We start from the raw sequence: 144,179 nt of genomic DNA, 5'->3' as shown, positions 1-144,179 counted from the left end.
TTAACCTTATCCCAAAAAAATGGCTTTAGTTTTGGTTTTGGAGCTTGAGCATCGCCGTCATTTGAACTTCCTTCTTTAGGAAGTAGTGGTCCATGATTCGCACCTCCAACTGGTTTGGGAGGAGCTGGCGGAGCATGAGCACCTTTTGGAGGCGGCGGTGTACGATTAGCGGGAGGAGGTGGTGGTGGTGGTCCAGCAGTACGGCCAGGAGGAGGAGTAGAAGAAGAGGAAGAAGATGGAGGAGGAGGAGGGGGAGGAGGAGGAAGAGAAGAAGAAGAAGGAGGAGGTGGGGGAGGAGGAGGAGGAGGAGGAGGAGGGTCAGACTTTACACTAGGGGATACTGTTAGTTTTCTTCCGCCTTCTGATGATGATGATGCTATGTCAACCATTGAGACGTTGACATCTACACCCTTCCTACTGGACAAGTTTCTAACATTAGAAGGGTTCTTTCCATCGCCAATGCCATATTCATCCCTTCTAGAATTTCCTAATTGAACAACCTTCCTTGTACCTGAAGAAAAAAAAATTAACATGGAACCTTTGATTGATTCTAGTGTAATGTTTCACAACCATGTGTAACTGTAAAATACAATAATTTAAACTGACTCAAGTCTTCAAGAAATTGATTTGGCAACTTAAGAGTTTGCTCTTCACTCTTCAGATTTCATACATTATAAAGAAAATATAGTATATATTTCACACTGTCATATCATAAACTGTCACGACTGATAAGTTTATCAACTTCAACAAAAACCACTGTTGAAGACATTACTAAAATCATGTAGAAAGAAAGAACAAGAGCATACCGCCAGTATAATCATCCGAGGTTAATACGAGCAAAGGCCTGTCATCCCTATCACTTCTCTTCTTTTTGGTCTCACGATAGCATAGGAACAAGCCTATCAAGATTACAACACCTGATAAAGTGGTAGCTAAAATAATTGTTTTCTTCTTTTTGTCATCAGCGCTAGATGTTGGAGGAGCAGGAGTCTGGACTGTAGGTTTAGAATTTTTGGGAGGAGAACGAGCTATAGGGGGTAGAGGTGGAAATGGTGCAAACATATCTTTTGGGAGTGGTAAATCCTTTTTTTTGGGAGTTGGAGGTGGTGTTGATGGTGGAGAAGTGGCTGGTGTTGGTGCATGACTTGGTGATAATGGAGATCTGGCTGGTGTTGGACCATTACTTGGTGATAATGGAGAACTGGCTGGTGTAGGAGAAGGACTTGGTGCCGTTTGTTTCTTTGGTGAATCAGCAAGCAAGTTTCTTCCATGGCCTCTTTCCACACCCAAGGTTGATCCAGAATGCTCTGTTGACAAATATCTAGAGCTACCCTTTTCTGAAACAGGACTAGAACTAGTTCTTTTGCCGTCTAAAGTTTTTCTTTTTATATGAAGTGGCAGAAAATTAGTTTCTCTGTTTATGTTACTTTTTATACTCTTTATGTCACCACTCCCTTCCAGAGGATGCAAGTCAAGGTTCCTGTCTATCAATTGTTTCCTGCAGGGTTTACCGTCATTTGCTACCTGTATCAACCAAATAAGAGAATAGCACCATTCAGAGTAGTGTGAAACATTAACTAATATGCCTTCATTTAAAAAAAAGAAAGATAGAAAAGACTAACTAATATGTCTACAGCAAGCTTCCAGTTGCCATATAATTTACTATAGTTTCACAAGAAATTTTACACTATCTATCACTGTCATGCTCTATAAAAATTGAAGTAATAAGGCATGTTCCTTCATTCAATCAATGTGTAGTCAAAAGCAGTATTTTAAACACAATTGGATCATCTTTTGTGTGTTGTATTCCTGTTAAATAAAATGGTATGAGCATTCTTGGTTTTCTTACAATTTTTAAGATAACAAACAATAGTAATGGACTTAAAAGTGTTTCATTTCTTCTATAATCCAATTTCAATATGCAGAGGCGAAATGGTGGTATTTAACAAATTTGACTATTTAGAATAAGAACATGGCCTTTTTATACTCGGCATCATTTACTGAATCATATAAGCACAGGCTGATATTAAGGTATTCTTTAAACAAAAACATGCATCCCTAGTTTTCTTAAAATTAGCTGAGAGATCCTTTTATGTGATACTACTTTTTAGTCCTTGAATTGAAATGAATCGATTTCTTCATTTTGGATTCTTTCTTTGGAAAACATAGATGGAAATACTATATATAAGCTTCACGATAAGTAACATAGTAATTGGTGAAGTAAAGATGGAAAGTTCTGCATGTATGAACTTTGATATACAAACAGGTAACTCTATATGCAACCAAGTAAAATCTCAATAATAAGCACGTAGTTCGCACGCTTGAGTCAGCTTAATATCCATGTAAAACCAGGGGAAGTTCTACATAACAACAACACAAAAACACAGAATTACCAACCAAATTAGCCAATTGCTATGAAACCAAACAGAAAAATATGGTAGTCAAAATCAAAACCACTTTTTGGTAACAAATTAAAAAGGGCCATTAAACATTTATTCAGAACAGAAAGAAGAATCATGAACAAACAAAAAACCAGACAAGAAATCCAAAGAAGAAACAACAAAGAAGGGACACAAATTAAAGAAAAAAAACGATACCTTCAATCTATGAACATAAATAATTGATGCCCCTCCACCAACTCTAGAAGACTCATCTTCCTTTCCCCCTTTCCCCTCTGAACCCCCTTGGGCCAACGCACAAAGGAGAATGACGTAAACAACAGCATAATTGGGTCTTGTCAATTCCATTATATTTTTCAACTTCATCAACCCGAACGCAAAATTCCCGTCTCATCTCTCATGGAACATGAGTCCTCCCAAGTTTTCAAACGAACAAAGCCAACACCTTGCCAAAAGCTTCCGTGCCTACCAAAAGAATAAATACAACAATATATCGCTCGTTCCAAACTTCGTGAACGCTCAACTTTTCCACAAACCCACGAAGGTGGGAGTTTGGAAATTCAACTGTATGATATCTCGGGAATCAGGTTGGAACGAGAGACAATATACAAAATATGACGAAGCTGGACAATGGGTTGGTATTTGATAAGATGAATATACGAATAACGCACGTTGTGGAAGAACCAATCAAATGAACGTTACGTACAGTGTCTGTCGTATGAACCCAATTCATGCAAAGGTATAACAAGGGTTGAATCCACGTTGAAAATTTGATTTTTTTTTTCTTGTTTTTGGTTTTGTCTTTTTCTTTTTCTGGTTTTAATGAAATTCTATAGAATTGCAATACCAGTACAAGAATTTGCGTCTCTGGGAATTTTGATCATTGAAAAGTTTGTTTCTTGTACTGGGTGTGGGAGGAGGCGTCAGAGGAGAGAGAAAGACAACGATGCATTGAAAGTCCTAATAGGGACGTGGGGAGAACAATGTGGGACCCTTCTTTTGCTTTCCTACTCTCCAACTATGTCTTTTTACTCTCCTTTCTTTATAGGAAAATTCTTTATATGCTTCCACCACATTTATTTATTTTTATTTATTTTATTTTATCGTCCCTCTACTCACCTTATTTATCATCGTTGTCGTTACTCCGCGCGTTTGTTTCTGATTTTCTTTAAAGTTCTCTTTAAGCAATTTTTGGTTATGTTTTAATCTAATCTACTTATTTAAAAAATAACTAGTTTTGACTTATTTTAATAAGAAAAATCCTATCTACTTTTTGAAAAGTGATGCTTTTAAATTATTTATTTTAAATTTAAACAAACTGATTTATAATGTTGAATAAGTTTGGTTAAATTTGAAATAACTATTTCCGAAATAAGTAAATTAAATTTCTTTAAATAATGCAGTTGTTTAAAATACAGATAACTTCTATTTTTTAAAACAAACAGTTTAAACAAAACGTTAAAAGTAGAAATTTATCTGTTTTTATTAAAAACACTTTTTTTCAAGAGTAATTGCTAACAAACAATAATTCTTGTTTTTTTTAAAAAGGAGCAAACCAACTCACCTATAATATGAAAGTGAGCGTCGCAATTTTTTTTTTTAAATATTTATGCTCATGCATGGATTTTTGTAGAAACTTATTAATATATGCTATATAAGGAGAGAGAGAGGTTGATCTTTGCATAAATAGTTTTTCATGTAACAAATCACCAAATGATAGTCAAAGACTAATTATTTTTAAGTGTAGAGATTATATAATGTTTACCTGTCATTTTTTTCCGTATACAATTTATTACAAATTGATTAAATTCAAGTTATTTATCAATTATATTTGATATTGTTTATTTCTACACGTATATTTTGTTCGTAAAAGAATTGACTGTAACATAATTTCGAATTACATTCATATATACAACGTGTATTGTAGGGAAAATGAACGCAAATAAAAGAATTTATATTTATCATGAGTTATTATAAACTCATAGATTATTTACTTTCCTTCTACTATCTAATATTCTTTCATTAAATTCCAAGAATCATGGTCCCATCTATAATTTCACCATTGTGTATATAATATATATTTAAAATATATGAATAATTAAAATTTTATGATAGTTAGAATTCGCAAATGTTGATAGGAAAAATATTTAAAACATTTAGGTAAGTTTGATGGATATCAGACAAATAGAACTTTTAAAACAGACAATGAAAAATTGTGCAGTGAAGAGTGATGACTGAAGACTGAAGAGTGAAAAGAAAATATAGGCTTTTTAGGTTATTTAATTAAATAAAGGTTTACACGAATTAATATTTGAAATTGATAGTAAATATTTTTATGTGATAAAAGATAATTAACTAATAAAATATTAAAAATAAAAGAAATAATTAAAATGTGTGTCTTATGAAATGATTTAATTAGAGGAAATTGAGATTTAAATTTCTTATAATGTAATACATCATTTGAAAAAACAAAGTTATACAAAAAAAATATATATAATTAAAGTTATAATGAAAAAGAAAGTATCTTAAAAATTTGAGTGAACTTGATAAATATTGAATGAGTTAAATAATTGAGACATGAACAAAAAATTGTAGTAAAATAAGAATTAATAGATTGATGATATTTTAATGATTTAAAACAAAAATAAATATGAGAATGTGAATAGGGTGAGTATATATATACCAATACCATACTTCATATCTAATTTAAAATATCAAGTATTAGTTATGATCATACTTAAGTCTTTCAAATTAAATATTTCTTATAAAATTAGAATGAGTTCAAATAATACTCGTGACAATGAGTTTATTTATCATGTCTGATATATTAAGAGAAAATTTATATTTTTTCTATTATAGTAAAATATAATATATTAAAAATATATATTTTTATATTAATTCATGTAAAATTTAAACATAAATTTGTAGGCTTGAATATGTAATTTTGCTATAATGGTGTGATATAGGAAGAAAGAAGATAATGTCATGTATTATGTAATTAAATTTGATATTTTATAACGTTAGATATTTTTTATATCCTTTATTTTGTTTTACATTGGTAAATGATGAAAACATAATCTTTACTATTTTTACCGGATTAGATTCTATGTATGTAAGATACATGATGAAATCTCGAAGGTGTCTTTGCAAGGTAGGTTGGTCTAAACAGGACACATGAAAAAGACTCTCTAAGACTTAAGTAAGTAAAATCTTTAAGTATCAGTTTAGAGCGTAAGTAAAAGTATGAAGAATGTTTCAGTGTGATGTACTTCCAGGTCCAGCTCCTTATATGGAGCTAGGAGGATATGGTTGTTGAGTTCGAGCATCTTTGAAATAATGGTGAATAACCATCTCATAAATAAGGTCACAGTGACTATATGTATTAAATGCCTATTATTAATGAAAATTGTTGAACTTTAATGAGCATTAAAGTCTCTTTCTGGGCTAGGCATGTACATAAGGCCATGAAGTTTGACATGGGCAATGAACTCGAATGACCTTTTGTATTGCGTTAATGAAGGGTTTTTGAGTGTGATTACCTGAAGCATGTGAAACAATCTTTTGTACTAAATGGAACTAATTTTCTTTGCTAATGTCTCATCATCTTATTAGTTATTAAAGGAACAGGAAGCACCAAGGGTCATGTTTGTTTAGAGAAACGACGTTTGAGAAACGACTTTTTCTTCGTCTTAGGTTAGCATCATGCATGCTCTTGACTATCCAACTTGGATTTTTACAAACCATTTAGTCTTGTTGTATCAAGTTAGCATTGCTCTCATGCATGCTCTTACTGGATCAACTTGGAGCTTCATGCATGTTTTTGCTATTGGATCTTCTTTCAATTAACTTTACTATACTCATTGCATAAACTCATGTCAAGTTCACATATCTGCATCTGACTTTGTAAATCTAAAAATATTAGGTCTTACTTGCACATTTTCAGTCATACATTTAACCTACACTTGTTCCAATCCTTGTAGTTAAACTCTAAGTGTCTCTTTCATTTTAATAGGTCACATTATACATGTTACACTGTATTTGAATTTTAAAATCTGCACTTTTCACATTAGTTTGCATTTCCCTTGCATCCCTTTGAACATTCCATACGTTACCTTCCATTCTTTGAATCTGTGTTTTGTTGCGTGGCTTGGTATCTATTTCCTTACATCCTGTTTCACTACCCTATTTTTAAATTTGTGTAAATATTTCTTTTTAATATATTATCGACTAACTATTATTTGATACTGTAAGTATGTGATAAAGGAAGCATGTTAAATGATGAAAAACAATGAAAAATAACAACAATAATTATTATTCAGGACACTTTTTAATTTGTTACGAAGAAAAACGTGTTTATTTTTAATTTTTAGAACCGAAGATATGTTATTTCTTAAGTTAATAAATTAACTGTATTTTTAATTTTATAATTTATTTTATATAATAATAATTATTTTTGATTTCATATTATTGTGATTTAATATTAAACATATTTCATTTAATTACATTAATCAAATTGTTTGAATAATAAAAAAATTAAATTATTTTCATTATTGATGGTTTTTAAAACCTCAACTACATAAAACCAGAAAATATCAACGGTTTTTTGTTAATCCATGCAAGTCTTGACTGTTTCTTTCAGCCCTAGCAACTATCACCAGTTTTTACGAACTCCCACAGCTACTGGCGATTTCTATAAAAACTTCCACAAATGATCACAGTTAAATAAATTTTCGTAAGTTACAACGATTTTTAAAAACCTCTCACAAATAGCAATAATTACGAACAAAACCATCGAAAATCTTTACTGATATTTTTTCAGTGATTTTATCAACTGTGTATTTATCATAGATTAAAACCATTGATAATAAAAAGAACCTTGTATTATTTTTGTAATGAATTATTTTAAATATATAACCAAGAGTAACACTTGAAGAATATATGCCGTATAAACTAAAATAAGTTCACATTTTTCTCTTTTAATTTTAGAGAGAGATAAATGAGATAAACATGAATTATTTTCCTGTATCTATCGTGTAAGAAGAAAGTAAAAATAAAAATATTTGCGTAATCATAATGTTGAAATGAAAAAGTTTCCTGAAAGAGAATCAGAGGTAACACCTACTAAATAAATCAATATCTGTCAAGTGTTTATTACATTTATTATATGTTTATACTACTCTATTTTCTTTCCTTTTCACATGCAGTCAAAAGCAAAATTTCCCAAGTCAACCTTTTACTCTTATCATCTACTTAATGAAAAGTTTTGTGAAAAAGTTTTATATTCTATTAAATAGTCTTTTTTAAAGTCAACCCACTATTTCGTCAATCTTTTTGAATTTTAAGATAATTCCCCTATCTTTTTAGTGCAAACTTTTATTATTTTACCTCAAACCATATGCTTGAAAAGTTAGTAAAAAAAGAATGCTATCAACCTTTTAAGTTTAGAATTTTGTGATGAAACTTTTGAAGATTGAGGCTGAGTGGGTAAAGATGAATAATTATTATTCTGTCTTTCTTTTCTTTTTCCAGAATTGAAAAAAAATAAAAACTTGACTTGTGATTTTCAATATAATACAACTGCATATATTTTTATAACCAAATCAACACATAAAACAACATTGTAAAACCATCTAATAAGTTAAGATAAAATAAAGTCAACACAATAGTGCTAATTAATGACTTAAAGTTTTAATTAATTAAACTTTGAGATTACCTTCATGAGTTTTCCAAACGATGAAACACGGAACATAACTGGGAATTTCTTGGACAAAAGTCAATAGGAGAAAAGGAAAATCAAACTACCAATTTTTTTTTTTTAAAAAAATGCCATAACTATGAGAACTGAGAAACAAACAAAAACACTAACAAGGTAAAGTCATCAAGGAAGAAACGCATTTGGGGAGAATTTAAACTAAGAGTTTAAAACTTGAATTTTTATGTATTTTGAAAAGTTAAAACTATATATAATATTATTAATACTTTAAGTATATTTAATAGACATAAAATGGGGATGTAGCTCAGATGGTAGAGCGCTCGCTTAGCATGCGAGAGGTACGGGGATCGATACCCCGCATCTCCAAAATGTAAATGCTTTTTTCCATTTTCTTTTGTTTTTAATTCAACAATCCTTTACTTTTATTCCTAGTACTTGCTCCTGCTACTCTTGTCTTTATTCATGGAAGAACATCCTGAATCTCAATGTCACTACTCAAGACAACAGCTCTTGTTTCCAAACCTTGTTTCACCACCACCCTCAATTCTCTACAATGTGGAAGCTTACTGCAATCACTCTCCAATTCCAAATCCTTAACCCAAGCCCAGCAACTCCACGCACACGTCACCACCGACGGCAACCTCCGCCACAACACCTATCTCGCCACCAAGCTCGCCGCATGCTACGCTGCCTGCGGCCACATGTCCCATGCCCAACTCATCTTCGACCAAATTGTGCTAAAGAATTCGTTTCTCTGGAACTCCATGATCAGGGGCTACGCCTGCAACCACTCTCCCATTAAGTCCCTTGTTCTCTACCGTGAAATGTTGCGTTTAGGACAGAAGCCTGACAATTTCACCTACCCTTTTGTCCTGAAGGCCTGTGGGGACCTTCTGCTTCGCGGAATTGGTAGAAAGGTTCACGCTTTGGTGGTGGTTGGTGGGTTCGAGGAGGATGTTTACGTGGGGAACTCGATACTTTCGATGTACTTAAAGTTTGGTGACGTGGCAGCTGCGCAGGTGGTGTTTGATAAAATGCCTATGAGGGACTTGACTTCTTGGAACACCATGGTGTCGGGGTGTGTGAAGAATGGTGAGACTCAGGGAGCTTTTGAGATTTTTGGGGAGATGAGGAGGGTTGGTTTTGTGGGAGATGGGACCACCTTGCTTGCTCTTCTCTCCGCTTGCGGGGATGTTATGGATTTGAAGGCGGGGAAAGAGATTCATGGTTTTGTTGTCAGAAATGGTGGGAATGGGAGAGTGGATAATGGGTTTTTAGTGAATTCAATTATAGACATGTACTGCAATTGTGAGTCTATGTCTTGTGCAAGGAACTTGTTTGAAGGGTTGATAGTGAAGGATGTTGTGTCGTGGAATTCTTTGATATCCGGGTATGAGAAACGTGGGGATGCTTTTGAAGCTCTTGAGCTTTTCGGTCGGATGGTTGAGGGAAGGGAAGTGCCAGATGAAGTGACCGTAATTTCAGTGCTCGGAGCTTGTAATCAAATATCGGCTTTGCGGTTGGGCACGTCTGTTCATTCATATGTTGTTAAGAGGGGCTATGGAGTGAATGTAGCTGTTGGAACTGCACTTATTGGCATGTATGCTAACTGTGGGAGTTTAATTTGTGCGTGTTGTGTGTTTGATGAGATGCCTGAGAAAAATTTGGCTGTTTGGACTGTTATGGTTTCTGGCTTTGGAATTCATGGGAGAGGAAGAGAGGCAGTCTCCATTTTCTACGAAATGTTAGGTACAAACGTAATTCCAGATGAGGGCATTTTCACTGCAGTTTTATCTGCTTGTAGTCATTCTGGATTAGTGGATGAAGGTAAAGAAATTTTCTATAAAATTACTAGAGACTATAATGTAGACCCTGGACCCACTCATTATTCATGTTTAGTGGATCTACTTGGCAGAGCAGGGTACTTAGATGAAGCATATGAAGTTATAGAGAGTATGAAATTAGAACCCAATGAGGATGTGTGGACTGCTCTTCTTTCAGCATGCAGATTGCATCGGAATGTCAAGTTAGCAGAGATCTCGGCACATAAGCTTTTTGAATTGAATCCAAATGGAGCGAGTGGCTATGTTTGCCTTTCCAACATCTATGCTGCTGAGAGACGGTGGAAAGATGTGGAAAATGTGAGGGCATTGGTGAAAAAAGGAAGATTGAAGAAAGCACCTAGTTACAGTTTTGTTGAGCTAAATAAGATGTTTCATCAATTTTTTGTTGGGGATACTTCCCACCAGCAGTCGGATGATATTTATGTGAAATTGAAAGACTTGAATGAGCAGCTGAAGAAAGCTGGATACAAACCTGACACTAATTCAGTTCTTTTTGATGTTGAGGAGGAAATAAAGGAGAAAATGCTTTGGAATCATAGCGAGAGGTTGGCTCTTGCTTTTGCCCTTATTAGCACTGCTCCGGGAACCACAATCAGGATAACCAAGAATCTTCGTGTGTGTGGAGATTGCCACTCAGTAATAAAAATGATCTCTAAGCTCACAAATCGGGTGATTATCATGCGAGATATAAATAGGTTCCACCATTTTAGAGATGGTTTATGCTCATGTGGTGGATATTGGTGAGCTGAGGAAGTTTGATGAAATAGTAGATGAAATTCAAATGAAAATACAAAATTTGGTCCATGGAAATTTGATAGCTAGAAAAGGAAGCTACTTACGAAAGGAAATTGCAATACAAAATGTGGCATCATCAGTCGCCATTAGCATTGCAGATGAAACAGCACCGTACCCGTAATCTGAAGTGTCTTGTTTTGCCTCAAAGCCCCAATACCTGGAGATTCTTTCTAACTATAAAAGAAGCTCAAGTTTCCAGTACTTGTGTACACGAGAAATCAACTCCCTCCTTGCTGTTGTACCGAGCATGTCAAACTCACATTCAACCAGACGTCATACCTTAACATCCCAACCGTTTTTTCTTGTGTTAAAATAGATGGATATGATATATTCATTACTAAATCATTTTCTGTGTGCTTCTCTAGAAGTCCTAACAACAGCCACAGCCAAGTAAGTTCTCTAATAGTTGTCATTCACAAGCAAAATGCTTTTGAAGTATAGTACTCGATTTTGGTGACAACTGAGATGGAAAGACCAAAGAATGGAGGGATTTTAGAATACAAGAGGTGAGTTAGGAGTAACAGTCGATAGAAATAGAAAGAATGACAAAGATTGAACAATGGAGTCCGGGACTAAAATATGATAGCATTGAACCATTAAAAAGAAATACAGCTTAGAAATTATAGTACATATAACCTAAGTGAATTCAAACTTATATAATGAATTGCAATTGAAGGCAAAAATCATCTCCTTCCACCCCACCCACCTTCTTGACCAACCTGGAAATTTTAACCTAATAGTTTTTTTTTTCAAATATCCGTGAAGCTTTTATTTTAACTAGTTGCGCTTTCATTTCTAGAGCAAAAACTTGAGGAAGACAAGGACTTTAAGAAAATAATATCTTGTAAATTTTAAATAATTAGCAATGAAATATAGTCGATACATGGTAAAACCCAAATTCAATAAAACTTCAATATGTATGTTTTATCACATAGGTATGTGGTATGACAAAGCATCATTGCGAATATATGTCATAAATTTGTTACTTGCCTACAGTTAGAGATCTGTCTAAAGTTAATTATTCATGTGTTCTAAGCTCTAAGATATTAATTCTTCTCGTATGCTAGATACTATTTCTAAATCTATTTGCCATGGAAAGCTAATTTGTAATAGGATTTTATTCCACTGGATAAGGTTCTTGTGATATAATTTACAGTTATTTGGATTGGCCCATATATTTTTTAAAATATTACGTTTGCTGTAAACACTTAATCACATTTGGATAATAATAAGAAGGGTCTAAGATCATACGCAGGTGTAAGTTGATCTGAAAATGTGTTGCATGAGCATATTTCAACATGTTAGAGACTGATACTTTTGGATTGCAATAAGCAGCATTGATGCAAGTTTGATAAAGTAGTTTATTAACTTTATATATAGGAGGAATACACACATGAAAAGTACAGACGCGAGTACTGCCTATATGTCTAGCTAGACATTGCTACTTCATGGCATTATTATTATTAGTACTGCTGATTTTGGTGGCTGGGTGCTTTATTTATATCCTGAACGGTATCTATTATTTCCAGCAGATTATTTAACTACTCTTAGCACCATTGGGAAATCAGCCATCAATTTTCATATCTGTCTCTGGAAGCCAGGGGAATGGCGGTATTGGTTTAGTCGCTTCAAGAAGAACCTCAATGGGAATCTTTGGTGCCGATGGCTTCAATGGAGTTATGACATGATTGTAGTTTTGAGGGTCTTCACTGTAACCCTGTAATTTTAGGGGAACAGGATTAGTAATCTTCAAGGTAGTTATGCATTTGAAGAAAGTTCACAAAATATCATCTTATAAGTACATGAATAAAGACTGTTCACCTGATCTGCATGCATCTTTAGCACAAATTTTTTGAACGTATCATAATTTGATTGTTGCAGTAGATCATCTGATAGGCGAAGATATGTCACTCCAAACATCATTAGTTTTGGAGGGCCATTTTTGTTGACCCCTTGTGGCCTTGCGTTCAGTATGATTTGGTTGTATGCTGTGGAATCATACCTTGGAAGTGCATTTTCTCCAGCAACTAGGATGTCTTCTCTCCAACCTCCACTCAGTACCTGTGCATGTGTTCATGTTTGGCAATTTAACCACTATAATACAGCATCTACATTTGAGAATATCTTTAAGAAACAGAACAATCTTTTAACTTGCAAAAAATTTAATGCATTACCTGCATTACGAGCTCCTGTGGTGCACTTTTGGCATCTGAGCTTTGTTCTGAGTCTCTCATCTCAAGACACGTAAAGTTCAAAATGGCATGATGGCGAGACAGCATTCTTGCAATGGGACGATATCCGTCTCTATCATTAAGGTTGTAATATCCAGCAGTAAGCTCAGCTGCGTGATTTTCAACTTTGTACCACCAGTGGATTCCAGATACCTGTCATCATGGTCAGAGGTTAATCATCTGGTAGAAAATTAAGGAGACTGTTAATTGAGGTTCTATGAAGTTTACTTTGATCGCTAATTTGACTTTACAGGCCAGGAATGCTTTGTTGGCTTTCTCTAGGATTTGATCACCATGACTCAGCAATTTGTTTGAATACCAAGTCAAGAAGAACTTCCCTTTCTCAGTGACATACGTGCCATTTGATTTGAAGAATCCAGTAGATTCGGGAACATCATTGTACTGGCCTGCGTCATCTGGCAGTTCCCATTCAGGATGGCCAGCCCTTGCTGCAGCTGCTTTGAAATCTGCCTTCAAATATTTGTCATAGCACTGCATATTGCAGAATTTCATTCTTATGATACTTCAGTTGTTCAAATAATCAACAAATCCCAGTTTCGATGAGAAACAACTCTGTTTTGAAAGATAAGACCAGACTCACCTGAAATTCTCCAATACCAGGAAACTGCCATCCTTGACTTTGTGGATAAGAGGGATATCTGAGCTCTCCTGCTGGGCCAAGCCCTACTTCAATGTCTATAATAAGCCCAGATTCTAAAAAGTCTGACATGTTTTCTCTGAAACTCTTCATGTAGTCACTGTATATCTGCATACAATAACAAGTTTAAACATGCTGTGTAATAATCAAGATCATTGTTCCTAAATCTGGACGTGTAGAAGTCTATCTGAAACATGTCTAGCCTATTATTACACAATAAATTATTGCTCAATGAGGACTTGAACTCCCACATAGAATGAATATGCTTCTTTTGTTTTTTTGAGTGGCAAGGCTGATTCCGTTTAGTTAGCCTCTTTTGGGAGTAGGATTATACAAGTTAAACCTACAACAGACAAGTTCAACCTAATAGACTGAATTAGTTTTCTTGTTTTTTAGCATGTCAGTATTAATAACACTCTACTTAATTTTAATGGAAAATAGATTATCAAGCAGACCAGGTCAATTCTTTTCGATGACACGCATTTATGGAAGGAAAATATACATATGATACGTTCATACGTACCATAGTTGCAATTTTTCTTACGGGGTTGACAACAAGAATGCTAGTTATAAGAAAGATAATTTTAGTTCTCTTAGTTCATTCACCTCAATGGCTGTTCTTCCATGGAATATAGGCTTATCGTCCACACCAATAGTTAGATACTCCTTGTTCCTTGTGCCTGAACGGTTGGTGTAGAAGATATCAGGATCAGATTCTCCAATGTCGAGCACCCACTTGGGAATTGGGATGTTAACTACATCTCCTACATTCCCTCCACACTGATGGAATGACATAATAGCTTGAAGTTTCAAGCCACATTCCTGAACCAGATGAAACAAGCTCCTATAGGCTCTCCAATCATACTGCTTAGGCCCCCTCAGTTCTATGATCCCCCACCACACATCAACCATAACCCCATCAATACCTGTTGCTCTCAGCTTCAAAAGCCGTTCTTTGAGGCCATTAGGGTCTGCAAAAACATTGTCAACAGTGACAACTCCTAGCTGCAGCAGTTTCAAAGATAAACAAGAAAACAAGATATAATTAGCGTCTATACTCGTACAAAACAAACGGGTAGCTTAGAAACACACTAGTTCATGTGCATGACTTACTGGGAGCATAACATAAACTGGAACGTAGTTCTGTAACATGTTTCTGTCTGAAGTAACCATGTTCGTGGTTGCGTTTTTCTTTTGAAAAAGCCCGAGTTGTCTGGTATTTGTGGAAAAGAAAGAAGAGATGCTACGTAGAAGTTGCTGGTTGTCGAAGTCACAATGCAAGGGGGTTTTTATAGAAGAAAAGGAAAGAATAATGCGTAGCCAAAACAAAGCGAAAAGAATAAAGTAATATGAAATTATACTTTGTTTTACAACTTTTTTTTTTATTTGATATTATTCCTTTTTATTTTTTTAGTAAAAATATAAAAAAAATTATCTTTTTTATAATTATTTTACCTTTTTATAATATATGTTAAATAAATATAAATATATATCTAAATATGTGTTTACGAATATCTTATGGTACAAAATCGTTTCTCTTTATCAGATAATTTGTCTTTTTCTCTATCAATGTGTGTTTTCACTTCCTTTGCCTATCAGAGTTAAGCTCAGATGTGAAGTACTGTTAGGTTATTTTCTCTAACTGTTTTGGTGTATTTTATGAAAGTTAGTTAGACAATTATATTTTTAAATAGGATATTTTATGATTTGTTGTAACAACTGAGTTGAGAGTTTGATCATGAGAGAAATCTTGACTTGAAAAAACATATGTTTTTAATGAATTTTTCAGCATATGGATGATAATAATGTAGTAAACACTTCAATTGATCTTTTTCTTTTTTTAAATTTCTTTTAGTAGTTATTCATTTATTCTTTCTATTTAAACGTCTAACTTATTGTAAGTTCTTAATTATAATTTCTTACTCTTTTATGTGGTAGATGGTTAAATGGATTTGCGAACTATTTCTTTACATATATAAATATTATTATATTTTTTTAAAATAAAAAATTATAACTCATAATTAATAATGTGATACTTATAGTTAATTTATTGCAGTCATTTTTAATGTGAATTGTTGGTAAAAAAAATACAAGTAACAGTAAGACTAAGTTTCTGTGTAGAAATTTCAAGAAAGGTCTTAAATTTAAGATTTAAATTTTACAAATGATTTTCTATTCAAATCAGTTTATGTAATATGTTAAAAATCCTAAAATTAAGAACTAGACTATAAAATAATGAGTTTCGTAATAAAATATAATGTTTGAATAACAGTTAATTTGCTATCTTATTGTGTGGACCAGATTAATTGCAAAATATATATATATATATATATATATATATATATATATATATATATATATATATATATATATATATATATATATAAAAGATGTTTGAAAATTATGTAGTGTGGTGTAATTCATTTATAAGAAGAGCCCCTGCATTTCTATGAAATTCTTCAAGATCCTATCGTGCAAAAATTTCACAAAACAATATTACCATGTCATCTCAAAATCAATTAGCCATTATGCGATGATGGACCTTTCAATGGAACAAATTGGTTTAGTTGATGGACGGATTATAACATTAGTGTTATGCTTTGCACTACTTTTTTTTTTATTGTCATTTTTATTTTGATAATTGTTTTATTACTTATTACAAGAAAAATATATCTAAAATGACAGAAAAAGACATCAACTAGTAGGTAATAATAAAATATATACTTATATTATATTTATGTGAGGGGGTGTACTATTAATGAAGATAAAGATTGAAGTCACAATCAATTGCTATAGAGAACAAATCATGTTTTAAGAAAACACATAATTCATTATGTAATATATATATATATATATATATATATATATATATATATATAGAGAGAGAGAGAGAGAGAGAGAGAGAGAAAAGTAATTGATTATGTATTATAATCTTTATATTATAATGTTTTTGTGAATTTCATAAAACTGTATTTTGTTACATCTCATGGTCCTGTGATTGAGGAGAAGAGAGTTTTCATTTCTACATTAGAATCGATATTATATTTAAGATAATGTATATTTTGGGGTGTAAATGTTTTGTATTTAAAAGAAACATTCAAACTCCGAAAGATGAAAGGGAAACATTTATTTAAATTCTCATTGATTTCCATTATTAAGTAATGTGAGATTGTTAAATATAAATAGTGTATAAATGTTATTGAATTTTAAAATTATAATATTATAGGACCTTGAACACAATAATGTTAATTAATTATCTATGTATAGCAAAGTGCTATAATTGATTACGGTATATTAAGTATGATATATATATATATATATATATATATATATATATATATATATATATTAATAATAAAATGAATAATTAAGATAATAAATAATATAAAATAATTTAAAATTTTAGTATTTTTGAACTGAAATATTGGATTTTGTAATGATATTTTTACATTACTTTAAAATATATTTTTATTTTTATTTTAATTTATATTTCTGAAGAATAATTTTCTCCATTAATACTAACATGGTATTAATAATTATCTTTTAATTTTATTTTATTTTATTAAATTTTAATTTAAAATATTTTAATAATTTATTATATTATTCAATTAATTTACTTTTAATTAATCACATCAATGAAAATCAACAAAAAAAATTCTATTTATATTTTTTTCCTTAATTTAAACAATTTTTTTATCATTTTGTTTCCTTTTCTTTCTTCTTCTCACACTTAGTTTTCACTCTTTAACTTAAACACACAATTAAAGGTATGTTTAAGACAACTACTTAGATGAGCTTATTAAAAAGTAATTTTAAAATGGTTAATTTTGTTTATATATAACATAAATGTCTTCACATAAAAAACTGTTAATAAAATATTCGTAATTGTAAATTTATGCATTAAAAAAGTAACATATTCTTGTGCAAAAAAAATACAAAATGATTTTATATTTCCTATCTTTACTATCTAATTTTTTTTATGCATATGGTCTATTCAAGAGTTTTTTTTAGTAAATATGTGATTTGGAAATTTTACATGGATGATGAGCATGACCTTTTTATGAGCGATGGATGATGCCCATATTATGTCACATGAAACATACATCAACGTCTCGCCCCGTCCAGAAGCACAAGTCACGATCAGATGAAACTGTCAGAGTGCAAAACAGAAAAGTAGTCACAACTCATAAATTAGTTTTACATTATAAACTATTTAATAAATCTGTTTTCACTCATCAAATTATTTATCTTAAATAGTGTATAAATCTTTTTCTTCCACTTAATCCATATTTATATGTTCAATCCGAGGATTATTTTGGTTTGCTTTAGAAAAAAAAAGTAAAGTAAACAAGTTTAAACTTTAAAATATAATAAAAATTATTTTTAGTTTTAAGTATAATAGTTTGATGTATAAATTGTAAAATGTATTATTTTAAAAAAAATAGTGTTTTACTATCTTTACTTTTAAATATAATTAGTATTTTATTAGATAAGGCAACTCACGAGCGTATTGGTTGAACCTGTATAAATTCATTTCAGTCACATCACATGTTAAAAGAATGAGATAAACAATAATATAATTTAATTTAGATTATAATCTTTTATTTTAATTAGATTTTTTGTAAGATAAAATTATTGTAATTGCTGTATATATGAATTACTTTTGATAACTTGTCCAATATTAGATCCTAGTTTATTAAATTTCTTATTAGTTGACTGAGGTTGAGAAAAAAAATAAATGAAAAGAAGAGATAGTATGAAAAATTTTAAATTCTTATCGTTTCGGTAAATTTGAAATTCTTCAATTTTAACTAATCAATGAAATTTCCATTTGTATTATATTCTTTTTGTTAGATTTTCATTTTTGAGTGTTAGATATTACATACGGAATGTATATAAAGTTTTGATTTTCAGTATTAATGTAACAATGTTCTAGTTAAGATTGAAACTCAACATGGATGGAAGTAAAAACTCTTCATATTCTTTCTTCTTCTACCTCTTATCCTTTTACTGTTTATATTTTTTTTAGTCATTACAAGTATTGGGACTTTTTCTTGAAAACGGTTATCTCATGTGATTTAAGAGAAATTATTTCAATTATCTCCTTGTCTTAAAAATAAAACTCTCTTTGTATATAAATTTATATATATAAATGGTAACATCCCAATTATTATTATCACATATTCAATTTTTAAGAAAAAATAACTTACAAATATATAATGTTATTATACTAATCCAAAATATAATTATAATATCAAAATATTTACAAAGATTTTATATAACTAAAGAAATATTATACTGACTGAGACTACAACAAAGATTTTAAATAAAAAAATCTATACAAGATCACCCCAAAAACTACACTGCTATACTATTATAATAATAAACACTGATATGTTATCATTGGCTCACACCATTTAAGTGATTATTGCAAATAAAGATAATAACACAAAAGAAACAATACAAAAATGAAAGGATAAGTATTAGAAAGTGGGTTTAAGCTTAACTCAACCCCACAAAACCAGCTTGTAAGGTGAGGTTTGCACCTCACTTATATATTATAAAGTGGGTTTCCAACTCACCCCCTTCATGCCGAGGTATAGACATCTCGTGCATAATAGTAGAAATGAGTGGTCTGATAGTGGCCCGACAACGGGTGGAAGAGAAATGTCTAAGAAACAATAAATATCGTCAGGATAAGCTCTAATCATGGTTCTGATACCATATTAGAAAGTGAGTTTAAGCTAACTCAAGCCCACAAAACCAACTTATAAGGTGAGGTTTGCACCTCACTTATATATTATAAATTGGCCTTATTTCTAATCGATGTGGAACTTCCAACAGTAAGCTAATTTGTAAAAAAATATTAATAAAATATACATAAAACAAACATAACACGTAGAAAGACTCATACTAGACTCAATTACCTTAATACATGTATTGATATTAGACTATAGTGAGTTATGCACTTGTGGTAGTGAAATAGCTCGCCTACCCAATCTATCACACACAAGGTTAGTTTTTCAACATTTTTGCCAAGGTAATACCCCTAGACTAGGACCTCATGTACCTCTCATCACATACCTCTTCCTTCTCTACTTGAGATTGAATGATTATTAAAGTGATAGGATAACTCCAATACTGAATCCATATATTAATACATACACTAAAGAAATACCACCATAGAATCTCCCTATGAGATCCTTAGAATTACTCAAACACATACAATACTTATATCCATTAACAAACTTATCATCATCACCATTTCATTTATCGTTATTCGCATGCATATTTATCCATAAATCTACCAACCATTCTCAGATAAATATCTTAAACCAACTATCTTTTTAACATTCATAGTATCATACATTAAACTTATCATAATAAAAAAAATATAAGAAAATAGATTCAGGCTCTATAATTTCGCTCAGCGAGAATATCTACTCGTTAGTGAGTAGTGCCTGAAAGGCCACTCGCCCAACGAACAGATAGCTCACTTAGTGAAATAATCATTCAAAATCACACACTTAAATTTTTCAAAAAGTCACCCAACGAGACTTGTCTTGCCTAGCTACTTTAAAGTCAGTGAACTCTTTGACTTTGGTTTCGATAGTGAGTATAGTCTTGCCTAGCAACCACCAAGTCAGTAGCTCTTTAACATTGACTTCACCTAACGAGTATATTCTCGCCCAAGGACTACCAAGTCAGTAACTCTCTAACTTTGGCTTCGTCCAACAAGTTTATTCTTACTTAACGAGTCTACATAATTCTTTTGATTTATGCTATTTTAGCCTTGTAAATCCAGTCCAACGGCAAACACATAATTCCAAAACATACCAAATTCAAATTACACAACCTTCAATAACTCAAACAATATCATTTACAATAGCAATAAGGAAACATTCCAAATTTCACATACCATTTAAGTAAGAAAAATAAACACCCTAGTCTTAGTTCAATCTATCATATTTCATCACACAACTCAATCATGCAAGCAAGTCATCTTACAATCATACAATTAGCCATTACAAGGTATCAATCACATAAAAATTGTGTAATCAGCTTCCTTTACCTAAAAGAAAGATGAAATTACTCTAAGGAATTCCAAATCCCTTCAAGCTCACAGGATGTCCTAACTATAACTAGGAATAATACAAAAATGATTAGAACACACCATTAGAACCATTAATCAGTTGAGACTTGTATAGAAGACCCAATACTACATGCAAACTAAGATGATTCACATGTAAGAAAGAACATACAAACCAAGAAAAGGGCTAGGAAACCAACTTACTTATATCGTAGAAACTAATCAAATAGATATGGAGAGCTCGCTAGAAGGATCAGTTGAGAAATCTTCCATCTTCAAACACATGAAAGGAAGGTAAGAAAACATAGAGAGAAGGAAGGGAGCTTTAAATGATGAAACCCGTTTATAAAAAATCTATTTATACTTTAAACTTTTAATATTAAAATAATCCAGTCTCACCATTTTAAACATACTATCAATTCTAAAACACACTTTTCTATACTTTTATATTCTTCCCAACAACAATTTTTTTACCTAGATTATTAGACTTACCAGATAATAGATGTGGGTATAACTTTCTCATATCCTCCTTTGCCTCCCATGTAGAGTCACTTGTTCTTCCTTCCTAGATGACTCTAATTAGACTCATGGTCTTTCCACTAACATGTTTTTTCTAACGCTCCTTTATACCAACAACCTGCAACTCCATTGAATCCTTTCAACTTGAGCATCCTCCACTTTTAGCACATGAGAAGGATCAAACACATACTTCCTTAGCTAAGAAACGTGAAATATCGAACGAAGATTGACTAGCTAAGAAGGCATGATAATCTCATAAGTCACTAGCCTTATTCGTCTCAAGACCTAATATGGGTTTTAGAGAATTTTTTTTCGAACGGATAACCCTTACCACACTAGTGGTTGGAGTCACCCACAAGAAAACATGATCCCCAATTGCAAACTCCAACGATCTTCTCCTTTGATTAGTAAAAGACTTTTGCCTACTCTGTGAGGCCTTCATCCTCTCTTATGTCATCTTCACTTTATTTATGGTTTGCTAAAAACACAAGTACCACCAACATTGGCTCACCATCTTGGTACCAGCCCAAAGGAGTTCTACATTGTCTGCATACAGAGCCACATAATGTGTCATATCTATACTCATCTGATAACTGTTGTTGTAGATAAACTCAACCAAAGGTAGCACTTCATCCCAACCACCCAGATCATCTAATACACATGTTCTTAATAGATCCTTCAAAGATACGATTGTTCTCTCTGATTGCCTATTTGTTTGAGGATGATAGGTAGAACTCATCCTCAACCTGTTGTTGGGAATCCAAGTGTGAGTCTAAGTTCCACATTTAACAGAAATGAGAAAGTGAAACACTATATAAAGATGAAGACCCATTAACCTATTGTCTAAAGGTTTTGGGTAGAGAGTGTTGTCAATCCCTTCTATGGTTGGGCTTAAGTGGTGTTGAATCTCCCCAATGAACCTCCTCCTCGATAAAGGTGACCACCTTAGAAGAGTACAATATGATCCTTGTATAAAAAATCTTCCTGGCAAGGGTTCCAAGTAAGTGTGTCCCGTTAAGATGAACGACGGTACAAAAAGGGACACTCGTGGTTGGGAATGCTTCCGTGGAGGAGGAGTGTACCAATGTGGAAGGGAATCACTTTGGGGGGGAGATTGTTGAGAATGCAAGTGTGATTCTAAGTCCCATATTGGGTAGAAATGAGAAAATGGAGTACCATATAAAGGTAAAAATCCATTAACCCATTGCCTTAAGGTTTTGGGTAGAGAGTGATGTCAATTCCTTATGTGGTTGGCCTCAAGTCTTATTGGTGTTGTATCTCCCTAGTGAACCTCTTCCCCTCGATAAACCTAACACTTGCTACCCATAATCTCTTATAGGGTTTTCTATAACCTAGAAGTGAATCTCAAACCTCTATCTGACATAATGCTAGACAGTACACCGTGTAACCTCACTATTTATTTTATGTACAATTGTGTCAGCTTAGCCATACACATCCTCAAATTTACTACTAAGAAATAGACATTCTTCATTAACCGATCAACTATAATCTAGATAGCATGATGATCTTTCATCGACCGTAGTAAACTAGTAACAAAGTGCATAAAAATGCTATCCAATTTTCACTCTGTTATCTCTAACTACTACAACATCCTGCTAGGTCTTTTATGCTCTACCTTTACTTCTGACAGGTCAAACAAACAACCACAAATTAAGCCTCGTCCCTTTTCATACCAAACCACCAACAAGTATATTCTCGCTCAACAATCACCAAGAGTAGCTCTCTTACTTTGACTTCAATAAACATGTATATTCTCATCCAACGACCACCAAGTCAATAGTTATCTTACTTTAGTTTTGCCTAATAAGTCTATATAATTGTGCATAAGAAAAAGAAGGAAGAGAGTTTTAGAAATTTTTTTTAAAAGAATATATATTTTTAAATAATAAAACTTGTTTATTAAAAGTCTATATATACTTTAAATTTTTAATATTAAAATAATCGAGTCCAATAATTTTAAACACTTTGAAACACATTTTTCTATACTCATATATATTTAAATACATTTTTATCCTTGTTAAAATAAAATTTATTTATTTTCTTTTCAATGTAAATTTTTCATTTTATTTCAAAGGACGAACCAACTAAATATAAGCTATATTTATTTGTTCTCTTTTCACAAAAACAAACGCAGCATCAAAATGGCAATATTTAACTTTTGGAATTTTCAAGGACGAATTATAAATTAATAATTTCAACAAATTAATTTAATTAGAACAACATTCATTATTATTATTATTATTATTATTATTCAGATAAATAAGAAGTAAACAACTGTTTGTTTACATTCACCATATTGAAACAAATGTTTTTAATTGAGAATAACTCTTTCCTTATAATACTAAAGATGATCAATCGTATAAATTATTATTTTTAATTAAGTTAGCCTCTTAAAAGACCGACATGTTGGAGGAACATAAAATATCAATATCTATATTTAATAAAAACCAATATTAATAATCAAATTTTGCTCCAAAAACAAAATTAGATTTGAAAGAAAGAGATTGTGTAGAGTTGATGGAACTTATAGACCATGCGCGTCCATTGTCATGTCTTGTAGTAGTAACTCACTAAATCTCATTTATCTTTTTTACTTTTCAAGTCACATCTCAAAACAAAGTTAATAATTAACGGACAAAAAATTAGCTAGCTGTTCAAGTGATTAAGCGTTGATTAAGGTAAGCTTTTCTATAACAAACACAACACCTTTACTCGTGTCTTTTATTTCACCGCAAAATCTCCAATATTATTATTATCTTCACTCATCTTCATCACTGAAAACACTCTTTGTCGCTTTCCATTTTCTCCATCGGTTTTCATTTCAATGCATTGTCACATTTTTCTATCTCATATAATATTTTAATTATAAAAACTTTATACGAAGATTAAAAATATATTTTTAATTAGTAAAATAAATATTTATTTGTTTTCCATTAAAGTAATGATTAATAGTGTAAAAACTGTAATGAAAATACATAAATAAATAAATAAGTTATTTTTAATATAGGTGTCCTTTTCATTGGTACAAAACAATATGAAACATATAAATGACCCGTGATTTAGATAAAAAATCTAAACCCACTTTCATTTCTTACAGTGGATTTTGTCTTTCTTAACTTTTAATTCTAGCTAATGTGTATTTTTCAATAGATTAGTACCAATTATTCAACCATAGTCATTGTCACTTACAATGATCACAAATTTTAATTATGCGCCTACACGTGGCTATAGAAATAAAGATGGTATGTCTTCAATCTAAGTAAAGTTTAAGTTTTAAATGGAAGGTGATGAGAATAAATCATCGTACTCAATCTCTTTTATTTAACTTCCGTAAAAGTTATAGTAAGAGTACCTCTAACAATATTCAATGAAAAAAGAGAAAATAAATTAAAAATTAATGGATTGGGAAAGTAGAAATTAAATATCTTAACTATTGTTTTGATTAAATATCGTAAGTAATTTATATATGAAAATAGTTATAAAAGTAAAGTCATCATAAAATATGTAACACCCATGAAAAATATTTACAAATTTATTACTAGTAGTAATAAATTTCTTTGTGAATAGAAAATATAACAAGTTTATAAAATGTGAAAAGCTAAATAAGAAATTTTGGTTGCTTAAATGATAGAAAATTGTGGGGATTTCAAGAACATGACTTCAAACTCTTTTCTATCTTTTTCTTTAAAAAAAAATAAAAATAATAATAATAATAAAAAAATTTAAAATATTGATAGTGGATAAAGCACTCCAGGTTTGAAGGCATTATTAAGGGATCCAATATGTCAAGTGGTGATTAAAATATTAATATGATAAAATAATATTAAAATAATAAATAATATTAAAAAATTGGTAAATAGTAAAATTTTTAGACTATAAATAGCCATGAGAAAGAATCAAGTGAGAAAGCTTGAGAAATAGAGAAGAAAGAGTTAGGAAGAAATTTTTAGTTGCAAGAAGAGTAGAGGTTCTGGAGGGTTTTCGGGAAAACAAATTTTGAGCAAGAGATTAAGTCTGAAATAGAGGTAGGAGAGCTAACCTTTCTAAGCTTTTATATTATGATTTAGTATTGTTTTATTACTATTCATGTCTTGAAATTTTTTTGTGAATACTGTTAATGAAAAACATAGGTGCTTACTGTATATCTATTTATAGTGAATTTTTGTGCTAATATTATATGTTGTTGTTTTGAATTTGTAAATAAAAAATTTGTTAAAACTAGTTGAGGAACACTTTGGCTAAGGAAAGACTTGGTACTTAAGTTGTCCATTGTGACGCACCTCTCTTTCCTGGAAGTCTACTCGACAAGTTTTTAACTTAAATCTTGTTGAACAGATTATGTATTGTTAAATTATTGCGTAATATATCTTGTTGGAATTCTGATGAATTCATGTTATTGTGGTAGATATAGAATTATGAATTATAATTGTGATGGTAGGATAGAGGAATCTTAAAAACCAGAGTTGGTACATCCCTGATCATAGAGCAGCCCTAGTCAAATCCAGTAAGTTGTGACTAGTCATATGTACTGACGTTTATGGTGAGTTTGATTCGTCAAACATTTGATTCTTCTCCGGTGACCATTTATGGTGATATTTTAGTATTGTTAATTTATTTTGTGATATATTCATTTTTTATGATTTCTGTGATGATTGGATTTTATTGGATTTGAATTTATGCATCTGAACATGATATGAGTATTATAGGGAGATTTTGTAAGGGTATAATGTGAGTTGAGGAATATGAGCATGGTATGAGTCTCGTGGAGAGATTCAGTAATGATATGGTATTTGTGTATATGTTGATGTTGAGGGTCCTGTAGTTGGAGGTTATCCTGATACTCTAATAATCATCCAGTCTCAAGTAGAGAAGGATGAATTATGTGGTGAGAGGGGCAGGAGGTCCTGATCTATGTGCCGGTTTTGGACATAGTGTTGAGGACTAACCTTGTGGATGATATGGAGTATTTTGGAAGTGTATTTGTAAGAGGAAGTAGAAGTCATCACAAGTGCATAATCTCCTGTGATCGCTCATCAACATATCATCGGAATGAGTGTCTATTGGGTATTGTGGAATGAGTGTCTATTGGGTATTGTGGAATGAGTGTCTATTGAGTATTGTGGAATGAGTGTCTACTGAGTATTGTGGAATGAGTGTCTATTAAGTATTGTGAGATGAGTGTCTATTAGTAATTGTGGTATTGTGGGATGAGTATCTATGATGCGATTGTTGTATGATGGTATGAGTATCTATGATGCGATTGTTGTATGATGGTATGAGGGTGTTTGACATAATTATTATATGAGGTTTGTTGAGTGTATCAAAGTAATGAATGAGTATCTATGATGCGATTGTCGTATGATGGTATGAGGGTGTCTGACATAATTATTATATGAGGTTTGTTGAGTGTATCAAAGTAATTATGCATGTTTTATAAATGATTGGTTGCATGTTAGCTCACCCTACTTGTTTGTCTTTGTGTATGTGCGATGATCGTATAATTCGTTATACGGGAGCAGATGGAGGAATGTCGTCTGATTCAGTGCCAATGAAAAAAGAGATAAAAGAATAAATTAGAAGAATTCGAGTTATATTTATGAGTTTATAGTTGAAATCTGAGTTTAAAACATATATATATATATATATATATATATCAACTATGAATTATCAAGTGTGAGATTAAGGGATATTACCTTAAATGTAATGCTACAATATATCAATTATGAATTATCAAGTGTGAGATTACGGGATGTTACAAAGTAAATAAAAAATTTAAGTATGTTTATTTGGATGATCTTTCGATTTAGTTACTAAAAGAATTAGAAAAATTAAAATCATTTTAAATAAACTAATTGGAGAATATATATATATATATATATATATATATATATATATATATATATATATAACTAATAAAAACATTTTATATTTAATTATCTAAAAACTAATTATAACCAATTTAAATACTTCGAATTTAGTTATATAAAAACTATTTTTTATGAACTTCTAATTTCCTTACATGAAGACTAATTAAATAAATCTAAATGTATTTATAATCTAGTTATATAAAAATTAGTTAGAATCATTATAAATATAAGTGAAAATATATGCATTATCTGTGTTTATTTTTTTATAATAAGAAAAATTCAATTCCAAAAATTCTAGCTATTTCTTTTTATCAATTTAGGGTTACCAATATTCTTCAAAACTTCCATTTTGACATAGAACCTCTGATTCAAATTCTCTTTGTCCAAAATTTCTAAATGCACCAAAATCCATTTCAAGACACCATCTATTGTCTACTTTACATTCCTAAACCAATTCTTTGCACATCATGTTTCAAATAACAATAAAACAATTCCTAAAACACCATCTCTACATCTAGTCCATTATTTCAACAAGTCATCTAGTGAAACTTCACTTTTAGACCAAAAATTTACTTACAACCTAGTTTAACCTTCTCTTCCTCAACTTTTTAATTAGATATCATTATTAACTTCACAATCACAGCGAATTCACAAACAAGATTCATTCCAAACAGTTTCGTCACATACCAATACGTTCATATCCATACAAAGCACCAATCAATAAGGAAAATCATATAAAATCACAATTTCTACTAAAACAATTAAATTTTCCATATTTTAACCAAATTCAACGTATACTAACTAAAATCATCAAGTTAAAGGAGCATCAAGAAAATCATTAGTTCATTTTACCTTAAACAGAAATGCTACCACGCTCTAAAAACACACATGTTGTTTTAAACGCAAGGAACTCTAGAAACCCTACAAATCACCAAATTGTGATTTGAGTGAGTCTTTAGTATCTCATATTAATCAAGAACCCAGAAAAAGACTAACATCACATGTAAAGGGGTTCCTAAACATGATCGTAGACAGAAATCTAAAAAAAAAACTAAACCAAAAAGTGATCATAAAACTAAACCAAAAAGTGATCGAATATGAACGCAGATTAGCTAAGAACTAGGAATAGAAACTTGTAAATGTTTTTTATTTAACTTTTACATAATTTTTAATAAAAAATAATTAAATTTAAAAAAGTTTTCAAATTAAAAGAATAGTTAAATTTAAGAAAACAATCATTAAAAGATAAAATTGATAAAATAATTAATTTAATTTAAAAAAAAACTTTTATTTAAAATATAAAATGAAAAAACGAGTATAAACACTAAAAAGGGAATCTCGTCAGTAAGTATAGATAAATAGTACATATATTTATAATTTGATTATATAAAAATTAACTAAAAGTATTTTAAATGTACTTTTCGTTTGATTATATAAAGATTCATTGCGCCGTAACAATTTAAAAATAACTCATTAAAATTTTGTGTTATCTATATTTTTTTATGTCTACATTTGTTTTTAAATTTATCTTTTAAATAATTTTTTAAAACTAATATAATTATTTTATTAATTTTATCATTTTTAAATTTAACAACTTTTCAATTTGATTGTTTTTTTATACTTAACAATTTTTTTTATTATTAGACTTAATTTAATAATAATAATAATAATTTTATTATTTTTTATTAACACAAAAAGTGCGCTGTGGTTTCATATGTTTTAAAAAGAACTTTGTAATTTTAATTATCCATTCAAGATATCATCTAAATTAAAAGTAATAAAATAATATTATCGTTTTATAGTAATATTCTTTAGTTTTTATAGATAAAAAGTCTATTTACAAATAAAATAAAATAAAAACATAAATAGATTAGATAAAACGAGTTTACTGGGAATTTAACTATAATTATCTCTGATACTAAATTGATATAAAACTTATGAAATTTTTATTTTATTCTCATACATTAGTAATCAGTATATATATATATATATATATATATATATATATATATATATATATATATATATATATATATATATATATATATATATATACTAATTTGAAAAGTTAGATATTAAGTATATTTATACATATATTGGATCAATCTAACTGTTTTTCCTTAATATTTGAATAAATTTAAATTGTACACACAAATATGATTCTTTTTGGAAAAGAAAAAATATAATATTAAAGTAGTATAAGCACTATCATAAAGATTGTCTTAATGGGGAAAAACTATGGTGTCATATATTTCAAACCCTTAATCATATCATATTAGTCAATCCCTTATCCTTCTCCATTAAACCACAACCCTTGTATTTTTCTTCTTTACAAATTAATTCCATCTATTTGATTTAATTTATTTTATTAGACAATATTTTAAACAGACAAACAATTCAAATGTTAGTATGAAATGTCATTTCACACATCAAAAGTATTTAATATTTATTCATTTTAATGTTTAAGAGTAAATTGTATCACAGTTTAAAATTCATGTTAAAGTTTAAGGCGAATATCATATTTAATTCTATAACTTTCATTACATTAGTATGAGTTTAGGAAAAATTTGCATTGAAGAAAGAATGCCGATGGATCTTTCAAAGAAGAGATTTTATAAGATAATTAAAAAATAATGAGATATAAATTTAACTCATTTAAGTTGTGTTTGTTCTTTATAGTTTATTGTTGTTGATAATGGAAGAACTAATGTTATTTTTGTTTGTTTCAACTGATTTTAAGGAAAACCAAGATATGGATTTGCACTATTAAAAAGAAAGGACTACCTTGTTAGAGTAAGGAGAAAATGAGAGAAAGTCATCTCACTCCATACTATATATATTATAGTATTGGAAGTCACATATCGAATAGAGATAAGGCCAGTTTATAATATATAAGTGGGTGCAAACCTCACTTTACAAACCCGTTTTGTGGGGTTGAATTAAGCTTAAAGTTAACTTCTTAACATGGTATCAGAGCTATGGTTATATCATATCTTAACGATATTTGTTGTTTGTTGGGCATCAAATGATGTCTATACCTCGACGTGAGGGGTGTGTATTGGAAGTCTCGCATCAACTAAAGATAAGACCAATTTATAATATATAAGTGAGTGCAAATCTTACCTTACAATTCGGTTTTGTGAGATTGAGTTAAGCTTAAAGTTTATTTCTTTGTCATATAGATTTGGCCTCAATTTTTACTATGCATCGGTGTGCTTTTTCATTGTGGGGTAGAAAAAGGATTCATGGCAAAATGAATCTAGAATCAATTTTGGATGCAAGAGAATCAATTATGAACATCAAAGAATCAATTGTCCTCTGTTTTCTTTTTGTTTTTTAACAAAATCGATTCTCCTTACTCTTTTCGCACAGAATCAATTTTGTTTCGTGTATTTTAGACCCATAATTGATTTTCTTATGTATTCTTTTATTCATAATAGAATCTAGTTGCATTTTAACTTGTGCAAAATTTTATGCAAAATTTGTAAATGTAATACTTAAATTTACACTTTGAACTTTCGCCAATCTTTAATCCAAAGATGAGGTAAATTCTTTTTATATTAGTGTATTTTCTTTCAAGCAAAAATATTTTCAACAAAAATATGTATTATCATATTTAAGTGTTATATGTTACAAATAGATTAAATTTTGATAAATTTATTTTAAAGACATAAATATAATTAAAAGAAATGGATAGACATTGATATAATAAATCTATAGTTACAAAAATGTACTAATGATTAGATATTCTTGATATTACTATGGGAAACATATATGCATTATATAACACACTGTGAGAAGAAATTACGATATTTTAAATAATCACATCTCCTTTTATGTTTATTTTCTATGCATTTAATAGTTTTCTTTTATATGTGGATGAGATGAAATTGATGTGGATCATTAGCCTTTGTGTCAATTTGGATGAGAGTGATTGATCACTTGTCCATTTGCTTAGGAAAAAAAGACAAAATACATGTGAGATTATAAGAGTCTATTTTCTTTTTCTTTTTCCTATAGCTGCACAGTGGAATAATGATGCGAGTACAATTCATAACCAAGCAAATATTTAAGCTTTTTCACGTGGCCGCTTCATCAATGTCTCTGCTAGAAGTTCACTGCTCCAACATTTTCCACTGGTGCTAATTAACATACTAGTGAAAGGCATATATATATATATATATATATATATATATATATATATATATATATATATATATATATATATATATATATATAAAATTATAATTATTGTATGAATGAATAAAAGGAAAAATATAAATGAAAATTTTAATAGTATATTTGGATGACAAATTTGTAAAGGATACTTTATTTTTATATTTTTTAAAGATATTTTACAATAAAATACTTATTTTTATAAAAAATTAATATTTTAAGAATATATGACAATAATGTAATTACTTAAATTTAAAAAAACAATGTAAGATTTAGAAAGTTTTATACTAATATTTTTTTTCAAATAATTTTACTTCATCGACAAAATAACATTCTACTAACAAACTTGATTAATGTATTATTACGTGAATCGGAGTAAAAACATTCTCGATTCACATAATAATATAATAATATAATATATATATATATATATTATATTTATATATATATATCTCGAGATCATTTTAAACATAATATTCAAGATTATATCAATTTATATTTTTAATATCATCTCACATTGTTGGTTGATTTTATCCCAGATATTGATTATATGATTGAGATTTTCTCAAACAATCATATTCAACCATGACATTGTGGAGAAAGGTAATGAAGATAAATTATAATAAGCTAAGATTATCACTTAAAACGTATTAACAAAGCATTCAACAAGTTAATCAAAGGTGATTAATTTTAAATTGGTCTTTAATGTAAGACCCTAGAACCTCAAGAATTTACTAAGTTGTAAAAAGTTCAAGTTATAATGTAAAATGGAATGCTGTCAGGTTTGACATGGTTTACTATTTTAATCATAAATTTTTGTAGAAAATATCAATTGAGTTGATTCTTGTTTTATTGGAAACTAGACTCAAGTATCTTTAATTGGACATATAAATATAAATTTTTGGACTACCGGGCTAGCTGCAGTAAAATTATTAAAACTCGGAAACGTTAATCACACTCAGGTATGTTCAGTTTTGACCTATGATGACTGTTTTGCTTATTACTCTCTCTACCGAACTCCAATTGAGTTGATTCTTGTTTCATTGGAAACTAGACTCAAAGAGCTTCAATTTGACTACTCATACGCATATTTTGGACTTCGGGAAGGGGTCTAATTGAGCTGGGGAAAACGTGACAGTGTTGCTGTCCAGGGGCTAGCGTCCAACCTTAATTTTAGGTACATTTTTACAAGTTGCGATTTTTTTGGAGTGGGTAGGTTGTGTTCTGAACTAGGAGAACATTTTGGAACCTTTGGAGACTTTCCTACCATGTTTTAGGGCTGAAAAAAATGGTTTAGGATGGTTCATTGGTTGTTTATTATTGCTAAGTACCAAGTGCATAGGTCCTTTGTTGTCTAAGGCATCTTCTTTTAATTCCAAATCAGATTTGGAGTTTTGGGGAAGAGTAGAGAGGTCCTTGGTGGGAGGTGAACGAAAATCCTAAGTATTCTAAGTGTGGAGACTGACTTGGTCTAGCAAGAAGGAGAGGAATTGCTCTCTTTGAAGAAGAGAGATTTAAGTTAGAATTTTCTTTGAAATTGAAAGTGAAAACAAGCAAAGGTGGTGGTCTAGAGGTATCAAGAGTGAAGAATTTCTTGCAAGGAGAAGAGGTAGGGGAGCTAATCCTTTCTTGATTATGATCATGAATATGAGTATGAATGTGTTAAAATTTGGTAATGGTAGTTATATATTGACTTGTGTAAAATTTGGTTTTCATGATTATAAATTCTTATTTTCGAGTTACTGTGGTGAAAACTTTCTATTAATGGTTTTCACCGTTGGATTTAGCTAAAATATTAGTATGTGAATTCTAAGACCTATTAATAAACTTTGACCGTTCGGATTTGAAGATAGAAGTCTGTACTTGGAGAAATAAATACTGCAAGTTTGAGTAAATTAGTTACCCTGTAGTTCTGTTACTAAGTTGTCTCGGTAAAAATATAGATTTTGACCTATTTAGCCGTTAGATCAACCTCAAAATTTGATATATGATTCTTAGGACATATTACTACAATATGACCGATCGGATTTGTAATTGAAGTTCTATGTTTAGAGAAAGAAATTTCGAAAGTGTGAAACAATCGGATGAACACTGTATTGCTGTTCTTAAGCTATCATGGTACAAATTTCGTATATATTTTATCTACCGTTAGATTGAGCCCAAACTTTAGTATGTAGTTCATAAGACATATTACGTAATCTTGACCGTTCAGATTTGGAATTAAATGTTTGTGCTTAGAGGAATTCATTCCGCATTTTGAGTTTAACCGAGAACCACTTAAATTTCTGTCTCTGAGTTACCTCGGTAAAATCTCCATATCTATTTAGATAACCGTTAGATTAATCTGAACTTTTAGTATGTTGTTCCTAAGAGATAGTGGCATACTTCGACCGTTCGGATTTTAGATCGGAATTACACATTTAGAGATATTAATTTCGTATCTTCTCAGGGATCTTAATATTGCTTAATTTATGTTTTTGGATCATTTATACATAAATTATGATTTCCGCCTCATTAACCGTTGGATTGGACTTAAAATTTTACCATATGAGTTAAACATGTTGTTTATTAGTTTGATTGGTTCAGATCTGTAATTAATGATATGAGTGAAGAGTAATATTTTCACGAAATAGTAAATTTATTTGTATTGGGTAAAAACTTGGATAATTATATTCTTAAATTGTATGTGTGGTTGTATTTTGGAGATTGGAGGATGAGTAATATAATATATTCTATATTAAAAAATTAAATTATATTGAATATTCTGAGTTGTAATAATTATATGAGTTAAATCATGAATTGTAAATAAGTTGATGGTAAATTTGGATGGGTGGTATAGGCATTATTGCCATAATTGTAAATCTGAATTTTTATTTATTTTCCTACGACTTTGGTAAGTCAGGAGAGGAGAGGTTTGAAGTCGGACACTACTTTGGTAAGTAGGTGGGAAAATGAGAGGTGAACTTGACATAAACCGCACTGCTTTGGTAAGTAGGCAGAGTGTTCCACACTATGCTACTTTGGTAAGTAGATAATATTACATTATTGTGCTACTTTGGTAAGTAGACAATATCACCTTGTTATACTACTTTTGTAAGTAGATCACCTCGTTAGATTACTTTGGTAAGTAGTCAGTATCACATGGTTATACTACTTTGGTAAGTAGATCACCTCGTTAGATTACTTTGGTAAGTAATCAGTTTATCATGGTTATACTACTTTGGTAAGTAGACAGAAGGATTGTTGACTGTTGTGCTTTGGCAAGTAGGCAGATTAATAATATGTTGTATTGACTCTAGTGAATCGACTGATGATTTTTGACTGGAGAAATATTATAAAGTATCAGTGTAATAGTTGGTTTTTGAGTATGTTTGAGCTGCATGTATTTGATTGATTGCCACACTTGAGATATTAGTAAGATTGTGGATAATGTATATTTCTTGATTTGGTTAGCTCACCCTACTGCCTATTGTTTGTGTATGTGAATGCAATGATCGTATAATGTGTGGTATTATACGGGAGCAGAAACTATTTCATATGAATTAGCAGATGGTTCTGGACTTGCTTAGAAGATGAGAGATCTGTGGGAAAAAGGAGACATGGGGAATTTCTAAAATAAATCTATGTTTGAATTTCCGAACTGTGTGAAATTTTAAATTTCAGAAGTTTATGAACTGTGTGGAATTTTATTTCAGAAGACTTGTGTTGTAATAAAGAACGTAATATTTTATGGGTGTTGAAATTTGTTAAAGAAAAAATTACATATGTATTGTGTGGAAAATAAATTGTAACGCCTAAATCGGGGTGTTACATTTAATAGATGCCAAAATTTTGGTAATAAATTTAGAAACTAATTTAGATTCTAATTCATAAACCATATTAATTTTTTTATTAATAATAGATATTATTTTAGAATTCAAATGCAGAAGCATATTGCATAAAGTTTCCTTTGTAGGACAATTGTGACGATGAAGAAAAAGAAGAATTCAAATAAAATCTAAGCTCATTCACAAAAGAAAAGAAGATATCTTGAAGTATTGAAGAATGACATTGAAGATTTAAACTAAATAATAAATTTAAAGAGTTGATCAAGTCATTCCTTATTAAGAAAATTATGTTGAAGAACTGCAAATTGAATTCTCAACAACTAGTTTAAGCAATAACTATATAATGGATGTAAAGTCATACAAGAAGAACATGAACAAGAGAATGGAGAAAGAACAAAATGTTGAGAAATTTTCATATCAATAGTGTTTAGAGAGATATTAGGTTGAGAGCTTCAATATTGTAAAATTCTTTATTGAGTGAAGTTGTAACATATGATTTGTATTGTACACTCTTGTTATAGGAGTGTTTTCTATTCATTCATTATAATTGAGAGTTCTTGATATCAGGGGGAGATTAAAAATATATTTGTTCCCCTGTTTGATTCTAATTTTTTAGGTGTTGGGAAATATCTTTAGAATTAGACTTGAAATTGAATGCATAATGGATGCTTGTAGAACTCCTTAACTTAATGTGGGGTTTCTTGTTGAGGATTCAAGGAATTGGAACTTGATGAGTTATCATAGGTTCAAAGGCTTTAGGGATAGAATTTAAGTATGTTTGTAAGTTAATTTTGGTATGATTATGAAATTGAAATGTTTGTCAATGCATGAGAGTGAAGTGAATGAGCTCTAGTCTTAACAAAAAGAGTTTCTTGTGTTTTGTGAACTTTGTGGTCCAGTTGAGTTAGAATGCAAGAGTTATCGAGTGTTACACACATCCCTTGGAAGATAATGATATTTGATACTTGTTACACTGTGATCGATACACTTGTTGTTGGTTATGCAGCTAACAACAATACCTTCATGTGTTGGTTAAGTAATATAAATTTGTTGTGTGCATTTTCTCTATCTTACACTTTTAATTTGATTAGTTAATTCACTTGTATTTATATATTTGTATGCGTAGTTTTTGAATTTATTTTTAAGATCTATTCATCTTCTTTCTAGAGCCACATCACACCAATAAGCAGTTCAAAGTAGAAAGAAAAGTTATCTTAGCAAGAAAAAGAGATGTCTTGAATTCTAAGGAAGTGATCTTGTATTCTTGAAAGTCACATCGACAATTGAAATTTGTATAATAATAAACAAGAGGCAACGATGAAAGGATAAAAGGTGCAACATGATACGATTGGATGAACAAGAGGCAATGATGAAAGGACCAGAACGGAAGATGGTTGCAATGCAAAGTAGGAGCAATGATGTAAGGAGTGTAATGAAAGGGAAAACTGATAAAAAATAAAAATGAAACATTATGTGAGAAAGAAAAAACGACTCCGCCTCTTTTAAAAGTGAAAAACACTTTTAATTATATATATATATATATATATATATATATATATATATATATATATATAAACCTTCATGATTATAATTATCTCTTAATATATAAAATATTTTTGGATAATATAATTTTAAATTGAAGTAATGACTTGATACGAAGGTGGTCATTACATGTGTAACAAGGAACTCTTGATAAGTTTTACTAAAAAAAAGTTCATTCTCTTTTACTCGTGAAATTACCAATGTAAATACATATTAGATTGAGTAATGCCTAATAAAATAAAATAAAACATAAAACATAAATAATTTATTTAAAGTCACTGTCAACCTCTTGTTGTTTTTATGTCACTATTTAATATTTTATTGTTTTTACATTATCAAATGCAAATCTAAATCAAAATATTGTGTTATTGTCTACTAGTTGAAGAATTAATATAATTATTTGAAACTTTAATGTACATTGTGTTTTGAGATACGGATCAAGAATTTTACCTTTACATTTTAAATTAGTCACTTATATTACCTTTATGTCACTTCTTTCTCAGTCATGTTTATTTTTCTTTTTGCAAAGTCTAAATCCGAGTGGTTGATACCTACTACTCTGACATTAGTTTCTAATTACCCGATTGATTATCAAAGTTAAGTTTTAAATGTTCAATAAATACAATCACCTACTTTTTTTACCTTACATTTGTATTTATAAGCTTCGAAATAAATTTTTAATTAAGGTTGGCCCAATCACGACCCAAAGTCCTCTAAGCATGTTTTCTACTTTATTAATCAAAATATTAGGTCTTTGGTATGTTATGGACCGAACGGTTACATGATCGATGTAGACGGTTGGGTTGGTATATAGGGATTACTAAAGTTAGCTTTCTATGAGGTTGACTAACTGGTATACACAATTGGTGTATATGGTACACACTCCTTTTTAGTAAATTTGTTTAATACATTTCATGTTGTTTATAGGTATTTAGAAACTTATTATTGATTATGAAATAATGCCATTAACACTAATTTGGACATTGTTTCCTATTATTGGAGTTGTATGTTCGAATCATAATAGGTATGAAAAATTAGCCACAAATAACATGTGAGATATATTGTTGTTAAAGTCCATGGATACAATGATGCTTAGTTTCCTATAACAGCAATGTATAATAACTTTGTCAATAAATTGTTTAAATATGTTTCTCTTATTGATCATGTGCATTTTTTTCTGTGTAAAAGATTTTGATACCTCTTATATAACAAGTTCTTTTTCAAATTTCAAAATCAACTTCTGTATCGAGCTATTTAATAACTATCCTATTAAATGTGTGACATCCTCAAAATATACAACGTGCATATATAATAAAGACGTCATCAAGTTATAATAATAGAAAGTAGTTGGAAACATATAACCGAATATTGGGATTATAGTCATCCTTAAAAGGCTAGGAAGTTAAAACTTGAAGTAATAGAGTCTTCCAACATACCATGGGTTCTACATATTAAAGTTTTTCAAAATACATAAGTTAAAATAAGGAGATCCTAATGAAACTAGGATTCAGTGCCATCTTCCTCCAATGCTTGCTCCAGGGGCACCTTCTCGACATTGATAACTTTTTGGCAAGTATACCAAATCGTTCAAATAATACAGTGAATTAAGTTAAGAGTGTCGTTCTCCCAAGGGAATTTGAGTCACGTTATTCAATTAAAATTATTTATCAAGATCAATTACTGATGATAGCATTTGAGATTTCAAATTGGCAATTAGCATGAAATTAACAACGTCTAAAAATTTAAGATTGAAAAATACGATAAAAGATAACTGGAATTGGCCTTTGACTAAAATTACAGTAAAATCCTGGACAACATATATTCTCTATTCAAGCATTCACATAAGAGTATCTTGGTTTAATTCCTTAAAACAAGGTCTAAAATTATCTATTGAATTATTAATTCCTTAATTAATTCATCAGATAATTTTGCATTAAATTCAGATGTTGAGAATGACCAAAAACACAAAAGCTATTCCTAACGTAGTTACTTTTAGTTTCTTTTCTTACGTTTCTGGTTCTAAAAATACTTCCCAGTACAAAAGAACTTTTAAAGAGAAAAATACTTCCGTATAATCAAAAGCAAGTCAAGAAAAGAACAAGAACATAAACATATATTGCACAAGAAATTTACATTAATGTGTCGTCATACAACCAATTCCAATGAACAAAATATTTAGCCTATCCTAGACATCTCAAAAGTACTCTTTACAGCAATTCCTTGCAGAAAGTGAAGTCTTGATGTCTTGAAAGGTCTCCTGATCGTCTCCTGAGTTCTCCAGTATTTTTCTGGCTTTTTTCGTGTGTCAGAAGATGGTTTCTGCCTTTCTGTCACGTCTTTTAAAGTCACTTAACTTCATTAATTCGCTCAGCGCACAGGTGTGTGTGCGCTGTGCGAATTTCCTTTAATTGTTGCACTTTAACTGATGTTATTTGCTCAGGACATAGGTATTGGTGCGCTATGCGAATTTCCTTTTTCTGGCAGTGCGAATTTTGGCTTTCGCTTTGCGAAAATTGGTTGACAAACTCCAAATTATACACCCTTTCCTGTAAAATAATTTACATAACAATCTACTTCCTATTACAACTTTTCACTAAGTAATAACATGAATAATTATAAGATTGAGATCATTTATAAGTGTAAAAACAACTCTTTTTTACACTTATCAGACATCTGCTCCCATCCAAGTGGATGATCATCGCAAGAGGAAACACACAAACATAGCACGAACACAAACAAGCAAGGGTGAGCTAATTATACAAAAAGTATACAATATAAAGATGTGCGCATGCAAGAATTAACTTCAATCAAGCAAGATAAACACGCATCCTAACAGGTTATGTTCTAGACTTGACTCGTCCGAACTTTAGAATGATAGTCGAGCTATGGCGAGTCTTGCACTCGTGGTGGCTTATGAAACTTGGGTTCCCCACCCTACCACACTCACGAGGTTAGTCTGTTCCGGGCCTTAAGGCATACTGGAAGCCCCCAAGACTAAGACCTCCCGCTACTCCTCACCACATGGTACAATCCTCTCTGCGTGAGAAGAAAGACCATTGGAGTTTCAGGATAACCCCCAAGACTGAGCTCCTACTCTCATTCTAAACACTAAGAATCTCACCAAGAGATTCTACACAGATGAAACTTGGTTTACAACTTGGATCATCTTTCCACCACTTTAAAATCATACACTTTTTACTAGAATCCACATACTTGTTTGGACATCACAATACAATACTATAGATGCTAAAGAATGCTTCACCAACAAACCAAAGAGCACACTAATCAAACGTAGAACAAGAGAAAATTCAGAGAACTAGGCCCAACACTCGTCGCACAGCGCACCACCCTCGCATGGCGAGATTTGCGCTTTTCGCATAGCGCACCCACCCAGCTCGCCTTGCGAATTAAGTTTGAATAAGTATCAGACTTTGGGTCTCTCGTATAGCGCACCCAGGTCGCTATGCGAGAGCCCAGACAAAGACCAACCCCCCCTAAAACTCTCGCTATGCGCCCCACTCGCCCTTCGAATTAAATGGGCAGTGGTTCCAAACCACCACCAGTCGCATAGCGACAGGATTCGCCAGGCAAATCCACAAACAGAGAGCACCTCTCTGTAGCGACTCGTTATGCAAGACCATTCGCATAGCGAGTCTGTATGTTCTGCAGAATGCTAGTTCTGCAAAATCATGCAGCTCACACCCCTCCAACCAATTTCAACCCTCTTACCCAACTTCTAAGACCTATAATTCATTATATGAACCTAGTTAAACTCGTCTAGATGAATTTTAACAATTATACAGTGATTCTAAAGTGACTTAGTGGCTCAAATAAAATTTACCATTTCTAACTTTCTTTAGTCCAATTTTATGATCCTAACAGGTCACATTAGGCCTATTTAAGCTACCCAAACAATCCAGTTTCTCTTAAGACTCCAATTGCCCAAAATCACTACTCCATGATAAGGAAATTTCGGCAAGTGTACCAAATCGTTTAAGTAATAAAACCGGTAAGACCGAATATCGTTTCCCAAGAGACTCGTGTCACCAAACAATCGTATGATTTCAAACTACTTTAGACTAAAGAATGATTCCATAATTTGGGTTTTTATGCAATTAAAGTAACGATGAAACGTAAATAGTAAAACCGATCTTTGATGACTCAAACACTTGGAAACAGATAAGATTAGAAGTTATATGAATTGATATTGTTGGGGTATGATTTCACCTACTACACTTTGATGCATGCAAATTTACACCTTCTTCATTTACTTACTAATGTCAATCTTCTAATTTACTCAAACTCAATCCCTTGGTAGAGAGAGCCTAGACTTTCTTATTATGCTCAAATTCTTTGGAAAACCTAACAAGTTAATCCGCTTTAAGACTTGAGACCTAAGACAACCAAAAGTTCAAGTTCTATCCCTAGATACAATTCCCTTTGGGTAATTTGTTTCAGTTCTAGGTTCACACAATATTTCCCAACATCAAGCAAACCCTAAAATCATGTTGTGGATAACAATGTCACAACAAGCTTTATGAAAAGGAACAAAATACTAGTAATAATGAAAGAAGCATCAAATACATTTAAATCAGTAGTAATACATAAGAGTTTGGTGGTTGCATCAATACCCCAACAACAATGAAACTAGCTCTCCATGAATGGAGAACTTGAGCTTATAACAATGGTGGAAATGGAAGAAGGAAAAAGACCCAAGGAAGAAGATGGATTGTTCCCACAGCTCCTAGCTCACCTCCAAGTGCTCCAAATGAGAGAAAACGCGTTTGGGTGTCAAAAGATGCAAAACCCTTCGAGTTTCAGCCCTAAATAGACCAAATTTGCCACATCAGCATCGCCACCGCTCAACTGCACCCCAGCGACAGCAGTCCAGAGAGTAGGCGCTCAGCTGCGCTCCAACGACAGCAAGTCGAGATGAATGGGGCTCAGCTGCACCCTAGCCACATCACTTATGTTCAATGTTCTTCTTTTCACACTTCTTCTTGCTTCTATGGTTCTTTGATTCTTTGGATTGGCGCGTAAGCTTCATGTGGGTGATCTCTAAGTAAAAAGTGGGGATTAGTGATGAAATTAAATCAATACAACTCAAGATGTAACTACTTAGAAACACAATAAAATGAGGCATAAAGAAGGTGGAAAGCTAAGAAATAGTTGATTTTATTTACTTATTCATAAAAGAAATATAGGTAAAATTCAACATTATCACTCCACTTTCCTCAAACTGACCTAAAACAATGCCCAAACTCCAAACTTCTCATCTAAACAACTCAACAACCAGTTTTCCACTCTAAACACTTCAGCACACACCAATTCTAGAGATCAAGCTAATTCAAAACAGATTAAAATCATCACATCACAATATACACAGGCTCTATAGTGTAAGACATGCAACTTAGGCTACTGGAATTAAAGTTCAAGCAGAAGAACATGCTTACATCAAAGTTCAACATACATGGGAATCACACAATGAATTAAAACATATAATTAGCTCCCCTTACCTAGGGTTCTCACAGTACAGCTCAGAATAACGACTCCATAGAAGCTCTCACAGTGAAATGCACAACACCCTACATTCACCAAATTGGTGATAAGAAACAACTCTTAGAGCTAGAATGAACAGAGAAAATGGAAAGGAATATTACTAGCTACATGCAACCAGCAGAGTTGCATGCCCTAGCTTCAAGAGCAGTGGAAGAAAAGGGGAAAAGTGACTTACCAATCGGAATGAAGAAAGTGATCGGTCCAAAACAGAGCCCTCTACGCGGTGAACGCTTGAACACCTTCAGATTAAAGATTGAATGGTTCAGTGAAGTGGTATTTTAGAGAGAAGGAGAAGAGAGAAAAGGCTTTGGAGGAGAGAAGAGCAGAGAAAACAAAAGAAGTTGAGAGAGATAGTGGCTTCTCAGATAAAGAGACTCTTGAACTTAAATTAAAGTTATGTAGGAAAATATTAATTTATTTCTATGTGTTAAGCTCTCTTTACCCATTGTCACTTGTCACTTCTCAAAATTGACTTATTTTCTTAGTCCTTACAATATGTGCCAAAAATAGAGAAAAAAAAACTAAATTTGTTGCAAAGGAATATTTCTATCTTATGAAACTTTTTATCTTTTTATTTTATGCAATTTAAAATTTTGTGATTTTAAATAATCAAATCATTTTAATAAATCTTTATAATTTTAATTTTCTTAAATCCAAATTAGAATTTTGTATAAAATATTTGAATTTTTCTATAAAAATAACTGACTTCTAAGTTTTTCTTATCAAATACATTAATATTTTAGTCAAAAGAGTATAATGTTAACAGGGACTAAGTAAAAGTGTAACATTTCAACAATTTCACCAAATATTAAATCTGAAATTAGAAGAAGAACCAAAATTACATTACCAAAATGTATACTAGATTCTAAAAGTGAATAAGTAGAGGTAACATATTTACTATGATATGAAAAAACGTAACTTAAAATTGAGACGTTATTTTATACTATGAAACAATTAGAAATAAATTATATGACTTTCAAAATAACAGTTTTATTTTTTAATAAATTTTGTTGATTTTTCATTTTACAGTATCAACTTATAAAAATTAAGTATCCAAATAGAACTTTGAACATCATAGTCAACTATCAATATATTTTAACTAAAATTTCATATAAAAATAAACCACCTTATAGGTTAGATAAATATAAGCTTTTATAGTTGATAATGAAATTCTTGAAGTACATGGTCCAGCCAAAAGTTAAGATTTGAATAAACTTTTATGTGAGAGTTATTTTAAGAATTTTGAACACACAAGGTTAATTTTTCCTTTTAATATTTTTTATTATAAGTTTTTTTTAATCTTATTATTTAATTATAAAAATAATCATATACTATACCTTTACTGAATTTTATGAAAAATATTTTAAAGTCATCAATAGTGTGTATATTTTCTTAACAATATAAAAAATAGATTGATGTGTTATATGTTATTTCACTCAAAAAGAAAATATAAAAAAAATGTAAATATGGTAAATGTTATATAATTGTAGAAAAAGAAAGGCAAAAAAAAAATGTAGTGTAAGAATATTAGTAATTGAATTGTATCAAAATGAAATTGTTCATATAAAAATAGTTGATGCTGTGCAGAGGTTTCTGATGTTTGTTTGCATCGTCTGTAGAATCTTAGCAAAGTCGGCGACAGCTGAACCCTACTTTGATTTGCCCCAATTGAATCATGCCATGATTGACGCTTGTTGTAATTGTTTCCTCTTCATACACCAAACACCAACTGGTCATAGCAAAGTTTCTAAATTTAACGCGTAATCAGAATTTGCTCCCACAAATGTCATCTGGGTGACTCTTATTTTGATTCCGGTTAGGAAGATTTTGGTTGCCACTGAGGTCAATCTTTCTTAAAAGAGGTTAGTTTTTGTTTTCTGGGTAAGTCAATGTCACTTGTTTCATGCATTCACTAACTTTGCATTACATGCGTGGTTTCTTTTTTATCAGTGAATGTCATGTTTCTTTAAATTTTAGGACTGATGAACCTAGAATTAATAATTGCCAATTGTATGGGTGAAACATGTAAGAGGTGATTAATCACTGATATGGAAAGGACTTTGAAATGTTTGTGCTTGCGTTTTAAATATGCATTCCTTGTTAATCACTATATCAAGAATAACAAGTTATCTATTTAGAATCTAATTATGATGTGGTGTCAGTGCAGAGGGTTTTTGTAGTGCTATTCATCTGCAAGTTATTCACAAATAATTCAACATGTATGGTCAATTTGTTAACTTTTGTGCTTACCATTTAAAAAAATCATAACTAGGAGGGATTATGATTGACAGACAGGGTAAAAATCCTTACACTGATAACGCATGAAAATTAAACATGTTTATCTGTTGTTCTCTTTTAAGATGAATATAGTATATTACATGTATAAACCTTTGGTCTTGTTTCTAATTATGCAAGGGGTGTGATTCAAGTGATGTTTTCGCATTTCTACTGGTGAGGATTGCAACTTTGCATACTGATGTTAGTGAAAGACCACAATAGAGGGGATGGATCCAAGTCTCTGGCCTATACACTGGCGAGATGGAAAGAGTACAATGCTTGGCTTGAATCTAGCAATGAGGCTGAGAAAGCAGTTAGGAAAGTTCCTGCCAAAGGATCAAAGAAAGGGTGTATGAAAGGTAAAGGAGGGCCTGAGAACACACTCTGTAACTACAGAGGAGTTAGGCAAAGAACTTGGGGAAAATGGGTTGCTGAAATCCGGGAGCCAAACAGAGGGAGTAGGCTCTGGTTGGGTACTTTTTCCACTGCCATTAGTGCTGCTCTGGCTTATGATGAAGCAGCTAAGGCAATGTATGGTTCTGTTGCACGTCTTAACTTTCCCAACCTTGAAGTTTCAGCTTTATCTGAGGAATCATCAAGAAATTCACCAGCTGGTAGTCAATGTGGTTCTGCATTGGTGATATCAGAGAGTTCTGAATGTATGATATTTCCAAATAGCTCGGAGGGAGACAAAGCTAAGGATGATGACATGGAAGGCCTATCCTTATCCTTAAGTGTTAAACATGAGGTAGTGTAGGGTGAATCCGGACCAGTTCACCCCATATTTCATTTTCGTGATGTAAGTTTTGTAAACTCTTACTTGTGTCCTGCTAGAAAATCTTATCCTTCGTAGTAGTGGATGATTAGGTTAGTATGAATGAATTTTGATACTAGTACCTGGAGATTAGCTGTTGTAAAATTAACATGGTTGAAAATTGTTCCTTCGGTTAAGTGTAAGATAAGTTGCCATTATTATTGATGACTTGTTTCTAGCGTGTCCATTGTTTTGTTTCTTTTCCTGCTAAATATCAGTCTGTTAAATGTTCTTTCCAAAGTAGATTTTCTGTTTCCTGTACCTTGAATTTGCCATGGATAGTCAACATCAAGATTTTTGTAGTATTTGTAAAATTTGTGATCACATTTGTGGAAGCATTAGTTGTATTGTTATAAGCAATGCTGCAACAGCAAATAGTGTCCACGGGAGTGGAAGTAGGCACAAAGTAGAATATCAAATATTTGTGATTATGATTTGTTACGACATCCAAATATTTAGTGTTAATACTTTTAGAGTACTGCTTTAAAATTTAAATTTTAAAGATTTTTATTAATGAAAGAATCTAGTACTGCTACTGTGATTTTTTATTCAGCTTCATTGTATCTGTAATGAAAACATATATTTATTAATTCTGTAATTAGTGACCTTAAAATATTCATTAACATGTCTTTCTCAATATTTTTATTTTCGTGAAGCGTGTATAAATTCTATTAAACATAGAATGTGATTCTAAATAGAGACAAGACTGGTTTGAATTAGTAAGATCACTGCCCTAAAATTGTTGTGACTTTCTAATATATGCCAGTTATATATGCTATAATTTATAGTCTCCAATCTAATCTTTTTCTTTCAAATAATGTAATAATCCTTGTGAAAGTCGTTATTATTTAGTTAACTTATAATGAAACAATAAATGCAAGGAAGTCCTTATAGAATAATCATACAAAAATAATGAATTAAATTGCATTTATTAAGATATGAAAGTATGAGAAAAATAAAAGACTAAGCTTAATAATAATAATAATAAATTAAAACTTATAATGTTTGTAAATAAAAATGTATAATGTGGAGGCATGGTCTTAGTCTAATTTAATCAACCCTTTCACAAACGGCAGTGTTGTTAATAAACATCTTATGAAATGGCCTATCGATAAAAAAAATAAAGAAGGAAACTTCCATAAATAAAGTTATTTTGATAAAATCTTCATCCTAATTTGATGTGATTTGATTTTGAATTTTATTTCTATCCAAATTCATTTATTATAATATAAGATAATTGTTTGTCTCTTATTTGAATGTCCTTTAACGTTGGTCCTTTGTGATTGATTTAAGGTCCTTTTTACGGAAGTCTTCCTCCCACTAAAATAAAAATAAAAATATTGTTTCCTATTTATTAAATGGAAAATATTCACATATATATGGCAAGAATATATATGTGATACCAAGTAGCATCTTTATGATACCATCATTACCATTCATTTAAAGCACTAACGTGATTAAAGATAGCCAAAGATTATAGTTCAATAATTATGAGATTTTAGATATTTATAAACCTATTGCTACCCGAATTAGCTATATGTAAAGAGTTATGTTTTCAATTCCAGAAAAAATATTCTTGAATGAAAAATATTAGCATTTAGTTATATTAATAATGAAAGACAAGTTTGTTTGTAAATAGTTTGGAAGACAGTGTAGGTAGGAGAAATAGTAGAACTGAAAACCGAAACCACAAGCAACACAAAAATTGATTCCATCAACAGTATCACTTGCAAGTGTTTATCTCTTCAACCACCCAAGAAACACAACATAAAGAGGACACAGTGGCAATGCAACAAGACTTCACAACAACCACCCCCAAAACCATGATTTTGAGCACAGCCCAATCTCAAACATTTGAAAGGATACTATGCAATTGCCTGCTTGGGCTGCTACTGACAACCCAACATAAGTGGGCCCAGTGTTACGGCCCACATCAACCCAATGGGGCACAGTCAGGACATTTATTTGCAATGAACTCTAGGGCCCTTGTTAGAGAGAGGCACATGTCTGAAGCTGGAGATACAACACCAAAACATGTGGAGCAACTACCATAACACTTGTCCATGATTCAGCCCAATCTAATCCTCGTTCACAGAATCTAAGCAACCGTCTTTTAGGGTCTTTTCATGCCTCGAGCAAATTAAACGATTATTACAATAGAAAGATGTGAATTTGGCTATGCTTTATGATGACTCCTAACTCACTTTTAAATAAAAATCTATTTTGTTGATCCATCAAATAAAAAGTTTAAAAAATTCTAACTTCAAAAGTCTCGTAAAGTCTCATCTTGCTCTACTTAAAGCTAAAAGTTGAAATGAGTTAGTTCAAATTAAAGATTAAACCGAATCATCAAGGATTAAGCTTTCGGGTAAAAATGACCAGGTTCTACTGTTTGGCCTGTCGACTTAGGTCGTTTTTTAGTTTGAGCCAACTTGGGTTATTTTTTTAACTCAAACCAACTCGTATCAACCTTCAATGGTAACTAGTTCGACACAAACTTCAACCTAAACTACTAGACTTATGTTAATTTGTCTCAATTTTTGGTTATAACCTATTCAACTTAACCTTTGACTTAAACCATTTAACTTGGATCAATTCAACTCAATTTTTGCTGATTGACTTGAATTGACTTTTGATAAAAGCCTCTTTTCAAGTTTCAACCTATGTTGATTTCAATTGACATTTAACACATGCTAACTTTACTCAACTTTTGACCTGTTCTAATTTCGTTTACTTTTGATCTATGTTTTAACCTTTAAACAATTTTAAAATTCTATTAAAATAAATTTTAGAAATAAAAATAAAAAATATAAAACTAAAGTCTAATAAATAAATAATTATAATAAAAATAACATCATAAATTTTCTAAAATATTTTAATGAAAATGAACTTTCTTACATTTTTCATATTTTCTTCACTTAAATACTCTTAAAATTAATAATTTGTCAGCAATAACAGACAATAATATTTTGTTGTTAAAAAGTTTAAATATGGATGTAAACTTTAAATTTAGTAATCAAATATCAAACTTATAAATTTATTAATTTTAAGTTGAAAATAATATCAAATCTAGAATATAAATTTGAATCATTAATAATAAATATCTCTAATAACTTTTCTTGAAAGAACCAACATTCTCATCCCTGAATAAATCTCCAATACTGATCCCTCAATAAATCTCCATACCGAAAGACAAACTATGTACTAATATTCTCAGACGTAATTTATTATGTTTATATCCTTTTTATAAATGTCAAGAAATCATAACTTTTTATATCTAATTTTTAAAATCAAATTGTGACCACATAAACCATAATCTATATCGTACGTTTTCTCGAAAATACAATCACTTACAAATTTTTACTGTTTTCTTCTTTTCAAAATATTCAAACAATTTTTTTTCCTTTTTATCTATTTCATTATTTTATTTATCATTCTTTAATAAAAAAGTATTTTCATAAACTCAAAAGAGTCAGTGTAAATACATAACTTTTAATATGATCTTTTTTCTTTTTAACTTGGACCAGGATATATATAAAAATAAAATAAAATATAAAAAGTGAGACAGGACCCTGATTCATTCATTGGCCTCCCATGGAAGTCCACTTAAAATTTGAATCTTAGACCATTCCTCAGTGATATATATCACAACAAAGTTCTCTCCTGCCGCCACAATAATATATAATTAAAATTCATTTACTCTCCATTCGTAACACATATTTTTAGGCACAACACAACATATATTAATTAATGTACCTAAGACATTACTATTGACGCGTGTCTCCTATTTATCTTATTAATATTTTGTAATTTTTTTATATTCACACAAAACCTCAACCATATATAAATTAACATGAGATATTAATATATCATAGCCGATTATTCACTTTACATCATTTCTGATTTCTGCATATCCCAACAACCGGCACCAAGTAACCATAGATTGTGTGAGGCATCAATGGTTTTGGTTTCTTATCCACCGTCATGTCTTTATGTTTTTCATTTCATATTTTCTTTATACAATTAAATTAATTAATCCATGATGATTTGGGGAGAACAAATTATGCTGTTAATAATTTATATTACCCTCAATTTTTACTTTAATATTCTTAAAAGAGGTAAAATGAAAAATAATTAATAATTTTTCATGAGATTTTAAAAATTTATGACAGTTTCTATAAATTAATTCGTAAATAAACTAAATTTATTTTATTTATGAAAGGTTTGTCCGTTAATTATTTATATATAATTTATAACTTTCCCACAATCTCTGAACAAAATAATATTTAATTTTCTAGAAGAGGATTGCACCAGATATTGAGCTGTAAAGCTCAAAACCATGCAAGTCTAAACCCTAGATTCAATTACTGTGTCTCTTCTTTGACTTTGGATAGATTTTAGAAATGGATTATGTAGGTGAGGAATACAGAGTTCTTGTTTAAATATATAAAAATAACCTATATTTTAGCCACTGCCAAGTAGCAAATAACCTTACTATAATATTAAACATTTTTTCAGCGGAAATAGGTGCTCTTAAACTCACTAATTTTTTTTCATAAACATATTTAATCCACATTTTAAACTTTGTCAAAATGAACCGATCATAAACAACAAAAAAATTAATTGAAGATTGAACTAAAACCGGCACACGAACCATTCAATACATTAATCACTTTTGTCAAAATGTCTAAGTTTGGAATCACTAATTAAAAGTTTAGTCAAGATTGCTAGTGTTTGGCAATTTTTCCCCCAAAAATGGTTAAATATAAAGAGATATTTTTCAAAACTACTTAATAGAGTGACAATACATCTTAGGTACATTCACAATTATTGTACAACCTAATTCATAAGTCATTTTACTCAATTAGTCATAATAATTCTTTAAACTAAAAAAAATCTCAAGGAAGAGAATTTTGTACCAAACAATATTTTTAATAGCTTTAGAAGAAACTTGCATCCATAGAAAAACAATACATATTTAAATTATTCAAAACACATACTAAAATTGTTTTAAATGCTATATATATATATATATATTATATATATATATATATATATATATATGTTTTTTTATACAATATTGAAAACCATTTTTTTCTCTTATGTAGTTACATTAACCTAGTCTAACATTATTGTTTCTAGTGAAGGAATTTAGAATGGGTAAGGTATGGGAAAAGAACAAGACTAAGGGTAACTTAATTATAATTGATATGCTGTCCACACAGCTTAAGAGGCATTTTAATGAAATGTAATGCACTAATGGGAAATGGATAGAATATTGATTACATGGTTTGATGAAAGTGATAGAAAATCAAAGCGTGCATGAATGGATACACCTGTCTGCTACCTGCTAATTTCCAGCCATATATTCTACTTATATATATATACTGTCATGCCAACTACTCCTTTCGTTTTCTTCCCAACTGCAAAGGGAAATTAGGAAAAACAACCTCTCCTGTGCATATATATACCTATTCATTCTATTTCTCCAAATCCATCAACTTGAATCAGTAAATACAAGTATTATTTCTAGTTCAACCATACACAACCTAAACTGCTGTTACTTCTCATTTTTCATAGGGTAGCAGTGGTTATGTTATGATGTGATAAAGTTTGTAACATTGAATATTTGTTAATGACAGTTTTATAATGGATGATAACAGTTATTCATACAGATTTTAATATCATTTTAAAATTTAGATTTGAGTCTACTCATTCTTAAAAGTTAGATTATGAAATGAAAGTTTTTTTTTTTATGTCACGAAGGGTTGAACACCCAAATATTTTAAGGCTAAACTTTTATAACTAAGTTATTAGTGTGATAAATTCAAAAAATGCTAAAATAATTTTTCATAACATTTTAATAAAATTTAGATTTTAGTCTAATTCAACTTAAAAAACAAAAAAAAAAAAACTCTTTATGACATATATGAGAGCCATGTTTACTGAAGCCATTTAGGTCTTGGTCTAAAGTCCTAACAAGTACTTTTATGTATATCGTACATGAATTATCAATGTTGAAGTCAAAACTCAAATTAATTAAAGTCCACAAAAGTAATAGTTTTTAAATTAATATTGAAATAACTGTATATTATGTTCTGAAATAGATTCATAACATTTTAGATAGTTAAGTAAAAGTTATTTAATTATATATTATTTATAGGTTACTGCAGAAAAATAGATTCTAACTTTTTTGTATTAATAGTAATTGATAATAGACAAATGATTTTACTTTTAGACAGAGTATGTGATGTATTCAAATTTTATTATTGTTAGTTTTGGAGTTAATATATACTAAAAGAAGGAAAAGAAGAGTAAAAATTATAAAAATGAAGGTTGATTGGAGAGTTATTACTAGAATCTTTTAAGTTTTGTTTTAATTTAGGAGGGATTAGGATAATTGTGTGTAATTAAAAGATATGTAATTTTTGGGTTAAATCCCTTTAGTAGACCCTATTTATGTTGAGTTTTCTCGGTTAGATCCCTATTTTATTAGATTCCCCAATTTAGTCTTAAAAAAATGAAAATTTGAGTCAATTGAGCCCTGACCGTTAAATTAGCTTAACGGGGTTAAGTTTTTTGAGCTGGGACATTGACGTGACCAGTTTTTGAAACCATTCCAACATCACTCTTGCCACGTCAGCGCCATCTTCCCCAACATGTTGAATAAATAATATTTTTCATTGAGTATTTTTCATTACAAACTAAAGCCACCGTGACACAATTAGTTCACATCAGTAACTATTCTCTCTGTTGCAACAACACCACAACCATGGAAAACAACCACCATGAGCATCCATTTGCACACAGAGAAACCTAGAAACAAAAGAAAAACCCAATAGCAAATAAAACCCTTTATCTTTTTCGCAACCTGCGAAACCCATTAACGCACCACTATGAGAACCCTTCCTCGCGCATCAACCAAATCGGACCACGTGACTCACCTAGATCGCAACCAATCTTCTCTTTCCAGAGCGAATCCACCAAACCCAATCGCAGTTTCGTCTCCCTAGTTTGTGCAAACTACGTCTCTATCTTCCTTGAGCAACCACCACTATGAAGCCAGCCTCCATTCTCTTTCCCAATTTGCACCTGTACAGAAAACCCAGAAACCACAAAATCACACTCAAGTAATCCATGAACCATTCTTCCTCACGAACACCATAACCATTTATTATCGTGTCACTACGAGTTCTATAGCTAGAATTCACGAAACCCTAACCTGAATTAAAAGAACGAAGCAAGAAACCCATAATTGTGACTTTATGTCACCATCAGCAAACAAGAGCCTTCTTCGCAGTGCAATCAACCCCTCTACACAAACTCTAATCTCTGCAATGTCAGCATGCCATGTCGTTTAAAAAATTAACAAAACTAACATCAGCATGCCACGTCAAAATAAGTATAACATCATTAGACTCAATTTAACAGCAAAGATGTAATTGTTTTAATTTATAAAATAAAGATTCAATTGAGATATGAAAAATGAAAAAGATTAATTTGAGATTCTCACCCAAATAAGGACCTCGTGATTAAACCTAATTTTAATTATATATTATTATTTGTAAGTATACTTTTATTAAATTATATTATTAACTTTTATAAATTATATTATTAACTTTAATTTTAATTATATACTATTATTAGTAACTGTACTTTTATTAAATTATATTATTTTTCTATTATGTGGTTACTAAAAATAAAAATGTAAAATCGATTAATATAGAAAGTAAAAGAGGTTACGTTGGAGATATTATCAATAAATTGATCAAATTGCAATATCTTTAACATCTTTAATTAATGAAATCACATTATCAATCAAGCAATTGCCAAAGGGATAGAAGAAGCATTGAAGAGGTATCAAAAGTCAAATACTTAATGACACATCATTTATGTATATGTTGTATTGGAATTGTCAAGTAGAAAGACATGTGTCTATTAATATTAGTAATCATTGAGAAGGAGTTACAAATAAAAGCATTTACTTACTATCAATAAAGAAGCCTACTCACTGATAGTGTTCTTCATCTTTTAAATTCTCATTTACTTTATTTTCTATATATTTATTTTCACTTACTCTTAATTTATTTACTAATTGTTAACATATATTTTCTATAATTTATATTTCTACTCTGCCTTTATATATCTTCAATATGTTATTTAAGTTTACATGCCTTCTTTATAATATTAGTAAGTAATTATTTAATTTGATTTAATAAATATTATTTGAAAAGTATTATACTCTTATATCTCTATCAATGAGTAGTCTAAATTGAATTAGAGGAGGAACAGCCAGCTATGAATGTTTAATGCTAAAGCAAAACTGTTAGCATCGATCTTTTTAGAGATATAACATAAACAATGGAATTGCAAGGGACCCATTTTCTCTGCCCAGCCACACGTTCATCTCTGCAACAAGATCATATCATAGCCATCCATTCCATTTTTCTCAAACTCCACACCCTCTCTATTTAACCACCCTCAAACCATACATTCACTCAAGTAGGACTTTTTCACACCTTCCAATACTGAAAACTACTTAACACACAATCTCCATGACAATGAACAAGCTTGCTGTGGTTGTTCTGCTACTTGCTCAGATCTTGGAACTTCATGTCACGGCTCATGAGTCTCATCAGGGTCAGCCACCACTCCCAGTGTTGAACCCTTTTGAGCATAAAACTCAAACACAAGCGCAGCTTCACCATCAGATGAATGATACCAAAGTTGAAGTTTCTGGTGTGACAGAACACGAGCCATCATCAGAAGAGAAAAGTGATGAATCTAAATCAGCTGAGGCTCCACAGATTCGAAGGCTGGGAAAGCACCATTCCACTGACAAGTCAGTGGCAGGTGGAGGTGTCATCATCGGAGGGCTTGTTACTGCCATCTTTGCTGCTGTTTTCTGCTATATTCGGGTTACCAGAAGAAGGGACACTCGTTACTGATCAAAATCTAATCACTGATACCTTCTTTAGTTATTTCAATCTTTTTGTTCTTGGGATTTTTTTTCTTCCTTACAAATGGGAAGTGAATTATATTGGAACTAGATATTGGCTAAAATTGTACTGCAACCGATATTCGTGTGATATTGTTCATATATTTAGAATAAAAAACATATAGACCAATACTATAAAGTTTTAACATTGTCTTATAATCATAAATAGTTTGATATAGTAAAACTGTTACTTTAAAATGTGGCACTAAATTTGTTTCTGATTGATTTTTATCCTAATTAAACTCCTGTTTAAGTAAATGAATCTAACACCTGTGAGAATGAGTTTCTCTCATCTTATTCTCTATGTACTCTTCCTGTTTCCTGTTCTGTTTTTCTTTTGTTCTTTTCCCACTTCTCATCTTTCTGAAAGAGCAAAGTAGAGCTCAAATAACATAACAGCATTCCCTAGAAAAGTGGCCAACATGCCTGCTTTGCTTTTTTACCAAAGTACTGTTCAACACCCCTTTCTCTTTCTTAATGAAGAATCCATCAAAAACTAACATTGTTTAACCAATTCAACATGTATTATACTGAGGTTGAGATGATTAATTACTGGTATGTGTTATTGAATTATAAACTATTTTCCTTGAAAGTAGCTTTATGATGTTGGGTAAATGGTTGTTGTACTTTTATAATGAAGATTTTGTGTATATGTAGTGGTGTTCATATGGTGATATCCTTGTTGAGGAGTCTTATCCAATAGGATTTCATGCTTTAGATAAAGAATGAAGAGAACAGTATCTGATATCAGAAAAAGAAGGTCGGTTTCTGTGTTTGATATGTAGAAGCAACTGTCAGATGAAACCTCATAGAAGCAACTGATGCTATTCCTTATTTGACAATAATTTCAACAAGACTAGAAAAAATGACACTGTCTTCTACAAAAGGTTATGGATCCCTTGTTTTTGGTGAATTGTTTTAGTTGTCCAAGACACAGTTTAAAGTATCCATTTATACTTTTTAGCAAAGGTCGGTGGTTCAAAGAATTTGCAATGGAACACTTTTCTAATTTACATTTAAATTTTTTATTTAAAAAATAAATGTGAACACAATATATATATATATATATATATATATATATATATATATATATATATATATATATATATATATATATATATATATACAGAGAGAGAGAGAGAGAGAGAGATTATTACTGTGTAACTTATTTATTTGATCATAAATACAACTTTACCTTTTTTACTTTGCTCTACTAAAAAAATTTACTTCGATTAGGTAAATAAAAATCAAAATTTAAATCTGAGTATGACTTAGATGGCAAATACTAACATAATTGATTCTAATTTTATGTATTTATTTATTTGAAGAGGTGGTCTTAATTTAATATGATTGAAAAACATTAATCTTGGACTTAGCCTCTTCCTATATGGACTCCAGTCCAGTGAAGTTGCCCCAACAGCCTAATAGGCCATTTGAGAGAGAAAATGATCTTTTTATGGATCCAAACATTAAATGAATGTTAAATAATTTATAAATACATTATGTTTCTTTATAAATAGATTTTAATTTATCTTTACATGTCCTCTTGATAAAATAAATAAAAGAACATTAATTAGTTTTATAGCACCACTTCTTTAATGTCTCATTAAATGCTTAAATAAATTGATAATTATCAAAATATTTAAATAAAAATAATTTTGTTACAAATAATTTATGTAATTAAAAAACTATTTATGAATGATGTATTATCATAAAAAGAATATAACTATGGTATTTTCGTTTCTTTTATATCTCATACCTAAAATCAGTTATATCTTTTAATTATATTTTGGTAAAAGTATTTTTTATCAAAATATTTTTTAATAGTAATATGATTTCTTATATCCACTTCTTTTTAATGAATTATGAAAATCATGTAAATACAAATTATTTCAATAAGTATAACTCAATAAAATATTCATTTAAATATGTAAATAAAGATTTAGATAGATTTACAAATTAAAATTATTACTGTTTTTAGAAACTTTATATAAATACTGGTTGATTAAATAAAGAGATATTATGATTGTATATATATAATCACATAAGTTAGTTTTAACATACATGATAGATCATTTGTTGTTCAAATATTGAATTTAATCTCCTGAATCAACCATCTGTTTTGCATACCGATAGTTATTAAATTGATTTCTTCTTCATCAATCATTAACATAATTATTTGAAGCTAATAAAAATTATGATGAAGGAAATAATTTGATTTACGTTGAATTTTGAAACAAGTTTATTTCCATGCCTGATAAAGAAAACATGATTATTGACATATAATCTATTGATGCAATAAAAAAGCAAGCAAACTTACATCTGGAAATGAATTTAGCAGGTTATCGGGTTGAAAATCTATTAAGTTGTTGTCAGGTGACATTTTACACTAAAGAAGAAGAAATGACTTTAATATAACATTTATTAACTTTTATAATTCTTCAAATTTAAATTTAATCATGGAACTATCAGTTTACATGATGAAATTTTTAATTTTTCTTAACTTGGATTTTATCTTAAGGGGTCAAATATGCACAAATGATTAATTGTTCTTAAACCAAGGACTATAGCTGCTAATCTAAAATTTTCCTTCTTATTTCTACAAAATAAAACTTAAATTTATTGTTCTTCAATTGTATTCCCTAGTTCTTCGTCACCTCGTATTCAAAAATCCTCTTCCCTTCCTTTGAAAATATTCCATCTAGTCTAGCTAAGGGATATCAGAAAACATTTAAAGAGTGAACATAACCATAACATACGACAACAACATCTTCAGTGAAGCACTTTGCAAGTGAACAGCAATATATTAATAATCAAAATCACTCCTAACCAAATAAGAAAAGGATAAGTTAGGAACGAGTTTAATTTCCATGCTCTGTCAATGTACCGTCAACTATAAATAGAAGTTAACAGATGTAGCATTCATCACAATTTGTCAATAGATGACTCCACTTATTCATGATGAATTGCAATAGATGATAAAGTTTATGACTTTGGTTTCTAATTGTTTCAAGGTATAAGAAATTGTACAGAAAAACTACACTGACCAATATACATAAATACATAAACAAATTAAAAAAATACAAGATTTAGGGTCAATGAATCAAGAAGAATTATCACTAGTTCTCATAAGAATACTGGTCATTCTCGCTCCAGTCAAAGAAACATTACTGGATCTAACAAACTTCGAATTCCTAAACAAACCAACTACCTCTCTCACCTCATCGTCCCCACATTCCGCCACGAGGACAAAGCACGCGCCGCCAGATTTGACCACGCGCTCCATCTCTGAAGCGAAGCGCGCTGGGAAGAGTGCTTCATCGAATCGAGCTGTGAAGGCGAGGTCGAAAGAGCCGTCGAAGAACGGGAGGTTGTGCGGATCGGCGCGGCCGACGAGCGGCGGCGATTCGAGGATCTCGACGCCGGTGACTTCGTCGACGCCGAGGAGGTGGAGCGCGTCGACCTCGTGGCCGGCGCCCGCGGAGATGCAGAGGACGTGGGAGTGGTTGTGGAGGAGTGGGAGATCGCGGAAGAGGATGGAGAAGGAGTGGACCTTGACCTTCCAGAGGCGCGTGGAGCGCAGGCGTAGGTTGCGCTTCTCGGCGGGGACGTGGAGGCGCGTGGTGAAGTCGCAGGTGGACTTGGGGAAGCGGAGGTGTGGCTTGCCCGGCGCGCGGCGGGGGACGCAGGTGTCGGGCGTGCGGAGGAAGAGGAAGAGGAGCGTGAGGGAGGCTATCGTGATCGCGGCGCACGATAACCTCTTGAGAAATTTGTCGATTTTATTGTCAATGAGTTTCTCTTCTCCCACCCCTTCATGCTTTCCAGATCTCCTCATCTCCTTCTCTTCCCTTCACTCTCCCGACTCACTTCATTCTTAATCTCATTATTTCATCCATTCGTTTATCTTTCTACCTTTTATTTTTTATTAAATTATAATCTTTTTAATTTGTTTATTAATAAATTATTTGGAAAGATTCACGACGGTGTTTTATTTGGTAAAACGAGTTAGGTGCCAATTCGTGGCAAATCAGTTATGCGACTCAACGAGCTGACGAACTAATTGGGTCACTCTACCTTTTTCCTAACGGGTTAACGGGTGGTTAGTTTTTCGTTTATTTTTTTCTTTTATTTTCATTTTCATATTTTGATTTTATTTTCATTTTCATATGTAAAAACTTTGTATACCTTTTCAATTACCCATTAATAAATTTTCTCTTTTTTACTGTCTCTACTTTACCTTACCTTGTTTCTTTTTCCTATTTTCGTTTTTCTGTTATACTTCATTGCACACCCAAGGTTCATCTTTTCCATTAAAGTATTAAGGTTTTGATATAATATCAGAGCACTTCCTACAATGAGTTTTATTATTTATTATTTGTCTACATTTCGCTTTTGTAGGGTTTTCTCCGGACCTGTTTCTTTCCTTTTTTGTGTGTGTTTTTTATTCTTTTTTTCCCCTTTCTTGCCATGGTAGAGGAAGTTTCCAAACACATTAGAAGAATTGTTTTATACAGAATCTGTACATGCATCCTATTGAGAATCCATCCATGAGTCTTGGCTCATTGTTCTTGATGATAATAATTAGCATTCTTGAAATCGTTTCATGAACAATGTTAAGTTAGATGCTAAACACAAATTGGTATTTGTCGATGGGAAAATGAATGAACCACATAAAACACATAAAATAGTGCAAAACTGGGTGAAGATGTAACAATATGATAGTTTCATAGATCATTTATTCGGTTTCTAATTCGATCCGTCAAAGCATGTTATGGATGGATAAAACCGAAAATATCTAAAACAATATAAAATCAATATATTTTCTAGGAAAATTCTTTCATATTGAAGCTAAAGATAAACAGATACTCTTAAACAAAGAGATTTGTCTATCATAGAATATTTTATGGAGCTTCATATCATGTGGAATGAATTGGACAATTTTTGTTCACATCCATTTTGCACGTGTGGGTTAAATGTTCTTGTGAAATTTTTAGTATTTTTTCTCCAAGAAAAAGATCAAGCAATGCGATTCTTGAATGGGTTAAACAAACAATACTCGAATGTCAAATTTCACGTGTTGCTAATGGATCATATCCCTCCCATATCCAAGACTTTTTCATATGCTATCTCAACAAAAGTGGCAGATAAATGGATATATTGTTTATAGTGAATCAATAATTAATAACACTAACTCTATTAATTATATTAGCACTAATAATTACAAGTTTTTGTGGTTGTGCAAGACATAGTGAATTTGTGTGTTACAAAAATATGGCTTCCATTCAATTCAAGAAAACAAAAACTTTAGAGGGAATAAATTGTGTACTTATTATTGAAGAAATGGTCACACCATTGAAATATGCTACAAAAAGCACAACTTCCCCCCTTGGCACAAATTTCACAAGAATAATGTCAATCAGATTGAATCAGTTCGCAACAATGGAAGGGAAGATGTGATGCACGCGGGTGAAGGAGCTAATTTCAAATTGTCTCAACAACAACAACTTGGGTTATACTCAAATTAATTAAATGAGTTTTGTTAGTGCCTTCATTAGTCAAGGTTCAGGGATGAGTGGTAAGAACAAAGTAACATGATTCTTATTAATAGTTTTAAACAATAAAAAGATAAAGTTTCTAGGATTATTGATTCTGGAGCTATTGATCATGTTCATGTTCTTTAAATAATTTTCTAAATCACAACTCTATTATACCTATTGTTGTAAAATTGCCTAATGGAAAACATGTCAATATCACTCATAAAGAAACTGCGAAAATTAGTGAAAAGTTAATTTTACATAATATTCTATATATTCCTGAATTTAATTACAATTTGATTTCGATATCTAATCTTATTTCAAATCATAATTTTGAACTTGTTTTCGTTTCAAAGTCTTGTATTATTAAGTATATAAAGACCAATGAGAGGATTGGTATATTTGATGTTAGAAGTGGATTATATACTTTGTGTTTGGAAACTGATTCTAATTGTTGTGTGAATATCACTATACGAATTTCTCTGGTATACCTTACATATGGCACCTAAGAATGGAACATCTTTCGGCAAAAAGACTTGAAATAATGAAAAAGCATTATCCTTGTATTAGTTGGAACAAAAATTTTGTTTGCAATACTTGTCACTTAACAAAATAGAAAAAACTTCTTTTCGTTAGTAGTAAAACTCATATTGCTTATAGCTTTGATCTTATTCATGTTGACATATAGGGTCCATGTTCCTCATATTCTATGAATGGAGATAAATATTTTCTAACCATTGTGGATGATCACACTCGTTTTACATGGTTGTTTCTTATGCATAATAAATCGAAAGAAAGAAATTCTTTTATTGATTCTATTCAACATGTTACTACTCAATTTCATAAAAACATTAAGTGCATAAGAACTAATAATGGTTTAGAATTTAATATGGATAATTTATATGATACTCATGGAATCATTCATCAAACTACTTGTATTAAACACTTAAACAAAATGTCATTGTTTAAAGGAAACATGAACATATCTTAAATGTTGTTAGATCTATACTTTATCAAGCCAAAATTATAAGATGAGAACAATAATTTATTCTAAATTAATATTGTTATTAAATATATTATACTTACTTTAAAGATATAAATTAAATATAACTTAAAAGTCTGATCTCCCTTCTCCCACTTAGGTTAGACTTTCTTAAATTTAACATATACTAAATAATTAAATAAATTCATACCAAACTATTATATGTTTATATATTTTCTTAAACTTTTCTTTCTTTTAACTTGTTCTCTTTTAGTTTATTGTATTATACATATATATATATATATATATATATATATATATATATTTAATTTATAAGTATCATATACTTATACAAATTGTATCGAACCATATAAGTACATATAATAAATTGCTAAAGGAGATTCCAAATGCATAGACTGTTATAATGGTTTAGGTTTGAAACAACTCTCCTATTTCACTGTGTTGACTTTAGAAAATTTTAAAAAATGAGAAACAAGAAAGATTCAACATACAAATGCACAAAAATTCAGATATTATTGCATAACTAAAGAAGAAACCACAGGGAGATGATTCAATGGAAACAAGATCTGCAAAACGCAAGAATATTAAGGAAACTTATTTCATATATTGGAGCTAAAGATAAACACAAATACTCTTAAATAAGGAGATTTGTCTATCATAGAATATTTTATCAAGCTTCATATCAAGTAGAATGAATTGGATAACTTTTGTCCATAATATCATGTGGAATGAATTGGACAACTTTTGTCCACATCCATTTTTCATATGTGAGGTTAAATGTTTTAATGAAATTTTATGTATTATTTCTCAAAGAAAAAAGGAAGATCAGGCAATGTGATTCTTGAATGGGTTAAGCGAACAATTATTAATAACACTAACTCTATTATCCAAGACTTTTTCATACGTGTATCTCAAAAAAGAGGTAGATAAATTGTTATAATTGTTTAGATCTGAAACTAACTCTCCTATTTCACTGTGTTCACTTTAGAAAATTTCAAAATCTGAGGAACAAGAAAGATGCAACATACAAACGCACAAAAATTCAGATATTATAACTAAAGAAGAAACCACAAGGAGATGATCCAATGGAAACAAGATCTGCAAACGCAAGAATATTAAGGAAACTTGTTTCATATATTGGAGCTAAAGATAAACACAAATACTCTTAAACAAGGAGATTTGTCTATCATAGAATATTTTATCAAGCTTCATATCATGTGGAATGAATTGGACAACTTTAGTCCACAATATCATGTGGAATGAATTGGACAACTTTTGTCCACATCCATTTTTCATGTGTGAGGTTAAATGTTTTAATGTAATTTTATGTATTATTTCTCAAAGAAAAAAAAGAAGACCGGGCAATGTGATTCTTGAATGGGTTAAGCAAACAATTATTAATAGCACTAACTCTATTATCCAAGACTTTTTCATACGTGTATCTCAACAAAAGAGGTAGATAAATTGTTATAATTGTTTAGATCTGAAACAAACTCTCCTATTTCACTGTGTTGACTTTAGAAAATTTCAAAATCTAAGGAACAAGAAAGATGCAACATACAAACCCACAAAAATTTAGATATTATAACTAAAGAAGAAACCACAGGGAGATGATCCAATGGAAACAAGATCTACAAAACGCAAGAATATTAAGGAAACTTGTTTCATATATTGGAGCTAAAGATAAACACAAATACTCTTAAACAAGGAGATTTGTCTATCATAGAATATTTTATCAAGCTTCATATCATGTGGAATGAATTGGACAACTTTTGTCCACATCCATTTTTCATGTGTGAGGTTAAATGTTTTAATGAAATTTTATGTATTATTTCTCAAAGAAAAAAAGAAGATGGGCAATGTGATTCTTGAATGGGTTAAGCAAACAATTATTAATAGCACTGACTCTACTATCCAAGACTTTTTCATACGTGTATCTCAACAAAAGAGGTAGATAAATTGATATTCTGTTTAGAGTGAATCAATTATTAATAGCACTAACTCTATTAATTTTATTAGCATAAATAATTGCAAGTTTTTTTGGTTATGCAAGACACACTGAATTTGTATGTTACAAGAAATATAGCTTCCATTTAATTCAAGAAAACAAAAACTTCAGAGGGAATTGATTTCAAGTTGTAGTGCACGCTGGTGAAGGAGTTGATTTCAAGTTGTCTCAACAATAATAATTCGAGTTATACATAAATTAATCAGATGAGTTTTGTTAGTGTCTTCATCAATCAAGGTTAAGGGATGAGTGGTAAGGAACAAAGTTTCTAGGATTATTGAATCTTGAGCTAGTGATCATGTTCATGTTCTTTAAATAATTTTCTAAAATTGGCTAATGGAAAACTCGTCAATGCCATTCATAAAGGAATTGCAAAAATTACTAAAAAGTTAGTTTCACATTATGTTCTATATATTCCTTAATTTAATTACAATTTGATTTTCATATATAAAGTTATTTTAAATCACAATCTTGAACTTGTTTTTGTTTCAAAATCTTATATTATTAAGTATGTAAAGGCCAAAGAGAGGATTGGTATATTTGATGTTAGAAGTGGATTATATACTTTGTGTTTGGAAACTGATTCTAATTGTTGTGTGAATACCATTATACTGATTTCTCTCGTATACCTTAAGTGTGGCACTTAAGAATGGAACATTTTTCAACAAAAAGACTTGAAATAATGAAAAAACATTATCCTTTTATTAGTTGCAACAAAAATTTTGTTTGCAATACCTGTCACTTAGCAAAAACGAGAAAGCTTCTTTTCGTTATTAGTAAAACTCGTATTGCTTATAGCTTTGATTTTATTCATGTTGACATATGGGGTCCGTGTTCCTCGAATTCTATGAATGGAGATAAATATTGATGATCGCACTCATTTTACATGGTTGTTTCTTATGCATAATAAATCGAAGGAAAGAAATTTTTTTATTGATTCTACTCAACATGTTGTTACTCAATTTCATAAAAACATTAAGTGCATAAGAACTAACAACAAGTGGAGTTTTCTGCATTGAGTTTGTGTTAACAAAAATTTGCTTCTCCTTCCCTGTGTCAATGGCTCCTTCAACCTCAACCCTTCTTCTCATCCTAGCATTTTCCTGCCTCAAGGCATCTATCTCTTTAGTGTTTATTTTCTTGAACTCAATAATCTCCTGCTGCATTTTCATCTAATTTTCTAGGATATCGGCTTTGTCAGCTGAGGATGTTCCTACCTCTCTTGCCTCAACCATCTAGCTTCGTGTAGACACTAAAAAAGCTTCTTCTTTGTAGAATATATGTTAGTCTCACTGTAGATGTCAATTGTTCTTATAAAGGCAAGTATATTTATAGCTTTTTGTTTTTTTTATGTTGTTTTACTTTTAGTTTTCTATTTTGATTTTATTGGCTTATATATATGTAACAAATTTGTATACCTTTTCAGTTACCAATTAATAAATTTTCTTCTCTCATTGTCTCTACTTTTTCTTTGTTTCTTTCTCTTATGTCTCATTTTTATACTATGGCTCATTGCATATCCAAGGTTCATATTTTCCATTATAGTATCAATAATATCCTATAAAGACTTCGAAAAACACTCCAAACCTTCAACTTCATCCATCTTTCTCAAGATTACTTGTCCTCTTTTAGCTGAGGAAACACTTTAATGCTCAAGTCAGTTAAGTGCGTTAGAAGGTAATTAATGCTATAATAAATTAATGTAATCAATTTACTTGATATTTTGTGCTATTTATGCTATGTTTATGGGTTTTTTTAACTAGATGAGTTTGACCTATGTGATTAATTACCTTGGTTAGTCATTGGTTAATCCATCTGCTTAATCATGTTTTAATTACTACCTTAAGTAGGTGGTCCATATGTTGAATCTATCTGGCCGACTTGTACTAGGCGATACTATTGAGATAAGATTGTTTAGAGAGAGACTGGATCGTCTAAATCATCTCTGATTTTGAAGTTTAACAAACAACATTAAACAAAATAATCTTGGGTAATTAAATGTTTACGAAAAAGGAAAGAACACATATATATATCATGCAGAGAATAAAATCACATTCTTGAGTGGTCATAAGAGAGAGCATCGATAACAGACAACATAGAATCGTCTAAGCATCCATCAAATGAACTATCTAGATGTTCGTTTAACTAGAAAGAGAAACCAAAGAGAAAAGCGTCTAAAGATTAGAAGCATCTAAGCATCAAGCCAAATCAGAATGAAAATTAAAGGTTTATATCTAAAGTTACACGAAGTGTCTAAATGTTAAACATCAAAAGAGATAAACTAAAATGACATGACGTGTTCTTGAGAGGAATTGTTTGATCAGTAGGAAAAGCCTACATACACTTGTCAAGACATTATGCTTAAAGATATATATTTACATTCACAAAGTGATGAATATAAAAGTGTCTAAGTGAATCTTGTAAAACAATAAGTAAAAAAATCTATCAAGTGAAACATGTTTTACAACATGTATCGTCTAAAGGACATATGCACAAAAACAAAAGGATATACCTTTAAGTCTTAAGGACGACACTTCACCCTTGAAAAAATATGTAATATTAAAGCTTGATGTCTCACAAATAATGAGTGCTACAAAAAGAGATGGAGTCAAAACAAAAACATAGTCTAATGAATATTAGCTCTGAACATTAAAGATGTGATCTCAACTTGTAATCAATAAAAATGTCTTTTGAATGATATTATCTAATAAAATGTACACCAATCTCTATGTATCAGATTACCTTTCATTTATAAGTGTCTAACACTTCACAACGAATAACAATATTATCTAATATTATTTGAATGTTATGATAAACTAATATATTTATTATTGACACGATGTATAACATGATGTTTTGAACATATAGTGCAAGACAACGTTCATAAACAATCAAAACATTTAATGTCATTTAATACATGTATTGTAAAAGTGTTATTTTGCTTGTATGTTTTGTCCTCATTTAATGTGCATATCAGAATTACAAAATAGGTTAATTAGAGCAACTGTGTATGTGAATAAAGACGTTGACAGGAGAAAAGAACATTCTGGGAATGATCTAAGTATAGACTTCTACTCTGACATATCATACAAGCCGCATTTCAATCAAGATATGATAAAGCATTATACCTCTACATGACAAGATAAGTGAGTGTGACCATCTACAAAAAAGCACTAAGAAGCCTACATAAGGATTAACTCTATATCTAACAATCATCTCTTCAGAAGGCTATATAAAGAAGATATGAAGAAGAGAGAAGAATGACGAAGTAACGATAATGAAAAAGACAATAATGAATTATGATGCCAAATATAAGATGAAAGAAAGAAGAAAAGAAAAGAAAAATAGGTTTAAACAGTTGAGAGGTTGAAATGAAATGAAGTAGAGAAATGATGTTGAGAGCATATTGAAAAGAAGAGAATAAAAGAGAAAGAGCATAAATTGAATATTCATTCTATTGTTGACCAAGCCTATACACATGGCCTGAAGCTCTTCCATCCCTAGGGAATAAAGAAGAGAAGCATCATTCATATGAAAATTGGTTGAATATTGAACTTAGCTATTGCTCAAAGCTTACATAGTTTATAGCTCTTCAATCAAAGGAGATCAACATCATCAAAGAGAAGAGAAGAGAGAAAAAACAAGTACTCGTCCTACTACTTTTCATGTGTATATTGTCTGAAGCTTCGATCCATTCAACAAGAATCAACCTCACTAAAGAGAAGAGATAGAGTAAGCATAAGTATGAAAATTGAAGATCAACAATGTTGTTCTTCACACTTACATCGTCTAATACTCTTTAGCAAAGGAAGCAACATCCAAGTTACAAGACTGCACTTCATTATATTTATTCTCTCTAGGATAATTAAATTAAGTCTGTAACTTTACAAGTGTCGTATTGTAATTATAAACATATCCTTACATCGAGAGTTAAACTTTCGTACCTTGTAGAATTATCACTTAGTAGATTTGTTGTATGTTTGAAGAGAACTAAAACACTTATAATCAGGAGTGAGTGATACTCAACTAGGCAGTGTATCAGATAAATACTAAGATTGTCTAGGGGTACTAGGAGTGACTAGATTACTCAGATGCTAGGAATAACTACAATAATCAAGCGTCAGGAGTGACTAGAATACTCATATACTAGAAGTGGTTATAATACTTGAAAACTAAGAGTGATTTAAAATAGTTAGACTAATTTTATACCTTATGAAATTATTGTTTTTATTAATAAATTCTAACTCATTATTTCAGTTTGAGTTTTACTAGAAATAATAAATTTAAATATAATATTTTACTTTTATTGACCAAATAAATTTGTTTAATAAAATTGACCAAATCTGTTCTAGTAATATATGCACCCATAGGTTTTCTGCATATATTTTGGTGTTTACTTTTATTGAAAATTCAAAATAAAAAGTGTACAAAAATGGAATAGGTGAGTTTAATGCCTGTAAATAGCATTTATATATTTTTAACATTTCAAAACAATCCATTCCTAAGATGAGAACAAAATTTGAATTCAAGTGTTAGAAAATATTTGATAGTTCTTTATTATATAATTATATACTATAATATATCATATTTTTTAATAAATATAATAACATAATTTTACTAATAATAGTAATAAAAATTAAAATATAATATAAAATAATAAATAAATAATTAAATGATGATATATTGTTGATAAACTTTAAAATATTAAAAATATATATTTTTCAATTTATTCAATGTAATTGTATTTTCAACTGAAGTTAATTATTAAATTATTTTATTGTTTATAATTTTTCGTTTCAAGACAAACATTAAATAAATTAAAAATAGAAATTTGTGTTAAAATTTGAAGAGTCTATTAGACGTTTAATATTTATATTTTTACAGAGTTTTCTGTTTATATTTTCAAGCATGATCTATTTTGCATAGTTTAATCTTTCTATTTTTACACGTCTACTTTTTACATTTTTTTTGCATTGTACTCGTACTTTTACAGAGCCTATTCAACAATTTTTGTAACGATTATCATCTTTTTTATTATTAGACAGTATGTTATTTATATTTTTCTACATTGTGTAACTAACATTTGTTTTGGAATTGAATTTAACTTCTTTGCTTTTGATTAACTCAATCTTTGTTTAAAATAATAATACACAATAAATTATTAAATATATATATAAATAACTCAGATATTTTTTTGTATAAAAACAATCAAAACATTATTATTTCTTAAAATTAAATATGTATATTAAATTATAATTTTTAGGCACGGGTAGAAGTATTAGTAATTTTATTAAATAAACATCATGAACCTTGATTTGTGAATTGTGAATTAGAAAACTCACTTTCAAACCCCACTAATCACAATGATTATTCATTTTAAATATAGTATTGCCAGCATGACAATTAATCATATTTATATGTATACAGTTATAGTATAAATAAGATTTTTCTGACATTTTCTGTTAGTTCGTAATAGAAAGAATCAAAATTAATTATTTTAAAAATTTTAACAATTAAACTGAATTTTAAATTTTAAGGAAGAACTAAAACAATAATTTATTCTAAATTAATATTGTTATTAAATATATTATACTTACTTTTGAAGATATAAATTAAATATATACTATTTAAATAATTAAACATACCAAACGGTTATCTGTTTATATATTTTCTTAACCTTTTCTTTCTTTTAACTGGGTCTGTTTTAGTTTTATTTTATTTTATTTATACTTTTAATTTATAAATATGATATACTTATATAAATTGTACAAAAATACATATAATAAATTGCAAAAGCAGCTTTCCGTATAGACTGTTATAATTTTTGAGATCTGAAACAAACTCTCCTATTTCACTGTGTTGTTTCAAAATCTGAGGAACAAGAAAGATAACATACAAACTTACCAAAATTCAGATATTATTGCATAAACTAAAGAAGAAACCAGATGATCCAATGGAAACAAGATCTGCAAAACGCAAGAAAATGGCTCAGATTGTAGCGAACGATGCCAAAGTAACCACGGATCGGATCAGTGATCTCCCTGATGCAGTTCTTCATCAAATCCTTTTCCTTCTTCCCATAAAATGTGTTGCACAAATGAGCATTCTCTCCAAAAGATGGAGACATTTATGGTGTACTTTTCCTGACCTTGATTTCAGAACCCTTGACCAGTTTCAAATCTCTTCCAAATATCTTAAATTTTTGGAGTTTGAAAAGCCAAGACAACCTTTGGATTCGTCGCGAATGGATTTCATCACACAAGTTTTCTCCATTCGTGACAAACACTCTGACATTAGGGTTCTTTGTTTTCGTGCACGTTTGAGTTTTTCACGGTTAAACGGTTTGATTCGTAGGGCTATTAGGCATAACGTTAGAGAGCTTGATATCGAAGCGTCAACAGTGTGTACAGATGATTACTTCAACTTTCCTAGATGTGTTATTGGGAGTGAATCTCTAAGGGTTTTGAAACTAAGGTCAGGTTTTCGTCTGCCTCCATCATCAGTGATGAGGCATGGCTTTCAATCTCTTAAAACCTTGTCTCTTTCCTTTGTTATTTTGAACAACCAACCTTCTCTCACTGATTTGTTCTCTGAATCATCCTTTCCTCTTCTTCAAACTCTCCACCTTGATGCATGTTTCGGGTTGAAATATCTTCGTGTTGGATGTAGGGCCCTTGTAGATTTGAACTTAGAGAAGTGTAATGAGCTAGAGGGTTTGGATGTCTCATGTGCAAAACTTGAAAGAATGAGATTGGTGGAATGTTTTGTAGCCTATAGTGAGAAGAGTTGGGTAAAGATCAATGCACCAATGCTTGAACATTTGTGTTGGCAGCATAATGCAGTCACTGACATGGCTATGTTTGAGCCTTGGAATTTGTTGCATGAGGTCACACTTGGTTTCTTTATATTGACAAGAGAGAATAGTCAGAGTCAGCTTCAAAGTGCTGTTGAATTATTATCTGGACTGTCTCGTGTGCATTCCTTGTCTCTTGAAAGGGAAACTATTGAGGTAAACTTCATTTTCTCTTTACGAGTAGTGCATGTTCACACACATATATGAAACTTTTTAAGATTCTGCTGTCTTTCTGCAAAAGTAATGCTCAATTTTGTGTTTCTACTAATTTATGTTCAATATACTCTTGTTCTGAACAGTTCAAAGTCACTAGTTTATATATATGCTACTGCATTGTGAGAAAAAAGAGAGTGTATAAAACATGGGTAAACTGTTATCTTCTAATAGATTTGGAGTTTTATGCAGATAAAAACATATGCATAGGTTGAAAATATACTTTTAAAAGATGAATCTTTTTTTTAAATTAGTTTGCGTAGAAATTTATTTTATTTTTCTTAATATATTTATGGAGAAGTTGGCTCATATTCGTAATCATATTAAAAACTATTGAAAAAAAAAGAAATGTAAATCTTAAGCACATTTCAAAATCTGAGGAATTATTAACATAACATTGATTCACCTGAATTGTTTAGCTTGTTTCTTTAATGTCAAAGGAGTTGCATTAAGTGCTTTGGCTTAATGGAATTATCTTCCTGTTTTTTTAATAGGAAAACTTTTAGATAAATAATATTTTTGTTATAACTTATATGTAATTGGGTTGAATTGAGTTCATTAAGTTTGAAATTCATAAACTCGTTACTAAACCCAATTTTAGTTGGATCAATCTGAGTTATTGACCTAATTAATATTAACGTCCCTCATTGATGATGATAATCCTAATTAGCTCATCCCTAATTTTGTCTACATACATAACATTCCTGAATCTCTTTTCTGCATTTAACTTGTTGAATGTGAAAACACATAGATTTGTAACCTTCACTTTCTTTCTTTCTTTGGCTGCTTGCAGATTCTGTCAAATAATCACCTCCTTTTTCAGCCATTTTATGATCTTAAACATTTAGAACTGCAAACTGGTTTCAACAAAAGTAATGTTCCGGGATTGACATGTCTATTCAAGAGCTCTCCCACTCTCAACACCTTGATTCTCAAGATCATCCATGAATATAAGATTGAAAGAAAAGTAAGCTACACTAACATTTACTGTTATTTCAAGCTTGATTATGCACTACTACACTTCATCAGAGTTTGTTTTAAGTTAAAACCTGTATCTCTCTGATAAAAAAAAACTACAGTTCATGAAAGTTTGATTATCGTTTTCATCCGATTCAGGAAAGTTTGATTATCGTTTTCATCCAATTCAGGAATGGAATAGAGACTTGTGGGACATGACTATCACTGAGGGAGAACAGTATTGGGAGTCTCAGATCAGAACTCTGGAGTCTTTTCTACAACATTTGAAAGTGGTAAAAATTCATGGATTTCTTGATTACGAGAATGAAGTTGCACTTGCAAAGTTTCTCCTTAAGCATGGAAAATCCTTGGAAGAAATGGTATTACACACAGGACATTGCAATGCAAGAGACACTCTTAGGCGACAAAAGATAAGGTCACAAATGGTGGGATTTTCTTGGGCTTCTTCTAATGCAAAAGTGGCGTTTCAGTAGGTCACCTACCATGTTCTCAAGAAAAATCTTTACCCTTAGTTCAAAAAAACAAAACAAAAGAACAACTTTATTTTTCAATAATAAAATATTTACTGGGGATCTGTTGTTTATTCATCTTGTATATTCAAATCAAATTTGTGTCATTTATTATTTATTTAAACAATAGAGGTTAACTTGCTTTATATACATAAGTTCTTTCTTTTGTGATAAAATGTACTTCGTATTTTTACATTAAGCTATTTCTCTTCAAAAGGATAAAACTTCAGAGCATTAAAATAGTTATTGTGAATAGCTAGATTAAACTCTAAAAAAATAGATTTTCTGCTTCGCTAAGACTATGACTAGAGTTTTCTTTTTCTTTTTTTTTATCTCTTTCATTAATCATGATCTATTTATATGTAATAAATGAATACAAATTTCACATAGTTAGGAGTGAAGGTATATGAATTCCTTTAATTATGATATTTATGTCTGAAAAATTAATGATTAAAGTAAGATATAATATTATTCAATTGGCTTGCCAATTATAATATCATTTAGTTCTCTTTCAGTATGAATGGTTTGATAACACTCTTGGAACTAAGGTAGAAAATAAGTATAAAATCATTCAAGTAAAGTAATAATATATATAATAAAACATATGATTCATTTATATTTGTATATAAGTAAAGCAAGTTTATTACACTAAATATCCAAAGGGACACCAAAATTGGTTGAGTAATTAAGACAAAATCTCATAATAGAATTATTGATAACACAATAAGTCAAGTTGAGTATAAGATTCTATATCAATATGATGATCTTATAAAGTTTAAGCTTAACTAGTAATATATGTTAATCTAGATTTCGTTTGTGATTTTCTTGCCAATGTTGATGGTGCGGGAGAAGAAATAAGTATACAATTACGATATCCTCTAAACAGAGCAACGACACCAACAAGTGTATTGGTTCAAGTTGTATCCATAAGGTATCAATTAATCTTTATAAAAAAACTATAACTCTATCTGGATTTGTGATTTTAAACAGATTGATTGTAAATAACAATGGATATCTAATAGCTCGAGATTGGACAACTCAGTAAAATTAAACGTATTGAGATTAGATTTTGCTACCCTATTCTTAAGCATGGTTACTGTTTTATTGAATTACCAAGGTTCATTCATTATTTCCGGAAGTAAACTAATGTAATCCTAGACCCATATATGTAGCCTAAGACTAAAAGTATTCAAGCTCAATGCAATTTTTTCACTCTCGATGAATGAACCTTTGCATTAATGATCAAGACTCTATCAATACAAAGAAAATTAAATCACTAACATATGAAAGACCACTTGAATAAAATAGTAAAACAATACCGATAGAGAAGTTCAGAGAGTTATATCCAATCCCAACACTAGGAAATTCATCAACTCATATTGATTGTATTAATATTTGATCCTTGGAGTTGTTGCCTTTTCCCATGTATCTTCTAATCTAGGAAATCTTACAAGTGCAAGTGCAAGAGAAGTCATAGAGAAAAGTCTAAGAATATGGATTTCTAAAATAGAGGGTCTGTTATGTTTTTATAAAAAAACTATAACTCTATCTGGATTTGTGATTTTAAACAGATTGATTGTAAATAACAATGGATATCTAAAAGCTCGAGATTGGACAACTCAATAAAATTAAATGTATTGAGATTAGATTTTGCTACCCTATTCTTAAGCATGGTTACTGTTTTATTGAATTACCAAGGTTCATTCATTATTTCTGGAAGTAAACTAATGTAATCCTAGACCCATATATGTAGCCTAAGACTAAAAGTATTCAAGCTCAATGCAATTTTTTCACTCTCGATGAATGAACCTTTGCATTAATGATCAAGACTCTATCAATACAAAGAAAATTAAATCACTAACATATGAATCAACTCATATTGATTGTATTAATATTTGATCCTTGGAGTTGTTGCCTTTCTCATGTCTCTTCTAATCTAGGAAATCTTACAAGTGCAAGTGCAAGAGAAGTCATAGAGAAAAGTCTAAGAATATGGATTTCTAAAATAGAGGGTCTGTTATGTTTTTATAAAAGTTATGATCTTAGCTATAGCTCCAAACATGGTGGTCAACTTGTGAGTTTTCTCTCCATGGAGAGTTTCCTTATAGCTTAGTGGGTGAGCTTCCTCTATGTTTAAGCTCCATAACCTAGGGCTTCAAATTACTTCATGGTGAAGTTTTCCTCACATGGCTTAAGCATTAACTTTTGTTCTTAAATGACAAAATTTGAATTATCTTGAAACCGCCTTTTAGCGCTCAAGCTATGCTTCTAGGGCTCAAGTTTCTTAATTCTATTTTATTCTAACTGCTGTAATTTATACAAAAAATGCATTACATCTCCACACATGTTTATATACAAATGCTTTAAATGAAGTTTAAGTGAAAGAGAGAGAAATATCAAGTTTATGCAAGATAATTAACAAGATAGGTACCAAAACGTATGTGAATTATAAGTAAAATAGGTACTTATAAATTACTAAATCAAACAAACATAGATGAAGAACAAGAGGAGAAGTTCATAGGGGTGACATTAATACCAATTTAGATGACACACAAATAAATCTTTGGTAACTTGTGCATTAAAATTTATTGTATACCTTGTGTTAATTATGTTTTACATTAATATGATTGTGATATGTAATAATTATAATGAATGAGGGGTAAGATAACTGACACATTTGGGCTTTGGGCTTAGAAAATACAATCAAGTTTTAGCAAATAGATCCTTTCAATTACAAATGTTCTTCCTCAAGTTCTTCTCATATATGTTTCAAGAGATTGTCCTCTATCATACCCTTCTTCTGGAAGAGAATTTGTACTCAAACCCGTACCACTTGAAGATTATTTATCATATGTCAACCGAGAAGGATTGCTTCTATTTCTTTAGCCATCCTACTTCTCGTGGACACCATAAACACTTTCTTCGCAAAATATCAGTCGACCTCACGGTGGATGCCAATTGTTCTTACAAAGACAAAAATGTACCCTATAAAGACTTCCAAAGAATCTCCAAACACTTTCAACCTTCAACCTTTAAAGTACTCGTCCTCCTCCTGAGTGCTCGTTCTTCTCAAGACAAAAGGGGGTTGTGTCTGTAGAAAACATTTCAATGCTCAAGTAGCCTCTCAAGTCAACAAACAATAAATGCGTAATGAAACGTAATTAACATACATCGTGAAATGTTCATTATACTTACTAATTATGGGCTTTCACTTGGATAAGTCTGAACCTATTGGCCCAAATATTCATTGGCTTCTGAATCATTGTAGTTAACGATGGACCATGGTGATTAAATATCTTGTGTGATATTTTATTATCCGAATAAGGATGGGTCGACTACATGTCGACTTAGTACTCTAACTTGTACTCGTCCAAGGATGAGTCTAATATTGGTGTGGTCGAGAGGTACTCGGTCATATATAGTACTACATTAGTGTTAATAAAGTTCATATATTTTTTCACTACACTTGAACGATACGGCTGGTTGTTGTATCTTGGGATAGAAGCACATAATATTTTATTTTGCATTATGCAATGGGATGCTTTCTCTTTAAGGAAAGTACTTTTTGTTCCTCAACCCAAACTCTTTATAATCTTTTTTCATTTACCATTTTATCTTATATTCTTATTTTTGTTATAAAAATTGTTTCTTTATTAATATTTATCTCTATATTACTATTTTTATTTTATTATTATGATTATTTATTATTATTATTATTATAATAATAATAATTATTATTTATATTACACTAGTAAAAAAACTGTCTAACGCACCTTATAGACATCGGTTTTACGAAAACCGAAGCAGATGAAAATGCGGTGGCATTTTTACAATTTCAGTGACCTTATAGGCCTCGGTTCAAGAGGATCAGAGGCATAAAGTATATATTACCTCAATTAATATAAGAACCGATGTATAAGGTATCGCATTTTCCCGCTAAATCATGTGAAAAACATCTACGACATCGATTGTCCTTGGACCCGAGGTAGTAGGGCCTTTGCAAGTTTGAACGAAGCTTTTATACTTCGGTTTTGTGTGCACCCGGGGCGTATAGTTCATGTTTAGGCATCGGGTCAGGTGAATAACAGGGGCAATATGGTTTGATTACCTCGGTTAAGATATAACCGAAGCAATATTGCTTTTTATATTTTCACAATTAACCCTACGCACACTGTGTTTCTTCGTTCTTCGGCTATCGTTGCTGCATCCAAAAGCTTCGCTGCGTCCAGCTTTCTTCTTCCTCTGCATCTCCACCATTGCTATCGCTGCTTGTCACGCCTCCCCCACCGCTACTCGTCGCGCCTCCGTGGCAGCGCTCGCCCTGCCTCCGTCGCGTTTGTGACCTCCTCCTTCGCTCCTCCCTTGCTCGTTCATAGCGGTTTGTACCTCCGTCGCGGTCTTACCTTCGTTGTGTTGCGTTCTCCACCACTGCTCCCTTGCTTATGTTAAGCAAACCGACGTTGTTCCACTTGTTCAATCTGCGAAGAAGCCTGCCCAGCCTAAGGAATCGAAACCCAAACCTAAGGATGAGCCGAAGAAAGTGGCTAAGCCAGAGCCAGGGAAGCCCAAAGAAGAGGCAGAAGAGGAGGCACCCAAGCCCAAACCCAAAAATCCCCTTGATCTTCTTCCTCCAAGCAAGATGATATTGGATGAGTGGAAAAGACTCTACTCAAACACCAAGACCAACTTTCGCGAGGTTGCAATCAAAGGTATTATGATGGATTTTTGTTTTTTAATTTTGTCGTTGTTAGGAGGTTGTATGTCACGTTTTTTTGAAAGCTCTTTGCTTTCTTCATCATGATTTGTTACTATTATTTAGCGAATAGTGTCTAAGTCAGCTGATATGAGATGGTAGATATCTTATCAAGTTAAATCCTCCTTGTGAACTTGCAGGATTTTGGGACATGTATGATCCAGAGGGTTATTCTCTCTAGTTCTGTGATTACAAATACAACGACGAGAACACTGTTTCCTTTGTGACATTAAACAAGGTTGGTGGTTTTCTTCAGCAGATGGATCTGGCTCGCAAGTATGCTTTTGGAAAGATGCTTGTAATTGGATCACAAGCACCATTTAGGTGAAGGGGTTGTGGCTTTTTCGCGGGCAAGAGATTCCACAATTTGTGATTGACGAGTGTTATGATATGGAGATGTACGAGTGGACCAAGGTTGACATCTCTGACAAAACTCAGAAAGATCGGGTGAATTAGATGATTGAGGATTATGAACCATTTGAGGGAGAGCCTCTTCTGGATGCTAAGTGCTTCAAGTGAAAATTATTCCATAGTCTTTAAGAGCTTATGATTTTGTTGCGTCTTTTGGAAAGAGTTGGCGTCTATCTTATTTCTATTATAGTGAGTTCTTAGCTATTTTGGTTCACTTGTTTCCCCTAACTATGTATTCAATTCAAATCGGCCTCTTTTCTTTCCTACAGTTGCTCGGCTCAATGGTGACAACACATTGTACCTGTCTACTCCCATTGATAAAGAGGTGGGTAGTATTATTTTGGGGGCAAATGTCATGATTGAGATAGCTGGCCTTGCTGACATAAAGTCATCATTGAACTTACACACTACTCCTACCCATTCTCTCTCTTTTCTATATAATCTCAACCCACACGGACCCCTTTCCACTCCTCCACAACTCCCTTGCTTTTCATCATCATCATCATCCCCTTCTTACTCTTTCTCTCTCTCAACTACACCTCAATCTCACTCCCTCGTTACCCAACTTCTTCAACGGCTAAAATTTAAAAAGTTAGAGATGATGGTTCTAAAGGAAGATTTAGGTTTGAGTCTAAGCCTCAACTCCCTTGTTACCCAACTTCTTCCAGTCTATTTGATTTCTCCTCTTTTTCCACACTCCTTTTCCTTTTCCTATTTTATACGCTCTTCCGTTTCACGTTGTAGGCCCGCATCGACAAGTGGATTGATTTTTCAACTTTGGAGATTGATTCTAATAATCCTTAAATTTTGCCGTCAATGAAACTAAAAAAAAAGACATACTGCCTCGGTTTAGAGGGAACCGAGGAATAAAATCCTGCGAAAAAAAAATAAAAAAATGAAAAATCTATTGCATCGGTTTCCTAGAGGCGAAATCCTCCACCTTTTTTCCTCGGTTCACAACCGAGGCATAAAGTTGTGAACTTTTTGCCTCGTCTGTATATGCCTCGGTTCAAGATTCGCTGCCTATGGGTGAAAATAACCGCTGTCGTTTCTCCTAACTGCACTAGTGTTATTTATATTTGATTATTTTTTCTAACAATAATAGATTAACTATTCACATAAAAAATGTTTATAATTTTTTTATATCGTAAGTTAGATTTCAAATTGATTTGAGAACTTGTTTCCATATATTTATTAAGATTTTCAGTGTTCCAATATAAGAAATTTTCCTGAAACCCTTTGCTTTTCCAATTAAAATGCACTATCAAGCCGAAAGAACTTAGGTGGCAACCATATATAATTGATGTCAAACCAAATCATTCCCTTTTCCCCTTAAAGAGAAAGAAAAGAAAATAGAGAAAGAAAAAGACTTGAGAAATAAGTGAAAGGATAGGTTCGTTGATTAAATGAGTGAAAATAACTTTTTTAATTTCCACTAATTAATCACTATTAATAATAATTGTAATTATTATTATTATAATGAAAGGAGGAAAAAAAAACACTCCTAATAATATATATACAAGCCATTTATGATCGATTATGGATGTTATATTAATCTTAAAAAAATTGTTAAATCTAATCTTAGCACCATGATTATACAAAAGCTAGACTCATCCCAGTTCCTCATACATCTCCATTGCAAACAAACCCTAAGTAAACCTATATTCTTATATGCACTGAACTTTGCCATTCGACCGTGATAGTACGTTACAAGCAATAGTGGCAGGTTTGTCAAAGTATACTTTGCCTTTCCAATAATAAATCAGAATTTAGAGTATATATATATATATATATATATATATATATATATATATATATATATATATATATATATATATATATATATTCATACGTCGTACAATGGGACCGACTAGATGAGGCCCCCAATAAGTGACTAGGTCGATGTCCGACATCTAGATAAATAGCGTACTAACCACACAGTCATGAGAGATGACAGATCGAATGGACGGTCTTCAACGATAGTCATCCCTAAACATCACTTCTAATCAAAATTACTTGTAAACATTACTTAGTAGGTAATGGATCAAGATTGGGTCGTGATTAAGGTTTCACTAATCTCAAACTTATATCGAAACCTATAAATAGATGTCAAAGTAAAAAGGTAAGTGATTGAATTTATTGCGAAGTTAAGATTTTACTTTGATCCCAAATGAATTAATCGCTGACTTGAGTATTAGAGTGTCTTTGACAGGTACACTTGGACATTTAAGAGTCCGAGTGGATAAACAAGGAAGATGTTTACCAAAAACATTCGAAAATACCTAAACGAACTTGGAGTAAAGTATGAAGGAGTTTGTAAAGATCCTTGAATCTACATCCGTAACAAAATATATATATATATATATATATATATATATATATATATATATATATATATATATATATATATATATATATATATAATTATACATATAGAAAATGGGTTAATCCCTAAAATTATTTACAGATCGAGTTAAATCTCAATGTTGAAATTAAATCTTAATGTTGAAATTTAGGCCCAGTTTGTCTCAAAAGTAAGATTGATGGTATATTGATGTTGGAATTTTTTAGTGGAATAGAAAGTGGAGATCTGACTCTTTTTTATACGAGTTACATTTAAGAAATTTTCACAATATTTTTAACATGAAACTTTAAAATTTTAAAATTTAATATTTTTTAAACTTTTTTATATATTATGTTTTTTTTAATATAAAACTTTCAATTTATAATTGAATTCTTAACCATCTCTGTCACAAGTGTGAATGAGATTTTTCTACGAATTTCTACTATAATAGAAATACTTGTCACATTCATTTACTTCAACACATTTCAATTAATAATCTCTTAATTGTAATTAGATCTTATTATTATAACACATACTTATTTTCTCCTAAAAGAATACTAGAAACCCCTAACAAATCCTTTTTAATTTTCTCTTTGCAATTGTGAAATATATTAAATGCCTTTTTATCTATCAATAAGGCAAATGCATAGTAATTTTGAAAGGATAGATAATGAGGAACTGCTTTTAGAAAATAATGCACTAGTACAAAATATACTTTTAAACTCGCACAATAGACCTCTTTTTATACAAAACCGCTGTCTATTCCGACACGGTGGCAGTTTGGTAATTAATGAGACCTTATAGGCCTCGGTTCAGACGAGACCGGTGCCAAAAAGAGATATTACTTCGGTTGTAAAGACAACCGGTGCCTAAATATTAGTGTCTGACGCAGTTTCTGACGCGGTTAAGAGGAACCCGAGGTGAAAGAACTATACGACACCGGTTTGTGGGAAGGACCGAGGCATAAGCCTCTACTGCTCAGACCCGAGGCATATAAGCCTCTCTTTTTTTCCCCAAAATTTCCCCAACTTAACCTATATCTCCCTCCGCACTCTCGCCTCCCCTGGCTCTCCCTCCCTCCCTCCCCTGGCTCTCCCTCCCTCCCTCCCCTGGCTCTCGCCTCGCCTCCCCTCCCCTCGCTCTCGCCTCCCCTGGCTCTCGCCTCCCTCCCCAGGCTCTCGCCTCCTCTCGCTCTTGGATTCTTCTCTCCCTCCATTCCATTGCCGCTTCTTCCTTACCCCCACGAACCTCCCACAACTAAACCACACCACGCCACTGCCAGCCCCAGATCTGCCACCGTTTCCGTAAAGAGCACCCGATGAAGAGGAAGGAGAGGCATCGCGCAGTCGGCGGCGACGGAGGAAGAGCAGCGCGCGACAGAGGAGTGGACAATCTCCGATGAGATGCGGCGGCTGGAGGAGAATATCGGAGAAGAATGGCGCGAGGATGAGGGCCTTGTGGCGGAGGCAGATGCAGAGGGCGCAGGGGCGAATGCGGAGGGCGCGGAGGGCGCGGAGGCGAATGCAGAGGATGTGGCGGAGGAGGAGGAGAAGCGACAGAGGCAGTGGTGATGGCGGAGGCGGATGCGGATCCAGATTTCATTTCTTTTTGTCCAGCTTGTGCGGATCCAGAAGCTTTTTTGTCCAGATTTGATTTTGTTTTGATTTGTTTGGTTCCTTTGTTAAATTGAATTTGACTGTTAAATTGATTTGTTGAATTGAATCTGAGAAGCTTGAGGCACCAAAATGATTTTTGTCAAGAAGCTTGAGCAAGTGTCTATCTGATTCTTCTATCAGTGTTTCATATTTTCACTCACCCTTCATCAATGGCACTCTCAGTTTGCAGTGTTGGCCCCTGGAATGAATTTTCCTTTTGCGACATGCGTGGTGTGGTACGGTGTGAGTGGGAAGGTAGCTTCAAATTTCAATGGTTGATTGTGGCAGGTGAAGATGGGTCCTCTGAGTGTGTCTCCCATGGGGTTTGGAACTTGGGCATGGGGCACCAAAATGATTTTTGTCAAGAAGCTTGAGTGAGCAAAGACAGAAGCTTGAGGCACCAAAATGATACGAGTGGCTAAAGAAGAAGAAAAAAAAATAAAAAATGGACCCTACTGCCTCGGTTCAGGCTCCAACCGAGGCAGTAAAGGGAGAGAAACGATTTCGGTTGTTAGAGCCGAGGCCTAATCGTATTATTATATGTCCCGTTTCAAAACCGAGGCATAAAGTGCACTGTTTTTTACCTCGCCCGAATATGCCTCGGTTCAGGAACCGGTTCCTATCAGCGAAAATAACCGCTGCCGTTTCCCTTTACTGTACTAGTGATGGTTTGGATGCAGACGCATGGAAATAAAATTATTTGGTGCATGCATGATGGCAGATATTGGGAAAAAAGGTGCAGACAATGGAAGAAAGAATTGACCCTACATGGCAAAACCAAATTGTTGTCCTACTTCATCCATCTACATCTACTGTTACTGTGCCATTGCATTAATCAATTCCCTGATATTTGGAAGTGAATATTCAACTATAATTCCACTTCCTTTCTGCCTTTCTAGTTTCATCTCATCATTTTGTTTAAAGACAAGCACACAAAATATGAAAAGACCAGAGCCACATATAATAGCTTTGACACCAAGAATGATCATGTGAAGGGATCAGTAATAGTTTTAAACTCTTTTAAACATCTGTTCATGGATGGACAACTCCAACACAGAAACTATTAAGTTAAATTTAATTCGAGTTAATTTCAATATAAATAAAAATATTCAGGGTAAATCTTATTTTATAAACTAGTTTTGTAAAATTAAGTTAAATTTAAAATCAATCCATTGGCATATAATAAAATTATATCACATTATTATACTTTTAAAGATTGAAAAAATTAATTTAACCTTACAAATGTTATATTTTTACATTTTACAAATTGATAGAGTTGATAGTCATTTTATTAATAAAAATACTAGATTGAATAAAATAAATTAATTACAGATAAAAATTAATTAAGCGAAGAAATTATTTCTTTATATGAAAAAACTATTTCTTTATGTAAATAAATTTGGAAAATGTAATTGAATTCACCAAGTTCCATTACAATGAAGAAAAATTCACCTTGTTATCTATTATTCCTAACGTAAATAGATAATAGTTAAATGGTATCAATTGTCTTGTGAAATTGATAAAGATATAGTTACATATGATATCAATTATTTTTTGGCGGATCAAATTCATATGGATTGATTTATTTATTGGATGATTGTGATTTGCATAACTTGAAATCTATTAGTCAGACCACAAATTTTATTTTTCTTTTTAATCGTCTTCATTCTTATTGGACAAGCTTCTTAGTTAAATTTCTAGAAACAAATGATTTAACATTGTTATAAGGTTATTCAAATTAATTTATAACCAAATTAAAAATAAAAATAAAATATTAAATTATTTTATATAAATGAACTCATAAAATATTTTTTTATCTTTGTTATAAGGTTATATCAAATTAATTTATAAAATAATTAACTTATATTTTTCTAAAAGAATTTATAAAAAAATTGTCCAAACATAATTTAAATCAGAACTTCTTGTACATTGCTCGTAAGAAGAACGATGGCATGGACGGACTAGTAGAGTTGTTATATTGTTATGAACATTTGAAATTTTCTAGAATAAAGCACCATTTTAAATAATCATATTTTGTTCCTCATTAATGTGAGACTTGCTTTCATATTGCTATTTCAGCATAATGATACTAATACTTTGGAGTAAGCTCCACTGAAAGATATGATAGTAATATTTAAATATAAAGATGATCAAATAAAGTTTATATCTCTTAATTAATATAAAGTTTCATTTATAAATTGGTAATCAAATCCCTTTTATTACATTTAGTACAATAAATATTACTTCAGTAATGTTATATTTTTTTATTTTAAAAAAGTTATATATAATCTTATTGTTTAATTTTATTAATGATTAAAATAATTAAATACGTGTTTAATATTTAAAATAATAATTATATTAGTATAATAAATAAAAATTAACATCAATATAACATTTAAGAAAACCTTGTACTCTTTATTATTTATTTATAATATAAAATATTTAATAAAAGGTTGTTTATATATATATATATATATAAATTTATTTATTTATTTATAATAATCACGTAATAATTATTAAAAGTTAATTATTTTAACTATTAATAAAATCCAAACAAAAATAATATTAATGGTATTAAATTTGGTAATAACAACACAATTTTCTTTTTATCATTATACTCCAAAGGAGATATATACTTAGACTCAACCTTTACCTTAATATAGTTAGTGTGTAAGAATGTATTATTATTATTTATCTTAATGGTTAGTGCATAAGAATTTATTATTAGTAGTAATATTAATTAATAATTATGTGGACTTTATTAGCAGTGATAATATTTATTATTTGACATGACAGGTGACTTTATAGACTTGATTAATATATACACAGTAATTTTTGTCAAGTTGATACGAAACAGTAGGAGAGTCCTTGAATGAAAGATCATAAACTAGATTAGATAAAAAGAAACTTGAAAGAGATACAACATTAATGGAAGAACATGGATTTTCTACGAGTTAATACAAGAAATGAAAGATAAAAGCAATTTGTCCTTGGCCTATATAAATTACTTTATTTGAAGTCAAGGGAACATGCACCATTTCTTGTGACCAGGGACCCAGTGTGGATATTTTGTACTGAAGTAACTGGAAACTGTCTTGGAATCCAGAAGTTCAACGATGGGAGCATATTTCACACAACGAGGTGTCTTATACTGATTTATGGACGCACCCTGGCTCAGAGCAAAGTCCATAAGCTTGTCAAAGGTTCCATTCTCCACAATCTTGATTTCCAATGCTCCAATGGATTCTGATACCCTTCCTTGTCTATAAACACTGTTCAGACACCCTTCAACTTCAAAGCAACACTCCTCAAAAACAGAACCTGGAATTGGGGTCTCGTCATTAGTGCTAATCTCCCAGTACAGAACATAGTGACCTGGGATCGTGGACGTGTCAACACAGCTTGTGTACTCTGTCAGTGATGCACCGAACTCTGCAAGACGGTTTGCTCCATTCTTCACAGCATTTTGCAGCTCAACTTCATCGGTCTTGTCAGAATCAATGCTCAAAACCACATTCTTTCGGCACACGAAGTTGAATTGAGGTGCCTTGTTCTTGAATCCCGCTACACGGAGTATGTCACCAACCCTGTACCTGTAAAGTCCTGTGATCGTGCATCATTGCATGATTGTTAGAAGATAAAGTAAAAGACGTGAGACAAATATTTTCTTAAAAACAATGTTTTCTGAAAAATTAAAAGATGAATGGAACTTTACCCGCATAAGTGGTGACCACAAGCTCATATTCTTGACCCAACTCAACATCCACAAGATCAACCAAAAGTTCCTGGTCTGGGTGAGAAATAGAAATATTGCCATGTCCCTTGGTATTTTCGAGTGGCAAGAACTCAAAGTAGGCCATGGTGGGAATGAGGGTGTAAGACACCTCACTGGGTTCACACAAAGGGTTCAAATTGAGGCCGAAGTAACATTCAGACGAAGCATACATGGTGCAGACAAGAGGGAGACCATTGCTGTAGTAATCCAATATTGGAATATACTGCGACATGGTTCCTGTAACAATAACATCAACATACTTGGTGTTTGGCCATACCCTAGTGATGATCCCCTTCCACGACTCCTTCATGCACTCAGCTTCTATGAAATCCGCAAGCTTGGGGTTTGGTTTGAGTATCTTCATGATGGCGTCTCTCAAAGATGAGTCACTGATTTCAGGGTCTAGGGTGCCATTTCTTATGTCACGGCACAAACTCACCCAATGCTTTTCTAGGAACTTGATGGCACGGATGAAGCCTGAGGCGAAAACTGCCCCAACACGAAGAACTTGTTCGTTTTGTGAAAGTCCACAAAGCATCTGAGAATACATGCTTTGGTAAGAGTCGAGGCAGAGAATGGACTCAATGGGGCTGGTGTAGTTTGTGTAGGGATCATATCTTTGTTTAGAGTTATTGAAATGTGAACTCTTGTAGTAACTGGTTAAAACTGGACGAGCTAGGAGCCCCCCTGGGGTTTTGGCTTCTGATTTTACGAACAGAAAGTACATACCCTTGCCTTTCTCTAAACCTGGAACAAACTGATCCATCACTGGCATCAAGAGGCTGTACAGTAATGATCTTCTCTCAAGTTCATCTTCTATCGTTGGCATCAGCTTTCTCTCCCCACCCGATGTTCCAGAGCTGAATTTAATCAACACAATAATAATCTTATTTCACTTTCATTAATCTTATCTCACACTTTTTCTTCTTCTGAATGTGTTGCTCATGGCATAGGGTTAAAATAGTAGGGAGAATTTACCAAGATATTGTTAAAATTTCTCACCATATTACTATTATTATATTACTCTAAAAATTTATAAATTGATTGTATATAAAAATTATCATTTTTAGAATAAATACTGAGAAAAAAACAATTGTAACCTATGGATGTAATAAATAATGAATTATGTCACAAGTAAAAAAGACAACGTACAATTAATTTGTAAGAAGGATCAATTTTATATAGAATAGCTTAAAGATGTTACTCTCTGTGTGCATATATACATGATTCTTAATTGAGGTGAAAGGTGAAAGAAATAAGAAAATAACAATAATTTTTCATTTTTAAATTAAATTATATTTTTATTTATTTATGAAAATAAGGTAAAATAAATTATATACGAAATATTATATGTAGAATACAAACTAAATTTTACATTAAACTATAATACAATCTTTATATATATTATTTGTTCCTTGTGATAGAAAAACCACGTGAAATTCAATTTAAAAACAACTTTATTTTTTGTAATAATAAATTAGAAATGAAAAAGATATTTATATCTAAAAATAAAAAAGAAATAAAGTTTATGTAAAAAAGAAAAAAACTTAGAAAGTGAAATAAATATGGCCCTACCCTTGTATCATGCCTGGGTTATTCTTAATTTCTCAATATACATGTTCCAGAGACAACTTATTTCACATCAACTTTTTGCACGTTCCTTTTACACTCCAGATTCTTTTGTTCTTTTATTGTCTCACACTTTCAAGCTACTACGTTTTAGCACATGAGATTCTCTACAACTGAAGAAAAAGGAAATGATGTAAAAATAAAGACGTCTATTCTAAAAAAAGGAGTGTGCTGCACCGTAACTACAAAATTTATTTTTTATCTTTAATTTAATGTCACTTATTTGATATTTCTCTCCCATATAATCATTTTACATCATTATTAATATCTATTATCCCCTCTTTTCTCCTGCCAATCTCACTCCCAAAATCTACACTTCTTATAGTGTGAAAAAGACATTTTTCTTAAAACGAAAAGTGATATCATTAAAGTAGAGAACACATACCACCCTATTACAGATGAGAAAAACTGATGTATGTGATAAAAATCTAGAGTCAAATAATGAAAAAAAAGTAGGAAGAAAAAGGAAAGAAAAAATTAAGTGTATAGTACTAATAACTTGTACCAGCGAGTATGTTTCAGTACAAAAAAAAAGACACATTATATATGAAGAACAATAATAAAAGAGTGCAGGAAATTGAGGATATGGATAAAAGCAAAACATAGTCAGAAAACTGACCTAGTGAGGAACTCAGAAATAGGTTTGGAACATAAAATTGAGGAGGTATCACCATCAGCTATACGATCAATATCTGGCTTTAAATCCTCGTATGTGACAACAGGCATGATGTTCTTGAAACTGTCTCTGTCAGTGCGCCCATCTAAGCCATGGCGTTGAAGGTACTCAGCATGTGCGCTGGAGGAAAGGATCTCAGCAAGGACCCTCTTCTGAATTTCATCAGCGTTGCTAGTAACATCCTCAATGTATTTCAGTGCTTTATCGTTACTGCTCTTGGTGATGCTACTATCACTAGCAACATCAACTTTGCCATTTGGCTTGTTGTAGCTAGGAGCCTCAGGCATGGCTATAGAAAATAAGATATATGTGGTAAGATTGTGAGGGTGGAACAACAAAAAAAGGTGTTGATGGGAATGAGAAATGGAACTGGAATTGAAGCAACAACGTAGTGGAGATCTGACTTTGGAATTTGGACTTAACTGGGATGAGTGGGTTGGAAAACAAGACATAGTGAAATGACATATTTATAGAAAGCAGAGGAATGTGGTTAGAACTTGAAAACCACTTGAGTGTAGTTGAGAGACCAATGAATTTATTTTTTTGTTGAAACAGTGGAGTTGAAAATGACATACCTAGGAAGGTTCGTGTGCAAGTGTTGGGTTAAGATTAATGTTTTGTTTAAGTAGTAATGAAAGTAAAGTAACCATATTTACGTATGATTTATCAAAAGCTAAACTATGTTGTCGAGTACATTATTTGTGGACGTGATATATATATAACTAATCGACCTTCATGTGGGGCTAGACTAACTATTACTCTTTCCTAGGCCTTTATATATCAGCACGTCACATCAATTGCCACTGTATTCCTAACACTTGAGGGATACCAATGAATTTCTTAGCTAGGTAGATAGGTAGGGGGAAAGGCTAACTCTATGTTTTGAGTTAGGGTATAGGAAAGAAGGAGAAAGAGGTGGAGCAAGAAATAATGGTAAGAAATAATGTAACAAGATAAAGAGAGATAAAAAGAAATAAATAGATAAATAAAAAGAAAGGGAATTAAAAATATAAGTTATAATTCAGTCTTTAAAATTATAAATAATCTCACAAAATTTAATCTTTCAGTTTTGGCAGGGGCTTTTTCACTATATTTGAAATTCCCATATGATTATTTAAGCGATACACTGAGACCAGCTTATATTTAATTTAATAATTGCGAAATCATCGTCTTCAACTTAAAATTTTGAGATAATAAGTTGGTGAATTTTTTATATAATTTTTTTTCTTTTTCTTGATGTAAAACATTTAATTTCATACTTAAATTTATCACAATCTTTTATCTAAATGTATATTATAATTTTTTTCTCTAGCTTAAAAGTGTTTTATTCATCAATCATTTACTCGTATAATGTTTTTTACAGACGACGTGAATCATTAAATTCTCAGTAATAACAATAATTCAAGAAACATAAGATAAAAAAAAACTATTAACCAAAAGGTTTACTAGATTCATTTTTATTCTTACCCAATGCTTTTTTTCCCTTCACTAAACTTTTTTTTTAATAAAACTACGAAGAAGTGGAATCTGAAATTTCAAAAGCATCAATACTTTGAATACACTGATTTGATTTAGAAAAAATGATTCATATACTAAAAAAATTGACCAAATACTTAATATATATATCTAAAGAGAAAATGAAATTAATAAATCTATAAGACATAATATAATAATAAAATAAAATAAAAATAAGTATATATAAAATTAAAATGTATATATTATTATTATTATTATTATTCCTCTTTCTAATTCATACAGGCGTACTGGATACACGCCTGCATGTATTCCGCCGCTTGTTCGCTAAACCGCCACCGTCTTCCGTAACTTCCTTCTACTTCTACGCCTACGCCCCCACTGTGTATATTTTAATGTAAATTTCACGTTAAAGTATCACTCAATGTCCAAATTCCCTTATTATATTCTTTTATTTTGCGGCTTTCATGGTTCACTCCTGCACTGTATAAACTTCCTAATCCTATAACTTGTATTTTATAAGATTATTTTTTGTACCAAAACCATACGATGGAAAGCGACGATGATGATGATGAGTAGGAAGTATCGGAGACGTGTTATCTTTGACAAAATATACGGGGAAAAAGACTTGTGCAATTGCTACATAGAACTTTCAGTGAAATACAGCACAGAAGTGCCATGCATGCTTCTGCTTTTTCCTCAAAGACTTATCAGTTGCGCCATTAAATGGTTTTCTCTGTTGCGTTAGTTTCACTCTAACTCCCTAACCATCCAATTCATCCGACACCTGCATGCCCAAAAATGAAAAGATTGAAACTTTTAGTTTTATTTTCCAATCAAGATGATCATTATCCAAGACAGATAAAAGGGTTGGCCCCCATTTTGCCACTTCAAAGTTGTACCCTAATTGCTCAATTATATTCCAGCAGCCATCACGGATTCATTATCCACGTGCCACACCATCCTCCTCCACTCAACTAGGGTTTACTTCAAAGTCTCTGTCCCCAGCTTTTGCTTTTCATATAATTCAAATTATACATAACTATAATGATGCTTATTTTTTACTGAAATTTTTTGAGTTATTACACTAAACCTGCAGAAAAACAAATTATTGAGATATATAGTTGAAGTAAGTACGTAATAGTTGCATGTAATTATCGAGAGAGTGGAGATTTTGTATTGCTTGCACGCTTTTAAAACTTATGAGATGAAGAAGGTGTTGACTCCAGTAGTGGACTGTGGAGGAAGAAACATCGGTCGACCTAGTTCTTCTTCACCAAGTATTTACAAGTCACTGATAATAATTACCCATGAAGGAAGGAGGAGGAGGAGACAGCTATATCTATGTGGTCCAGCTATCTCTCATTCCAACTTTTCTTACCTAAACTCCACTTTAATTATACATAACTGGAAAGATTCATGAATAAATATTATTTGAAAACAAAGAGTTCCTGAAAATAAGATTATGCAGAAAAGTTTGGTGAATTTTGTGATAAAGTAGAAGAGTGTTGGGAATAGAATAGAGGAGTTAGCACCAAGCTTAGCCGCCGGGAAGGGGGGGAACACCGTAACAAGGAGGTGTTGACTTGAGTGGTCCCACGCGGACATAGCTCTTGCTGTCTCCTTCGCGCGTGTTATGGTCACTTTCAAACTCCACGTGTTTCTTACCTGTTAAACCCTTTTCCCACTTTTCCAACACTCATCTTTCACATTAGTACTTGCTTAAGCACCAACACTCTCCACTTTTATTTTTTCATCACTTCAACAGTGCTTATTCCCCAAGATCTCATTTATAATGATAAACAGAGTTCAAATAATAATAACTTGTCATCTCACTCCACTTAACTTATCAACTTCTACTACCTTGAATTCAAGGTGGAAAAAAACAACTTCACCCACCTAACCCACCTCAAACTTCACAATTTCACAACATTGTCAAACAAGTGATGTTCTTTTGAAACTAAGTTGTTTTTCTTGTTGTTTTTTATTAATTTTCCTGGCAATTTTTGACAAATCAAGCTGGCAATCCACCTCTGAATAAGATGAGTTGTATTTCTTAACCCACTTTTTGTCGATTTGTCCGCCCAATTAAGGCAATTTGAGAGCGAAATCAAAAGCAGGTTACATGATTTGCTTTCATTATTCATGACAAATTTCAATCAATAATTTTAATTTCTTTTCCTCCCGTAAAAAAATATTCATTTGATATGCACGACCATATAAAAAGCTTAAGTTACTAAAAAAAAATAATACCAATGAAAGAAGATGTCAAAACCATTTAAAACGCACCCAAAATTCCTCTGAACGGACGACAGGTGTCAAGCGAAGAGGATTCTGAAATCAGATAGTGGGAGACAAGTGTGGCAGAGGAGAGGCCGTTCGTCCTTGACGTGGTAGCAAAACTCAGTTTTTCAAAACTCACGCCACTCCCTCTACATGCAACCTCCTTCCCCAGAACTTTGAAACTTCATTTTTCTCCTCATTCTCTCTAAAAGCTTTTCCTTCTCTCTACAAAAACACTCACTTTCTCTTCTCCGATCACCACTCAGGCACCGCTGGAGCACTCCCGACGTCAAGAGCTTCCAGTTGAACCGATCAGTTTTTGTTTCTGAAACTAGTAAGTCATTTTCTCTTTAGAACGTTCATTCTTCTTACACATACGAACTCAGGTTCTTGGTTGCATGAATAGGTCACTTTGTTCTGAGTATTTCTGTTTTTCCTGGTTGGTTTAGTTTGTAAGGGGTGATCGTCGAACTCTAAGATTTCAGTAGTGAGGAGATATATTTCTGCATTGTTGAACGTTCGGTCACGCTCAGAGGTAAGGGAAGCTTATTAATTTAATTTGTATGTTACTTGTATTGCATGAACGTTCGTTGAATTGACTGAATTAATATGATATATGATGGTTGCTATGTTTGGATTTTATGAAGTATGAAAATTGACTATGATATGAATGTATGAAATTATTAAGATATATGTTGAGAAATGAGTTGAATATAAATATTTCTAGTATGAAATTTCCCCTATGAAAGTGTACGTTTGTCACTGAACGGTCCTTGACCGTTCGGTTTTTCTAGTGAACTTGGTTGGAATCGGATTCTTTCATTTGGGAAGAATCCTAGTTGAGGACGAGCGTCTTCGTTTCGTAATACTGTGCATGAGCGTTCGGCCAAGCATAGTTGTGTCTTGGTATTCAGTTATAAACTTAAGTATATATATATATATATATATATATATATATATATATATATATATATATATATATATATATATTTGTATATTTTCGTTGATTCTTAAACACTACTCCAAATGGTATCTTATTATATTTATCAAGCCTTCTACTATAAGTTTAGTAGTGCTCGGTCTTACACCAAACGTTCGTACTGAGTAGTGCTCGGTCTTACACCAAGCGCTCGTACTGAGTAGTGCTCGGTCTTACACCAAACGCTCATTCCCTTTTCTTTTTATAATCTATCTTGATGAAAATAGCATTTGTCCATCTTCAATAGAGTTCTCTCTCTACCGTGTTCGGTCATTGACTGGCATTCGATTTTCTTGATGTTAAACTCAAATAAGTTAAGTATTTATAAGCGTTCGGTTTCTTTACGTGAATTCTTCTAAGTATTATTCCTTGGATGTCTTGAAGAGTCTGTATCCATTGGTTTCGGCCTAGAGTATTAGCACTTGGCATGATCTTTTCGGTGTTCGGTTTGAGCTCTCAAGAGTCAGTTCATTTAATTGACCACTTTGTAAGTAGCGTTCGTTTTAGTCGTTCTTGTGATATATAGTTGTACTCGGTTTCTTTCTCAATCCGACAGTAACCCTCTCGGTCTTAATCTATTCTGGAACTGAAGACCTCTCTGTCTTGCTCCAAGTGTTCGTTATCATTCTGAGTTAGGATTGAACGTTCGGTATTTGGCGTCCTTAATAATCTTTTTATGAAGGTGAAATTGAGATGATTGATAATGAAAGATGAATAGAATGTGATATGGATGAAATGTTTTGGATTATGGACGAGCGTTCCGGGGAGGAATGACTCATGAATGTATATTGGAATTGGTAAAGTATGAATGTGGGCATGCTAAGCTGGCGATTCATCCTGATGTTCCGTGATTACTCGTCCTCACGTATAGGAGGGTAAGTCATGTGTGGGAACGACAGGAGGTCCTATTCCTTATGGTTAATTTGGACAGATAGGACTAACCTCGGGTGGCAGCTATTGAGGGTATCCCAGTTACTACATTACATCACCCGGGTGCACGAACGTCGTAGCTACACAGATTTCATACAGTCCGAACAGTCAGTCTAGTATTAGGCTTTGTATGAACGAATGATGAATTTATCTTGTTTGGTTGATTGTGTGAAATATATGTTTATACATGAATTAAATTATATAAGCTTACCCTATTTCTTGTCTTGTCATGTATTCCCGTTCTTTCGTCCTTGTCATTGCGATGATCACCCTGTGGGTGGAAGCAGAAGGAGACGAGCTGCTGGAAGAGGCGCTGGAGGAAGATAACTTAGTAGAGGTAGAAGTTAAAACCGAGCAGTAGAACCGTTCGGTCAATAGTAGTATGATAGTAAGGTGATCACTCGATCACCTTTTCCCTTTTGCTTTTGCTTTGACCGTTCGATATAAGCTTTTTGTAAACTGTTCGGTCAGAATTACTTATGACGTTCGGTTTTTAGTTTCTGGTCTTTCTGTAAGGCCGTTCGGTCACGACCGTACGTTCTCTTTAGTGTAAGACTAATCTATAATATTATTCAATGTAATTATTCTATCATATAGTTTTAGATTGTATTTTTGGGATGTTAGAGAAGAAGAAGAAGAAATAAATAATTTATGGGGGAAGGAAAATTGAAACAAAAACTTAGTTTTACACTTACGCGTAACAAGAATTTTGTTTTATAAACTTCTTTCTTTAGATCTTTGAATTAGCACAGTAATTGAAAATATAGAAAATGTAAAATAAAAGCTCAAGCAAATTTATAGATATCAAATAAAGAATTAGAAGGTGAAAGTGTAGAAGCTTATCTTGAAGAAAACAAAAATATCTATATACATGAAGAAAAATAAAAGGTCAAAAATATATGAATTGGATAACAGTAAGAATTATTTTTTAGAGAAGAGATAAAAAAAAACTGAAAAATTGAAGAGGACTGAATCATACATCAATAACTTGGAATAAAAATAGCTTATAATTAATTGAAAGGGACTGATGTAAACATTTCCAATAAATATTTACTCATCTAATTCACATGTTAACGAACTTTCATATAACATTTGGACACACGAATGAAATTTATATATTTCTTCTTATAATATATATATATATATATATATATATATATATATATATTTGCTTATAGAAAATTACTAAAAAGTTTCTTCCTTGGTTCTCTTGCTGCAATATGTCAGAAGAATAGCAGCATTTTCTTTCTGAATAAGTGTAAATTTCAATGATCATATAATACTTTTCACTGTATATTGGTTAAACAGTAACACACAGACATCATTTTCCATAAGGGGCACTTGCCGCTTGACAAGGCTAGTCTAATAAAAAAAAGAAAATTTCCCATTTTTGGATACACAACGTTTTAAATCTCACTGAATAGTGTGGATGGTATCACATGAAATGACCTAAATGTTAAAGGGAAAATAATAAACATAATACCACAGATTTTAAACGTGTTAAGGTTCAGCTGCTTCAGTCGGTGAAATCGTATTAGTGCTGAAGGGGTTTTCAAAAGTGTCACAGTCACATGAGATGATATCTAAGAGACAATGTTCGACAATGTTACAGGTAGAATCAGCTGTACCTAATGAAGGGCTAACCAAGATATTATAAGAATTATTAATGTATGGAGGGATTTAGCAATGTCATCTTTTCATGTAAGAATTATTAAAGTATTAAATAATTTAGTACTAATACGTACGTTGTTTTTAAATTTATAAAACTTAGTAATAGTTATAATAATTGTTGTTGAAGTATGACATTTGCCTAATCAACAGAATCATTATGATGGTGTAGAACATAAGAGGCAAAAGTGATTCATTAAATCTGGATACATATCATAGTTCAGTAATCGCTAATGTTCTGCTGTATAATTTCTCTCTTTTTTTTTGTACTTTGCGGTAATAAAGTTTCCCTGATTACCTAGCTATATATAGGTATAGCTAAAGAAACACTATTTCTCTGCATGATCAAATAATCCACAAATGCACTCCTTTCTATGCATGATGTACGAAAAATGAAGATCATTCACTTCAGGTGCGTCTGTGTAATCTTAGTTTCAGAGATTCAAGAACATCGAATATAGACTTATACTGTCTCGTAAATGTATCAAAAGAGAAATAATAATCAGAAGAGAAGAGTGTTGTTAAAATTTATTAAAACTGATAAAATTATTAGGTATACGACAGAAAACATAAAATTTATTAATTTGCAATGAAATTAAGCTAAAAAAGTATACGACAGAAAAAGGGTTTATGATGATCTGAATATTTACTAACCACAATTTTCTCTTTCCATTACACATATATCACATCATTGTCTGACATTCATTTCTCACCTCTTCTAGGTTGTGTTCGTTTTAAGAGAATTTACTGTTTAGAAAGATTTGCGAGCGAGTAATTAAATTTGTTATGCACGGACGGATTTGCGATGAAATGCGGGATGGTCGCACTGTTCACTCACTCGCAATTGTGAAGAGATTTGAGTGGATTTTTGTGGAAAAGTCGCATGTGCCCTCTAAAGACGAGGCGACGTAATCGGTTACGGCATACGTAACCGGTTACGCATACCGGTTATGCAATTGCGCGAGGGTCGAACAGCGGAAGCAACTGGCGGTGTCTCGGGCCACAGCTCTCGACGGCAGACTCGGTAGAGGCACGGCGAGGAGAGGCGATAGTATTTCTCTCTCCCGCGTGACCAGCAATGGTCCTGGCCTGGTGGCATCGGTCGCGGCTCGCGATGGTCGGCTCCCTCAGGTGGCGAAGACGCGAAAAAGACGAGAGATAGGGAAGGTGGTGGCGCGATGGCCGTTTTGGCGCGGTGGCCGGTTTGGTGGCACGCAGGGAAGACGCCGCTTCGTCGGAGTTCTGGGCTGGAAGGTGGCGTGGTGGCTGGATTCGAAGAAGCGCTGGCGACGTGCTGGGCCGAAGAGAAGGGCGCCATTCTTTCTCGCTCTGGGGAAGGGTCTGTGAGAGCAAATAGAGAGGAAGATGCTGAACATAAGATTCCTAAAAAACGAATTGTGCCAAACTCTGAAACAAAAAAAAAGATATATTTTCCTTGCACCCTCAGCTTTCCTTGCACCCCATCTTTCCTTTTCGAAAAAAAAAATATAATACTTATTTTGATATTATAATTTAAAAAATCTACGTCTTAATAAAATTGAATATATTATATTTTTTAATTTATTAAAAATAAGTTGATTATTTAATTTTTATAATTTTTAAACATTAATTTTATAAATTATTCATATTTTTTTTTATAAATATTTTTACAATTAAATATAACATTTATAAACAACATTTTATATTAATTTTATAATTAGGGGCATTTTGGTAATCTTTAATTTCTATCAATTAAACTAATTTTTAAAATGTATCACATCAATCAAATCCTACACTAATTCTCACAAACTTTACTTCCAAATCCACTCTCAATTACTCACAAATCCACTAAAAAAAACAACAAAAAAATTACTCTCAAATCCACTCAAATCCATTCAAATCATCTCCCCCAAATCATCTCCTTCAAATCATTCCAAACGAACACAGCCCTAAGCATTAGCATAAAAATCGTTGTGATAATAATGAATATTTATTCTAAAATTGTCCTTTGAAGCTATATGGCTACGACAAAGTACAACGTTCTCCCGTGATTGGAATATATGGTTAAGAAACGACCAGTGAGATGAATATGTTGAATTGATTATTATACCACAACATTTGTTAACAGTAAATATAAAGCTATGCATAGGTGCAATACGTATATCAGTATCTGTCACTGATTCCACAGAAACTGAAATGCCGCAACTACAGCTCGTTAACTCTAATCAAAATTACTTCCGCTTATTATGGCTAGGCGCTAAAAGGACGGAAAAAACAAAAATGTTAAAATCTTATATTTTGTTTCAATTATTTAATTAAATCTTTTTAACTTTTTTATTTAATTACATTTTATGTCAAATCAATTCAATTTAATTTTTTTACACTAAATATATATATAAATAGCGTAATGCTGTCTTTGATCATACATATAATATATATATACATATAATATATATATATATATATATATATATATATATTTTAATGATAATGTTAGTATTATACATTGATGTTAATGTTATGTATTAATTTCAGTGTCATTTGTTAATGTTTTTTATTCTATTAATGTTTTCTATTCAATTCAATGTATTTATAATGTTGTTTCGATTCAAAATGAGAATAAATTAATAATTAAATTTAATTATAACTGATATATTTAAAGAATAATTAAATTTAAAGAAAAAAAGAAAATAAAGAATAATAAGAGATAGTATCATATGATAAAAAAATAGTTAAATTATGTAATTTGTCTTTATTTTGGTAAGAAAATTTTAAATCGGTTTCGTTTTTTTATATGTATTAATTTGATTTTTATTTAAAAAAATTTGATGCAATCAATTCTTTTTCGTTGGTGTGTATTAACAATGTTAAAATGGTCCAAATGTGAATTCATAGTTTCTTTTTAATATTTTATTTATTTCTTATATTTTTGAATCTTTTTAAAACGTAAAATATAAATATAAATAAAATTTAATTTTATTAAAAGTATTTAATAATAATATTAATTTTAATAAAAATATTTGAATAAAGTTAAATTTGATTTTAATTTAAAAAAAACAAAATTTTATTTTAAAGAAATTGAATCTGATTTATAATAAAACAAAAATACAGAAAACAAATTAAAACTAAAAAAATAACACCTAGTATAATAGTGACATTATCACTGTCATATTCTATTGTCACAGTTTAATAAAAATATTACAAATTTCTTAAAATAAAGATTAAATTAAAACATGTAAAAAAAGAAAAATGGATTTAAGATTTTCATAGTAATCATACTTCACACTGATTTTTGTTAAACTACTTCATTATGTAACCTTCCATTTCCAAGATTTGCATCTCACTTCTTTGTCTTTTTTTCCTCAGCAAAACTATGTGAACAAAGTGATAACATTAAAGATCTGCAACTCCACCAGAAATATTTAGTACTGTTTGTAGTGGAAAACTGTCATTCTTTGTTGTTATTTTTTGGAAATTTAGCAAGGAAAAAGGTCCCATGTCTTTGTTCACTTTCAATCTCTCATGTGCAAATGAGATGATATATATTGCTCAATATTTTTCTGGATCAAAATCTCTTTTTATTTCTATTTTGTTTCAATCATTCAATATATTTTTTAATTAAATTTTACTTTAAATTAAATCTATTCTATTTAATGTAAGGACCTAAAAATTTGAACCCAGGGTTATTGGGTCTTAATTGTGGCAGCCAGACCTTTAGCAATTTGGGCTCATGACCTTGGTAAGGGGGCTCTCCTAAAAAGAAAAGGCTGAAGTTCAATTGCCAATTCTCCTTTCTCTCTCTAAAACCCCCTTTTCCCAAATTCGTTTCTGCCTTCTCTCTAGCCTCCACACTGATTTAGCCATTGCATGTTCTGTTAGGTGGTACCCTAGCGACCGTCTCGTAGAAAGCTTCAAAACCATCCGATTGATTTTACGTTCTTCAACCGGTAAGTGACTTCCTCTTTTCTCCGCTATTTTCGAAATTTAGGGCTTATGGTTCTAATGCTTTTGTGCAATTAGAACTGTCCTCTTTTCGATTCCTGTCAAGTTTGAGCTCTAAGGGTTATTCTCATCACCAATGTGATGATTGTAGGGCACTGCTTAAGTTCTTCCCGGAGTAGGATACTGTTGAAAGTTGTGTTGTGTGCTAGACTGCTCAACTTTAAGGTAAGGGGAGCTAGTTACAATTTTAGATGATGTATGATATGCTTTTCAGATTTATTTTGCTTTTTACTGTTATGTTGTTTTGGTGATGAACACGTTTAAATTGTGTATGTTGGATCTGTGTTGACATGAAAATTCGGTGGTAGTGCTGTTAGAAAGGAAATCAAGTGTCTTTATGATCAATTTGGGCTATTTTAGAGGAAGTGAGGTAGGGATTTTGAGTAACTGAGGGCTGCAGTGTTCCTGGACTGTTTAGGCAGCCTAGACAAGTCCATTGTGACTTGTTAGAAACATAACAGTAGTCGAAAACAGGTTCCAAGTAGTAGAATCAATTTTGAGTCCCTAAGTTGTTGAAGTTAGTGTTTTGGGAGCTGAAAGTGAACTTTAATCACTTAAAAATGGTAGTAGAAATGCTTAGAATCATTTGGACAAGTTTAATTAAGTCTAAAACGAGAATTTAGAGTCTAAGAAGTTGAGAAAAGTCGTTAGAAATGGTCAAGGGAGGTTCTGTTATCATTCTGCAGAATTCTGCATAATTCTGCAGAATGCGAAAACTGACCGTTCGTCCATGTCGGATTTGGACGATCGGTCATGCCATGTGCTTAGTGACGTTCGGTCAAATGTTGGTTTGGTTAACGTTCGTTCGTGGTAATAGCGTTCGGTCATAATCATGCTTTGGTTTAGGCATTTAGCGTTCGTCCTTGTCTGGAGAGCGTTCGGTTTTAGGGGATGATATTAATAGCGTTCGGTCATAATCATGCTTTGGTTTAGGCATTTAGCGTTCGTCCTTGTCTGGAGAGCGTTCGGTTTTAGGGGATGATATTAATAGCGTTCGGTCATTGGTTTAAATAACGATCGCTCAAGTGTTGGTTTGTAGCGTTCGTTCATTCGCTGGTTTAGTAGTGTTCGGTCAGTTGAAGGTTTAATTAGCGTTCGGTCAGAGGTTGAATTAGTAGCGAGCGTCCATAGGTAGTAGCGAGCGTTCATATTTGTGGCGTTCGGCCTTGGTTTAGTTGCGATTGTGAGCGTTCGGCCTTAAGTTTGTATTCTTAGGTTTGAATCTTAAGCGTCCGGTCTTGATATTTGTTAGTGATCGTTAGCGTTCGGTCTTCAGGAGGTTTGATCGTTGAGCGCTCGTCCAAACAGTGTCCGTCCATTGGTTTTTTACGTTCGTCCAAACAGTGTCCGTCCAATGGTTTTTGACGTTCGTCCAAACAGTGTCCGTCCAATGGTTTTTGACATTCGTCCAAATTGTGTCCACCCAAGGGCTTTTGGCGTTCGTCCAAATAGTGTTCGTCCATTTAAGTGGTGATGTTTTCTGTTATGTTTCCTCTCATTCTAGTAAGCTATGTTATTTAAATATTTCAGTTACAATTTATGAATGCATTTTCATGTGATCCAAATTGGTTGAAAGTGTATGGTTATAAGTAGTTTATGATGTACATTGTTGATCCAAAAGGAATATCATGAGATTTAAAATGGTCGGATTGAATCGAAAATTTGGATCTCTCGGTGGGATCAGTTAGTGTATTGAATGAATGTAAGAGGCTTCCATATGGGGGGTTATCCCTAACACTCCAACGGTCTTTCATTCTCACTTAGAGAGCATTGACGCGTGTGGTGGGAGTAGTGGGAGGTCCTAGGGTAGACGCTATCACTGGAGGTCTATTCCGCGGTAACGGACTAGCCTTGTGTATGGTCGGGTGGAACCCCTCGGCAATGGCTTTGCAAAGCAGTAGAGGCCATCACAAGTGCACAACCCGCCCCAGCTCTACATACATTCTATGTCCGGACGTGTCTAGAGTGTTAACATGATAGGATGCTTGTCTTGATGAGTTTTATGAAATAAATGCTTGATTGATTGAAAATGAATTGTATGATTGTTTGAGACCTAGCTCACCCTTGCATTTGTATGTGTTGCATGTGTTTGCTTTCCCCTTGCGATGATCATCCAATCCTTTGGATGTGAGCAGTAGGTGATGATGTACCTTTGGAGCAAGCTTTGGAAGTTGAGGAAGACCCAGCCCCTAGTGCTTAGGATTTCTACTAGCTCTTATTTTTAAACAGTTCTTTATTTTGGAAGACTTCTAGCCTTCATGTTATCATAATCTGCATTTTTGGAGAATTATGAACTTGTACTTAAGTTTTAAAACTTCCCAGCCTGACTTGGATAACTGTACTCCTTAATCCTATCTATTGTATACTCTTAACTGCTTTCTATTATTATAATCGATGCATTCTACATATATACATTGCTATATATTTTGGGATGTCACATTTATGGTATCAAAGCTGTTTTTATCCTTAGAGAACCTGTAGGTTATGTACATCCCTTACTTGTGCTTGTGTGCCTTAAATGTACGGAAGCCTTCTAAATTCTTGAGTAAGACTAATTGTTTTACTCTCTGATCTTAAACAGAATATGGCGCCTAGACCTCCTCCTCCTCCACCTCCCCAACCCGATCAGACTGAGATGATGCGGATGATGGAGTCAGTCATGAACTCCATGCAACAACAAAATCATGCACTAGTCCAACAAAATACCATGGCACTCCAAAACTTAGAAGCCGCTAGAGTGGCCTCGAAAAGTGCTAGGGTGGCAGCCGAGGCCACCCAAAGACAGTTCTTGGAGGTGATGACTAGTGGCAGGATTCCCACCGGTCCTTCTTCTTCTTCTTCGGCTGCTCCAACTCAAGAATGGAGTTTGGAAAATTTCTTGCAGCATCATCCCGCCAAGTTTGATGGCAAGTGCTCACCAGATGAAGCCGATCAGTGGCTTCGTGATATGGAGAGAGTCTACAACGCCAAGAGGTGCCCTGATGAAAACAGGTTGTCCTATACTGAGTATCTATTGACTGGAGAGGCAAGCCACTGGTGGAGCAGTGCACGGATGATCTTGGAGGGAACTAGAACCCCTATCACATGGGACTTATTCAAGAAGAAGTTCTACAGGGAATACTTCCCTGACACTCTTAGATATGCTAAAGAAGTGGAGTTTTTGGAGCTAGTGCAGGGAAACATGTCAGTATCTGAGTATACTGACCGTTTCAAACATCTTCTTAGATTTAACACCGTGACAGTGGATGAAGAGTGGTCGTGCCGCAAGTTTGAAAATGGGTTGCGTGGTGACATCAAGCTCTTGGTGAAAGGTCACCGTCTGAGGGAGTTTCCAGCTCTTGTAGAGATGGCTAGGGATATGGAGAAGACAGAGAGAGAAGCTGAGGGATACCCGAGCCGTCAGGCCCAGCCACTGAGGGTTGGGGGACCAGCCATGTCTAGAGGCGGGTCCAGTTCCAGGAAGACACCATACTCCAGATCTTCTTCTTCTCGTAGTTCTGGAGGATCTTCTCAGCCTTCCGTTCAGTCGAGCCAGTCCTCATCTCTAAGCGGCGTGAGATGCTATGGATGTGGCGGTTCGCACTACTTATCTTCATGTCCCTAGAGGACTAATTTTCGGAGGTGCAACCGATGCCACAAGGAGGGCCACTATGAGCGTGATTGCCCTATGGGTAGGAGAGCTACTTCCCAGCCGCAGCATGCAGGGAGATCTCAACACGGAGGTGGCATCAGACCTCAGGCCACTGGACGTGTTTATGCACTGACGGGGACAGAAGTAGCTAGCTCAGGTGATTTGATTTTCGGTACATGTGTATTGGGTGGTAGATCTTGCATGGTTTTGTTTGACTCTGGAGCGACACACTCATTTGTGTCTGAGACTTGTGCTAGAGAGTTGGGGTTACAAGTGAGAGAGCTACAGTATGACTTGACTGTATCTACTCCTACTTCTGGGATAGTGAAGACATCTACAGTCTGTGTTAGATGTTCAGTAGTGGTTGAGGGACGTCAGTACAAGGTAAACTTGATATGTTTGCCTTTGCAGGGTTTGGATGTCATCCTAGGGATGGATTGGCTGTCTGTCAATCGTATTCTCATTGATTGTGGAGAGAAGAAGCTAGTATTTCCCAATGAGGAGGATTACACACCTCTAACTCTTGGTGTGTTGAGACAAGACCTAATAGAAGGTGCATGTTGTTTCCTGATACTATCACACATGGAAGTAAAGCAAGGAGATTCTGACGTAGACCTCTCGGTAGTCAGTGAATTTCTAGATGTGTTTCCTGAGGAGATTCCTGGCTTACCTCCTCCAAGAGAGGTAGAGTTTTCCATAGACATTGTATCGGGAGCAGGGCCTATCTCTATAGCCCCATATCGCATGGCGCCAACTGAATTGGCTGAATTGAAAAAGCAGATTGAAGAGTTGTTGGAGAAGCAGTTCATCCGGCCTAGTGTTTCTCCTTAGGGTGCGCCTGTATTACTTGTAAAGAAGAAGGATGGAAGTTCAAGATTGTGTGTGGATTATAGGCAACTTAACAAATTAACCATCAAGAATAAGTACCCTTTGCCTAGAATTGATGATTTGATGGATCAGCTACATGGGGCAGTTGTGTTTTCCAAGATTGATCTACGGTCCGGCTATCACCAAATATTGGTTAAGGCTGATGATGTTCAGAAGACAGCCTTTAGATCTAGATATGGCCATTACGAGTATGTGGTCATGCCCTTTGGTGTAACTAATGCCCCTGCCATATTCATGGATTACATGAATAGGATTTTTCGACCTTTCTTAGATAAATTCGTTGTCGTCTTCATAGATGACATTCTAATATATTCTAAGAGTGAAGAAGAACACGCCGATCATCTTAGAACAGTGTTGAGGATATTGAGAGAAAGAAAGTTGTATGCCAAGCTCTCAAAATGTGAGTTCTGGATGAGAGAAGTGCAGTTCCTTGGACATATTATATCGGCTGATGGGATTTCTGTAGATCCGGCCAAGGTTCAAGCCGTGTTGCAATGGGAAAGACCAAAGTCAGTCACTGAGGTCAGAAGCTTTGTTGGGTTAGCAGGCTACTACCGTCGCTTCATTAAAGATTTCTCTAAGATTATAGCCCCTTTGACTCAACTGCCGAGAAAAGACACTCCATTTGCTTGGACCGATCGTTGTGAGACTAGCTTTCAGGAGTTGAAGCAGAGATTGACTAGTGCTCCAGTGTTGGCCATTCCTGACACATGTAAATCTTTTGAGGTTTTCTGTGATGCTTCCTATCAGGGACTAGGATGTGTCTTGATGCAAGAAAGAAGAGTTGTTGCATATGCCTCAAGACAACTAAAGATTCATGAGAGAAACTACCCTACACATGATCTGGAATTAGCTGCAGTGGTGTTTGCTCTCAAGATATGGAGACATTATTTGTATGGAGCTCAATTTCAGGTGTTCAGTGATCACAAGAGCCTGAAGTATCTGTTTGATCAAAAGGAGCTTAATATGAGACAAAGAAGGTGGATGGAGTTCTTGAAAGACTATGACTTTGATCTTCTCTACCATCCAGGGAAGGCCAATGTGGTTGCTGATGCTTTGAGCAGGAAGACCGTGCATATCTCAGCTTTGATGGTGAGAGAACTAGAGTTAGTAGAGAGCTTCAGTGATTTGAAGTTGAATGTGGAGTTTGAACCTGATGGTATAAGATGCTGCAAATTGGTGATATCTAATGGGCTCTTTGAGCGAATCAGAGCAGGGCAACTCTTAGACCCCGAGCTTCAGAAGTCAAGGGCTTTGATAGGCACTGAGCAAGGAAAAGAATTTAACACGGGTACAGACGGTCTTCTACGGTTCAGAGGCAGAACCTGTGTGCCAAATGATGGAGAGCTGAAGAGAGTGATTTTAGAAGAAGGTCATCGCAGGCGTTTTAGCATGCATCCCAGCATGACTAAAATGTACCAAGATCTTAAGAAATCATTTTGGTGGTCGGGTATGAAAGGTGATGTAGCTCAATTTGTTTCCTCTTGCCTTACCTGTCAGAAGGCTAAGATAGAACACCAGAGGCCAGGTGGTATGTTACAACAACCTGATGTTCCTGAGTGGAAATGGGACAACATTGCAATGGATTTCGTAACCCATTTGCCACACACTGTCAGAAAGCATGATGCCATCTGGGTAATAGTTGATAGATTGACCAAGAGTGCTCACTTCTTGGCAATTAATTTGAAGATGTCTATGCAGAAGTTAGCTCAGTTGTACATCAAGGAAATAGTTAGATTGCATGGTGTGCCTTCCAGCATCATATCGGACAGAGACCCCCGCTTCACTTCTTGCTTCTGGCAGACTTTACAAAATGAGATGGGCAGTAGACTTCAGATGAGTTCTGCTTACCATCCTCAGACTGATGGTCAGTCAGAACGGACTATACAGTCATTGGAGGATCTGCTTAGGACGTGTGTACTTGATCATATGGGAGTCTGGGATGAAGTGTTGCCATTGGTGGAATTCGCATATAATAATAGCTTTCAGACAAGTATTGGAATGGCACCGTTCGAAGCTCTTTATGGGAGGCGCTGCAGGACACCTTTATGCTGGTTCCAGGATGGGGAGTTTGTGTTGACTGGGCCAGAAATAGTGCAACAAACGACTGAGAAAGTGAGAGTGATTCAAGAGAGGATGAGAGCCTCACAGAGTAGGCAGAAATCATATGCTGATAGGAGACGCAGGCCTTTGGAGTTTGAGGCCGGTGATCATGTGTTTCTTCATGTGACGCCTACTACTGGAGTAGGAAAGGCTATTCGAGCTAAGAAGCTTTCTCCCAGATACCTTGGGCCATATCAGATTTCTAGACGCATCGGACCAGTCGCATATGAAATAGCTATGCCGCCCCAGCTAGCTAATCTCCATCCAATCTTTCATGTTTCTCAGCTTCGGAAGTATGTCCCCGACCCTTCTCACGTGTTGGAAGCTGACACTGTACAAGTCAAGGAAGATCTCTCTATAGAGATGCAACCGGTCAAAGTAGATGAGAGGCTATCCAAACGACCAGATGGGAAAGCTACTAGACTAATCAAAGTCATATGGGACAGTAGAACCGGCGATTCTACCTGGGAGAAGGAGGAAGAGATGAAGAAGTCATATCCTCACTTATTTTCTGGTAAGTCCTAATTTTCGAGGACGAAAATTTTTGTTGTTGAGGAGAATGTAAGGACCTAAAAATTTGAACCCAGGGTTATTGGGCCTTAATTGTGGCAGCCAGACCTTTAGCAATTTGGGCTCATGACCTTGGTAAGGGGGCTCTCCTAAAAAGAAAAGGTTGAAGTTCAATTGCCAATTCTCCTTTCTCTCTCTAAAACCCCCTTTTCCCAAATTCGTTTCTGCCTTCTCTCTAGCCTCCACACTGATTTAGCCATTGCATGTTCTGTTAGGTGGTACCCTAGCGACCGTCTCGTAGAAAGCTTCAAAACCATCCGATTGATTTTACGTTCTTCAACCGGTAAGTGACTTCCTCTTTTCTCCGCTATTTTCGAAATTTAGGGCTTATGGTTCTAATGCTTTTGTGCAATTAGAACTGTCCTCTTTTCGATTCCTGTCAAGTTTGAGCTCTAAGGGTTATTCTCATCACCAATGTGATGATTGTAGGGCACTGCTTAAGTTCTTCCCGGAGTAGGATACTGTTGAAAGTTGTGTTGTGTGCTAGACTGCTCAACTTTAAGGTAAGGGGAGCTAGTTACAATTTTAGATGATGTATGATATGCTTTTCAGATTTATTTTGCTTTTTACTGTTATGTTGTTTTGGTGATGAACACGTTTAAATTGTGTATGTTGGATCTGTGTTGACATGAAAATTCGGTGGTAGTGCTGTTAGAAAGGAAATCAAGTGTCTTTATGATCAATTTGGGCTATTTTAGAGGAAGTGAGGTAGGGATTTTGAGTAACTGAGGGCTGCAGTGTTCCTGGACTGTTTAGGCAGCCTAGACAAGTCCATTGTGACTTGTTAGAAACATAACAGTAGTCGAAAACAGGTTCCAAGTAGTAGAATCAATTTTGAGTCCCTAAGTTGTTGAAGTTAGTGTTTTGGGAGCTGAAAGTGAACTTTAATCACTTAAAAATGGTAGTAGAAATGCTTAGAATCACTTGGACAAGTTTAATTAAGTCTAAAACGAGAATTTAGAGTCTAAGAAGTTGAGAAAAGTGGTTAGAAATGGTCAAGGGAGGTTCTGTTATCATTCTGCATAATTCTGCATAATTCTGCAGAATGCGAAAACTAACCGTTCGTCCATGTCAGATTTGGACGATCGGTCATGCCATGTGCTTAGTGACATTCGGTCAAATGTTGGTTTGGTTAACGTTCGTTCGTGGTAATAGCGTTCGGTCATAATCATGCTTTGGTTTAGGCATTTAGCGTTCGTCCTTGTCTGGAGAGCGTTCGGTTTTAGGGGATGATATTAATAACGTTCGGTCATAATCATGCTTTGGTTTAGGCATTTAGCGTTCGTCCTTGTCTGGAGAGCGTTCGGTTTTAGGGGATGATATTAATAGCGTTCGGTCATTGGTTTAAATAACGATCGCTCAAGTGTTGGTTTGTAGCGTTCGTTCATTCGCTGGTTTAGTAGTGTTCGGTCAGTTGAAGGTTTAATTAGCGTTCGGTCAGAGGTTGAATTAGTAGCGAGCGTCCATAGGTAGTAGCGAGCGTTCATATTTGTGGCGTTCGGCCTTGGTTTAGTTGTGATTGTGAGCGTTCGGCCTTAAGTTTGTATTCTTAGGTTTGAATCTTAAGCGTCCGGTCTTGATATTTGTTAGTGATCGTTAGCGTTCGGTCTTCAGGAGGTTTGATCGTTGAGCGCTCGTCCAAACAGTGTCCGTCCATTGGTTTTTGACGTTCGTCCAAACAGTGTTCGTCCAATGGTTTTTGACGTTCGTCCAAACAGTGTCCGTCCAATGGTTTTTGACGTTCGTCCAAATTGTGTCCGCCCAAGGGCTTTTGGCGTTCGTCCAAATAGTGTTCGTCCATTTAAGTGGTGATGTTTTCTGTTATGTTTCCTCTCATTCCAGTAAGCTATGTTATTTAAATATTTCAGTTACAATTTATGAATGCATTTTCATGTGATCCAAATTGGTTGAAAGTGTATGGTTATAAGTAGTTTATGATGTACATTGTTGATCCAAAAGGAATATCATGAGATTTAAAATGGTCGGATTGAATCGAAAATTTGGATCTCTCGGTGGGATCAGTTAGTGTATTGAATGAATGTAAGAGGCTTCCATATGGGGGGTTATCCCTAACACTCTAACGGTCTTTCATTCTCACTTAGAGAGCATTGACGCGTGTGGTGGGAGTAGTGGGAGGTCCTAGGGTAGACGCTATCACTGGAGGTCTATTCCGCGGTAACGGACTAGCCTTGTGTATGGTCGGGTGGAACCCCTCGGCAATGGCTTTGCAAAGCAGTAGAGGCCATCACAAGTGCACAACTCGCCCCAGCTCTACATACATTCTATGTCCGGACGTGTCTAGAGTGTTAACATGATAGGATGCTTGTCTTGATGAGTTTTATGAAATAAATGCTTGATTGATTGAAAATGAATTGTATGATTGTTTGAGACCTAGCTCACCCTTGCATTTGTATGTGTTGCATGTGTTTGCTTTCCCCTTGCGATGATCATCCAATCCTTTGGATGTGAGCAGTAGGTGATGATGTACCTTTGGAGCAAGCTTTGGAAGTTGAGGAAGACCCAGCCCCTAGTGCTTAGGATTTCTATTAGCTCTTATTTTTAAACAGTTCTTTATTTTGAAAGACTTCTATTCTAGCCTTCATGTTATCATAATCTGCATTTTTGGAGAATTATGAACTTGTACTTAAGTTTTAAAACTTTCCAGCCTGACTTGGATAACTGTACTCCTTAATCCTATCTATTGTGTACTCTTAACTGCTTTCTATTATTATAATCGATGCATTCTACATATATACATTGCTATATATTTTGGGATGTCATATTTAATTCTTTTAATTATATTTGTATAAATAATGTTAACATATTACTTTTTATTTTTTTATTTTTTTGATATTTTTAAATATTTTTTAAAGTCTTTTTCACCTGCTAGATTTGTATTGTGTTATATGTTAACCTTAGTGACATTTATCAACATCAACACTTTTCATATATTAAAAATTTATTTTTCATTTTTAAAATTATTTCATATATTAAAATTTGAAAATTATAATGAACACTTTATATTTAATTTTTAGTATTTTAGAAAATTTAAAAGATTAAAATATGAACATTTTAAATTTAAACTACAAAATGAAATTTATTTTAATATTTAAGTCAATTCTAGAAATTATTTTAAATTTATTCCTATAAAAATTGTTTTAAAAAAACTTCCTGCGCTTGTTAAATTTCACCACTCAAGCCATAAAAAACTTCCTAAAATGTTTTCTATAAAAGAAGGGGAACTGATTTTTAAACAAAAATTCAGAATTGTTTATTATGTTCAGGAAAAGAAATTCCACAGTGATAGGATGTAGGAAAAAAATAATAGGGTGCATGACGTAATTGTGCAAACATAACCGAGCCATCATTTCACCTTATGGGACCAAGGATAAGTTGAACGAAAAAAGTTGCTCCCTTTACCATTGCTCCCACACATACTAAATTTATCCTTTATATAAAATGAATGTAAACATCGTTCCACCTCCTCTTATGTAATTTTTTAATTAATTATATTCAATAGTATGTCCCATCATGTCCACATTCGTTTAAGTATTTTTTTTTCGATTTTTAAATATTATAATTTAATTAATTTATAAATTATGTTAACTTTTTATAATATATTATAAAAATTAATTTTATTTTATTTAATTAAATAATTAACATTAATTTAATTAAATAATAGTTATATATTAATTTAAAATATATAAATTAATAAATGTGACACATCCATTTCATTTATAATATTTATATTATAACAATTAATTAAATAATAATATATAAATTAAATTAATAATTATTATTTTATTAAATAAAATAAAATTAATTTATATATAATTATATAATAAATTTAAAATAAAATTAAATAATATTTATAGATTAATTTAAAATATATAAATTAATAAAATAAGAAAAAAAATATACCACGTCCGTTTAACTAATAATAATATAAAAAATATTATAATAATTAATTAAATAATAATATATAATTTAAATTAATAATAATTATTTTACTAAATAAAATAAAATTAATTTATACATAATAAAATTAAATAATATTTATAGATTAATTTAAAATATATAAATTAATAAAATAAGAAAAAAAATACACACATTCATTTAACTAATAATAATACAAAAAATATTATAATAATATATAAATTAAATTAATAATAATTATTTTATTAAATAAAATAAAAATAATTTATATATAATTATGTAATAAATTTTTTTAAAAAATAAATAATATTTATATATTAAATTAAAATATAATAAATTAATAAATTAAAAAAAAAACTTACGAATGTGTCCACATGACCTGACACATCCGTTTACTTAATAATACAAAAGAATATTATAATAATTAATTAAATAATAATATATAAATTAAATTAATAATTATTATTTTATTAAATAAAATAAAATTAATTTATATATAATTATATAATAAATTTTAAAAAAATTAAATAATATTTATATATTAATTTAAAATATAATAAATTAATAAACTAAAAAAATAAAAAACCCTTACTGAAATGACAAATCCATTTAGTTAATAATATAAAAAATATTAAATTAATAAATGAAAAACTAAAAAAAAAAACTTGAACGGATGTAGCATATCCGTTAACGGATGTGACATATCCGTTAACGGATGTGACATATCCGTTTAAGTATTTTTTTTCCAACGGATATCGACATCCGTTGAAGAAAAAATGTAGGAGTATAGAATATTTTAAAATATAAAAAATAATTTTAGAATTTTAAAAAATGCGGTGGTGTAATAAGGAATGTGGGGCGGTGTAGGAAGTAATCTTCTTGAACCAAATTCACTCTAAATTTCATGAATAAAAAAATAAAAAACACTTTATTTTTTAATGATCTCTTGATTAATGTGAGTCGATGATATATTTTTGGAGCAAGCTTTGAAAGTGATAGAATTAATATATAATTTGAGTGAAGTAATTAGTTTAGTATAATTAAATTTTGAGACACTTGATATAAATATTTTTTTTAGTATTGTAAATATAAAATAGACTTATAGTTAGGTCGAAGATAAGTATTGTATGAATATTTTATATATTCTTTAACTATTCTACTTTATTAAACTTATGATAATTCTTTAATAGTATTTATATTATTTAAATGGAATTTTATATTGTTTTCAGTTTGTATAATAATATAAAATATTAATAATATATTTTATAATAAAAAATTAAATTTTGAGAAGGGTTGGACATATGGTTTTATAGTCACTTATGTATAATTAAAATTAAATTGTTACCTCCGAAAGTCGCCATGATGATATCTAAAAGTAAAAAAAAAAAACATGTTTCAAATGGAGAATTCAAATAAAATTGTCGAAAACAAATTGATCAAAATCTTTTGGGCTATAAGAATAACTGGGCTTGAGCATCAATAATCAAGTGGGCTTGGTAGATGCAGAGTTACGATCCAATTAAAGGTGTGTTTCCCTCTCATCCTGCATTTTAAATTTTCATTAAATACTCTCTAATTAATAAATATGGTTATACATTAAAAATATTTGGTGACAAATTTTTGTGTGCATGAAACCTTTAAAATGTTGAATATATGGTTATGAAGACCTGCACCCCCATTTCATCTTTGTTGAGTGTTTGCACCTCATTTCGTGAAAGTTTTCATCCAAGTACATGATTTTATACTTTTTGATTTATATCTACTAGATCATATCTACATATATAAGAATGAGTGATATTTCAAAAATATGAATCGATATCGAAATCTAAAAATTAAGTCGTCGGATGTCGATATTTGATGTTTGTGATTTTCGAATGTCTATATCCTTTCATATTTTATATGTTTTTTTAAAATGTTTCATTATATTAGTTTTGTAATTATTATAGTTTATGATTTTTATTTAATTTTTGTACGAATTTATTAAATTTAATAAAAGAAATTAAAAAACTAAAATTGATATGAAATCTATACATATATGAAAATCCAAAAGAAGAATAGAAAATATCGAATCTTGATATTTGATTCTTCCTTTATTAAATATCAAAATACGATAAAAAGAATATCAGATTTCGATATGAGATAAAGTCATATTCGGATATTTACATATGTTTGATAATAATAATAACATAAATATTTTATAGAAAAAAATTTCACGTAATGTTAATTTTTTTATATCATAAAAAAATAATTTCATAAATAATAACTTCATAAAAAAATATACTTTTCACATGCAATATTTTAAACAAAAATTTTCACATGCAATTTTGAATAGTTTTTGTATGACTTTTTAATTTCTGTAAAAAACAATTAGTATTTAAAATGTATATGAAAAATTTGGTATTTAAAATACAAAGTAAAAATTTTCATTAAAAAATATTATTTGAGACACATTTACACTATTTTGACACATTATTTCTTACTTTTTTTATTATAAAAATCATGTTAAATAAATATAAATGTGTCAACTACTCTTCCTTAAATGAGAAACAAGATGTAAGAAAAACATGAAAAATGTTGAGAAAACAAAAAAGTTGTTTTAATATTGAGAAAAAATCTATGACTTGATTGTTTTTAATTTTTAAAAAATTATTAACATTTTAATTGAAGGCATACAAGAGTTTTAAAAAAAATTGGAGTTGGAGGCTGAACCTGAAGGTGCTTCCAATTAAAGCTGAAAGAAATATGTGTAATGACGAAGGGACCCCTTTCACGCCGTTCTCTTACCTGACTGTTGAAATCATAACGGCTAGTTAACCATTTTTATTTTAAATACGTTGGCGGCTAGAAAACCAACTTCTTACCTTACTACAATCCCACACAATATTCGCATCAAAGAAAGAACGACAGCAAAAACAAGACGCTCCGAAGAGAAGAAAAGAAAGGTTATGGCAGAAACTCAGTACTGCATACCAATAATCGAAGACGATTTAGAAATAAACGATGACTTCTTCGAGAACTTTGAAGCTCCCAAGTTCGTGGATTTCACCGCACCTGATTCTTGCCGTCCCGGCGATGACAGCCACTGGTTCTGCTCACGTGTTGGTAGTTTAACTTCTCACTTCTTTGATCTTATTCCAAATCTTCTTCATCTTCTTGATTACCAACGACATGACTTTTTCTAATAGGATGTGACCGAAAGCATGAGCAAGAGTTGGATTCTGAAACTGTTTACAAGAAGTTTATTCTTAGGGTTAGTTGGTCTTTTCTTCTTCATCTTTGTTTCGTTCACTCTACTTATGGACATAAATATGATGGTAATTGGGTGAATGGATCTTGGATTTTCAGGTTATGGCTGCAAGAAGTCCCAATGTACGCTTCAGAAAAGCTTTGAATAAAAGAGAAGCAAGGTAGCGCATCCTTAAATCAATAAACTAGTTTATACACTCACCTATATCAATGTGGAACTTGTAACTGGAAAGCATTTTTTAATTAAAAAAAAGAAGTTATCGTGGTAGTTTTTCCCTATTAAAAATCTGTTGTCCATTAAAAATCTATTATCTTTCATTGATTGTTAAATGGTGTGGTTGTCAACATACAATTTTCCTTCTTTAATATCTTCAAGAACGTTTTAATCATTATGAGTGATGTTTGGTTGTTTCTTGCAGCGCAAATTTGAAGTGCCCCCATTCAGCTCCTGCAAAGTCAAGGGTGTCAAGGATGAACTTTATTTCGTCATCATCACACAAGATGACCGACAAGAACGTCCAAGTTAAACCCCTTTCTAAGGTTGCAGCAACCCCCAATGCTAAGGTGAGGCCATCACCTCCGGTGGCCAAGGCCTTGACCACTCCAAGGAATAATCAAAAGAAGGTTTCCAGTGTAGAACCGTTTAGAAGTGTTCAGAGCAAGAAAGTGTTGACTGTTGGTGTGCCTAAGAGCAGAGTGGTGTCTAAGGCTCTTGTTTTTCCCTCGCCTAAGAAGGTCATAAAGATCAAGAATTCTATGGAATTAAAAACACCAATGAGAGCACTGTGTTCAGCAATGAAAAAGCTTGAACTCAATGGAGTCAAGAAGAATGAAGAAGGAGGAAGCAACTCATTGCCAGTGACTGCCTCAAAAAAGCAATTGAGGGGAAGAGAAGTTAAGAGCCGTGTGTTTGATTTCTTGAGTTCTAATAACCGTAAGGAACCAGAAACTAACTCAATGTCAAGTTTGAAGGAGAAGAAAGTGAAGAAAGGCACTCAGAAACGACAGGTAGCTAAGCCTCATCAAAATGACTCTAGTGAGAAATCTAGATGTGGTTCTCTAGAAGGATGCCATGAATCAGGAACTTCAGCGAGTGGTGCTGAACTATCTCTTGAAGATGTAATTTCCCAAGAACCAACAAGAGGGGATAGCTTAGTTATAGTTCAAGTTTTGTCAGAAGCTTCGGAATGTGACACTACCTCACTGTCAAATTCCAACCATAAAGAGAAGATGACTAAAGAAAGGAGTGAAAATGAAGAGATGAGGAACTCGGTTTCTGCAAAGGGAAGAGTTTGTGAATCCAACATGAGAAAGGCTGAAGAAAAATCATTAGCTTCTTCTGATGACAAAGAAAATGGGAGGCAGCTCATTGAGAATGATGACAAGGAAAATGCTTCAATTGTTCATGAAAATATGTAAGGATTTGATTTCTCTTAAAAACATTTGACTCTCCATTGTTTTCTTAAATTTGGTGAAATCAATGAATTCTTGGCTGCTGCAGAGAGATGAGGACCGATAACGACGTGCCCCCAAAAAAGGCTATTCTTGGGAGCAAGCATGAGGATGATTCGAGAAAAACACAAAAGGTCTGGTCTTAGTTATAGATTAATGACTACTTTCAGTCCCACTATATTGAATGATTATAACGTTTATGATTTTGACCTTAAAACAGAAATCTTCATCGACCACAACTGCTTCTCCAATTGGGAAGTACAGAAAATTAAAGCCCACAAATCCTAAGCCTTTTAAGCTGAGAACTGATGTAAGTAAGGGAACGAGATTGTGTTTAAGTTTATTTACTTGTTAAAAAACAATTTATTTTAATCAATTGTGATACGTGTTATTTTTTGATGTTGCAGGAAAGGGGAATTCTTAAAGAAGCAAACTTGGATAGAAAATTTCTCTCACCTTTAAAAGAAACCGCAGTGAAAGGTGGTGGGTCGACAATGAGGAAACATCAGAACCGAGTGAGTTCAGTTCCATTGTGAAACTTTCGTTATTATTGAATATAAAAAATTTGACCCTTCTCTTTATTTTCTTTCAGAAAAGTGAAACTATTTACACAAAGAGTGAATCAGACACTGATTATTATAGCAGTTGTGATGAGAAATCACGCTCAAAAACACAGGAAAACCAATCTGTAAGTTCATGCACAGAACATGTTCACCTATAAATATTTTAGCATAAACAGTATTTTAGACAGTGACTGAAGACTTCCCAAAATGTTACGCAGGGTGGCATTCAAATAGACAACTCCCATTGCAAGGTGCAACGTAAATTATCTGCTACAACACCTTATAAAAATGATCCTCGTCCTAAACTTCAAAAACCCAATGATGTCTATTGCAGTGCTTTACCAAGGAAGAAAGAAAAGGCTGTCATTGCAACAAAACTTAGTGTTATTATCGAAAAACCATCAGTGAAGCCAAAGGCAGCAAAGCCACGTTCTTGGGCTAGGAAGGCATTAACTGTTCCTATCGAACCAAAGTTTCACCGTCTACATGTGCCAAAGCATTGCAACAACAGGAAACGCACTTGAGAAATTATTTATTGGGGATAGAGTGGCGTTGTTCAATATCATCATTGAATTTTTAGTTAACGTGGAGAGAACTTTTTTTGTTACCACAACATTAAAATTTGTGGTAATTGTAAGTTCAGACACGATTCATTTGTACTATTCTTTTTTTTGTAGACGTAGTTAAGTGGATAGAACTTTTTTTTGTTACCACAGCATTAAAATGTGGTAATTGTAAGTTCAGACACGATTCATTTGTACTATTTGCTTAAGTTTTGATTTGTAAATAACATTAATTCTTTTTGGTGCCACTTGCTTTTCTTTATAAAATCCTCTCAACTGATTTAACCCTTTAAACAATTAGTTAAATTAATTGCAAACAATAAATTCATCAATATGTGTCTTCCCTACAAATTTAAGAAAGAAATGTGACATCCCAAAAATACATTGCGTGTATATATAATAAAGATATCACCAGGTTATAATAATAGAAAACAGTTGGAAACATATAACTGAGTATTGGAATTACAATCATCTTTAAAATATAGCTTTAGAATTTAAACTTTCACAAAAGAGGTCTAAACTGTAAATTTAAAGAGAAAAAATATTTCAAAATATTATCAAATGACTAAGAAACCCCTAAGAAGCCTAACTGCATCATTGTTGTCTTCTTCCAAAGTTGTTTTCAAAGAAACCTCCTCACCATATGCTCCCACCCAAGTGAATTATCATCGCAAAAGGAATCATACACAAACAACACAAACAAGCAAGGGTGAACTAATTATATAAAAAGAATACGATATGACAATATGCATGCAAGAGTTAACTTCAATCAAGCAAGGTAAACACGCATCCTAACATGTTGAATACTAGACTTGACTTGTCCGGACTTTAGAATGATAGTCGAGCTATGACGGGTCTTGCACTCGTGGTGGCTTATGAAACTTGGGTTCCCCACCCTACCACACTCACGAGGTTAGCTTGTTCCGGACCTTGAGACATACTAGAAGCCTCCAAGACTAAGACCTCATGCTACTCCTCACCACATGGTTCAATCCTCTCTACGTGAGAAGAAAGACCATTGAAGTTTCAGGATGACTCCCAAGACTGAGCTCCTACTTTCATTCTAAACAACTAAGGGCACCATCATGGATCTTCTCCTTGAAGATCATGGAATTACATCCATCAACCATATTTTTTTAAAACCACATACTTTGAATCACCAATCATACCATTGAATCACACACACTTTAACTTTAACAGTATGCTACATGTTTGAATCACATCATACAATATAATTTGCTCTAACACATACTCCACACACCATACAACATTCAACTCTAAGTGAAAACAATATAAAAGGGAAAGTAGAGAGTAAAACCCTGAATGTTTCGCATAGCGCACCACCCTTGCGAGGCGAAATTGGCGCTATTCACATAGCGCACCTACCCAGCTCGCCTTGCGAATTAAGTCTGAATAAGTGTCAGACTTTGGGTCCCTCGCATAGCGCACCCAGGTCGCTATGCGAGAACCCAGACAGAGACCAACCCCCCTAAAACTCTCGCCATGCACCCCACTCGCCTTTCGAATTAAATGGGCAGTGGCTCCAAACCACCACCAATCGCATAGCGACAGGATTCGCCATGCGAATCCACAAACAGAGGGCAACACCCTCTGGTCATTCGCACAGCGCATCAGCTCGCACAGCGCATCAGCTCGCACAGCGAATGACTCAGACAGTGAGCACCTTCTACAAGGTCTCGCTATGCGAGACAGCTCGCATAACGACTTTGCATCATCTCCATAACGCAAATTCTGCAGAATCACATACTCACTCCAGCCCTTACCATTTCTAGACCTCTTGACCAACTTCTATGACCTCCAATTTGTGTATTAAGCTCAATTACACCTGCCTAGATGATCCTAACCCTTCCCATTACTAATCTAAAGTGATTAAGATCAAGTTGTATCCTTTAAAACATCAATTCCTACAATTTAAGGACCCAATTTCAATTCAACCCTTTTTCACCTGTTTTGACCAGTTTGATGACTCTAACAAGTCACAATTAACCTTCCTATATTGTCCCAACAGGCTATAAGAACCCTAGACCCTTAACCTTCAAATTCCCTATCCCAGTTCCTCCAAAATAACTTAAACCACTACCAATTCACTATGCTTTCTTTCTAAACAATGTTGTAATAGACTTCACACCCCGAATCACTCCCAACCTGATCAATCACAGTAAATTTAACTCATCCACTTAGTTCATAACATCACAGCACAGTTCATAGTTTTCATATATCAATATATATAATACAACATACTCAAAAACGAAACATATCACTCTAAATAACATACCAATTTAGCATTCAACATGCATACACCTTTATAAAACAGATTTAAAACAAACAACTAGCTCCCCTTACCTTGGTGGTTACAAGTACAACACTACTCAGAATAGTAGCAAAACCCCAACAGTGCCTTACACAGCCAGCACACAGTAAGACCCTACAATCCACTAACAGTGGAGACAGAAGCAACTCTTAGAGCTATAATAGGCAGAGAATTAAAAGTGGAAGACTACCAGCTGCATGCAACCAGTAAAGTTGCATGCCCTAGGTTCAAGAGAGATGGAGAAACTGACTTACTCGTCCAAAGCAGAAACTAATCGGATGGATGGAAAGCTCTCAACTCCGTGAACGAAAGGATACCACCTATTTGACAATGCAACGGTTGAAATTTGTGAATGGGTAGAGAGAAGGCAGAGCAAGAAGGAGAGGTCAGAGTTTAGAGAGAGAAGAAGAAGTTGGATAATAAACTCCGATTGGGAAAAACCCCTTCTAAGATCATGATGTCCTTAATTTTACGGGCCTGGTTTCCCCAACATAAGGCCCAAAAGCCCTACATTTTTCAGACCCTTACAAGAAACACATCAAGAATCTACATTTTAGAGGCTACAGTATTAAGGTTATTTGTGGTGTTGACATGCCAAATTTATCAATTCTGTCCAACAGGTATGAATCAATGGGAAAGAATCCCTTGTTCACAAAATAATGGTTTTCAATCCTTGCAAATGCCTTGATAGAAAAATATATTTGTTATCACTCATCAGCACATGTTAAAGAATATCAACCACAAACAACTATAAAACACAAATGTAAATTAATCCTAAACTATAACCAAACTCACTTATATTCCTTCTGCTCCAAAAATTTGAAAGCTAGGGGTTTAAACCAGTTTGAATAACATCTCACCCCAAATCATCAAATTCAACACAAATATACTCCTTTGGATATTCACCACTCAAAACTCCCTATTTAGACCTAAAATATGCAAATACACACTTAAATTTATTCACCTTTTATCTTCACAATTTTTAAACAAAACAACACAATATTTCTCTTTATCTTCAAATTTATTTGTTTACTGTTCTCCAAATCTGTAGATAAGAACATGTCACATATTATAACTTTTCAAAAACTTATATATAATTAAATTACATTTAATGTAAAATATTTTATGAACTTAATATTAAATAAAAAAAATATTGTGACAAATGCAGAGGTATTAATTTTACAGGGACATTGCATTCAATGTAGACAAGTAGAGAGAAAACAGCAACCTTTAATGTTTATTAGCATTACATTGTCTTTGCGTAGCACAACATTTTATTTTTGCTAGAGCTGTCAAAATGTGTCAAGATACGTGGGTTAATCCAGCCCACTATAGGTTTGAGTCGGATTGGGTTTGAAAAAATTATAATTTTTTTATGCGGATCAGATTTAAACCCGGCTCATACGGGTTGAACCTGTACTGGGCCAGGTTAGCCCACCAACCCACATACCTAATTTTATTAAAACTTAATTTTAATTTTACAAAAAAATATTTATTATTATTTTTTGGGAGTAAAACTTGTTTAGATTTGAATTGTAGAAAGTTTTTTATTTAAAAAAAATGTAATTAAGTGAGCCAGTGAGCCAACCCGTTTATCCACCAACCCGTGGTGGGTCGGGCCAAGTTCGAATTTTTCTGGTTCGCTAATAAATGAGTTGGGTTGGGTTGACTCATTAAGTGACCAACTTGTGGTGGGCCGGGCCGAGTGGTCATTTTTGGCAGCTCTAATTTTTGCGACTAAATTTGGTTTATCTTCTTTTCTAACACTTTCCTTTTTTTTATTAGTTTAATCATTTCGGAGGTCTCTATTTGCACAGATTCGTGTCAATTAGGTCCTCGTATTTTGAAAGTGCTCAATTGGTCCCTATTTATGTAAAATTGAGTCAATAATGCCATTGCCATTAATTGATGTGGACAACGTTAAATTTCTTGCCTGCTTGGCATGTTGATGTAGCATTTAATAACCACGTGGCACAATAACATCTCATTACGTGGATTTAGTTTAAGGGTGGATTTATTTTAAGTTTTAAATAAAATTCATGTTACCTCTCTCACTCTCTTCGGTGTCATCCCCAAAGTTCACAATGTTTCCTTCTCACGCCTTGTGTGAATTTTTCTCTCTTCCTCCTCCTTCGCTCTTCCGGTCGCCAGAACTAATTACAAAAATTAAAACATCCCCCTATTTTTCATTTGTAACCTCAACCTACTCACATCACCCAAATCACTTTCATAATTCTTAATCTAGTTTTATAGTAACCGCGAAGATGAAGGGTGTTGCTCGACTTTGGCTCTCTATTATGCTCTCGTTTTTGTTCTTTCCCCGAAACGCCATTGATCTCGAGTCGTCTACCATCAACATCAAGATATACCATTCTTCAACCTGCACTAATAAATAACAATTGGAGAAGATTAGAAACCAATGAATATCATATTCACGTTAAAATTAGATTCAATTCTTGTCATGCCTAATTCCATTGCTTAATCCAATTATAAGAAATACAAAATAGGTTACCTCATCATCTTCATCAAATTTCACTCATCAATCACCATACCCTCAAAATCCTACTTTTTCCATCTTTGTTTCAATCTCTTTCCCTCAATTTCCTCTTAGTCTACAAATTCTAAACTAGCCATTCAAACCTCTACAGCCACCATGAAACCCTTGCCCCATCACAACCTCACCATCTCACGGCATGAGCAACCTACACCAGGTTTTAGATCTCGTCGTCGCTCACCCCTCTACCGGTCAGAGACTCCGCCTGCTTCCAGTTATTCTCGCTAGATGATACGCTGCAGCACCATGACCCGCGATGGGTCACCTTGCCGCTGAGGCCGGGTCGTTCACCAAGGCTGTCGTCGTCCATCGTTACTGCAGCCGTCATCTGGTGCTCAACCTCTTCTCGGTTTGGTTTTCCCCACTTCTCTCTCTGAGTGAGGAGAAGAACCTTTGCTCCCTAAGTAGATTGAGGAAGAATGAAACCCTAAAAATTAAAAAAAAAATCCAGTAACACAATGAAATAGGGGTGTTACAGTTGCCACTGAGGTGGAGGTGGCGAAGGAGGGGCATGGCGGCGACGGCGAGGGAGAGGGGACTGGCGACGACAATGATTTCAAAAGGAAAGAGAAAAAAACTTTGAGGACTCATGGCACCGGAGAGAGGATGATAGTGGTAACATGGATTTTATTTAAAGGTTTAATACATCATTTGGTCCATAGTTTTAGGCTTTTTGTTGGAAATCGTTCTACCTTTTAAAAAAGTTCAATAAGGCTCCATATTTCGTTCAAAATGCTTCAAAATGGTCCTTTTGGCTTACGACGTTAAAAACATAACAGTACAATTGCCTCCGTGGTGAAAACTAAATGATGTGTACAGTTTTTTATTGTGTTGCAAGGTGAGGTGAATTGAGTTGGCAAGGTACATGGAAATGTTAAAAAAAATGAAGTTATTAGGTAAAAGAAAAGGGTTAAGGTTTGTGAAAAATCATGTGTAAAATCAAAAGCCCCAATTGCAATTTTCAAAATCAGAATCTCAATTCACAATTCACAAAATCATGTGCAAAATCAGAAACCTTAATTGTCAATTTGCAATTCACAAAAAATCAGAAACTCAGTCTCTCTCCCAATATTTCGGCAACCATCACCCCATCGTTGTCTTCTTCTTCACCTCAAACACCAACAACCAGAAAAAACTCATTCAAAGAGAAGGAAGAACGTTGAACAATAATTGAGAAAAAGGGTTGGTGGTAACGTTGGTAGAGTTCCTGGCCAACGAGGCGCCTTGGAAAAGATGCAGCAATGTCGATGATCACGTTTGGCTCCGACGGTAACAACTTCACGTCTGGCTTACCCGTCTCACTTAATTTGAAATTTATTTGTTCATAGATTGTTGTGTTAGAACCAATTTTGGTGGCTTATTTGGTGAATAACAGGGTGAATCTTCAAGAAGGATGTACTATAACTTTTTCAAGTGGTGTAATGAAGAAAAGATTGACGAAAGATATGGTGAAATTGTCAAAGAAAGGATAAAATTGTTAGTTGGAGCTGTGTGTGTTGTTATTGTGGTGAATATTGTGACAGTGTGGGTCTGTTTAGGTTGAAGCTCAATGTTATTGTGGTGAATATTATGCCACGTAATGAGCTGTTACTATGCCACATGGTTATTAAATGCTACCTCAGCATGCCAACAAACAAGAAATTCAGCAATTAACGTAAGGGCATTATTGACTCAATTTTACATAAATAGAGACCCAATTAAGCACTTTCAAAATACGAGGACCTAATTAACACGAATATGAACCTCTCAAATGATTAAACCTTTTTTATTCCATGTTGCAACACATCTTGATTTTACTTCTTTTATTCTTTATATTAAAAATTAAAGAAATATAATATATTAAAAATTAAAGAAATATAATATAAATGAAACTAGCATTTATAATCTTTAAAACAATGTTATTCTTTAAACTAAACATATAAACATAAAAGTAATATTAAATACAGTTATTACAAACTAGTTATATACAACTTTCCTACATGGTATAAAATTAGTATAACAAATACTACACTTTTTTTCTTATCCATTTATTTAAGACAAAAAAATATTTTATAACTTTTAAAATAAAAATAACAGTAATTATTATTTTTTTAGTTATATAGTTACATGCTATTAATTTCTAAATATTTTTTAAACTCATTATAAATTATAGGAAAAATATATAATAATTAAGGGCAAGTTAAAAGTTTAAAATAACTTAGTATAACATTAGGATTGATCCCTTCACATTTGAGATGTATACAACAATTTTTAATTAAAATTTAATTTAAAATTATACAAAATGTATATTTTTTAAATTACGTGTAAGAAAATAAAATAAAAATAGTAATTTTTAAACATTTGAGAAAATAACAGTTTCCCCAAATATAAAAATATAAAAATTAATTAAAACTTAATTTTATTCAATTAAGAATAATTACTATGATGAAATATTTATAGTTTACCATCAAAATTTATGACTTCAAGATTTATCAACCACAAGTTATCTAACCAATTAATTTTACAAAATATATATATATATATATATATATATATTAAAAATAACTTCGAATTTAAATTTCTAGAAATAAAAATAAATATAAAAGACATTTTATTGTTGAAATTTCTGCACTTTTATTTTTCAGTTCCAACTACTTGATTCAGTTCCACGTTATATATACACTTTTTGAATGGACCAAAGCGCAAAGCTTTTCAGATATTTGATTAACACACCTATGGTATTGCCGCAACCTAAGGCTTACTTTGAGTTCAAAGGCTACCCAGTTTGATAACATTTTTCTTTATAGTATTTTAACGTTATTTACATGTTATTTTTGATTTAAAATTACTTTATAATTAATAATAATAATAATAATTATAATCATCAAAATATTAAAATATTGTTAAAAAATATCATTAAAGTATCATTATCTTATTAAAATAGAATATAATACCATACTTGAATTATAGAAAAATCACAAATACGAATGGGAAAATTACACTCATCCCATGTTTAATAAAATTATGCCCCCAAAGTTTTTCGCTTTTAACATTTTTTTTACTTTCCACAAATATATATATATATATATATATATATATATATATATATATATATATATATATATATATATATATATATTAAATATATTTTTAATCTCTTATCAAACGATTTTATATTTTGTCTTTCTTTTAAATTATGGTAGACCTTCGTCCTTATCCTTCAAAATTAATATCGTTAAAATTAAACTTGGCTAACGAATTTTCACGTCACACTAAAGTTTTCCTGCTTCTCTCCCTCCGTCTCCTTCCTCGCAGACTGCCACGCGCAACCGACACACCCCTCTCGACTCACTTCGTTCACTCATCACCAACTCAGTAGCCGTTGTGGCCAACAACATACTAATGCATATGGACACCTCCTCCGCGAGGAGGACGATCGCCGCAACCTCGTCGACCAGAACCACCACAAACCTTCGTCCTCGTCCCCGGCCGCCATCTTCCCCATCGAATATCGCTCTCCGCGCTTCAATCTTGGCAAAATAACCATTTGGGTCATTTAGTTTTCGAGATTTGTCAGGAAAAGTGATAAACTTTCATCACTAGGAATCATGAAGTTTCTATTTTCAGCTATTGTTATCCTTTGGGGTATTCGTGATCTGTTGGTGGTCCATGTTCTCGCAAATTCACGTTTCACTAAGTAAATGTATAGTTTTGATAGGAACCGCCAGGTGACCTATAAGTATGATCGCATGGGTGAAGTTCAGAAACAGTGAGCATATGTGTTGTCTGCTTCATCTGAATTGAGATATGAATATAGTGTTACTGGTATGAAAGGAGAGTTTTCTTTTGTGAATTCCCATAATGCCATTTGATGCAAGCAAATCTCCTAGAACCTTGTCTGAAGATCATGCTTCAATGAACTTGGTCTCTTTTTGGGTTTCGGATGTTGATCTTGACCACCGCTTGAAGAAGTCAATTCCTATAAGTGGTTTCATTGTGATTGGCATTACTAGAGATGACAATTTCTTTGTTGAGAGTATAAGGAGGAGGAAAGCAATACGAGAGGGGATGTCAAGCATTGCTGCATCTCTATTCAGCCTAGGATCTGTTGTGGGAAACTTGGTGGCTTCTCTTATACTCAACATTGTGGATGACATTACTTCCAAAGGTGGAAAACAAAGTTGGGTTTCAGATAACATTAACAAGGGTCACTATGACAAGTATTATTGACTTCTTTCCATACTGAGTGCTGTTAATATTCTTCACTATTTGATTTGCAGTTGGGCTTATGAGAGACATATACATAATTTGGATATTCTAACCATTTTTTACTGTGTTGTTTAATCTGTCTATTTATGAGTAATAGAATACTGCAACTCACTCTTGAATTTCAATATAAAGGGTTCAAATATAATTTATATCCAAAAGTGGAAAAAATTATGAGAAACGAATGCAAGGTGAGAAATCAAAGATATCATAATGCCTACCTTCAGCTTTGATGAAACCCCAGTTTATAAATTAAGAAAATATTATTTAAATTGATCCAGACTCATCATGCAGAGAGGAGAAAGAATAGAAAAAAAAGCAAAGAAAAGGTAACAGCTTGTTTGGTTCGTGAAAATATTCTCTATTTTTCTCTTTACGACTTAACAAATAACTACATAAATTTTATTGCTTTCCCTTTACTTCCTGTTTTAAAAAAATATTTACAGAGAAACCATGAAAACAACATTTCATAATGCATATGTACTGTTACGCGAAATGGCGATTATTGACCAAGCAAGATCACTACTTGTTATGTAGTAAGGATATTTATGTAATAACATAAATATCTTAGATATTTTAGACAGTTAAAATATCAGTCAAAGCCACTAACCACACTTTTAGGTAAGGTGGTTATTTTTATTCTTTATAAATACAGTGACAGGACCCAAGTCCAGGTACGTTCTCTTTATGCTCTAGAGATCCTGAATAATACTTCAGAGCAGTATCCAATTACTCTCTTCTGAGCTTCAGCTCCATAACTCATATCTGACTTGAACGTCGGAGTATCTTTGCAGGTACCTCCCCCTCCTTCCTTTGGTGAATACGAAGGACAACAGTTGAAGAAATGCAAGCATCCCAGACATCCAGGAGCAACAGAGACACACAGGAAAATGTACACCGAAACATTTTGGCGCCCACCGTGGGGCCGAGGGCCAACCCAAAGAAGCCACAAGAGGAGCCTCGGCCTCAATGAATCACTCCTTCAAATAGAGCCACTCCATCAAATCGCGGCACCGCCACCAAGATTCCCCTCCTCGAGCCATTGACATCACTGTCACTACCAGATCAAATGACACCTCCATCGGGTTTCTCTCCTTCTCCCCCCGTGAGTCATTGATGCCAGTTGACATCAACGAAATCACACCCCTTCGCGGGTCAGACTCAGCGCAGAAAACGCCCCCAAATTAGGTCCATCCATCAGCCTCCGTCACACCACCGGACACCACTGTCATAGGGGAACCATTAATTCATCCCCGTCACCTCCAAAACACGATCACAATGATCCTAAGACAGTGATGGAGGCCACCAAACTCATCTTCCATCAGCAATCATGCACCTATGTCGTCATCACCATCTCCATGCCTTCATCGTCACCACTGCGAAGATCAAAACCACAATTCCTAATTTTCCAAATTCCCAGTTACACCAAAAGTCGCAGAAGAACAGGAACCCTAAACCCAAAGCTCCATGTCGCCGCCGTCCCTTCCAATCACAGCGTCGCTGTCCTCGCCATCAGAAATCGAGAACCCCAAGATCAGAATCGAGACTGAGAACAGAAAAACCCCAAACCGGGCTCAGTCCAGACCACGCATCACCGTCGTGATTCAAGAGTCACTGTCGCACTCTTATCCTCTCCGGTATCGCAGCGGTGGCACCTCCGTCATGTCCAAACTCCATCAGGTGCGGCTCAAGCGACAACCACATCAGGGCCGTCGCCATCAGAATGCCACTGCAAAGCCGCCAGTTCATCCCAAGCCTGGGGACTCCATTGTCTTCGATCACCTCGGATCGCGGCAGCCTCAGGATCAGCCGCTCCGCAATAGGGCTGATTCTAGGGTTTTTTGGGCAGAAGGGATTCTAGGGAGACCCATTCTCCACGTCTTCCGCAAGACTCGCTCCACCCACGCGTCATTCAGTTTGGCCTCCACGTCGTCCGCAAAAATCGCGCCATCCACGTCTCGTTCGGTTCCGCAACAATCGCGTCATCCACGTCTTGCGCACGTCCAGCCTCACGTACGTCAATGACGTTCGTCCTGAAACGTCCCAAATACAGCCTCGCGTACGTCAATGACGCTCGTCCTGAAACGTCCCAAATACAGCCTCGCGTACGTCAATGACGCTCGTCCTGAAACGTCCGAAATTCAGCCCCTCGTACGACATCAACGTTCGGCCATTGCATTCCTCTGACGTTCGGCCTAGAGCGTTCGTCATTTGGTTCAGCGCGCGTTCGCAAAGCGCTAGTCAATTCGTGTGTACGAGCGTCCACACTGCACGACCGCTCGTCAATTCTCGTGTACGAGCGTTCCAACCCCACTCAACAATCCTTGTTAACGAGCGTTCAAATACCGCTCGACAAGCCATGTGACAAGCATTCACGTGTCGAGCGTCCAAACCGTTCTCACGCCAACGACGTTCGTTCTATTAGAGCCAATCGTTTGGCCATTAGATTGTCGAGCGTTCATCTCTTGGCTCATCATCGACCTCACGTGCTACTCAACCGCTCGACAATCAGTATGTGTACGAGCGTTCAAACAGCAGCCGCTCGTCCTCGTCTTTGTAACCGAACGCTCGACACTCAATGTGGACGAGCGTTCAAACAGCAGCCGCTCGTCCTCGTCTTTGTAACCGAACGCTCGACGCTCAATGTGGACGACCGTTCAAACATCAGCCGCTCGTCCTCGTCTTTGTATCCGAACGCTCGACACTCAATGTGGACGAGCGTTCAATAAGCAGACCGTTCGTCATCACCCTTCGGACTTAAACGCTCGATAGTGCCTGTGGACGAGCGTTCAAGCAGACAACCGTTCGTCCTGAAGCGCCGCAAGTTCAGACTCGCGTACGTCAAGGACGTTCGTCCTGAGACGTCCCGCAATCAGCCTTGCGTTCGGCCTTTCGGTTTTGAGGACGTTTGATCTCTACCGCTCGACCATTCGTCAATACGAGCGCTCCCGCATTCGGCCTCAATGTTCGACAGTCCATTACAAACGAGCGTTCAAGAAGCGCCCGCCAAAGCCTGCGTACGAGCGTCCTTGCTGCTTGCCGTTCGCCCTCATCATTTGGATCCGAACGTTCGACAGTCCAGTACAAACGAGCGTTCAAGAAGCGCTCGCCAAAGCCTGTGTTCGAGCGTCCTTGTTGTTTGCCGTTCGCCCTCACCATTTGGATCCGAACGTTCGACAAGCCATGTGACGAGCGTTCGTCCTCGCACTCAGACTTTAACGCTCGACAACGTTCGGATCCCAAGCGTTCGTCCACTCGAATGCACAACGTTCGCTCAATAACGTTCGTCGGATAATGGAGTGTCGGCCACCCGCTCAATATCGTTCGTCCACTCGAATCCGCCAGCGTTCGCTCATTCTACTACAACTGATGTTCGCACATTGGTCCTCAATGACGTTCGGCCATCCATGGGCTCAACCATTCGGCCATTCGCTCATCATTGTGAACGAGCGTCCAAACACTTGGCCTCACACTCGGCCTCTCGACATCTACAGCTCGACCATCTATGGCACGTCCTATTAACGTTCGGCCACCAGGTTTGCAACTTGATCAAAACCCATATGCTTACAGCTTAATATTATTTCTTACAGTGCAGATAAACATATCTTGTACATAAAAGCGGACACTTGAAAGTCGATCATCCTGAAGCAATCCCATTGGCCGATGTTCACCCTTGAACACCCAGTCTGATCGCCACTGGCCGATGTTCACCCTTGAACACCCAGTTCGATCGGGATACACTCCCACTGGCCGATGTTCACCCTTGAACACCCAGTCTGATCGGGATACACTCCCACTGGCCGATGTTCACCCTTGAACACCCAGTCTGATCAGGATACACTCCCACTGGCCGATGTTCACCCTTGAACACCCAGTCTGATCGGGATACACTTCCACTGGCCGATGTTCACCCTTGAACACCCAGTCTGATCAGGATACACTCCCACTGTCGCACAAAGCATTATCAATACACTCGACATTCACACTCAGTCAGTCGTTCGGCCTCAACGCTCAACATTCAATTGTCAAAGAGCGTCCTCATGATCGGCCTCGCATGCCACTCGGCCTCCACCGCTCGGTCATACGTATCCTCACGTTCGGCCTCACTTGCTCCAGCTTTTTGCCGTTTGGCTTCGCCTCCTTTTGGTCCATCAAATTCAACCACTCGGTCACGTTCAATCCACACATGAGCAATGACCAGGAACACGCTCTCTAATTACAGCAAAGACAGCCTCCCTCAAACTCATAAGTCCTATAGTTACCACGTCAACGGTTAACTCGGACTTGGGGGGCATGTTATGTAGTAAGGATATTTATGTAATAACATAAATATCTTAGATATTTTAGACAGTTAAAATATCAGTCAAAGCCACTAACCACACTTTTAGGTAAGGTGGTTATTTTTATTCTTTATAAATACAGTGACAGGACCCAAGTCCAGGTACGTTCTCTTTATGCTCTAGAGATCCTGAATAATACTTCAGAGCAGTATCCAATTACTCTCTTCTGAGCTTCAGCTCCATAACTCATATCTGACTTGAACGTCGGAGTATCTTTGCAGGTACCTCCCCCTCCTTCCTTTGGTGAATACGAAGGACAACAGTTGAAGAAATGCAAGCATCCCAGACATCCAGGAGCAACAGAGACACACAGGAAAATGTACACCGAAACACTACTAATACTTGTTTTCCCTTTTCCCCTTCTTATCACTGTTTAAGCATACCCAATAATGATTCCCTTCTCATTTTCATTCAAATTTCACGTTTTTAGTCAGCAATTTCCATTCGTTTCTAACTGTGATACTTCTGCTGGATATGTGCCTGCACTTATTTCAAGATGTAGTTTCCGGCGATCCTAGATCAGAAAACTGGGTATATATCTCTTCATCTCTTGCCATGAGTAAATATGAGTTGTTATGCATAGATGAAGAGAACGACGATGAGAGACTTCCGGAGAGGCGGCGGAAGGCGGCGGGGTCGAAGTCGAAAGTCGGGGCAGAGGTGGTGGTGTCGGGGATGGAGGCGGAGGCATGAAACATTTGTAGACGGAGAGAACGAGGATGATCAAAACATTTTTACACAAATTTCATATTTTCAATTTCTAACGTGGTGGCATGATACGTGGTCAAACGTTAGCTACGAAACATGTCAGACCTTAGTCATCTCATACTCATTTTAACGCTTTGGTTTTAAAGGACAAATAATTATAGTTTTTTTTAGGCATAATACCCAATTTTGTCCTCACTTTGGTTCGGAAATCTCAAGTTAGTCCCTTTATAGAAAAGTGAGTTGAATGGATCCTTACTTGTAATTATTTGACTCTAATGAGTCCCTTCCGTTAAATAGAGGGAAACAGAGTTAGTTGACTGATGATGTGGCAGTCGTATTTGATGAGGTGTCAATACGGAATAGTTTGCTTGCTTACGTGGTGTTAGGGTTCCCCATTTTCATTTCTGGTTGTATTAAAAATTGGGGATAAAGGTTTTAGGGCTCATTTGTTCGAGACTAGGGCATGACCGAGAAAGAAGGCAGAGGCAGGCAGTGTTTGGAGATTACAAGTCATCGCGGGAACTGGTGAGAACTTGTAGACAAAGCATTTGTGAGTGGACGACCATTGGTGGGGTAAATAACGAAAAGCGACTTTGGAAGGTGCGTTTATGGTAGGTTTTGTTCTATGTTTCGTTGCTTTCGTTGTGGTCCCCCCAGAAGTTTTGATTTATTTTATGGTTTGTCTGTGTTGTGTGCCCCATTGTCAGTGCATTTGCTTTGTTTGTGTTGCGACGTTGTCGTTGTGGTCCCCCTTCATAGTGTGTGGTACTGTGTCTTGGTAGGTTGGTTTATTTAATGTCATAAATGTGGTTTTGTTTTGTTTGAGTTGTTTATGGTCTGTACAGTAGTATGTTTATGCTTTGTTTTTTGCTTAGATATCATTTGGGTTAAGGGTTAAGCATAGATTAACTAACTGTGACCAATTTTATATTAGATAATATGGCGAACTCAGACATTGAAGTCGTGTTTCACCATGGGGGAAAATTTGAGAATAATGGGACATTTGGATATCACTATGGTGAAACCACAACTATAAAAATAGACCCTGATCGATGGAGTTATTTTGAAATATTAAGCATTCTAAAGGAGATGGGTTATAGGAATATAAAGGACTTATGGTATTCATTGGGTCGTGGTCCTGTATTAGAAGATTGTTTGGAACCTTTATTAGATGACAAGGGTGCTTGTCATCTGATCAATATTGCTATGTTGAATGGTGAAGCTCACCTCTATGTTATACATAGGGTGTGTGAACCTGAGTATCTTCTGCAGTTGGAATGCATATCTGAACCCCAAATTGATAGACCTAGTGTTGAAGGAGAAGTTGAGAGAGAGAGTGGTGATTTGGAAGTTCATAGACCCAGTGTTGAGGGAGAAGTTGAGAGAGAGAGTGCTGAAAAGGAAGTTCAGATAGAGATTGGTGTAGCAGATGTTGAGGCAGTGGGTGAAGCAGAGGGTCAGACAATAGCACCTGCTGTAGAACCTGAATCAGAAATGATAGAAGTTGAGGTTGATGTACTGGCTGATATAGAGGGTATGGTAGAGGATGTAGAGGATGTTGGTGTGGAGGATGCAGTGGAGGATGTTGGTGTGGAGGATGTTGGTGTGGAGGCACAAGTTGAGGTAGATGATGTTGGTGTGGAGGCACAGGTTGAGGTAGAGGACGTTGGTGTGGAGGCAGAGGTTGAAGTAGAGGGAAATGGTGTGAATGTAGACGTCCAGTCTGAAGAGGGTAATGGAGTAGAAAGTGATGAGTATGATGTTAGCAGTTGGAATGGGTCCGAAGAGGATGTAGTGGGATTTGATATATTTGAAGGTACTAATGAAGTTGAAGTTGGTGGACCTAGGGGTTTATCTGACAGTGATTGGGAATCCGACAGTTTGAAGAGTGTTGTGGAAAGTGATAACACAGATGATGACAGGGATGACCATGGGGATTTTGGTGTTTTTTCAATGCCCAAAACTATGGAACAATATAAATGGGAAGTGGGCACGTATTTCAGTGAAATCCTGGTTCAACTGTGAAAGTTCATGTTGAACCTAATGAGGACACTCCAATTTTCAAGAGACTATATGTGTGTATGAAGGCCTGTAAGGACAGCTTCGTGTCATGTAGGAAGATTATAGGTTTGGATGGCTGTTTCTTAAAAGGAAAATTTGGAGGTGAGTTGTTAACTGCAGTAGGAAGAGATGGGAATGACCAAATGTGTCCTTTGGCATATGCTGTTGTGGAAGTTGAGAATAAGGACACTTGGAGTTGGTTTCTACATCTTCTCATTGATGATCTTGGTTGTGTGGAGATTTCTTCAACCATCACATTTATGTCAGATCAACAAAAAGTTAGTAACTTATTACCATTGCCATCTTTTTTTATGTTTTAAACCTTCATGTCTTTTATATTAACTTGTATAGCTTAATGTGAATAGGGACTTTTACCAGCCTTACAAGAACTTCTCCCTGGTGTGGAGCAAAGGTTTTGTGTGAGGCACATCTATGCTAATTTCAGGAAGAGGTTTCCTGGGCAGATTCTAAAACGTCTACTATGGAAGGCAGCAGCATCAACACACCCTCAAACATGGGAAGCAGTGATGAGAGAAATTAAAGGGGTGAATCCAGACGCCTTTAAATACTTAATAGCCATCCCACCAAGGTATGCCAATCCACATGCCTTTAAAATTCATTGCTCCTATTAATTGTTGTTTGGGTTCATAGCTGATATTTTGCACTTGTTATTTGTGTAAGTAGATTTTGGTCACGGTCAAGGTTTACAAGTAATGCTGTATGTGACACCTTAGTGAATAACATGTCTGAAGCATTTAATAGTGTAATTTTACATGCAAGAGGTAAGCCCATCATCACAATGATGGAGGACATTCGTCTGTACCTCATGAAGAGATGGGCAACAAATAGAAACAAAATATCCACATATGAAGGTAGTATTTGTCCAAAGATTAAGAAAAGATTTGACAAGGAACTGCACCTGACAAAATACTGGATACCTAGGTATGTTGATTTCACTGCACTTGACATTACCATTTCACTGATTTCTCTTTTAAACACTGATTTCTCTTTTAAACACTGATTGCAGTTGGTCTGGAGAGAAAATTTTTGAGGTCAGACACATTTCAATGATGAGTGACAAGTATGTCGTTGACATTGATAAATTGGAATGCAGTTGCAGAAAGTGGACTTTAACAGCTATCCCATGCTGTCATGCACTAGCTGCCATGACATTTATCAACATCAATGGAGAAGACTACGTGCCACATTGGTTTACAAAGTCAACCTACCAAGAAACATACATTCCAATCATCTACCCTGTCAATGGTCCTCAGCTATGGGAAACAACTTCTCACCCTGATGTGTTGCCTCCAACTAAAAGAGTCTTGCCTGGTAGACCAAAGAAGAAGAGAAGGCTAGAGCCTTGGGAGCTAAAGAAGGATGACACACAACTGAAGCAAAATGGAACTCGTAAGAGATGTTCCATATGTAGACAGGTTGGACATAAAAGAAATAGTTGTCCACAAGCTCCTCCAGCAAACCAAACTCAATATCAATCAAGTGAGCAACCTGCAACCCAAGCTGAACAAAGTCAGCCAATTACTGGACCAAGTCAACTTACTCAGGCATCTACAACAGAAGTTTAAAACTGATTTAGGAATTTTGTAATCCCAGACATGTATGTTTAAAACTGACAGTATGTTTAGCTTAAGTGATGGGTATTTTGGTATCACAGACATGTATTTTGTAATCACAGACATCTAGTTGGTTTGATTATGATGTAATTATGACAGCTTTTGTTTTCATTCTGATGTAATTATGACAGCTTTTGTTTTCATTATGATGTAATTATGAATGCTGTTTGGACCTTTGCTGTTAGGACCTGGCGAGTGTATGAGAGAAGAAGATATAGGAGGGATTGGGAAGGGAAGCATACGGTATAGGACGAGCGTTCTGAGCGAGAAGGGAAGCATACGGTATAGGACGAGCGTTATGAGCGAGAATGGAACCAAACGGTATAGGACGCGCGTTATGAGCGACAATGGAACCAAACGGTATAGGACGAGCGTTATGAGCGACAATGGAACCAAACGGTATAGGACGAGCGTTATGAGCGACAATGGAACCAAACGGTATAGGACGAGCGTTATGAGCGATAAGGGAACCATACGGTATAGGACGAACGTTATGAGCGAGAATGGAACCATACGGTATAGGACGAGCGTTATGAGCGAGAATGGAACCATACGGTAGAGGACGAGCGGCATGTAGACATAACGAGGAGCGACGACGGTCGTCCTAAGCAAATGGGAGACGAGCGTTATGAGCGAGAATGGAACCATACGGTAGAGGACGAGCGACATGTAGAGATAACGAGGAGCGACGACGGTCGTCCTAAGCAAATGGGAGCCGAGCGTCCTGAGCGTCCTGAGCGTCCTGAGCGAGCGGAGCATGGACGAGCGTTTTCAGCATATCAATTTCTCATTATATTCTGATCACAGCTTTTTGGATTCAATTTATATTTATATTTTGTTCACAGATTTTGGCATATCAATTTCTTCTTCAATTATATTACAAACACTGAAAGTGTGTTGTACCTGTTACATAACTCTTTATTTGGATTACAGAAGTACTATTACAAACACTGAAGCCACTTCCTCATTTTATTGTAAATTCAAACTATCTAACAGAACCTTCAATTCAAACCATAATTTCAGAAACTTGAATTCTAATTTCACCTTAATTTGATAACATCATATTACAATTTGTCCAAAGTGCTCTTACATAAACTATCTAACACAACACATCATGGACTTTTAAACAAAATACATACAACAATGATATTAAACAATCCCAGAAAACATATAATTGTTATTAACATCTTCTCCCTTTTTTGACATTCCCTAACACATTTCTCCAGACTATTAATCTTCCTCCTTTGCCTTGCAATAGTACCAACAGTATCATCTACGCAATCTTCACTAAGCCATTTAAAGAAATTGCATCCTTGAAGTTGTTCATTTCTTGTCCGCTTGTAGTTAGGGCAGCCCCAGAATTGTTTCCCCTCGTTCTTAATTGTTTTTGCCACTCTCAACACAGCAGCCTCCCCACAGTGGCAAATTTGGCTTCCAACCAATCCTCTGGATGAACCACCGCGACAGCTACCCCATGAGCAAGACGAACAACCGTGATTCGAAGACATTGCGAACCCCAAAGAGCGAACCCGAAGGAACGAACCCCAAACAGAGACAACCACTGACAACGAAGAACAAGTCGCCAACCGCGAACCACCACTGCTCCGTCTTCACTGCTCCGTCTTCCCACGATCACTGCCTGCCTCTGTCTTCTTTCTCGGACATGCCCTAATCTCCAACAAATGAGCCCTAAAACCTTTATCCCCAATTTTTAATACAACCAGAAATGAAAATGGGGAACCCTAACGTAAGCACCATAAACGCACCTTCCAAAGTCGCTTTTCGTTCTCACCAGTTCCCGCGATGACTTGTAATCTCGAAACACTGCCTGCCTCTGTCTTCTTTCTCGGTCATGCCCTAGTCTCGAACAAATGAGCCCTAAAACCTTTATCCCCAATTTTTAATACAACCAGAAATGAAAATGGGGAACCCTAACACCACGTAAGCAAGCAAACTATTCCGTATTGACACCTCATCAAATACGACTGCCACATCATCAGTCAACTAACTCCGTTTCCCTCTATTTAACGGAAGGGACTCATTAGAGTCAAATAATTACAAGTAAGGATCCATTCAACTCACTTTTCTATAAAGGGACTAACTTGAGATTTCCGAACCAAAGTGGGGACAAAATTGGGTATTATGCCTTTTTTTTAATTATACCAAAATTTAAAAGACGGAGGAAAAATAAAATCAGTTTATTGTTGAAAGACTAAAAACATATTTAAATATATATATATATATATATATATATATATATATATATATATATATTAAAATTATATTACAAAAATATTATATTTAAAAAAAAATTTCATTTTACTAAATTACAAATTTTTAAATTACTTTTAATAATTAATTTTTTTTATCTTTGTAAACATTTTTACAATTAAATATAATATTAATAATTATCATTTTATATTACTTTAATTATTAGGGGCATTTTGGTAATCTTCAATTTTTATCAATTAAACAATTTTTTTATCTGTCACATCGGTTAAATTCTACACTAATTCTCACAAACTTTACTTCTAAATCTATTTTCACTTACTTCCAAATCCATTCAAATAAACAACAACAAAATTTACCATCAAATCCTCTCAAACTTACTCACTTAAGAAAATAATAAAAACTAAAGTTATCCTCATTTATAATGCAAAGAGATATAAAAACACGTTTCTTAAATCTATTATAATAGCTCAAACAAGTTTTCAAGTTAATTTAGAATAATTTGATTTCACGAATGAGAAAAAAAAAAGCTATGCTCATGTGGATTAAAAGAAAACTTTGTCAGAGTTCAAAATAAGAACTCAAGTTTTAAATTTTGTTAAACTCAAACTTTTAGTTCGTGTATTAATGTTTTCTTCACTTGAGAGTAGTTGGAGGAGATAATTTGGGGGAGAGTGATTGAATGAATTTGAGGGTAAATTTTTTTTTGTTTATTTGAATGGATTTAGAGATAATTGAGAGTGTATTTAGAAGTAAAGTTTGTGAGAATCAGTATAAGTAAGATTTGATTGACGTGACAGAATAAAAAAATTTGTTTAATGGGTAGAAATTAAAGATTACTAAAATACCCCTAGTTATTAAACTAATATAAAATGGTAATTGTTAATGTTATATTTAATTGTAAAAATGTTTATAAAGAGAAATTAAAATTAATTAGTAAAATTAATTTTAAAAATATAAAAAATTATAATTTAGTAATATAAAAGACTAAAATAAAAAATAATATTTAATTATCTAAAATTAAAATTTTAATTATTAATACTTAGATAAATGTTATAAATTCTATTGTACTATATTTGAGATTTACTACTTTTAATTCGAAAAAAAAAATTGCCTTGCTGGGTCTGTTGAGAAGTCTACATCCATATACATATATTGAAGATACTTATTAACAAATGCTTTAACTGTGAAGGTATTTAAGAGTTTAAAGGAAAAATGAATTATGTTTTAATTAATTTACAAAAGAAGTGATTTTAACTGTTAGCTAAGTTATCTGTTATGTTTTGTTGTGATATTTTTCTGTATTATGATTTTGGTTGCTAGCTGGAACAAAAGTATTGAAATAATGAAGGAAAAATAAAAAGGAAAGAAAAAGAAAAAGGGTGACGATGCAAGGTCTTCTGCAGCGTGGTTGGAATCGGATCCAACCCTCTCCAAAGCATTTTACAATGGTGGAACTGAATCGAGGACATGAGGAACCGAATACAAGATCAATTTAAATGTTTCAATACACTGGAACTAAATACAACAATTGGAACCAAATACACTATTAACTTGTATTTCTATTAAGCTTTGGAACTGAATCCATCTAAAGCGGAACCGAATACACCCATCAATTATATTTGTTCTATGAGTGGAATCGAATACTGCGTAAGTTGAAACCGATCCCCGCGTGAATTCTTCGTCTTCGCGTATTGAACCTTGCTCTCTTCTTCATGTTCTTCATTTTCAACCTCTAATTTTTATTTTCAATCTTTATTCTTCTTCATCTCCAACCTGCAAAAGAAGAAAGAACTCACAAAAATAAACCTAGAATAATTTTGGAAGAGGAAAAAAAGAAAGGAGAATCAGAAAATACTGACTTGGGATGTGTTTTCGAATGGAGAAAGAGCTCTCTATTTATAGAGCTAGGAAATAAAAAAAATCAATAAAAGACAATAAAAACCATTAAATATTTATCGTTGGAACATTTAAGAAAATGAATTTGAACGTTGTTGGCAATTAAAGTTTTGACCGTTGCAATCCAATGTTTTCTTTTGCAATAATCTAACATTATTACAACACTCGTCAATCTTCGTAAATCCGTCTTCGCTAATCCCTCAAAACGAACAATCATTTCGTTTCATTTCATCGTTCGCAAACCCACATGAAGAGATTATACTGTTCATGTGAACATAGTGTAAGAGACCAGTTTAAATAGATTATTAGTTTCTTTTTTTTCATTTTTATTGACACTAACTTATTTAAAATTCTTGTTTTTCTCAATTTAAAAATCAAATTACTAAATATCCTATTTTACTCATTTAGCTTAATTAAGGATTCAAAAGTGATTTTAGCATTAAAAATATTATCTAAGCACCCGAATCGAGATTCAAATAATTCATTTAAACGCAATTAACAGTAAAAAAAATCCTATTAATTTCATAAAAGCATCTTACAAACACTCTTCATAATGAATCAATCTTCTTTTACCAAAAAAATGCAGCTTACGTAGTTAGCAAGTTAATGCATCGTTTCGTTAGGCAAGGGAACCTTAATACCTTCAACATGACTCGAACACATAAAGATAAATCAGCATAATAATGTAATATTTTGAATCTAACTATATATTTTTATTTTTTATTTTTCATTTTGGAGTTTCTTCCTATCTTCCTTAGCGATCTTGTGAGTTGTCCTTGTATTAATAGTTAAAGAAACGAGTTTCCTGATGCAATAAAAAATGGGCAAATGAGCTGAATTTGTACCCCAATTTTGAGAAAGGAAATCAGACTTATCAACAAACACTGAAACACCCCCAAAAAAAAAAATAGACAACAGTGTACGAAAGTTTCTTCTTGCTTAAGAGAACTACCTCAAATGTGAGATTTGTTAGCCATGTTCGTTTGTTAAATACATAACATAGTTGGATATTACATTAGGACATGAACGAACAAACATTTTTCATGTTTGAAATTGTCCCAACAACGCCGACCACTTTGAATGTTTTATATTTGTGGCAGATCTGGTTGGTACAGAACACAGAACAAAATAAAAATTGCTAGGAATTGGATATGAAGATGGGGTTCTGAAGTCAAGTTAAAGAATCAGAAATTGTATGCAAATTGACATGTTGCAACGGCTATGTGTGTGCAACTTGTGTATGTAATGAATTCGAGACAGGATTCTACGAAAGTTCCATGAACTTGAAACCGCAGACTCGTGAATTATTCCACAATTTACATCTTCCCCGTGACTGCAGCATTATAATAACTCAATCACGATTTGCTTTAAAAGATTCTTGCAGAGACGGTCTTGTCTAACTTTCCACCTTGATGTAACTATGTCAACAAATTGATCTTTTTCAACTGCAGTCATTGGTTTAATACATTAATATATTGTTTTTAATGATAAGTTAACATGGTTAACTCAAAAAGGAATTCTCTACACCTTTAGTAGATAAATAAATGATATGTTGAGAAACAAATCAACTGGGTCTAACAGAAGAGAAGTTAATATCAGAAAATCTGATGAATCCAAAATTCAAATTCCCATTAAGATATATCTCTGTTCACATTTAATATTTGTCTGCTTTTTCTTCCTTTTAATACTAAAAATTTCATCATTATTAACTAATAAAATTTAAATATGTCACTGGTTATTGATCTAGATTTACTTTTTAAACAATAAAAAAGTTCTCTGATTACTAGTTGGTGATTCTGACTCGCCTCAGTTTTCCAGTTTAATCACCCAATATGCTAATTCACATTAACGAATTTACACAAACAGTTCGATTGCAAAAGATTTGACACTTCATATTTAGAAAAGAGGAATTTACTAATGCCACCACGAATCAGCAAAAACCACAACCATTCTGTAAGGTAAAGAAGATAGAAAGAAAGCAAGATATTAAAAAATCGTGTATTATTTTCAATATTAGCCCTCCAGAAGAGGAAAACGTATACGAAAGAACTAAAAGTCAGAATTAACAGCAACAACAACTACACAGAAATAAGATCAGAGGAAGCCCCTGTGATGAATTATTCTTCCTAAGCAAAAAACTAAGCACTACTAAATGGAAGAGTTGCTATCGGTGTTGTTGTGGTGTTGGTTGAGTTGTTCGTGTTGGAGAGCGTCTTCAAGCCAAAACCAGGATTCCTCCATCAATTCAGGGCTCAACCTGAACATCAAAACGCAAAACTCCATCTGGGTGAGTGCCCCATCTCCATCAAGATCCCCTTCAGTCATCATGCTAACAAGTTCATCCTCTTTCAAGTCCTGCAGCCCCAAGAGTGCAGCTTTCTCCCTCAAACTCTCCAACGTTATGACCCCTTTTTCTTTGTCCACCAGCAGCTCAAACCCGTTGCAGAGCTCCTTCATAAGCCCCTCCCCACCAAGCTTGTTGGCCATCACAGGAAGCAGGTCCTCAAAGCCAATTCCAGCCATTGTAAAGAAGATGAGAATAATTGGTTGAATTGAGTTTAAGTGGAAGAATGTGATGGGAATTTGATTGTGTGTGGGTTATTTATATGTGTATTGAGACAGGGGAATGAGATAAAAAATGGAAAAGATGGGTTGAAGGAAGAAGAGGAAGAGATTTAAGCAATGATCCCTGTTTGGATGACAGCCTAGGAACAGAGATTTATTCCTTCATCGGCTTTGATTCTGCTTAAGGAACCTCGCTTCCTTCCCTGTTTCCTAGAACCTTAATTTTGGCTATTTCCGTCATTTCACTTTTCTTACCTTATCTTATTTTCTAACTCATTTCTTAATAATATAACATTTCGCATTTAATGCACTGGATTTTTTAATCTGTAGTGCCTCTTTCTTAGTATGTTATTTAAGGTTCACGATTTGGTTACACCAACTAATAAAAATATCAAATTTTATTTTTTTTAGTAAATTTCTTAATCTCTTCTCATCAATAAACATCTTTTTACTTAGTACTGCATTTTTTTATATGATAAATTGTCAACTTTTTTATTTTTTAATAAATATTTCTTTATATAGTAAAGTATCATTTTTTTTATCCGTCAAACGCACCATGTGAAATTGAATATTTGAAATATTTTTGTTTTCTCAGTTCAATAAAATAAATATTACTTTATAATGTTTAATTCTAAAATTTTTATCACCAAAGATTTATTTGATGTATTATAAGAAGATTTTTGTTTTCTCTAAAAAAATTAATATTATTTATAATTTTTACTCTGTATGCATTAAATTTTAATTTTAAAGAATTACTATTTTATGAACCTGATTGTAAGAGATAGAATTTCACTACCAAATATGCTGCCGAAACTGCTAAAAGAATTACACTGGGTCTCAAAATTATTTTAGATTTTCAGAGTTATTTTAGAATCTTCAGAATTATTCTAAAGTGAATTTTCAATTTCGTGTAAACAGGAGTCACATCATAATGATAGTGATATTGAAGAAATATGTTACATTTTCAAAGAAAGGACAGTTTTAACTTTTTTTTTAAAACTTTTCAAAAATGAAGAAAATAAAAATAAAAGTTGAATATAAAAGGCGACCATAAAACTCATTCCGATGACAATATATATTTTTTAGTTAATCATATAGAACATTTTATACTGAAAATATATAGAAATAATTGTTTATTTTGGTGCGACAAGAATTTGAATTTATTTTATGCCACTTTTGATAATTCTGTAAAATAGAAAGATATGGGAAATAATTTTCTAATTTTTTATTTATTAGATGAATTAACTGTCGAACATTTTTTTATATTTGTAAGGTAGAAGGAGGATTGATAGAAAAATATAGCATTATTCCTAAATGAATAATTTATTTAATAGCTGGAGAGGGAAAGAACGCAGGAATTAACGTGAAGAATTTGAGGAAGTTGTAGTTTAGCATTTGTTGCAGAGTTGACGTTGAGATTATGAGATTGTGGTCAAAACAAAACGCATGAGAGAGGGCTAAACCAAGAAATATGGGTCAAAATACAGAGCCTATGGTCACAACTTTATGCAAGTAATGAGAAATTGTGGTGTTTGGTTGGTTCGAGACGACAGGGTCGGTGGATTCTATAACTGGAATTTGGAAACCACCGTTAAGTTTCCCAACACTGCTTTTTCAACAAACCAACAAATTAACTTATGCAACCCTTTCTCATGCTTTCAAAATTGGAACCTTCTTTCTAACTCTAAACTTCTCACTTCAACTTTACTCATGCACTTCCACTTTTACTTGTCAACTTTCTATAATATCATTTAGCTTTAATCCACTTCTAATTATTTATAATTGTGGTTACTTTTAATTATATTTTTCAATTTAGAATTTTTGCTATGTCAGAGTGTTCAAAATTAAATTTTCTTTTTCTTTACCTATTTTATTGTTTTATCTTTTAGGCTGTGTTTAGATAACAGAGTGAATTTAAGAGTAAGAAAAGGAAGAAAAATGAAGAGTAAAAGTGGAGAGTTTGAATTTTTTTAAATTAAAGAAAATATAGTAGAAAGTGAAGAGAAATAAAGAAACTATAAAAATTTGTTTTTATAATAAATTTTAAAAAACCATATAATTATATATTTAATAAATTGATCAAATTACCTTTACTCATATAATATAATTTTAATTAAATATTAGGTTTAATCATTATTTTTTCTGTGACTTTTTTTAAATAGTTTATTCAATTGTTTTTGTCTCAATTGTGTTGTTATTTGAAACATTGTATCAATTAGGTCTTTGTCGTTAATTTTATATTAACATTGTTAAAGAGGTGTCATATATCAATTCGTGTTTGTCACACTGTCATTACTACGAGACACAATGTCAGCTTGATATATAACACATTTTTTTTATTTTTAAAAAAAATGATTAAAAAATATTAAAAAAAGAAAAACCCACAAGCTCACATAACACCTCTTATATTAATACGAAACTAACAACAAGAACTTAAGTGTTTCAATTTTTCCAAAATAGAAACCTAACACAAAAAAACACAATTTTTCCAAAATAGGAACCTAACACAAAAAAACACGAAGAACCTAATTTAAAAGAAAAGTCACGGATTATCTTAATAATTAAACCTTAAATATTATGTTTTATTCTTATTAATATTTATATTATTATTATTATTTTATAAATGTATTTAAAAAATATTTTTATTTTTAATTTATTAAATATAAAAATTTAAATTAATTAATCTCATTTAATTTATTCTTTTAATATTTTTATTTTACATGTTTATGTTATTATAGTATAAAACATAATGATTAATAAAATATTAAAATATGTTATTTTATTTTAATTAATTATTTAAACAATATAAACTTATACTAATAAAATAGTAAATTAATTTACTTTATATACTTATTTTGATATGATTATAAATAATATAAATAGCAAAAAGTTATCACATTTAAAATATTTAAACATATATTACTGCCATAAACAGTTAAATTTTCTGTGTAATTGATTCATCTCACATTTTCTTCCCAAATAGTTTTACTTCCTCGTGAAAAAAAAAATTTATTTAATGTTTCATTTTTCATTTTTTCTTTACTTTTTATTTGTGAATGTCGGCATAAATAGTGGAACCGTATAAACAAACATAATTATTGTTAATCTACTTATCAATTCGTTTTTTCTTTCTTCAATCCCATTTAACTTGTTTATGTCTCTTGAATTTTCAATAATAAATAAATTAGTGTAGGTATTATTGAAACTGTTCACATTTAAATTCCTCTATTAATTGGATATAAATAAGATTAATATTAATTTTTTTTCAATTTATTATAATAATATGGATGAATATATATACTTGTAACATCCCAAAAATACAGTAATAACCATAAAATAGAAATAATTACTATTAGTAATATATCGGTTCAGTCTTACATTAAAGAAGACGTACGGTTCTGACTGAACGGCATAAACAGTAAGAGTTCAAAAATAAACTATATTATTAGAACGAAACTAACAGTTTACAAAAGGAATTTACCGAACGGTCATTCCTAATAAAGGAGAGGTGGTCGAACGACACCTTATACTAATTAGACTATACTATCAACCGAACGCACTACGGTTCAGCTTTAACTTCAACTTCCACGAGGTTCTCTTCCTCCAAATTTCCTTCTTCCAGCGCCTCTTCCAAAAGCGCGTCTCCTTCTGCTCACATCCACACGGATGATCATTGCAACGACAAGACGAACGTACAAGACGAGACAACACAAGGAAAAACATAGGGTAAGCTTACGTAATTTAATTCAGTTACAAATCATACAATTCATACATTAACACCCAGATAAATTTAATAATACGCTTCAAGAAAGGCCTACTACTAGATCGACCGTCCGGACTGTATGAAATCTGTGTAGCTACGACGTTCGTGCACCCGGGTGATGTAGTAACTGGGATGCCCTCAACAGTTGCCACCCGAGGTTAGCCCTATCTGTCCAAAGTGACCCTAAGGACTAGGACCTCCTGCCGTTCCCACACATGACCTACTCTCCTCTACGTGAGGACGAGTACTCACGGAACATCAGGATGAATCGACAGCTTAGCATTACCATAGTCATACCTTACAACTTTCAAATATTCACTCATGAGTCGTTCCTCCTCGGAACGCTCGTTCAAAATCCACAACCTTTCATTCATCTTATATACTTTTCATCTTTTATAATTCTTCACTTTAATGCCATTTTTATCACAATTTCCAAGAACGTCAAATACCAAACGTTCAGCCCTCTTCAGAACGAGGAGGAACGAGAGGAACGAGACCGTGAAATCTCTCATTCCAGAATGGAATAAGACTGAAGGGGTCACTTTCAGATTCAAGAATAAATCGAGTACAGCTATACCATATGTGACGAACGTTACTCACAACATGAATCAGTTAAATGAACTGACTCTCGTGAACTACGATCAACACTCGAAGAATTCATCAGATACAGGGGACTCTAGGTCGGAGGCAACGAAGGTATACGTGCCAAAACTTTTAAAGAACCAAACGTAGAATAATTCATACATATATGTATATAAATATCTAGAGACTAAGTGCCGGTCAATGACTGAACACGGTAAAGGAGTTTCTACTGAATTTGGACGAACGCTGTTTCATCAAGATTAATAAATTAAAATGGTTATAAGCGTTCGGTGTAAGACCGAACGCCACTCATTATGAGAGCGAGAGTTG

At 32.9% G+C, this 144,179-nt stretch overlaps 12 protein-coding genes, 2 long non-coding RNA genes, 1 other non-coding gene and 1 pseudogene across 16 annotated transcripts in view; 12 read left to right on the top strand and 4 right to left on the bottom strand.

The window, feature by feature from the left end:
- The window catches only part of LOC108339833 (formin-like protein 3), a 5,871-nt gene extending 2,532 nt beyond the window's left edge, over positions 1-3,339 (bottom strand). The window contains exons 1-3 of the mRNA XM_017577051.2: positions 2,598-3,339; positions 807-1,524; positions 1-511 (exon numbers count right to left, since the gene is read on the bottom strand). The exon at positions 1-511 is cut by the window's left edge and continues 54 nt beyond it. Coding sequence (XP_017432540.2) covers positions 1-511; positions 807-1,524; positions 2,598-2,765 — 1,397 coding nt within the window. The 5' untranslated portion in view covers positions 2,766-3,339. The remainder of the gene's footprint in view (positions 512-806; positions 1,525-2,597) is intronic.
- A 5,066-nt stretch (positions 3,340-8,405) lies between these two features.
- Positions 8,406-8,478, top strand: TRNAA-AGC (transfer RNA alanine (anticodon AGC)). Its single transcript has one exon. It is a non-coding gene; the product is annotated as a tRNA-Ala (tRNA).
- Positions 8,479-8,548: 70 nt separating this feature from the next.
- LOC108340552 (putative pentatricopeptide repeat-containing protein At3g11460, mitochondrial) lies at positions 8,549-11,192 on the top strand. Its single transcript, XM_017578014.2, has one exon. It carries the CDS (start codon positions 8,598-8,600, stop codon positions 10,698-10,700), a length of 2,103 nt encoding a protein of 700 aa, XP_017433503.1. The 5' UTR covers positions 8,549-8,597; the 3' UTR covers positions 10,701-11,192.
- An 896-nt stretch (positions 11,193-12,088) lies between these two features.
- LOC108340553 (beta-amylase) lies at positions 12,089-14,900 on the bottom strand. Its single transcript, XM_017578016.2, has 7 exons — positions 14,754-14,900; positions 14,247-14,645; positions 13,584-13,748; positions 13,211-13,474; positions 12,926-13,135; positions 12,573-12,812; positions 12,089-12,468 (listed from the first exon to the last, which is right to left on the bottom strand). Exons 1-7 carry the CDS (start codon positions 14,811-14,813, stop codon positions 12,316-12,318), a joined length of 1,491 nt encoding a protein of 496 aa, XP_017433505.1. The 5' UTR covers positions 14,814-14,900; the 3' UTR covers positions 12,089-12,315.
- Positions 14,901-43,761: 28,861 nt separating this feature from the next.
- LOC108339818 (putative dehydration-responsive element-binding protein 2H) lies at positions 43,762-45,497 on the top strand. Of its 2 annotated transcripts, none has more exons than XM_017577033.2 (2): positions 43,762-44,103; positions 44,657-45,497. In XM_017577033.2, exon 2 carries the CDS (start codon positions 44,718-44,720, stop codon positions 45,273-45,275), a length of 558 nt encoding a protein of 185 aa, XP_017432522.1. In that variant the 5' UTR covers positions 43,762-44,103; positions 44,657-44,717; the 3' UTR covers positions 45,276-45,497. The 2 variants fall into 2 exon arrangements, with proteins under 2 accessions (XP_017432522.1, XP_017432523.1); XM_017577034.2 differs by having other exon boundaries at positions 43,803-44,122.
- Positions 45,498-57,258: 11,761 nt separating this feature from the next.
- LOC128196465 (uncharacterized) lies at positions 57,259-58,559 on the top strand. The gene has a single exon (XM_052877383.1). It carries the CDS (start codon positions 57,429-57,431, stop codon positions 58,206-58,208), a length of 780 nt encoding a protein of 259 aa, XP_052733343.1. The 5' UTR covers positions 57,259-57,428; the 3' UTR covers positions 58,209-58,559.
- A 10,269-nt stretch (positions 58,560-68,828) lies between these two features.
- Positions 68,829-71,392, top strand: LOC108340188 (putative F-box/FBD/LRR-repeat protein At4g03220). The gene is made up of 3 exons (XM_017577399.1): positions 68,829-69,884; positions 70,735-70,908; positions 71,090-71,392. The coding sequence occupies exons 1-3, from the start codon at positions 68,829-68,831 to the stop codon at positions 71,390-71,392; spliced, it is 1,533 nt and encodes a 510-aa protein (XP_017432888.1).
- Positions 71,393-75,339: 3,947 nt separating this feature from the next.
- On the top strand, positions 75,340-76,797 carry LOC108339386 (elongation factor 1-gamma-like; annotated as a pseudogene).
- Positions 76,798-83,464: 6,667 nt separating this feature from the next.
- LOC108339959 (indole-3-acetic acid-amido synthetase GH3.6-like) lies at positions 83,465-87,141 on the bottom strand. The gene is made up of 3 exons (XM_017577187.2): positions 86,615-87,141; positions 84,307-85,226; positions 83,465-84,194 (listed from the first exon to the last, which is right to left on the bottom strand). The coding sequence occupies exons 1-3, from the start codon at positions 87,121-87,123 to the stop codon at positions 83,611-83,613; spliced, it is 2,013 nt and encodes a 670-aa protein (XP_017432676.2). The 5' UTR covers positions 87,124-87,141; the 3' UTR covers positions 83,465-83,610.
- A 10,641-nt stretch (positions 87,142-97,782) lies between these two features.
- On the top strand, positions 97,783-100,182 carry LOC128196464 (uncharacterized). The gene is made up of 3 exons (XR_008248764.1): positions 97,783-97,930; positions 98,077-98,150; positions 100,121-100,182. It is a non-coding gene; the product is annotated as an uncharacterized LOC128196464 (long non-coding RNA).
- Positions 100,183-100,569: 387 nt separating this feature from the next.
- On the top strand, positions 100,570-101,589 carry LOC128196716 (uncharacterized). The gene has a single exon (XM_052878227.1). The coding sequence runs from the start codon at positions 100,570-100,572 to the stop codon at positions 101,587-101,589; it is 1,020 nt and encodes a 339-aa protein (XP_052734187.1).
- A 63-nt stretch (positions 101,590-101,652) lies between these two features.
- On the top strand, positions 101,653-102,447 carry LOC128196715 (uncharacterized). Its single transcript, XM_052878226.1, has one exon. It carries the CDS (start codon positions 101,653-101,655, stop codon positions 102,445-102,447), a length of 795 nt encoding a protein of 264 aa, XP_052734186.1.
- A 2,784-nt stretch (positions 102,448-105,231) lies between these two features.
- Positions 105,232-107,712, top strand: LOC128196463 (uncharacterized). The gene is made up of 3 exons (XR_008248763.1): positions 105,232-105,460; positions 105,607-105,680; positions 107,651-107,712. It is a non-coding gene; the product is annotated as an uncharacterized LOC128196463 (long non-coding RNA).
- Positions 107,713-111,989: 4,277 nt separating this feature from the next.
- Positions 111,990-115,124, top strand: LOC108339902 (uncharacterized). Its single transcript, XM_017577128.2, has 9 exons — positions 111,990-112,215; positions 112,299-112,363; positions 112,459-112,520; positions 112,779-113,774; positions 113,861-113,945; positions 114,032-114,121; positions 114,219-114,326; positions 114,404-114,499; positions 114,593-115,124. Exons 1-9 carry the CDS (start codon positions 112,059-112,061, stop codon positions 114,896-114,898), a joined length of 1,965 nt encoding a protein of 654 aa, XP_017432617.1. The 5' UTR covers positions 111,990-112,058; the 3' UTR covers positions 114,899-115,124.
- A 16,073-nt stretch (positions 115,125-131,197) lies between these two features.
- Positions 131,198-132,763, top strand: LOC128196714 (uncharacterized). The gene is made up of 4 exons (XM_052878225.1): positions 131,198-131,455; positions 131,543-131,766; positions 131,862-132,119; positions 132,205-132,763. Exons 1-4 carry the CDS (start codon positions 131,198-131,200, stop codon positions 132,761-132,763), a joined length of 1,299 nt encoding a protein of 432 aa, XP_052734185.1.
- A 6,160-nt stretch (positions 132,764-138,923) lies between these two features.
- On the bottom strand, positions 138,924-139,720 carry LOC108339996 (calcium-binding protein PBP1). The gene has a single exon (XM_017577227.2). The coding sequence runs from the start codon at positions 139,460-139,462 to the stop codon at positions 139,088-139,090; it is 375 nt and encodes a 124-aa protein (XP_017432716.1). The 5' UTR covers positions 139,463-139,720; the 3' UTR covers positions 138,924-139,087.
- Between the last annotated feature and the right edge of the window lie 4,459 nt (positions 139,721-144,179).

The sequence above is a fragment of the Vigna angularis genome, chromosome 5 (assembly GCF_016808095.1).
Source record: "Vigna angularis cultivar LongXiaoDou No.4 chromosome 5, ASM1680809v1, whole genome shotgun sequence".
Classification (NCBI taxonomy): Eukaryota; Viridiplantae; Streptophyta; class Magnoliopsida; order Fabales; family Fabaceae; genus Vigna; species Vigna angularis.
This window is presented reverse-complemented; position numbering and strand designations above follow the sequence as displayed.

Bases quoted from the DNA above. Each gene is read 5' to 3' on its own strand.
- LOC128196715 (XM_052878226.1), top strand. From the start codon at position 101,653: ATGGGTAGGAGAGCTACTTCCCAGCCGCAGCATGCAGGGAGATCTCAA.
- LOC108339902 (XM_017577128.2), top strand. From the start codon at position 112,059: ATGGCAGAAACTCAGTACTGCATACCAATAATCGAAGACGATTTAGAA. The intron at 113,946-114,031 runs GTCTGGTCTTAG...ACCTTAAAACAG, and splicing joins ATTCGAGAAAAACACAAAAG to AAATCTTCATCGACCACAAC. The intron at 114,122-114,218 runs GTAAGTAAGGGA...TTGATGTTGCAG, and splicing joins CTTTTAAGCTGAGAACTGAT to GAAAGGGGAATTCTTAAAGA.
- LOC128196714 (XM_052878225.1), top strand. From the start codon at position 131,198: ATGAAGGCCTGTAAGGACAGCTTCGTGTCATGTAGGAAGATTATAGGT. The intron at 131,767-131,861 runs GTATGCCAATCC...TTGTGTAAGTAG, and splicing joins TTAATAGCCATCCCACCAAG to ATTTTGGTCACGGTCAAGGT. The intron at 132,120-132,204 runs GTATGTTGATTT...CACTGATTGCAG, and splicing joins ACAAAATACTGGATACCTAG to TTGGTCTGGAGAGAAAATTT.
- LOC108340188 (XM_017577399.1), top strand. From the start codon at position 68,829: ATGGAAACAAGATCTGCAAAACGCAAGAAAATGGCTCAGATTGTAGCG. The intron at 69,885-70,734 runs GTAAACTTCATT...GGCTGCTTGCAG, and splicing joins TTGAAAGGGAAACTATTGAG to ATTCTGTCAAATAATCACCT. The intron at 70,909-71,089 runs GTAAGCTACACT...CATCCAATTCAG, and splicing joins AATATAAGATTGAAAGAAAA to GAATGGAATAGAGACTTGTG.
- LOC108339996 (XM_017577227.2), bottom strand. From the start codon at position 139,462: ATGGCTGGAATTGGCTTTGAGGACCTGCTTCCTGTGATGGCCAACAAG.
- LOC108340552 (XM_017578014.2), top strand. From the start codon at position 8,598: ATGTCACTACTCAAGACAACAGCTCTTGTTTCCAAACCTTGTTTCACC.
- LOC108339959 (XM_017577187.2), bottom strand. From the start codon at position 87,123: ATGTCTTGTTTTCCAACCCACTCATCCCAGTTAAGTCCAAATTCCAAA. The intron at 85,227-86,614 runs GTCAGTTTTCTG...GATTAAATTCAG, and splicing joins ATTTCTGAGTTCCTCACTAG to CTCTGGAACATCGGGTGGGG. The intron at 84,195-84,306 runs GTAAAGTTCCAT...GCACGATCACAG, and splicing joins TGTGGTCACCACTTATGCGG to GACTTTACAGGTACAGGGTT.
- LOC128196465 (XM_052877383.1), top strand. From the start codon at position 57,429: ATGAATCAAGAAGAATTATCACTAGTTCTCATAAGAATACTGGTCATT.
- LOC108339818 (XM_017577033.2), top strand. From the start codon at position 44,718: ATGTTAGTGAAAGACCACAATAGAGGGGATGGATCCAAGTCTCTGGCC.
- LOC128196716 (XM_052878227.1), top strand. From the start codon at position 100,570: ATGGCGCCTAGACCTCCTCCTCCTCCACCTCCCCAACCCGATCAGACT.
- LOC108340553 (XM_017578016.2), bottom strand. From the start codon at position 14,813: ATGGTTACTTCAGACAGAAACATGTTACAGAACTACGTTCCAGTTTAT. The intron at 14,646-14,753 runs GTAAGTCATGCA...AAACTGCTGCAG, and splicing joins CAGTTTATGTTATGCTCCCA to CTAGGAGTTGTCACTGTTGA. The intron at 13,475-13,583 runs GTGAGTCTGGTC...TGCAATATGCAG, and splicing joins CTGGTATTGGAGAATTTCAG to TGCTATGACAAATATTTGAA.